Source organism: Eschrichtius robustus, chromosome 10 (genome assembly GCF_028021215.1).
Source record: "Eschrichtius robustus isolate mEscRob2 chromosome 10, mEscRob2.pri, whole genome shotgun sequence".
NCBI classification, from domain to species: domain Eukaryota; kingdom Metazoa; phylum Chordata; class Mammalia; order Artiodactyla; family Eschrichtiidae; genus Eschrichtius; species Eschrichtius robustus.
Window position 1 is genome coordinate 116,888,606 of NC_090833.1, and position 121,896 is coordinate 117,010,501.

The 121,896-nt window shown below is 43.2% G+C and overlaps 2 protein-coding genes across 6 annotated transcripts in view; one reads left to right on the forward strand and one right to left on the reverse strand.

Annotated features, from left to right (window-relative positions):
- Positions 1-19,115, forward strand: part of HPF1 (histone PARylation factor 1) — a 22,499-nt gene extending 3,384 nt beyond the window's left edge. For both annotated transcript variants that reach the window (XM_068553242.1, XM_068553241.1), the window contains 6 exons: positions 1,622-1,811; positions 2,943-3,041; positions 9,136-9,286; positions 13,909-13,996; positions 17,031-17,203; positions 18,869-19,115. In XM_068553242.1, the coding sequence (XP_068409343.1) occupies positions 1,622-1,811; positions 2,943-3,041; positions 9,136-9,286; positions 13,909-13,996; positions 17,031-17,203; positions 18,869-19,000 (833 nt within the window). In that variant the 3' untranslated portion in view covers positions 19,001-19,115. The remainder of the gene's footprint in view (positions 1-1,621; positions 1,812-2,942; positions 3,042-9,135; positions 9,287-13,908; positions 13,997-17,030; positions 17,204-18,868) is intronic.
- A 4,148-nt stretch (positions 19,116-23,263) lies between these two features.
- On the reverse strand, positions 23,264-107,418 carry CLCN3 (chloride voltage-gated channel 3). 4 transcript variants are annotated; one of them, XM_068551964.1, is made up of 14 exons: positions 106,985-107,418; positions 95,718-95,893; positions 55,539-55,696; positions 50,078-50,177; positions 48,588-48,775; positions 47,479-47,601; positions 46,112-46,318; positions 43,923-44,003; positions 42,451-42,996; positions 40,029-40,215; positions 37,088-37,486; positions 31,678-31,894; positions 27,443-27,518; positions 23,264-26,015 (listed from the first exon to the last, which is right to left on the reverse strand). In XM_068551964.1, exons 2-14 carry the CDS (start codon positions 95,875-95,877, stop codon positions 25,857-25,859), a joined length of 2,601 nt encoding a protein of 866 aa, XP_068408065.1. In that variant the 5' UTR covers positions 95,878-95,893; positions 106,985-107,418; the 3' UTR covers positions 23,264-25,856. The 4 variants fall into 4 exon arrangements, with proteins under 4 accessions (XP_068408065.1, XP_068408062.1, XP_068408061.1 ...); XM_068551961.1 differs by lacking the exon at positions 27,443-27,518 and having other exon boundaries at positions 107,199-107,418; XM_068551960.1 differs by lacking the exon at positions 27,443-27,518.
- Between the last annotated feature and the right edge of the window lie 14,478 nt (positions 107,419-121,896).

A 121,896-nucleotide genomic window follows, 5' to 3' on the forward strand; every position in this document is an offset into this window, starting at 1 on the left:
CTTTTCCAAAGGTGTTTCAAATGAGAGAAATAAAATGCTATACTAGCAAAGGTACATCATTCCACAACATGCTTTGATGAGAGTTTGAAAGAAAACAAGCACGTACTTCTGTGTGTTCCAGGACTTAGTGTGACTTAGCAGTGCAGCTCCTAGGAACTTGTCTTAAGGGTTAGGTGAACCCAAACTATGTTAAATGATACTGAAACAGAAAGCAGAAAATGGCTTAAATGCTCATCAGTTACACATCTTTCAGTGGACATATATAGTTTTAAAAGAATCAGGCAGAGTTTTAAGCGATGACCAAGTATCATGCCTGGAATATTTCAAAAGAAAAAAGAGTGTGTAGCATATGCTACCGGTAGTATTTTTAGGTCAAGAATACACACACACACACACACACACACACACACACACATCCCTACATACTTCCTATGTGCATATACTATCTCTGAAAAGGTACACTAAAAACTGATAATGTTGTAACAGTTACTTTTCATTGTTACCCTTTTGTACTGTTTAAATGTCTTCACATGAGGTGGGGGGAAGCAGTCCCAGAGACTGCTGACGAAAATGTGTACTGGGAGATAACTGAATTTTGGCAGTATATCAGAACACTGCAACTGTGCAGCAACTTCTCTAAAAGTACTCATGGATGTGTACAAACGTGTGTTAGCAAAGATCTTCACTGAAGCGTTGTTTAGAATAAAAAAGAAACAGTAAATGCCTAGCAGTGGTAGAGTAGACATATTAAAGAAGCATTTAGTAGCATGGGAAACTATTCAGAAGATTTAAATGAGGACAGGATGAAGAACAAAAATACACTACCAAACGGCATGATCTCCCTTTAAAACATCTATATATTTGTGTCTGTTCGTAGAGGGGGGAAATTAAACTGTCCCCATGCCTTTTTTTCACATTGTTACCTCTTCCAAGAATTTTCTTCCTCTCTCCATCCTCACCTCCTTGCATATCCAGGTCCTGCCTGAAGTGCTTGCCTCCCTCTTAGAGAAGCACGAAGGCCCATCTGATGCTGTAAACGTGTACATTTGAATAGACTTGATGACTGATCTGTGGATGGAAAAAGAAGCTGGGCTCATCCAGGATTAGGGTGAGCCAGATGGATGGTCAAGGAGGCAACGAGTCGAGAGTGATAATTAGCTGAGATGGAGGGAAGGGGAAGGAAATACTTTCATTAAGCACATTTTTAGTTAAATTATTCGTCCTCATGTGCTGTCTGTTGCCTCTACCTTGGTCTGGATGTGCTACAAATATTTGAGGCTGACAGCAACATAGTAATGAGACAAGGTAAAGGTTTGCAGCACATAGGAACACAAAACAGTCTTGTTTTGGCCAAAATAAGAAACAGCAGGAATGTTTGAAATGTCATCAGTGGTAAAGTTAAGAGGAAATCCTAAATGTAAGTGCCATATCTTCATTGCTCTGATTTCTTTTCCATTGAGTATTTACAACTAACATCTTCACATGTAACTAAAGACTTCTTTCTTTTCCTTTAGAAGCTCTTTTTTAAGACAACTGCTTAGAAATATTTTCTGAATGAAAGGCAGTATTTCCTATCTGCCTCCAGAAAGGCACTGTCTAAATAAACATATTTAATTTATAGATTCACTTTCTGCAAGCCTTGGACTTCGATTAGTGGGTCCTTATGATATCCTTGCCGGAAAACATAAAATGAAGAAAAAGTCAGCAAGCCCGAATTTTAACCTTCACTGGAGATTTTACTATGATCCTCCTGAGTTCCAGACCATTATTATTGGAGATTGTAAAACTGAGTTCCACATGGGGTATTTCAGGTAAAGGGTCTTTTCTTCTCCTAAAATACAGCTACTGTCCCTGTAACGAGTGTAAGCAGATGTTCACTGGCCTCACCCAAGGTGAAGGACGTGTACCCTCTCCTGGTGGGTACACAGGCTGTCTGCCGTTCTAACCTGTTAACCTACCCTGGGATGGGTGAACTCGTTAGGCTGAAGCTCTCCAGCTTTTCCTCTGTAGTTATAAACTTTTTTTTTCCTTTTGAGTTCAGAAAAGCTCTTTTAGCCTAGGAAAGGTAATTTAGAGCAGCTGCTGTGACTTAAGCTGGCCCTGTGCTTCCAGGGGCCATAGGATTAAGAAGGCGCTTTGGAGGCAGGCTGGTCCTCCTACTTATTACCTGGCTGACCCTGTGCCCGCCTTTTAGTGCCTGTGACTTTCTGCGACTCAGTTTCCTGTCCTGTGATCATGAGACACGCCTAACGGGAACGTTCGGAGGGAGGGTGAAATGATACATGCAGGAAGCTTAGGCTCTTAGAAGTAGAGCTGGGGGTGGGGGGTGGCTCCCCCACTGGGAGCGGCGCTGTCACTGAGAGCCAGGCGAGGAGAAGAGGACGTGGAGGAGGAGTGCAGGGGTGCCAGGGAGCCGTGGACGCGCGGGGCTGGGAGCTGGGGCACCTGGGTCTGCTGGCTTCCTGCCGCCTCACCAGGGCCTCGGCCGAGTCGCTTCGTCTCTCTGTCGGTTTCCTCAGTCATAGAGTGAGGGGATTTGGTTATAGATGTGAACCCGCTCCTTTCACTGCCAATGTTTTATGATCCTTTCTGCCCTGTTTCTTTTGGTTTTTCCACCTTTCTTTTTTTCCACAGACTATTAAACTAGGGTAGAGATGATTGTGTATAATTTCGCCTCCTTTTGACAAGCTTTATTCCCTCTTTCTTTGTATTCAGGTGTAAAAATAACTAGGTCCTAAGAATCTTAATTTTATGTTCTGTTATTTATATAAATAAGATTTGTCATAGATATTCCTAAGAAACCTAGAGCTTAAACCTGGCAAATTCATTGGCAATTTTTTAAAACATGCAGATATAATTTGTTGTTTATAGACCTAAAATTCTACTTTTCTGATAATACAAATTATGGGCAGCTAAATTTTTAATATCTTTTGCTTAAACAGGGATTCGCCTGATGAACTTCCTGTATTTGTCGGTACAAATGAAGCAAAGAAAAATTGTATAATTGTTCAAAATGGAGATAATGTGTTTGCTGCAGTCAAGTAAGAAAATGTTTTATTTCAGTATGTCTCCTATTTATATTGGTTTACAGTTTTTGTACTGTATCAGTCCGTCTTTGAGGGCAAATGAGGTAACCAAAAGTTTCTAGATGCCTGGAGATCATTTACATGACTTTTGCAGGCATCTTATCCACACTTCCACTTTTCGCCAAACAGACCTCTTTTATAACTAATTATTTAATGAAAATACTACTTAATCTTGACCTTGTTTGTCCCATGGCAAACTCAAAAGATTTTTTAGGCATCTTAGGTCAAACACAGTCTTGAAGAGTTCGTTCCGAGAACCCGTGGTATGTGGTTGAGACGGAAGGTTGAGTGCGGTGAAGCCACGGTCGGCACATCGCAGGGGGCTCCCCGCCGGAGCGCCAGCTGCGGCCGCACGAGTGCTCCGGGACCGCGTTGTCTGCCAGGACCTCCGCCGGTGAGAGGGGGGGCCCTGCCCGCCGCCCCTCCCCCCGGAAGGCGGAGACCTCTGCGTGCGCGGGTGGGGCCGGAGCTGGACCTCCACAACCCCCCCCCCCCCACGAGGTCAGGGCCCCGCGTCGGCAGCCGGGTGGGGCATCGGCCCCGCCCGCAGCGCGAGCTGAGCTGAAGCGCAGGGCGGGTGGTGCGGCAGCGCCGGGGCGGCTCAGAGCCCAGCCAGGGAGCCGCCCGCGGTGCGCGGACACAGACACCATCCGGAGCCGCCGCAGCAGCTGGGCCGTGGACACGCTAATAAAATGAAGAAAGCACCTTCATCACCTTGGGCAAAATAAGTAGACCGTGTTTTGCGTGACCTCTTTACCCTTTTTTTTTTTAATTACTTGGTTGATTTATTTGTTTTTGGCTGCGTTGGGTCTTCCTTGCTGCACGCAGGCTTTCTCCAGTTGTGTCAAGCGGGGGCTACTCTTCACTGCGGTGGCTTCTCTTGTTGCGGAGCACGGGCTCTAGGTGTGCAGACTTCAGTAGTTGTGGCTCACGGGCTCTAGAGCGCAGGCTCAGTAGTTGTGGCGTGCGGGCTTAAGTAGTTGTGGCGTGTGGGCTTAAGTAGTTGTGGCACACGGGGCTTAAGTAGTTGTGGCGTGTGGGCTTAAGTAGTTGTGGCGCGCGGGGCTCATTAGTTGTGGAGTGTGGGCTTCAGTAGTTGTGGCACACAGGCTTAAGTAGTTGTGGCTCGCGGGCTCTAGAGCGCAGGCTCAGTAGTTGCGGCGCATGGGCTTAGTTGCTTCGCGGCATGTGGAATCTTCCCGGACCAGGGCTTGAACCCGTGTCCCCTGCACTGGCAGGCGGATTCTTAACCACTGTGCCACTAGGGAAGTCCCTACCCTACTTTTTAAGAAGACTTTCATTCCCTGTGATTTAATAGCACAAATTTGCAGTAAACAGAACTGAAACTAGGTAGATCAGTGCACCTGCTGGGCTGCTGTGTGCATACTGGTGTATCTAAAGGGCGTGGGAGATGTCCCAGAAAGGCTCTTTTTTCTCTTCTGATAACTGAAATTTATAGAAAACGTTGCTTGCTGTCTATAATTTATAGTTCTTTACACCCTTCAGATTTATTGTTGAATTTAAATTGGTGCTGTCTTTATTGGAAACAACTATAGTTATTTCCTTATTGTCTGTCTCTTGCACTAATGTGTAAGTTCATGAGGGCAGAGGCTTTTTCTTGTGCACAGCACCTGCCTTGTAGATGCTCGGTGAATCATTCCACAAACACTCTGACAGCAAAAACAACTAAGTTTTCATTAGTCCTAGTGGTCTTACAAAAAAAAAAAAAGAAAGATACAGTTGTTATCAAAAATAATGCAAGATCGTTCTGGTATTTTTTTAGCTTATTGGAGAATACAGAAAAGGAAATAGAAAACAAAAATACGTTGGTGATTTATAACTTAGGTGAAGACCAGCAAGTGAGTATATTTGAGTACCTAATGCTATTTCACACAAAAAATGTTTTGCACCTCCAATAATTTATCTCAAACATAAAGGTAAAAAGGTTATAATACTTTCAAGTGTTACAGTATATATAGTATACTTTTTTGAGACTTTACTTAAATCAGCTAATCAAAACAATTTCTATATCAGCCTCAGTAATGTCTTTTAAGGCAGACCGTTTGTTATACACAAATTATGCCCAGGGAAACTAGTTCTCTTTGTGTAAGATTTAATAGTAGCCAAAGAAATGCAAATTCAGCTAGCAGGGATGAGTAAAGATTAAAGAATGGTAATACCCAAGGATGGTTAGGGTAGAAGAAACCTTTCTGACATGTGTTAGTTGGTAAGACGTTTGTGGAAAGCAGTTGGAATAAGGTTGTTTAAATATTTTTTCAAAGATTTCTTAACAGATAATGAACATTGCCAGCTAATATGCTATACCTTAAATCAGTGATTCCATTTCTAGCTATTTATCTGAAGAAATTTTGGATGGGTACACATAAATATCTGTGTATATTTCAGATTATTTATAAAAAGGAAAAATTAGAAAAAACATACATATCCAGCAGTTAGAGAAAATTAGGTAACTAAATAGAAAATGTCCATAAAGTGTAACACCAGGATATTGATCTGTTGTTTTGGGAAGGAGTTGATACATTATGTGAAGAGGTCAAATAACAGAACAGTGTGGAACGGTGCCCTTTTCACATCCTCTAATGCACATGGAGAGAAATCTAGATAGATTGAAAGTTTTAAAATACTTACCTTTGGACAACAAAATTAGGAATGATTTTCTTTTTATTCTGTTCTTTTCCCTAAAGTAATTGTAGCAATAGTTTGGACCTCACATACCTCCTAAAAGGTCTCAGGGGTCCCTGGGGTCCACAGACCACTATTTGACCACTGCTGTTTAGTTAATGGTTTCAAACCTGACTACACACGGAAGGCTCCCTGGCCTGTGGTTAAGAGCTTCACCTCAGCTCCACTTCTGCATGTCTAGAGCAGGACTCGGGAACGTTCTTTAAAAATACATGTTCCAGGCGTATCTAAGTGTGGATATACTTAGAAATCTCAAACCTGTACATCTATAATTTTAATTCTTAAGTTTAAAAAATTCATTTCAAATGAACGTTGTAAGTGAATGAACATTCATTTTAACGAACATTTAATGAACGCTTCCTTTGTACGGGCCCAAAGACCATTTAAAACACTTGGTGCGTAGTACAAGAGTACGTGTAGGCAGGATATCAGCGCTTGGGTCGAGACGCGCTGCTAAATAGTCTCTTTTCCTCTTGTCTGCACCCCCCAGTGTTCTCTGCCACCCTGCGTTGCTGTCCTGGGCACTTTCAACCAGGAACCCAGGAGGTTCTGACGTGTAGTCTCGTTTAAAACCACTAACAGCAGCTATCAAACAGTGGGGTGTGGCCCCCCAGGGGTGCCTGCCCACTTCCCAGGAGGCCTGTGAGCTGCAAACTCTGGGTGATGACAGAGTCGTTCTCACACCAACAGCACAAAGGTGGAGGCGGGAAGCCCTGCTGGCGCCGCGATGGGGTCGGGGCAGTGGGCCTGGTGGGTTATCACAGCTGGGACGGGACGCGGGTGTCACTGCGGAGGTCCGTGATGACACAGTAAAGGCGGATCGGATCCCTGCCGCTGGGCACGTGTCTTCTTAACGTCCTGTGTGACGGGAGGGGAGGTACGGAAAAGGCACTTCCGCACACTTAGGTGTTAGGGTTTGTCTCGAGGAAAAAGGTGTTGTGAGGCCGAGTTGTGAGCCCAGCTTTCTTCCACTTTGCTGAAGAGAGACTGGCAGACACTGGCTACTCTGACATGTGTTTGGCCGGCGTTGTCTCAAATGAACTGGTGAAAACAGCTGACTGTGTTTGTTGCCAGTGTTAAAATTTAAGATTTCAAAAGCAAACATTAGAATTGGGGTCAGTTGTGACCTCCCTTGTGAGCTTGACAGCTTCTCACCTTCTGAAGACTTCGCTAACGAGGTTGGTGGTACTATTAACAAATGTGGTTTTTTCATATTGTGATAGAATGGAGTAAATCAGATACAGTGAAAGGGGTCAGTCTTTGGGAGATGTGCATAACTCAGTGAGCCAGTGTTTTCTGCATGACCCAGACTGCAGGACTCACTCAAGGCTCACAGTCTCCCATTAGGTTTAATGGGACAGCACAGAACGTTCTGGCTGTTTCCGTGTGCACATTGCAGCAGAGCATTGGAGAGTAGGTTTGAACCTGAGAGACAAAAGCTTAATAAACTGGAATGGAAGTGGTCCTATAATGTGGTGAGGAAGAGAAGACCAGTACCGAGGGCCGTCAGGAGAGGTGGACGTCTTATGAGCGGGTGTTTCCCGTGGGCCTGATGAAGGCGAGAGCCTCCCGGGAGGAAGGGTGCTGTGGACAGAGAACAGCACAGTGAGGACAGCAGCCCCGGGGCCCTGGCGTCGCCGGTGTGCTTCGTACGGTTGTCGTAGACAGAGCCTCTTGATAACGCGGCTGGTGAGGTTGAAGGTGAGGTTTACTGTGACACTGTGCTGTAATCATGAGACCGTGATTTTGGTGGTCTTAGCTTCTGTGGCACTTTAATCCACACGCACTAATTCTGTCAACTTGGGTAAGTTGATTATCCTCTGTGCCTCAGTTTCCTGATCTGTAAAACGGGGATCAGAATAGCACCCATAGCGCCCAGCCCATAGCAAACTGCTGAACGTTAGTGGTGGGCAGGAGCGGGTTTCCTCCTGGGAGCCTGGTAGTGGCTGCAGGAAGGGGACCAACTGTGTCCAGCTGGGCACTGTTTCCAGCTCTTCCTTTCACTCTTGCTCTGATGGCAAAAGTCTTTTTTTAAAATTTTTATTGGAGTATAGTTGATTTACAATGTTGTGTTAGTTTCAGGTGTACGGCAAAGTGAATCAGTTACACATATACATATATCCGCTCCTTTGTAGATTCTTCTCCCATATAGGCCATTACAGAGTACTGAGTAGAGTTCCCTGTGCTATACAGTAGGGCCTTATTAGATATCTATTTTGTATGTAGTAGTGTGTATATGTCAGTCCCAATTTCCCAATTTATCCCTCCCCCTTACCCCCTGGTAACCATAAGTTTGTTTTCTACATCTAACTCTGTTCCTGTTTTGTAGATAGGTTCATTTGTACCTTTTTAGATTCCACATATAAGTGATATATTTGTCTTTCTCTCTCTGACTTAGTTCACTCAGTATGACAATCTCTAGGTCCATCCATGTGCTGCAAATGGCATTATTTCGTTCTTTTATAGCTGAGTAATATTCTTTAGCCATTCCTGTGTCAGTGGACTTTTAGGTTGCTTCCACGTCCTGGCTATTGTAAATAGTGCTGCAGTGAACATAAGGGTGCATGTGTCTTTTCGAACTAGGGTTTTCTCCAGACATATGCCCAGGAGTGGGATTGCTGGGTCATCTCGTAACCCTAATTTTAGTTTTTAAAGGAACCTCCATGCTGTTTTCCACAGTGGCTGTACCAGTTTGCATTCCCACCAACAGTGTAAGAGGGTTCCCTTTTCTCCACACCCTCTGCAGCATTCTTAACATAAGATTATTTCCGTAACTGGCAATAATATATTGTACTATTCACATACCTTTAGAAAATATTTTGAATTGTGTTTTTGTATCGGCTTATAAACTAGTTTTGCTTTCCTTTTATATTTTTTAAATTTATCTTAATGCAGATTTGAAGGTAACATTGAAAAGAATCTGCTGATGCTTAAGTATTCTAAACGTCCTCTGGCTCTTTAAAAGTAGAAAATCCTTTTTGGTGTCTCCACACTCTTTTCTTCTGTTACGTCAGACTTCTCCAAGGCGGTTCGCCGATCTTAGCATCAAGCGCGATGCAACAGGAACTTGGCTTAACCTCATTTTGTTAATACTGTATGTCTTTGTTGTAGACATTCCAGAGATAATACAGACAAATCTTGTTTGCTGTTTCTGTGACTGGCAGCTGTTTATTAATAGTGCTTTTCTCTTGCTTGAAGAACCTGTTCGGGATTCTGGGGGGCTCTGGTGGTGGTTCTGCAGTCTTTCCCTTGCATGGAGTTTGATGTCTGTCCCCGTAACTTCCCAAGGTCTGTGTGCTTAGTACAGTGGCCTGCATACTAATGAGGGCTTTTACTTCTTTTTCAGATTATTTTTGATGAAAAAACTTAAAGAAGTAACAGATAAAAAGAAAACTAGTCTCTTGAAAACCATAGATGAGAAACTCACAGAAGCAGCCAGAGAACTGGGGTTCTCACTGGAACAGAGAACCGTGAAGATGAAACAGAGAGATAAGAAAGTATGATTTACGTCTGTTAGTCTCTGACTCTTTTGCTGTTTTTAACAGGGGGTTTTCCTCTCTTGATTCCTTCCCACCTGCACCTTCTCTCCATCTCTCGCTGCCCTGTCCTGGGGAGAGCTGGACGCTGCCCTTGCGGGGCTCCCTCGGAGGCTGTCCAGGATCTGGCCTGGGAGGTCCTGCAGGTTGTCGGCCAGGCTGGGTCACGTGACGCAGTGCCCTTGCCGCGGGTGCAGAACTCAGCCAGGCCTTCTCGCTCGTTAATCTTGATTTACCAGTTTCTCCTGTAGAAGAAGAGTGAAAGTGGCTTTGTACATAATATTTGCTTAAATTTCTTTTTTTAAAAAAAATATTTATTTATTTATTTATTTATGACTGACCGACTGTGTTGGGTCTTTGTTTTTGTGCGAGGGCTTTCTCTAGTTGTGGCAAGCGGGGGCCTCTCACTGTCGTGGCCTCTCTTGTTGCGGAGCACAGGCTCCAGACGCGCAGGCTCAGTAGTTGTGGCTCACGGGCCTAGTCGCTCCGCGGCATGTGGGATCTTCCCAGACCAGGGCTCGAACCCGTGTCCCCTGCATTGGCAGGCAGACTCTCAAGCACTGCGCCACCAGGGAAGCCCCGTTGAATTTCTTTCTTAATGGCTACGGTCTGTTGACTTCGTGCCAGGTGTTTTGGGGGTAGATGTGCAAAGGTCTGCCTTACTGTGCCTTACAGTTACAGCCCCTCAGGCAGCTGGCGTTTGAGAGCCGTGTGCACTGAGGTGTGTGAACTTCTCCAGGAAATGGTGCGTGAGGAGGCCCCTCTCCTTGCCTTATGGAGCCCAGCGCCCAGCGCTTCCCTTGGTGCCTGCAGTGTGAGTGGTTTTGTAAACAGCAAATAGTTCTGGGTTTTGGATCCTTTGGGTTTTTCACTTGTAAGTAAATAGAGGAGATAGAAGAATTCTGCCCCGGGGTGAATGAGACTCGTGTAGGAGTCTGTCCTCATCACCCTGGGGAAGGAGGGCATTCATCACCGGAGTCAGGGCAGCCAGCCTCTCGGCAGTGTCTTCTGTGTGTGGCTGCTTCGTCTGCACGTTCTAGGCCAAGTAAAGTACTAGTTAACCCGGAGTAAACGAGTGCTGGCAGCTAAGTACGTCAGCTTACTTAGGTATTGAAAATCCTACTTCAGTGCTTTTTCTGATCTCGACTCAGCTGCAGGGGTGATGTTCTGATAAGCTGTAGTCACTGAATCACAGTCTTATCAACTCTTTCCTTAGTCCTTGAGATCGGAAGCAGTTTCTAAAAATGTTCATTTGAATGAAACTCCTTGCAATGGGGCATTTTTCACTTGCTCCAAGATTTCATATTGCCATTTCACCTTTCTAGTTTTCATAGGGAGCCTCTCCCACCTTATAGGGTAGGAAGGGGAGCATTTCTCACCCCGTTGTGACGTATCCTAACTTGTCTTGACTAAAGACTAAGCTTCTCTGAGCAGAACAGCTGCCAGCAGCACATTCTGTCATCAACAGTAATTTCAGATGAGATTTCATTAATCCTTCCCCATAACTACAAATTAGATAGGAGTCTAATCTAATCTGAGTCTTAATCTAAACTTATTAGATTAAGTTTCATAGGAATGTTTGTCCTGGCCCCCTCCCCCCATGAGATTTCTTTTTAGTGTTTGTTCTTCTTATAAAAATAGCTGGTAAACACAAATTCAAAGAAAACAAATTTCTAAGACAACCATGATTTTATCTTCCCAAAGACAACATGTGGTGATAATACTTCCAGATCCTTTTCTATTATAAGTTTATTGTTATTGTGAGATCTTCATGGAATAAATATTTTTCTAGTCCTGAAAAAAACTCAGCCCCACCAGTATATGTGAGTTAGTGACTTGGTCCTTACGTGTGAAAGTAGCACGTGCATTCTAGGATAGTGGAGCTCTCCACGGCACACTGGGAATGTGTGTGTTTATACCAGCCGTGCCTTATAGTGCTTTGGCCCCAAGTCCTCGTGAGCTGCTCATTCCACCCCTGCGACAGGCAGGCAAGCACAGTAGGTTTGCAGAGGCTTTGCTCCTCGTGCAGAATTCTACGTGACAGATCTGAGACCTAAGCTCACATCTTTCATAGCTAGCATTCCTTTTCACCCGATCTGACTCACTGGCTGTGTGCCACTTTACCTTTTCTAATACCTAGATGGCACTTTTAAAATCGACATTCAGTTAATGTTGCTGTGAAACGAGGGTCCATCATTCTATCCACCTCTGGTTCTGATGCCTCACAACATCACCCACCCTTGTGCAGGGTTTTCCTAAACTGGTAATCTGATTCTTCGTAATAAAATTAGGGTTCTGATGCTTTGCTAGTAACTGATAGCTCTTTATGGACAATTAGTACAGTTTCTCATCAGTGAAAATGCGTACACGGCATGGTTTTCGTCGGGTGTCGGCCTGAGTCGGGCAGAAGACAGTCGCGCCGTCACTCTGCCCTTTCGCGTTCACCGTCAGCACTGCTTTGTGAACACGCTGTGGTCATCACTCCACGTGCTGCATGGCAGCTCTGCCTCATAAGGGCGCTGCGCTTATGTTCAGGGCTTAGGCTGCTGAAAACTCCACACATGCAGACAGCCTGCCATAAGTAACCGTTCATACCTTTACTTGCACACTTACCTGATTATTTCCTTAGAAGAAATTCCTAGATGTAGTATTCCAGGCCCAAAGTGGTTTTTAAAAGAAATTTATACAGGTATAAAAAAAATGAAAAGTGTGTGTGTGTGTTTTCTCTGTTTGCAGAACCCCCCCCAGGAGTTAGACTCCTTCGCACCCCACCTGCAGGGCTGTGCGCCCCCTTCCCTGGGCCCTCGCCGGTGCTGGTCTTAACAGTCCCTTTGGTCTTTCCATCCTGAGAAGTATAAAATGATCGACCATTGTTGTCATCAGCATTTCTCTGATTGTAAAGGACATTAAATCGTTTTCATTTCTCCCCTGGCCATTTATATTTCTTCTGTGAACTGCTTGAACTTTGCCCCTTTTCCTGTCAGGTTAGAATTACTTGTGTTTTCATTTGGGTGTTAAGTCTTTTCTGTTATTTTTAAGACATGCTTTATAGTTTAAAGACATTCATCTTTATTAACTTTATTGTTATATGTATATATTGCAGATGTTTTTCATCATTTAATTTGTGTTAATTTTGTTCTTGGTTTTTACTTGATTTAAAAAAATTTTTTTTATCTTTGGCTGCGTTGGGTCTTTGTTGCTGTGCACGGGCTCTCTCTAGTTGCGGCGAGCGGGGGCTACTCTTCGTTGTGGTGCGGAGGCTTCTCATTGTGGTGGCTTCTCTTGTTGCGGAGCACAGGCTCTAGGCCTGCGGGCTTCAGTAGTTGCAGCAAGTGAGCTCAGTAGTTGTGGCTCGCGGGCTCTAGAGTGCAGTGCAGGCTCAGTAGTTGTGGCGCAGGGGCTTAGTTGCTCCGCGGCATGTGGGATCTTCCCAGACCAGGGCTCGAACCCGTGTCCCCCGCATTGGGAGGCGGATTCTTAACCACTGCGCCACCAGGGAAGTCTGATTTTTTTTTTTTTTTAATGTAGTCAAGTCTGTAAGTCTTTTCCTTCTCCAACCCAAAATCATATAAAAGATTTGCCTTTTCTTCTAGTAGTTTTATGGTTTTATTATTACATTTAATCCTGAAATCCAACTGCAAGTTATTTTGGTATCAGGAGTAAGATACAACATAACTGTGACTTCATTTGTTTTTTCCCAAGGGGTGAGCAGTTGTCTTGGGACTTGTTTGGAATAACCTGTCCCCTGTGTTGCTTAATGAAAGACAGTGAAAGCAGCGAGAGGGTGGAGAGCTGGTACAGAGACTTGGGGGCGAGGACCTTAAAACTGAGAGCGTCCTTCCCTTGGGAATGTCACTGGACTGCACAGAGAGATACTGGAAGCAGATGTTTTGTTCAGGAAAGACCTAAGAAAGAATGCCACTAGTGTAAGAGGAAAATGCAGACTGGAAGGGTTATGATGGGGGGGGGGTTGTGTTTGGACCGCTGTTTGTCTTTGAAAATTAACACTTGAGAAAAGCTCACCAGTTTATGCTGTTTGCCTCCGTGAAGGGCACCACAAAACTAGAAACTGCCCTACTTTGGGGAAGTTTGCTGACGAGCCTGAATTTTCCAGGTAGAAATGGGGGACCTGAATTTCACAAGATGGAAAGGAGTTCTGCCCTCCACGTCTTCCTGCTGACAAAAACCATTCCTTCTCCTGCAGGGCCCAGTCCCTCAGGCTCTCTGCCTAGAAGATCCCGTGGCCGTGGATGGAACTGACACCGCGCCCTGCTTCCTGTAGTGGGACGCACGGCGCGGACTTCCAGACAGCTGACACAGTTAATAAAAGCCGGCTGTTTGGCTGTCGTAGTCACTCCAAGTGCTTGACTTCTGGCTAATTTTAAAGGAAAGAAATAATGTTAAACTTGTGCCCTGGGGTCCAAATTTACTGAAATAAAAGGGCATTGAATGTTGCGTTTTGGCAGAAGTCTTGAGGGTTTGTGTGTGTGCTTTGTTTTGGGGGTTTTTTTCCCCCTGTTGTTTTCGTCTATTTACGGTGACTAAATTTGGTTTTTTTGTTTTTGTTTTTTCCTTTTATTTAGGTCGTGACAAAGACCTTTCACGGGGCAGGCTTGGTTGTCCCAGTAGACAAAAATGATGTGGGATACAGAGAGCTCCCTGAAACGGATGGTAACGTATTTCTCACACGAACATGTGCGTGTGCGTTAACGTATGCGGAGAAAGGTTTCCTTACGTTGAGAAGTAGGTGAGGACGTGTGCCTTTTGGGGGACAGCCACCTCCCCTTAGTGAAGAAGGGCTCAGGCTCTACGGTCGGTGAAGCCTGAACTGAAGCTGGGTTTGCTGCTGTGTTGCCTTAGCACGTTACTGAACTACCCTGGACCGTGGTCTTCGTCATCCGCCACAGGGTTAGTAATGGCGATATACCCTCCATAGGGGTGTCTGGGAACCGAGCACCTAAGGGCTCAGCACACTGCTTGCCTGACAGCGCTCAAAACAGAGTATTGTTACAAGTTTGAAGAATGTGAACCTCTGGTCTAGGTGACCTTTTCTGAACTATTTCAGAACCTTTGACATCGTAGCGAACAACGTGCAGTATAGTAATTAGTGAGACAGCACGCGTTTGTCTAGTGCTTTGTGAGCAGTCTTTCATCTGTATGTAAGCCTGTTTAGCTTTTAGGAGCCAGTGCTGAGTTACTTCATCTGTAAGTGTAAAAACTACACACAATCTAATTAATTGCCACGTTGAAAAAAGAGGATGAAATCGCTTCTCAGCCCTGCCCACCCCCCTTTACTTGAGCACCCCCGAGGGCACCACCTTCTCGTCACCCTGCTCGCTTGGGGGCAGCGGGGTGAGGGGCACTCAGCGAGAGGGAATTGGAGGCGCCCCTGCGCAGCACGTAAAATGCAGGCCCTCCCTTGTTCAGGACAGAGCTGTGGCCCCGGCTGCCCTCCGCCTGGAGGACTCCCAGGGAAAAGCACTGCACGTGGGCCCCGTGGTGGAGGAGCTGAACTTGTAGTCTGGCTTGGTTTTAACTCACTTCGATGTAAAAAGTGCAGCAGCGTTAAGTTTTTCCTACATTGACCGTATGTGGAAATGATACTGTTTCGGGATATGTCGGGTTAGACAGCTTAAAATTACTTTCACGTCTCTGTTTCGGTATGATGCCAAGGTGGGTGACACACGCAGCCTGCTGCACACGCTGGACCTTCCTGGACCTCCTCCCTGAGGCTGGAGGGGAGAGGGGCTCTGTCCTGGGGGCGGGGGGCAAACCCTGGTCTTCGCCGCCTCCCTGTGAGCCAGTCCACCCCGCGCTTTAGCAGCAGCTTTACTATCCTGTTGGGGAGACGGAGGGCATTTGTTACAGCGATCGCCGGTGGGTGTTTGTTAAATTGCAGTGCCCTGGGTTTTATGTCCGGGGGGGGGGGAGGGGTCACTTTTACGTACTTGTACTTTTTTCTAACATTCTAGCATTAGATCCTTCCGTGGTTTAATTATTTTTGAATGAGAAGTGGTAGCAGACATAGTTAAGGATCTAGTGTCTCACTGTTTTCTTTGCCAGGAGGTGTAAGTGGCTGGCGGTCTGTGGACAGGTGACAGCGCTCAGTGGGTCACAGTGAAGTCTGCTCCTGACCAGTTTCCCCCGAGGCTCTCTACACGTAACACTGTAACGGGGCCCGGGGGGGTACCATTTATTGAGCACTGGATCGTGTCGTGGTTGACGCTGTCGGGGGATGTGTACACAGTGTTAACTTAATCCGCACCCAGGCCTTCACAGCGGGTCTTATTCTCACATCTGGGAGGTGGGGACCTGAGATGTGGTTCTGACTGTCGCGTGATCGCCGAGCTGGGGGCCTGACTCGTCACCCTGTGCTGCAGCCTGTGGCTCTGTGTCCGTGTGCCGGGGCTGGTGGCAGTGGGAGCAGAGCAGCAGCAGGTACTGAAGCGTAGTGATGGTGAAGGCTGCTTACACAGTCTCGCAGTTTGGGTTCTGTGAGGTGACGCGCTGCAGAATGTTGCCGGGGGAAGAACATGTCTGTCCTCCAGTAAAAAACGTCACTGCTGTCTGCCCAGTGCAGTACTGCCTGCCACGGGGCGGGGCCCAGAGCGCAGCCCGTGACCTCACGCGCAGGGTGTGTGCCGGGAGCTCGCGTTCCCGTTCCGAGGTCAAGCCCTGGCAGCCGCTCACCGCTGTCGCCAGCCTGTGTTTGAGGTTAGTGTCAGTAGGTGTGTAACATCAGTCCCTCATGCACGAGACTCGGCACCGCGAGTTCCAGGCGTGACTGTTCACGTCGTAACCGAACCTCGTCCCCGCCGGCACGGCAGCCCCGTGTCCAGGAACGTGTCTTGTTGCTCCGAGTGAGTGACAGCCGTCTGCGTTGTCGGATTTTCCCAGTTTGTCAGAAAGGAAGTCTAATTAGGCATCGTTCGGGGTGCCTTCCCTCTCACGGGCCTCGTGGGAGCTGACGCACCCTGGCATCCGAAAGCAGGGAGAAAAACGTTGAAAGTCCAGATAGAAATGTTAAACCACTCGCTTTTTTTTATTTAGATAAATGTTAGCAATTTTCTCTGTTCTCACCTCAGATTACACTTTGGCCGTAGCTGCACTTCCCCCACTTTGGTAAAAGTACTGGTAAAGGTTTAATTCTACAATGATTTCTTGTCTCTTGTATGTCTTTTTCTGGGTTTTGTTTTGTTTTGTTTTGTTAAGGTAGGAGGGGGCAAAACGAGCAAACTTTACTGTCTGTCTGGATTTGTTTTAATCCCACTCCTAGTGTGGATGAGCCCAGGGGTGGGCTGCACGTGTCCTCCGTCTCCACATTGTTTTTGTTTTTTCCAACCATTTAAAAATGGAAAAACACTCTTAGCTTGAGGGCAGTTAAAAACAGGTGGGTCAGGTTTGGCCGTAGTCTGTGGACCCTGGACTAGCCCAGGGGAACCTCTGGAAGCTGCTGTGATTCCTGATTGCAGCTAGCGTGATCAGGAAACGGTCCCACTGTGCTAATACAGGAAGTCTTTTTTGTTTAGTAAGCCATTTTCATGCCTGAATCGTAAGTAGAAAACCCATAGAATGGCCACTGTAAATTATAGTGCCAACCAAGGAGGCATCCGGTGCACTAGGACAGAGTCACGAGGAAGCGGCCAGGTCACCGTCTGCGCCACGGTGGTTACGGGTAGGTAACCTTGTGTCCTTGGTCTTTCAGCCAGTCTCAGGAGAATCTGCAGGACGATCGTGGAGGCCCCCAGTGATGCTGAGAGACTCAAAGCTTTTGCTCCTGTTCAGGAAATGATGACTTACGTGCAGTTTGCTAATGACGAGTGTGATTATGGGATGGGGCTGGAGCTGGGGATGGACCTCTTCTGCCACGGTTCCCACGTGAGTGAGCACACCCTGCCCCCTCCTCCCTCCCCTCCGCCCCTCCCCGCATACGCACTCCTGCTCATTGCCGTCCCCACGTCCAGCACGCGCAGGGTATGGATTCAGCTTGAATTTCAAAATGAACATTTTGAAATGATTTTTAAGCAGATGTTGTTGTGAGCATATTTTTTATTTGAAGTTCATCTTGTACTCTGGCTGAGGTGAATGACCCGGATGTTTTGCCCAAGTGACTTATTAGCTACGTATATACGGCTGTGCCCTTCACTGGGTGTGGACACGCCTTCTTGGCTCCGCCTCACTTTCCGTGGGGGGGGGGGGGTTGGTTCTTGTGCGTGAATTCCTGGATGACGAGGAAATGCTGGCTGTAAATATGCTTGAAATTCTTTACGACAGAGGAGAGGCTGTTTGTTTCACCATGACCTCCCTGCTCATCACGTAGGAGGAACGTACGAGGCAGTTGCAGGAGGCCGGGCAGGCGGGAGGAGTGGTGGCTCCGGCAGGCTCCCGGCTGCCCCGGCCTGAGTCCGGTCTCCCCGGGAGTAGCCGTGTGAGCGTGGGCCGTGCTCCCCGCACCTCCGCGCCACCCGGGGGCCTCCCAGGCCGTCTGCCTGCTGTGGAGACCACCTAATTCTCCCTTCACCTACCGTGTCACCTGCGGCACAGAAAGAGCCCCGGGTGCTCAGGGCCACACGGGCAGGCGGCTCCTGCGTCAGCCTCTACCCCAGAAGCCGACTGCAGGCTGTGAAGTGCAGGGTCGCCTGGAGACGCCGCGGGGCTGGAGCAGTGCCCCGCCAGCGTCATGGTGCCCCGGGCGCCCCCGACCCCCCCCAGCCCCCCCAGCCCCCCGGGCCTCACCGAGTTCCCTTCCCACTGGGGCCTGAGCATTTGCGTGTCTGATCGACAGTTACTGGGTCAGGCTGACGCCGCTGTCGGGGGAGCCGTCTTTGGGGACTCTGTCTTCCTCGTGTAGGGCTGGCTGGTTGGTTGTTAGCAGTAAAAATAATCAGAACGGTTAACAGCCAGAGTCAGTCAGTGACCGGTCAGAAAATAGTGCTTAACCAGCTTCACAGAAACTCGGTTGTCTTGAGAATCCAGCAGCACCCTGAGAAGACAAGGGATGGTGAGGCAGGCAGCAGGCGGCAACAGCGGCTGCCCTCCCTTGTCCTCGGAGCGCGTCTGGGCCCTTGACAGAGGCAGCGACCTCAGGGGCGGAGGCTGACATGGGGCGTGGGGAGAGAAGGAACTGAAGACACGGAGTCCTCAGTGCGATGTGAAAACTCACATTCAGCTCCTTATTCTGACAGCGTCAGCTGACGGAAATGATGATTGAAGTCTTAACTGGTGGGGACACGCCGCCGAGAAGGAAAAGGCATCTGAGCGTACTGGGGGCAAAAGGGGGTGAATAAATCGTATCTGAGGGAATAAGGACGCTTACAGTTTTTACCTGCTTTTCTTCTGAGTTTCCTTCAAGAAGTGCCCTTCGTCCTGAAGAGCTGCACGACTGCCCCAGGGACGGTGTCAGGCGCTGTCTCAGAACTCACTGTTCTCACGCAGACGCTGGCTGAAACCCAGCATGTGGGGAGTGGGCTTTGTCAACAACTGCTTTTTCTGTATATTACCTGCTGCGTCCTCTGGTTAATGTCATCTTCTTTTGTTTTTCAGTATTTTCATAAAGTTGCTGGCCAGCTTTTACCTCTTGCATATAATCTGTTGAAGAGGAATCTCTTTGCAGAAATTATTGAAGCTCACCTGGCGGACAGAAGCAGAGAGGACGTGGACCAGCTTGCAGCATGAGTGGGAGGTGTGCCTCTCTTTCGCATACAGTATTTCAGAGCTTCAGTATGAAACGTGATGTTTTGTTTTTAAGGAGTACAGAAAATAAATGGACAGAAACATTTGCTAAAAACTTTTCTGAAGCTCTCGTGGCTGGTTTTCTTTCTTTCACGTGCACTCAGATCATCTGCGTGGTGATGCCCTCATCACGTGCGAAGAGGAGATGCAGCCACTGTGGTCCTCTCCGACGTCATCATAGGATGTCACGCCTGACACCTGTAGACGAGCACGCGGTCCTCTCCTCCCAGGAGTGAGTCCTGCTTCAGCGTGTAACACGTGGGCAGCGAGCAGCGTGTCTCTGGGACTTGAGTTGACAAGCGCTGCAGCTGTAAGCACTGGGCTTGTGGGCAGCAGGGGGGGGGGGCACAGGGCAGCAGACTCAGGACCCGCCCCAGGTCCTCCACAGCTGCATCTGAACAGCACCTGCAGGCACTCCGGGCCTCGCCCCGCGAGCGTCCACTCACTCCGTTAGGTCCATTCCTTCCAGCAGCGCTCCCCGGGCTCAGTCTGTACCTCCCAATCGATACAGCATTAGGATGTCGACACAGTATGTAGCCAGTATACCATTCAAGTTTTCCATTGGGTTTCCAGTACAGTGTGTGGGCAGCTGTGTTTGACCAGCTTCAGATCCTTCTTCAACCTGACAAAACGTCCTTCACCTTAAAACCTCAGAGCTCACAGTAAAACACAAAATAGCAAACTATGGATTGGGCCAAAGAGCCCCTTAGTGAGGTTTCCCTCGTGAGGTTCAAGGTGGAAAAGCCCACAGGTCACCTGGCTCACCCCGCCCCCCCCCCCCCCCCCCCATCTTGCAGGACTGACTGGACCTGCCCACAGAACTCCCAAAAGTTAACTGTGTCAGCCGCCTCCTTAGAGCCCACCTGAGACCCGGACTCTTCGTGGCAGGAGGGCGAGGAGACGGGCAGGAGTTTGACGGGGGCAGGACTCACTCCCTGGTGAGGCTGTGGGCTTTAAGGTCCCTCAGTAGCACAAACCCTTGAACACACACGTTGTCTGTTAACCACAGTGGCCCGCGCTCAGCACCAGGGGAACGGCCTGGGAAACTGCTTGGTGAGATACCCAGAAGTTGGGGAGCCCTGACTTCTGGGGTCGCTAGTCCCCGCTGCTGCAGCCCACGTGCGGCAGCCGTCCTCCTCCCCATGGCCGTGCTGCCGCTGTGGGCAGTTAAGACTCAGCTGATGGCGCCTCCCCCTCCCTTTCACTCCCGTCCAGGAACGTCCACATCCTGACAGCAGGGCTCCCGTTCTAAGAACGGACACAGTTCCGTTACGTGAGGCCCTGCCTGCAGCTACCTGGGCCCATCTGAACGCTGAGCTGCTTTATGTTAAAACGTGACAGTAACAATTAGCTCACACGTGCTTTGATTCGGGAAAAACCAGATCACGTTTGGTCTTAACCTTTTAAGAAGCTCTTGAGCTTTTTCCCACAGATTTCTTTACTTTCTAGGGTGCTTGTCAGTACTGTGGCAGTATTCAGAAATAGTTAACACATTTATCTAAAATACTGATTACGAAACTCAAGCGTCTTCCATTAAAAACGGTTTGCTCAGCTAAAAATCCTAGGTTCCTTTAACTTTGCTATTTGTTGATCCAACAACCTCAAATGTTGTTAAGTTTTTAAAATCTGCCTTCTTGTGATCAGTAATGCGGATTTCAACAGGATTTCCTACCAAGGAATAAATGAAAGGGGACAAAAAAATTCAGCTTTTCATCCATACCTTACACAAAGCTGAGTGCAAATCTTCAGAAAGCTGGGTATACTGGAGCCAAGACAGGATTTGGGCAGGAGTGCCAAGAACGTGGCAGTTACAATTTGGATGCTATATAGCTGTGAGCAGAGCTTCCTGAGGCCGACAGTCTTGTGAAGTAGACACATTTCCAGTCTCAAAGCCCAGCAGTTGTGTCCGAGGGCTGGTAGCACGTTTCAGGAGGGACTGGCCTTCCAAGGACCGAGCCTCGGTCATTCAAGAACAAGCTCCTGCCAGCCCGACACCAAGCATTCCTTTCTTACCCTTTTTCCTGCACTGAAGGCACAGTCCTTTGAAACCTCGTTTACTACATGTTTTTATCTACTCTTCAATGGCTATTGCGGCCTCCAAATGCCACCTGCCTTCCTGTTCATTTTAAGTACCTGGGCTTTTTCATGAATAAAGCACCTTGACCCAATCAGAATTTAACAAAATCATTACCTAGCTCAAATTTAGCTAAGCTCACACCTGGAGCTTGAAAAGTTTTTTCTGTGTGACCTCTAACACATGTAGAATGATTCACCCAAGAAAAGAAGCGGAAGCAATAAACCTCACCCCAGACCGTGATCTCAACTGTCTCCACAAGGACACGCCCCTCGCACCGGCTCAAAGCTCCCGCTCAAGGCCGCCTGTCCAACCTGCTCCCCGCCCCCTGGAGTCCCTCCTGCTACTCAAGGCCCCCCCCCCTCCCCCTCTCAGAGCAGAGAGTCTCCCTCAAACATCCCCACTGCTTAAAAGAAGCAAAATCCAACTGAGTAAACCCCGAAGACCTTGCTGGCTGTGTTCAGCGATTCATCCCATCCAGCGAGCAGGAGGGGGTCCGAGGGCGCTGTGCAAAACGGGCCGCCCTCCTGGGCCCAAGGGGGGACGGCGCCCTGTTGGGGCTCAGGTGACCTACCTGCAGGAGACAGAGGGGCCCGCGGCGGATGACCTCACTGGTGCTGACCGGGCACCTCCAGGCTGCCGGGGCCTGGACCTGCCCTTAGCTGAGGGACTGAGCCGCGGTTTGGTGACGTGGGCTTGGTACAGGGCCTCCGTCGGGGCCCGCTGTGTCCTTATAACACCACGAACAACAACAAAAGCCGTTAACATCCCGCAGCTTACAACACAGCACCCTCCATCCCACATCGCGCTTCCGGAAGTGGCCCCGGATGCCTTCAGCTCCTTCCCATCTCTGCAGAGCTCCCTCCAGGCAGACGGCCGCCGCCGGATCCCGCTGAACCGGCCCCGGCCAAAGTCATCAGTGACGTCCGCGGGGCCGACTCTCGTCCTCACTGCCTTCACCTGTCGGCGACCGTGACTCACGCGCCCGGGGGGCCCACCTCTCCCACGAGGGGCCTCTGCACCCGGCCTCACGCTGCCCTGGCCGCTCGACCCCACGGTGGCCTTGTCCTGCCCCACGAGGAGGCTGAGGTCAGGCCTGCGTCCCGAACACGCACCTCAGACACACAACTGTCCACTGGACGCCCTCGCCCAACCCAGCCGGTGCTCCGAGCTCCCTGGCCCGAAGCCCGGGAGACCTGACGGCCGGCACCCCGCTCCAGCCCTGCACGTCCCGAGGGTCCGGACGCCCCGCCCCCCCACGGTCTGGACCCGCAGAGCGCCGGAGGTCCGCCCCGCCCCGCCCCGCCCCGCCCCCCACCTGCCGGGGCTCCCGCCTCGGGACGCGTGCTCAGCGTGGCTCCTCCCCCGGCGGGGAACTGCGTCAGCCGGCCGCCCCCACGGTGCGCTCACGAGTCACCCTGCTCCTCGGACACGACCAGCATCTCCGCCCCCCGTGGCTTGTGTCCCCGGACCCTCCCAGCCGGGGGATTTCTGCCCGAGTCACCGGCTGTCCCCGCGGCGCGCGGTCCCCGGGATCGCGTAAACACACGTGCTCGGCAACCACCACAGCGCACCCCGACACGTGTCAGCATCTGACACCCCGCGTGCCCGGAGGCCTCGGGAGCAGGGAGCGGCGCTGGGCACACAGTCGGTGCTCACCACGTGCCGAGTGAACAGCACGCGAGAGCAATGACACAACGCCCACCGGGCACGTGGGGACCGGGCTCCTTCCGCCGGAAGACCTCGGGGGCCTTTCCACAGTGCACCTGTCACCACCTCCTCGCAGGCAGTTCTCTCAGCAAACCTCCACACTCGTTCTTAAAAACACACGGTGCCGCTGACTTACGCGTCTCCTTTCAGGGGTGTGACAGCAAACTGAGAGCCATCTCTCTGTGGGCCCGCAGACGCCGCCGACACCATCGCTGGTACGTCCACGCGCTGTTACCCCAGCGTCAGTCCCCCCGTCGCCCCTGCTTGCAAAGGACAGCACCAGCCCTGTAACGCAAGAGACGCGGGACCCTCCCGCCCCCCCCCCCCACCCTCGAGGCTGCGCGCCGGGCGCCTCGGCTGCACAGCGCAGAGCGCAGTGACCGCGGGGGACGGTGACAGAGGGAATCAAAGGCCAAACCACACACTGTCATACAGATTTTAATAGAGTTTCTGATTGACTCATCACAGTAACCGTTTTTACTGTAATGATATGCAGCTTTACTACATGAGTATAAATAAAAACAGATAAATACAGCTCTAGGCAACATCACAGATTAACAAACTAAGCATTCTTCATGAGCCAAAACTGAAAACAATGCTGAGTAAGAAGAGATGCTGACACCCTTGCCCATTCTCATCATACCTTCTCCAAAAGGTACTCAAATGAGGCACTCCACCCACATCGGTCAATCCGTTCGCCAGTGAGCCAGGCACATGGATCTCACGGTCTCCAGTGTTCCCTCCTTTGGCTGAAAAGCAGACACACCCCAACGTACCAAAAGGAAAAGTGGAACAGAGTGACGCAGACAACCACCAGCGCACTGGAGACACGGCCCCCCCCCACCCCCACCCCCGTCTCAGCAGGGCGGACACACCGAGAAGAAAATCAACATCCGCCCGAGATGTCAGTCTCTGAAGCAGGACCTGAAATCGGAAAGGAAACGTGGGAGACAAAATCCACGCCACGTGTGACTTCATGAGGCTGTGCCTCTCAGGGCAAATGCACGGATGACAGGTCGAGAGGAGACGCACAAGACCATCATTCAGGAAGGACTGACCTCCAGACGCCAGGAAGAAAGCGTGGAGGCAGCCAAGGGGGGAGGAACGGGGACAAAACACTAACTGCAGGCACAGAGCAAAACTGAGAAGGTCTCACGAAATTCCTAACATTTTGCTCAACTCTCAACTGTCACTCTAATCTGGCCTCATGATCTCATAAACCTTCCAGATCGTAAAGATCTTCCGTGACCTCACAGCTCTTACAGATATATTAAGAACCAGGCAGTGAAGAACCACTGCTAAAATGTAAAAACAGCTCATTGCCACTTATGTTTCAGAAAACGTCTGTAAAAATTCATTTTTGCCTCCAAAAATACATAATCCAGAATTTTTAGGCCAGTGCTTCAAGTAAACTGCCTTTGCCAATAGTGAATTAAGACCACGATTAACTCAGATACTTCCAAAACCCACAATTCCAAACACATCCCAGTACATTTTCAACTCATCCTGCAAAAAAGTGCAGTGTGGATTCAAAACGTCACTGGACACCTGGATGCGACCTATGCAAAGATTCACAGGTTCTGTTCAGATTAGCGTTTTAACTGCCAACTCTGCAATTCTACTGTTTTCATTTTTCTTTTAAAGGTTAACAGTATTAAACTTTTGGTTTTAATCTGCAAAATAATATGTAGTTTCAGCTTCCAGTTAATGAGTCAAAATGGACAGGTCAGAAGACAACCCAGGGGATGGCAGTGAAAGATCAGAAAAGGTTTCCGTACACATCTGATCACAGAGAAATAACCATAACCACATCTTAAACCCTTGTTCCCACTGTAAACTTTGTTCGTATCTCCATATTTCTAAGTCTGAATTAGTCTACAAAAATCACATTAAAAAGGTAAAATTACTTAAGTGCGATATTAACTGATCCGTATTTTATAAATTTTAATCCATAAAAATATAAATAAGAATGGTAAATTTTTAAGAAAGAAATATACATTTAGTGCAAGTTATGAATTACATTTCTTCTTCAGTGTCAGCAGTAAAACACCTTGAGGAAAGAAAAGAAAAGAAAAAGACTGATCTAATTTCAAGAAAAAGAAAATTCCAGTGTTTAAACATGCAACTCACACCAGGTGCAGCTAAACAGAATTCCTCCTTCTCGGCACTGTCAGTGAAGCAGCCTCTTGTCTCCTTACACGCAACAGTACTTGTGTATTATAGGAGTTTTAGAGACAGAAAATCTGCATACGACCAGGTCACATTATCCGTAAAGTCAGAGAGGGGCGGAAAAAAAAAGCAAAAAGAAAACTGTTTATCCTCACAAGTCAAGTTCACCGTTGCTGATTCTGAACCCAAGCGAGAGCTCGTTTCTACTCCGTGGAGGTCTTCCCGGTGCCATGGGCCTCTGTCGGCGCACACGTGACGGCACCGAGCATCTCGTGATGGGGCAAACTACAGGGTTAAGGGCACAAGAAACACTCCCCTCTTGTGTGTGAAACCTCAGTACAACCTCAGTACATCTCAATATGAGAAAGGACTGCTTCCAAAGGGCACACCAACTTACAGAGGCTTTGTTAGAGCGCGCGAGAGAAGGGGTGGCGGGGAGAGGGAGAAGCTCGTCCGGAATGTAGAAAGGTAACGCTTTAACTGTACAATTCATGAGTTAAACAGAAAAGTTTTGATTAAAAAAGGGCAAGACCTTGCAGTCTTAGAGATGGCTCGACTCAGAGGGATCCCTCCCGGAACAGGCACGTCTCTGCGGTGCTGGAGAGCAGGCCGGGGGCCGGGGTCAGGCTCGGGCGCCCTCCCCGTGGAGGGAGGCCCAGGCCACACCCCGGGCTGAGCGCATCCAGCGCAGACAGGAGACCACGTGCTGCCCTCGTGGGATGGGAGATACTCACTCGCCTCCTTCTCTCTCTCCTTTCCCTCCCCAAACAACTCCTCCATTCCACCAGCAGTACTGCAAACCACGCTGCAGCGGCCCGGCTTTTCTATTTCCTTTTTTGAAGCGGGTTAAAGCGCGGTGCTGCTCAGCAGGCGGGCCTCCTCCCCGGCCTCCTCTCCCTCCGACGTCACGGGGCTCAGTTGAACATTATGGAGGCGGGGTCTTGGTTTGCCGTCTGGGCCATATGACGGAGGATATCTTTTTTTGTGATGATACCAAGGAGGCGTCTGAAAAGGATAAACAGAAGGTTGCCGTTAAAATTAAAAGGAAAAGAAAAGAGGCGCTAAATCCACAGCTAAACCCTTTTTGTGGACAGGAGTAGAGCAAAGCAAGCAGCCTGATTCTGTATTTTCTAAAAGCATTTTGTTGGTAAAGATAATTAAATACCCAGCACCCATCCTTGGATGTAGCGAGCACGACGTCACTAACAGCTCGGTGTCCTTTCCCCCGAGACTGAGGACTGGGCCCCCCTGAAGCAGAGCCACCCTGAGTAACGTGTGCCAGCGAGAAAGGGACAAAGACGGGAGGATGTAGAACAGGAAAGGACGCTGACACCACCTGAGAAGGAAAATTCGTTCCCACCGCATCAAGAAAGAAGTGTCTGATGACCAAATCCCCTCAATGTTCCGCTTTTTTTAAAGCCAAAATGAACTAACTTTAAAAAAATAACTTAAGGATTGCCCAGTTGTATGCAGAATCTACATGAAAGCACATACCATTGAGATAAAATGCATATAAAATGGTCAACACAGAATTTCAATCCCAAACTTCAGAATCCCAAGAATAAATCTCTAAGACAACCCAAATTTCTAGTACAGTCATCAATGTCTTCCTTTTTTGATTTTGGTCAAAAAAGTTGATACACTGCTTTTATGAAAGTCTGAGCTGTTAATGCTTACATTAAAAGATAGGTGAAAACGTCAAGAAGCAGCCCTAAAGGATGATTATAGACGAAGCAGAAAGCAGAATGGGTGGGTAGCTACTTACTCTTCTGGTTAGTAGCTTTTTTTTTTAAAAAGGATGCATGAAACACTCGTGAAGGGCTAGCGCACAACAGGGGTGCCTGATCGGCGCTGGACTGGGACAGGTCTCACGGAGGGACGGCAACTGCAGGCCAAGACAGTTCCAGGCAGTAACTGCCAAAGCCAGGCCACCTATCAGATGATTCAAAATCATCTCCAGTCAGGACCCCACTGGGACAGAGAGCCAGCGAGAACCACCGCACGTGGCTCTCAAAGCTGCTGACAGCGTTCCAGAAACAGCCTGCGAAGGGCACCGGGGCCCAGGCCCCAGGACTCTGCGGATACGGCAGAGAACGGAGGCCGGTGACAGCCACGTCTGAGCCAGAGTCCCCACGAGACGGCCAAAGACCAGGGAACAAGACAGAGACGGGGTGGGGCTGGGGGGCACTGTAAACAGAGCGGGTCCTCCGCGAGGGCACGTATTTGCCGCAAGAACGTCCAAGAGGGTCCGCTCGTCCGCCGACCCTCCCTACGGTGGGGCCTGGACACGCCCCCAGCCCGGTGGGGCCTGGACACGCCCCCAGCCTCGCAGACAGACTGCGGGCGGGCGGGCGCGGGCGGGCGCGCGGGCGGGGACGGGAGGGTCGCGGTGCGCCCCCACCCCCGGGTCTGGGGAGCAGCTGCGTCATCACCAGGGGCTCGGCGCGCCGCGTCAGCTCCTCCAGGTGCTCTACCATGTTCTTCTTGGTGATGATCCCCAAGACGGTCCTGCAACAGACCACGTGATGCTAATGACTGCGGGAGAACTTAGGCGGGAGGGGCTTCCAATCATGACGATTGATAAGAGAATGCGAGAAAAAATTAAAACGTGAACCATAAGAATGCTTTAATGAGCTTTAGGAAAACAAACACAGAAATGATCTGAAATCCCAGGTCCCACGGCATGAATTCTACTGACTTTCCAAAGTGACACGATCCTATTTGAAACACTGGTGGGTGGTTATCCTTTTTAAATTAAAAATCAAAAGCTCACAATGACGATGACTACAAAAAAGTACAAAGAAGCAACATCTATCACAGCTATCAAACTCTGAAATGGAGTTTCCATTTTCAGTGTTCTTTCCACAGAGGAAAGTGTTTCTCTCGTTTCTGAAATGTCAGCCCACGGCCCTCCTCACCGGATCCCCCTCACTGGGGAAAAGGCAGGAGAAGGCTCAGGCTCCTCAGGCTCTGGCCTCCAAGCCTCTTGCCTGTCAAGAGACTTGAGAAATCCCGTGACTATTACTTGGAATTAAAATGAAAGAAAACGCACACTAAATAAAGCTGACTAATACATGCGCTCCCTGATTTTCAGGACCTGCCAAATTCTGCTTCTTGAAATAAGTTTAATAAAAATGATTTTTTAATTTTATACATTTTTCCCTAAATAATGATTATTTCTCGGTTAATATCATTATTATAACATCAAGCAAGATGATGAACAAATTCTCATGAGGGTACTTGAAAATAATTCAACTGCTTTTTATTCATTAAAACAAAATTCTGGTAACTGGCTTTATAATGGAAGTGAATGACTTCAACTACAATGAATGTATGGCAATACAGACAGTGAATGTCAAGAACCCCAAAAAGCTTTAATCTTTGAATTCTGAAAGCCCATCCAGCGTGCCCTTCAGGGTGACTGGACGTCCCTGTGATCCGGTTAAGTCAGCTCTGTATGGCACTGCCTCAGACCATCCTGACTTCCTGAAGAAGTCACAGGGGACCTCGTTCAGTCAAAGGCTCTGGTCCCCCACCGATGTCAGTTAAAAAGCAGTCACTAGGGGATGCTCGGGGCGGGGCGGCAAACAGGGAGGGTAGGGAATGGGAAAGGCAGAAACAGGTTCTTTGTTAATGTTTTCTCATTATGTTTTAAAATAACGTACTTTTCCTTAAGAACAAAGACAAACTAACTGAACAGTTCTCAAAGCATGGGAGCCAGTTTCCCTCCAAAAAGCTCAAAAAATGCACTACATAAAATAAACACTAACTCAGTAGATGTTCTTCTCTGACTAAATGTTTGAGGTAAAACAGACAAAATCCATCAATTCACTTGCATTTATAGCTGGAATCAAGAAATGTGAGCATCCTGACAATTCAGTAAAAGAATCCCAGTTTAGTTCTTACTCATTCTTTTCTACCCAGTTACATACAATGATTAATTTCAGTTAATACGTTAGTAACCTCTGCCAAACCGCAAGGTACACAACAGTGAGGACAGTCACGAATTTATTAAAGACACAATGGCAAATCTATAGACTTCTAAAGTAATCTTTGTATTCACCAAGTAACAGCCCTAAAAAGGAGGAAATACACATATTTCCTCTCTTTAGTTACTGGAGAAAAGAGATTTGAGAGTAGTAAGGGCAAATTCAGCACTGCTTTATTACTTTCAGGAGTGCAAGGAAAATCAATGCAAAATGTGATTCACATAGAGAACAATTTTCTGTTCCCTGGAGGGAGGTGGCAAACAATGACGTCAGAGTAAACAGGGCAGGACCCAGCATCTTCCCGAAGTATCAATACTGGTTTCCAAGAAACACCAGTCCCAGGAGTTCCTCTGCTCCCGTTTTCCTCCCCTAAAGGGCGCACGTTTGGAAAACCACGTTTGCTGTTCACCCCCCTCTGAGAAGCTCCACAGTAAAGAACCTCAACTGTATTTAATCCAACACTTTACAAACGCATATGGTCACGGACCTCTTTTTTGAGCCATTCTAGTTAACATCCTGCTGGTTCCACCAAGACTAGAAGATTTTGAGAAATTCTGCTAATCAGAATACAGAACGTGGGGCACCTTCGACGTTGCCAGACACCCGCCTAGTCTCACTTGCTCCTTGCACCTCAGAGTCTAGGTTCCTCAGGTCTTCTAGGTCTTCTTCCCCCCAGACACATAGTTATTTTCCACGTCGAAGGACCCAGTATAAACTGTAACATGTTGACCATTAGACTCTCCACTAAAATGCAGAAGAGATGAGCTCTCTTCTTCTTTTAGCTATCAATCTATTTTCCTCGAAGGACAGAAGTAAGGAAAATATAATCAAGGCCAATAAACATAAAAAGCCACCTCCCACCCCACGCTTTCTTACAAACCGGCGGGATCAGGTAAGATCTTCATCCGCTGCCCTCCCCCCCACCCCTTCACTCCTTTCCAGCATCCGTGCTGCTGAGAAGCTGAACTCCGTCAGCAGAGTGCACGACGGGCACGAACCCACACAGCCTGTGACGTGCTTCACCGGGACTGGAGAAGGACATCCACACTTGTTATGACATAAGAGGACAAGCCACGCCAGGCACAGACAGCAACACAGAGCAGGTCAACGTTTAATAAGCCAACTCACTCAGCTCGGCTTCCAAGTGAGCCATTCATTACTAAAAGGACCCCAAACCTTCATGAAAAGGTACTCCATTTAGCGTGTACTTATTAAGCTTTTTAAACCATGAAGTCTGGTACCATTATTCTTTAAATTAAACATTAAACAGAAGAAAGTAGTTATTTTACAACATACATCTCTTCTCCCATCGGTATCTGTGGCATTTGATCGTCAGACTCCCTGCCCTTGATCAAGAGCTGCATCCCTCAAATGATTTACTTCCTGTTACCTAGACTTATCTTCACTGGTTGGCACAGTGGAAACACCAATCGTGGATTGAGTTCTCTAGCTTTCTGTTTCTATTCCTCACCCAATACAGGCTAATATACTGTCCAAGAAAACAGTCGTTTAAGAAATCACAAAGAAAGAAGACAGACTCTATCGGCCAATCACCACGTAAAGCAGCAAGAGGCTGGGCTTCCGAGCCGGAAGGCTACCTGGCCCCTGAGCTGTGCCGTGCTGACCACGTGCCTGGACACATCTCCCCAGCCTCGACGACCACCTCTGTGCAGGGGGCCGCAGAGGTCAATGAGAAACTCGAAGGCGGTGTCCCAGCGGGAGGTGTTCGCTTTCCCTCCTTTCTCTACGGAGGGGTCGTGTGTTCTGTCCCTACGGGATTGTTTGTTAAACCGCTGGGTCCCCTAAGTGTGCGGTGTTCGCAGGAGCCTCACGCGGCGCGGGGGGGATCATCCCGTCTACACACAATCCGGCCTTGCCGTCATCAGCCTGCAGGTAGAACACTGGCCCTGAGGATTCCAGGTAGGAAGAGCAACGCAGTAGGGGTCAAGGGGCCCGGAGAGAAAGGGCAGGAAGCAGAGGCCAGCCCAGGAGCAGGGGAGCAATGCCAGGCTGAGGCCCGCGCTGAGGCCGGGCCCGCAGGGCGTCTCCACGCTACCTGACACCCGCCAGGCCGTACTTCCCACACTCCTACCGTGCGGAAACACGGCCAGTTTACGTGCAAAGGGCAGAGAAATCAACTTATACATCTTAAGTGCACTGATGTTCATCTGCCAGCACTTTATTCAAAAGGTTTGTGGATGGAGACCACAGAAAAGCAGAAACAAAGCGTCTGCAAAGGGTTTTCATCTAATTCACAAACCTCGTTTAATTATATCTGATTTCCCTCATTACACGATAAATCAAAGAGTAAACAGCAAAACACTTAGAAAGCTATTACTGTACTGGAGATGAATACCCTAACCACGGAATACTTACAAAAAGAGAACAGGATGCCGCCGTGCTCCACGCCTCGGGCTCGGCCGCCCTCTAAGAGGGGACACACCCTCAGCTGCGCCCCGCCCGCCCCGCACCATGCCGCCTCCCGGCTCCCTGCAGCTCCGAAGCGCTCCTGACAAGTGTCACTTTCTGTTTTGGCAAAGCCCTGGCAGTTGACGCTCTGCTCACCGTCGGTAAGTGGGACTCCGAGGGGCCGATCCTAAAAGGCAGACTGGGCACCCCCCTCCCGGGCCCCCCCAGAGGGCCCCGCAGGCTGGCGGGGCGGGACCGAGCACACTCACCCGTTGTGCGTGACCAGGCACTGCCGCAGGCCCAGCTTGCGGAAGATGTCCACCACGATCTCCATGGGCGTGTGGTCCGTGACGGTGAACGGGCTCATGTCAAGGATGCTGCGTAGCTTCAGCGGCCGGGGACTCTCTGCTGGGAGCGACGGGGTGTGCTGGGCGAAGCACACGCGGGAGCTGCCCACTGTCCCTTCCTGTTTCTTTCTGGCACTCTCTGAAGAGACAGAGAAGACCAAAAATTAAAAACTGATAGGTTTTCTTTTGTTTGTTTTGTTTTCAGGACAACCTGCTTATTCAGAGGTTTAAAACAATAAATAAACGTATCCTTTTGGTCCCCTCTTTCTTTTCCCATCTTCCTAACCAAGGAAAAAACCGACTGAAAAGCCGTTTAGCAATTTCTTAAATTAGACAGAATTAGAATCCACCAATAACAAATCATCTTCATGCAAATAAAATACTTGTGGTATATCATGGTATAATTTTCTTTGCTGTGGTCTAACTCTGGGGGACAAGGAAGCATGTTGGGAATACGGGCTTTTAAACGTACACAAGTAACGAGAGCACATTGACTACAGGAACCCACCCCCGAGCGGCCTGTCTGTGCCGTGGGCCACTCCTCCTGCCTTGGAGGTGGGACCACAGAGAATCTCATCCTTGCTTGGACCGTGTTGTCTATTCTACCCCTGTGAACCAGCTACTTCTTTCTCTTTTCTGACGTTCAAGCTTAATTTTCTAGGTGCATCATGAGGTGGGTTGAAAGTACAGTTACAGACGTCATGGACACCAACCGACTTTCGAGGTTTATCTGCACAGGCTCCGTTCATTCCCGCTCTCCGGGGCTCCGCCTCAAGTGCTCCTGTCCTGTGCCTACTTCCTCTCTGCCACCTCTCAAACTGTGAGACAACAGGTGGCCAAGACGCAGAAAACGGCAGAGGAGGGGCAGAGACCATGGGGAGGAGGAGGAAACCCACGAAAGGGAGAGAATACACAAGCAAAATGGAAGAGCTTATGCTCCTAGGTAGTATGAATCCAAAGCTGTGTGTACAAGTATCGTACTTGTCATACTGAACATATCCTGAACATGAGTTTTGCCACAAAAATATTTAAGCCAAAATAACAAGCATCAGCCCTACACGAGCAGTGAGCCCAGCTCATAAACACACACTGCAACGCCGTCTACTCCTGACCAGCAAGGCCCTGCTTCACTGTGCTGTCACAGTCAGTGACGTTCTAGCGCTAGGATTCCCCAGAGCACCTCAGAAGCATGAGAAGGGCACGGAGAAGAAGAAAGCCCATCAGCGACCGACATAAATGACTTCTGAAAAATGCTCGTTAAGCTGCTTTTGGCCCATAGAAGCACCGGGCTAATGGCCTGTGAATGGAGGAATGGAGGTGCTGTGAGCATGTATGACAGCTGCTCTGTGAAACTTGGTAGTGACAGATTCCAAACATCCCCCAGGGATCTACAGCTCTTTCACTTGTATTCATTTTAGAAACCAAAAAAGTCTCTATACTCATAAAATGGTGTTTCAACTACCTGGGCAGGTACAAAGTTAATTTTAACTCCTACAGAGAGATAAACAAAAGGCTGGTCCACGTACTGCAGCTCGGATTATTGAGTAAAACGCTGTTTCACAGTCTAAGGCTGATAATAGTACTGCCATGGGGAAAACCTTCGGCAGATCCTCTCTCCCAGGCGCACAAGCTAAAGCTTTACTCTGAACAGAAGCGCCTGAGGGGGCAGGAGAAAAGTACAATGAGGGGAGCAGTCTGTCACTGTGCCATGTACCCTTCTAATCGTGTTCAATATGTCAACGGTATTCGAGTTCTCATGCATTAAGAATCTCCCTGTAAAACTCACAGCTCCTAGCACATAATCAGAAAGGAGCAAGTACACTTTTACACCTTAAGGTGGAAGATAGGAAAGATGATTCAATTCACACTATAAATGTAGTATTAAATACGTGCTTCATTTTAAACAAATCTAGAAAACATTCAGCCTCACTTTTCCATCTGGACCAAAAAAATGCAGGAGGAATGTCTCTCCATTTGGACTAAACTTTAACACAGTAAACTGTCATCTCCTCCTGGTGAAAGAGTCCACAGCAGAACCACGACTTCGTGCAATCTGAAAATACCTTGCAAAATTACAGATGCACTACTCTCTGGTCCAGTGATTCCATTTCTAGTATTTCCCTACATCTGCGGAGGCAAAACGTCAAGTACGCAAGGTTATCAGATATGTGAGGCGGCAATTTTTATCATAGCAAGGCTGAAAACATCTTAAATGTCCATCAGTGGGAAGCAGATTTAAAAAATCATGATGTATTCCACGGTACATCCACTCAGTGGAGTACTGTGTAGCTGTTAAAAATAAAATGATTTGGAAAGATGTCCAAAAAACATTGTTTAGTGAAAAAAACAAGACAGAACAGCATGTATGGGGTAGCATGTTATGACTTGTTTTAAAAAAAAGGAGAAAACGTATATACTTACTGACACAAGCAGAGAATGATACCTACAGAAAACGTAAGAAGCCAAGGAGACAGTCGCCTACAGAGCTAAACTGGTGATCACGAGGTCATGGGTGAGAGATTTTTCACTACATACCTTTTTTTTTCTTTCTCTGTATGGCAATTCATCACTATAAACTTTTAATCTTCTCGAATTTGAACCATGTGAATGTACTATCTACATACAAACTAAAAAAAAAGGGACTTCCCTGGTGGCGCAGTGGTTAAGAACCCGCCTGCCAAGGCAGGGGACACGGGTTCGAGTCCTGGTCCGGGAAGATCCCACATGCTGTGCAGCAACTAAGCCCGTGCACCACAACTACAGAGCCTGTGCTCTACAGCCCACGAGCCACAACTACTGAGCCCGCGTGCCACAACTACTGAGCCCACATGCCGCAACTACTGAGCCCACGCACCCTAGAGCCCGTGCTCTGCAACAAGAGAAGCCACTGCAATGAGAAGCCTGCGCACCACAACCAAGAGTAGCCCCCGCTCCCCACAACTAGAGGAAGCCTGCGCACAGCAACAGAGACCCAAAGCAGCCAAAACTAAAATTAAATTAAAAAAAAAATTTTTTAACGATATAACATAAAATTTAATGCCGGGTTTATAAATAAATTTGAAGAAAACTGCTCTTTTAAAATCTTGAGTTTTCCACCCCCAGACATAGTATATAGTTCACAATTTATTCAAGCATTCCTTTCAGTCCTTTGATAAACTATTTTATATAAATATCTATAAACTACATATTATACACAAAACTCTAGTGTACAGGTTTATTTTTCCCATTCAAAAACTAAAACTTTACCAAAATATATGTTGGCAAATATTTAAGGTGTGTTAAAAAAAATCATGCCGTGACTAACCCTTCTGACGACACGAGTTGCTGTTTCACACATCTAAAGTACCCCTAATTCCTTTAAACTGACATTATCTGCTATCCCAATGTTCTATTTCTCAAGACAGTAATAAAAGCAGCTTTTAAAAATATGTCCAGAGAATCAATGGGAATATAAATAATTCTTAACTTTACCACTTTATCTTTTAAAAACCTGGGCTTTTTTTCCTTTAAATTCCTACATAAATTCCAAAATTCTGACCCTTCTCTTTTTCGCTTACTATTACAACGTAAAGAACAAAATGTGAACAGCGAAACTCTTCTCCGACTGTAGGTCGGCCGTGGTGACGGCTCAGAGGCTGAAACACTTGAACGCGGCCACGTCACACACACACTCCGCCCACTCGGACAACTACCAGTCTATCAGCTCAAGGGAATGCTAGGCTTTGAGCAAGTCTCCCAAAGCTGCAGCCTCTTCCTTAGCTGGACCGGATATTCTGCATAGGCTCTGTTCTTTTCTTTCTTTCTTCTCTCTGCTTGAAGAGCTCTTGGAAACCGAGAGCTTCCAGTCTGCTTTGAGAGACGCTGCCCACCCACACCACCCAGCCCTCCCTCTTCAAATGGCTCAGGAACTGAACTATTTTACACCCTTTGGCCATAGAGGTAAGCTGGAGGGAGGTGACGGGCTCACAGGAATGACCTTTGGGGACAGGCTGAACGCTCCACATGTTCAGCTCCGAGTCCTCTGCTGAACACCAGGAGTATCAAAGCAACGGCTGGACGAAAATACCCTCTATCACAGGGGTCCCCAACCCCTGGGCCACGGACCGGTACCGGCGCACGGCCTGTTAGCAACCAAGCCGCGCGGCAGGAGGTGAGCGGCGGGCAAGCGAGCGAAGCTTCATCGGCCGCTGCCCATCGCTCCCCATCGCCCGCATTACCGCCTGAGCCATCCCCCTGCCCCGTCCGTGGAAGAACTGTCTTCCACGAAACCGGTCCCTGGTGCCAAAAAGGTTGAGGACCACTGCTCTATTACCTCTGGGGGTTTGGGAAGAGGAGTCAGATGGTGTAGAAAAGGACTGAAGCCTTACTGGGCTCCTCATCAATACTGCAGGACTACAAGGAAAGGGGATAAATAACTTTTGGAGGAACAAAATTGGCTTCCTCCTCAGAAGAAGTTTAATTTCTATCCAAGAAATAACATAGGATGCTTAATGCCTTATATACTTTTTCAACCTGGCATTTAACCAAGAATAGCATCTCTATAATTTTTTTCGCTTTAAACCAGGAGTCCCCAACCCCGGGCCAGTACCGGTCCACGGCCTGTTAGGAACCAGGCTGCACAGCAGGAGGTGAGCGACGGGCGGGCGGGCGGCCAGCGAATGAAGCTTCATCTGCCGCTCCCCATCGCTCGCGTTACCGCCTGAGCCATCCCCCCCCCACCCCTACCCACCCACCCCGTCCGTGGAAAAACTGTCTTCCGTGAAACCAGTCCCTGGTGCCAAAAAGCTCGGGGACCGCTGCTTTAAACTATATATTACAAGTTAATACTGTAAATCTATATCCCAAAATTGAAAAAGCAAAACCCTACGGATCTGACATGAGACAGACCAAAGATGATGGAATATTCAATAACCTGCATTCAAATAAGCCAACTTTATTAACTACAAGAAGGTATTTAGCTGTATGCCTCGGCAGTTACTAAGGCCTTATATTACATGCTATTATGAACATTGTCAACTTAACAAGACTTATCTGAGTGAGAAAAGAAACAGTCTGACTCCAGTCTCTGATAACAATGCCAAGTCAGAAGATAAAACAGTATTTAGCTGGAAAACATCCCACGGAAGGGTAAATTCCTCTCCTAAAGAACCTAAGATATTACGAGACATAAAATACACCACTTGTCCCCACAAACCCAACCAATTAAATTTTACAGCTTTCTTTTCTTTCAGAAATCTATTCTATATTTATATTCGTCCACCTACGTATCTATATACCAATAGACAGAGCCATAGATAGACGTATATGTGTGTGTAGTTCTTTAAAAGGGTACCTATTGCAATTGTCAGGTCTCTTCTGAGGGCAAATCCCACTAATCTCTGAGACTCTTTGGACATTATGACAGGAAAGCCGTTGTAGCTGGTCTCGTTAATCATGTTTTCTATGTCATCCACGGTCATGTTGTCCTGGGTCAGGACGGCCAGCGGAGGGTCACTCCTCCGAGGTCTCATGACATCGGCAGCCAGGGTGGTATGAGTGAATTCTTCTTTTGCATCCAAGAAAGGGTATCCATTTAGCCGGATGTGAGCTTCATAAATGCCTTCCCTCCCAAAGGCATCTCCAACCCATTTACTGGTCATTACTGCAGCCATCAGGGGAACAATATACTCCAAGCCTCCAGTGAGCTCAAAAACAATGACCACCAGGGACACAGTCATTCTTGTCACACCACCTGAAAAAAATAAGACCACAGGTCAGGTCAGGAAGGGCAGGGTCCTCATCAATCCACGGTGATAGAATTTCCGCACTAGGCAGGTGGACACAAATTATAAACAGAACTTAGTGAAAAGGATCATCGCTATTTTAATAAGATCTAGAGAAACCATCTTCTTTGTTTATAACACAGAAGACTATTAAAATAACATTTTAAAACTGGTTTACTTCAGATAAAAAAATCACAGCTGACCGACTAATACAGTTTGCCATTTTGGTTTACTGCTATCACAAAGACATTATTTCACCGCTATAAAAGCTTACAATTAATTCTTAAAGAACTTGGTGAAGCACAGCATAGCTAACTTGTTTACTACCAACTTACAAATTAAACTCGCGGGTAGAATATTAAATTAATACATTTCTCTCCTCTAAATCTCTTCAAAATGAATAAAACACTCTGACGCCTTGCGGTTTCTGGTAACAGTGTAATGCCCCCACTTAGAAAACTCACCTGAACTATTCCAGGTATCTACCAGATCACCACTGTGAGCCCTGCTCTCTGCTGAGGCCTCCCTGACCCAGGCCCCTCCACCCACGCTGTGTCTGTCCCATGTCTCTGGCTACCCACACCTTATCTTCCGGCTACGCTGGTCTCATTTCCAACTGTGAAGACTCTGGGGGACCCACTGTAGCAGAAACCACCACACACTCAAAGCCAAACCCCTCTTCTCCCCCAGAGAGCTCCCATCCCGGCCCCCAACTCCAGGACCAGACAACACATCCCTCCTGACAACCTAGTAGCCGCTCCTGGTTCATCCCTTTACTCTATCCCAACGTCTAGACTCTCACCTAGTCCTAGCTGATGTGCTCTGCAAACATCTATCTAGGGGCCCCTTTCTCAGTATTCTCACTATCACCCACCTAGTCAGACCCTCAAGTCTCGGCTTCTGGATCTGAATACTGTTTCATCCAACCTCCCTGACTGCGGGCCCCATTACCTTCCATCCACTTTATGAGCCATGTCCCCAGGTTAACTTCCCTGAGTGCTACTTTCACCATGTTGCTCCTTTGCTCAAAAACCTACCAGGGTGTGTCAGTTGATACTGTGTGAAGCTAAAGCTCTTTCTTTTTGTTTTTTAACCTAAAAATAAAAGGGAGAAAGAACCTACTATATATTAGGTATCTACACTATGCCTGGGATACCCTAGGCGGTTTACAAAGGCTTTTATTTTTTTAACCAAGCACGTATTTTACCAGGCACTGTGCTAACAGCTTTATATGCATTTTATTTTACATAATCCTCAAAAACAACTGTAGGAAATAAGTAGTTATTATTTTCATTTTAAAGATAAGAAAGATAAAAAGCAAGCAGTAAAGGAATTTTCCCAAAGTCATCACACTAAAAATGGCAAAGCCACAACCCTACCACGGATCTGACCAGTTCCAAATAGAAATTCACCCTGACCTAAGTCACTGCCTCCTTCTCACCAATCCACCTTTCTTTCCCAAAGTGCCCAAAACGCACTCTCTACCTCAACACTGCCAGGTTCTCCGAAGCCCCCCCCGCGTGCCGCGTTCACCCGTCCCGACCCCGCTGTCTGCACGTCACTCTCCTCTTCAACAAAGGCAGCCCCTTCAAGCCCTGCTCCTCTTCCAGAGCCCCTGCCGCCACCCTCCCTCTGGATCCACGCAGGGCCCCTGACCGCGCTCCTGCGCTGGAGCCCATCGCCTCGCGCCGTGCTCCTCCGTTTAAGCAGCGCTGGCCTCGTCCCCCGACCCGCGGCTCGCGAGGGGAGGGCCCACGCTCACGCTGCTTTCTGTACCGCGCACCGCACCCCGCGCGGCGGCGCTCACCGCAAAGCGGATGCCTACTTGCTGCTCTGCAGACAACGATTCCTCCCAACGCTTGCATTTAATATGACACTTTGGAAGATCAATAACTACACAATTCTGGCTCACTGAACAAAACTGAGTCAAAGTACCAACTATAGTTAAATATTATAACCAAAGTTTAGTTGACATTTTAAATATAAAATAAAATAATGATTTTTCATGTCCAAGAGGACAAAAAATAGACTCTTAAGAATGTAATGCAGACATTTCGCTTTTCTTTGCCTTAAAGCACTAGTTAGTTTTTTCCTTCGGCTGTAAATGCATCTTAAATGGAGGCAGCCTGGTAAAGAACCTTTTACTAAGACTAACGGGGAACCTCTGCGGAAGCGGAGTAAAGGTACCCCGAAGCTCTGCTGAGTGCTAACCCAGGAACCACGCTAGAGGGGCTGCAGGTAAGCCACGCACCCCGACAACGAAAAAACAAACACCTCCTTGGCCAGGATTCAAATCAAGCCTCTGTTGTACTGAGATGTTTTCTGCCCTACAGCATCACGGGATATTAAAAAGACGTTAACTGCTCCTACGGTGTTGCATTCACAAGCGTGCAGGGACTGGCGAGACGAAAACCAGCGCTGCACAGGCCACATGCCTCGCCGTGCCCTCCTCCCCCACCCCGCTCCTCTCTCGGCCACAGACACACGCGCGCATGCGCAGGGCCCCGTTACCTAAGCAGGCGGCCGCGCCGACCATGGCGTAAAGGCCGGGGGTGATGCAGTCGGCGCCGACCTCACACCACTCCTTGAAGATGAACCAGTCGTGGTGATAGTAGGCCAGCTGCTCCACTGCGATGCCCACGATGCGGCCGGCGATCGCGCCGATGGCCATGCTGGGGATGAACAAGCCCGACGGGACCTGCAACGGGGCAAGCGCTCGGTGAGGCACCTCCTCTGCGCGCCTGCGCCAGACCGACGGTCTAAGCCTTGAGGCACAGCACGGAATCCTGGCGCAAAGGGAACTACAGCAAACCCTTGTTCTAACTCTAAGGGCAACAATCCCACCAGCTCAGTTACAAAGTGACAACCCACACTCCCCAGCCCAAAGAGAAGGTGACCCAAGGGTTATTTCTCCGTTAGCTCAGGGGTCTCTTCATGCCGGTCCCTTACATACACACATACATGAAATGATTAAAAGGCACACAGTTTTCTTGATTCAATTTAGTGAGGAAACCAGGAACAGTGCAGACCAACTATTTAACCAATATTAAAAGACCAACAGCTCCAACCTGCCAGGCACGAAACGAGCCCAGCACAGAGCAATACGTGTTGACAACTGTGTCAGGTCATGAAAAGAATATGCACACAGAAGGGATCAAAACAGACGTTTCACTCTCCCACCAGGTAGGCCCTCAGCCAGAGTGGAGGGCAACGTGGGCCTTGGCGGCCCGCCCGCTGCCTCTGGCTTCCGTGGGAGAAAGCTGGATTTACAGAGCAGACTCCCTGCAGAAGTGGGGGCTGTAGTGGCTCTTCTAACTTGGTTCTCTATGAAAAAAGGGGAAACTTCACGGCTTTTCTATCACTTAACCCACATGCCCAGCAGACTAAGGCAGAGCCCAACAGAAGAGAGAGACGGTGGTTCAAAGGCTGCTGCTGCTGCTGCAGTCTGCTGAGCTGCAGCTGTCCTCCCCGTGGCTCACGGTGCTGTGTCACCGGTGAATGGTAGCAGCTGCGTCAGCCACAGGCGCCGGCCTTTAAAGAACGAGGGTCCGAAGGACAGACATCTGATTCCCACACACATCACTGACGATCGTAAGAATTACATCTCTGGCAAATCACTAACTGATGAATGTTATTCTCACTTTCATAAATTCAAAAGAAGCAATGTCCCAGGGCACAAGGCCTAGCTGCCTGAAACCCCTGGTGGAAAGGCCTGGTACTCCCAGGCCTAGTGACTGAGCTCTGAGCCCACAGGGCCCTCTCCAGCCAACATGCCACAGCGATACAGAAGGCAGCGCAAGGGCTCCCCACACACACCCACATCCTAATTCCTGGGAATCGGTCCGCCGCACGCAGGGGGGATTCAGGTTGTTTAATCAGCTGACCTGAAAACAGGAGATTACCCCGATGATATGGGTGGGCCTGAAGTAATCACAAAGGCTTTTTAAATGTGAAAGAAGGCTTTCGAAGAGCTCGTGTCAGAATGCTGAGATAAAGCAAAGACTTGACCAGCCATGGCTCTGAGGATGAAGGAAGGGGGCCAGGAACCAAGGCACGTGGAGGCTGGAAAAGGCAAGAAGACGGACTCCCCCACAGAACCCCCGTAAATCCCTGTTTGCATCTTCACTTTAGCCCAGGGAGATCCAATTTGGATTTCTGATGTCCAGAACTGTAATAAATGTATGTGATTTGGGGGTAATTTGTCACAGCAGCAACAGGAAGCTACTAAAAGTGGTTTTAAAACATAATGATGAATTCTCTGACACCCCTTCCCACTCTGAGGCAGAGTGTGTGTCCCCTCCCCGAACCCGGCGCCTCTGTGACCGCGCAGAGAAACAGAACTCAACAGGAGGCGTGCTGCAGGACATCCTTGGCTAGGTTAGAAACGGTCCTCTTGGAACCATGCTCTGGGGACCCTGAACTGCCACCATGTGAGGAATCCACCCACCCTGAGGCCACCACGAGGGAAAAACCAGAGACAGACAGTGCAGGGGCCCAGATGGTCCCCCCCAGCCGTCTGAACCTGCTCAGCCCAGGTGCCTGACACACGAATGGCTCTGAGATGCCTGACACACGAATGGCTTTGAAATGACCAGCCGAGCCGTGTCTTGATGACAACCTTGGAACTGACCACGAACACAATATGCCCAGCTGAGACCCTCCCATCCTACTGACCCAACATGAAGAGCACAGTAAGCGGTTCTCTTAAGCTGCTGGGTTTGGGGTAAGTTGTTAACCCAGCAAGAAATACCATGCTCAACAATATATCCTAAAAAATTCTTCTTTTCATTACTAAGAACTGAACCCAAAAGATAACTTTTTCAGCCTACATTTATGAAGCAACCATCTTTAGATAAAACTTTCATTTCTCATTCCACATACAAGTTCTGAACATGCCAAGACTACTTACATATCACCTCACAGGAGCACCTACCTTGATACCAAAAGTGAACACTGTCATTATGATTTTAAATATGAGCGCCAAGCATAACTGCCATATAGCTGAATATACTCCAAGGCCTGCTGGACGATCAGGAATGTCATCAACGATTTTACTGGCGTTCATGTCATTTCTGTAGTCGCAGAGAGAAGAGGATTCCAGGGGGCCGCAGTCTGTGAAAAGCTCTTTGATCAGTTCGCTGGTGTTGAGCCTCGTGTAGGGATTAGGGAAGGCTGCCACAGCAGTGATGGCTGCAACAATGATGACCTCGAGAACAGGATACTTTCCAAACTTGGTCGATTTGCGTCGGCGACACCAGGCAATGTTTGCCCTAATGAAAAAGGCTCCCCACAGCCCTCCAAATACCCCGAGGAGAATAAAAGGAAACAGTTCAAAAAGGTACCACGGTGTATGATACTCCACATAAAAAAGGACCAGACGGCTATTACCAAATGGATTGATGGATCTCAAAACAAATGCAGCCACTAAAGCAGCAAAAAATGATCTCCATAAAGTTTTTAGAGGAAAATAATAGCTAACCTAAAAAAAAAAGGAAAAGAAAAATTAATGCTATAATTTTATAAGATAGTTCTGATATGTTATAACTTGAACGGTAAATATCAACACTCTAAATTTTGCTGCAGCTAGAATTTACATATAATGGATTTTACCGTGGTAAGAAAAATACAACTATTTTAGTAACTTTGGCTATCACATCATTACTAATTCACAGTATCAACTGATTATAAGTGTCTAATAATTATTTAAAATACGTAGCATTGTGTTATTTTTAACATGAGCTTCATGCCAATTCAATCATGGTAGTTAAGAATAAATGTACCACCACCAACTCCTGTTAGTTCATAAAGAAGTATTTAATTTCCCTCTTATATATTAAAGTAAAAAGAAGAACATAAACAACTGGTGGAGAAAAGTAAATTTGAAACATTTCTAAGTCACATTTTTGTGTAAATGTGTAAAAACTCTTAAGCACCAGTGAGAACACAAAAACAAAATATTCCACTGAGGCGACCAGAATTACTTCCTTAAACATCAATAACTGCCATAGAAATAATCACACAAGAAAAACTTAAAAAGACTTAGAAACTGATTAAAAATCTTTAAATAAAAACAAGGCTATAATTCAGCCAATAAGGACTGTTTCCAATATTTTCTATTTGTGCTTACTCTTTTGTTCAACAAAGTTAAATTTTAAATAATCACTAACATTTTATACATGAATAATATTTTAAAAAGACTTTTCTCAATAAAGAACATATATATTACTTTTCATGACTTTTTAATGTAAGAAAGAGTGGAAAATAACTATGAAAATAAATTTGAAAACTTAAAAGCAAAGTCTGTATCTATTACACTAGCTATAAAACTGAAAAGTGTGCCAAAATACATGTGTAATGGTAATTATACATAATTTTAATTGCTGGTTGTTGTTGTTTTTAACCTACCTCTTCCAGGCTGAAAAGAACTCCTCCGATCGGTGCACCAAAAGCTACAGAAACACCTGCAGCTGAGGCAGCTGATAGCACCTACAAAGAGGATGCAGGTTATTTCACATGTTCTTATAAACTCAAATATACCAAACACAAATTCTTCATGTTACTCAAATTTTCGAAATGCCCTTCTGAATTTAACTCACATGTCTCCCTCTCTCCAAGCAAAGGCAAATATTTCTTCTAAAAAGATTTTCTTCTCTTCTGCTTTAATTGAAAGGTCACTCTTATATTCAATATTCAGTCAAAAAACATTTGCGCGAGATATACCAATGTAATAAGCAGGATGTAAAGAAAAGGCAATGACCACAGACAACCTTCGAGATGTGTGCTTGAGGACACCAGTGGAGAGAGACCAGTGGAGAGAGCTGTTTGTTTGTTTTTAAACAGGATATTATTTCTTCAGATTTTGGAGCTCACTGCTGCATCATTAATAATTACTCCAGCCCACGTGCTAGTGAAATGTCCAGGGAACTTAAAACCTATAGCGCTCCCTACAGGTTCCGTTCCCTAAGTCCTCTGAAGAGCCCGCTCCTGCCCCCAGGGGACCCTCGGCTGAAGGTGCAAACCACGGCCGCCCGAGGGCGCACGCGCACCACAGGCCACAGCAAGGAAGAAAACAGCACGCGCGGGCCTCCCTCCCGTCCCCAGGCGGCCAGTGAACGCTGCCCACCTCCCACCAGGGCGAAGCCAAACACACATAGCAAGTCACTGGGCACCTACTGGTAATCAAGTACTTTCCTAAGTCTTTATTCCTTTCACTACTTTACTCCAGTAAATATCTGAGGCTACCAAAGCATTTCCTCAAATGGTGAATTCTGACATCTCTGAAAGAGAAATTTGAAATAATAAAAATTAAACTGTAAGTGTTAAGAGCACGAACTCCATAGTCAGGCTCCAGAGTCAGTAGTTGGTAAATTAAAAATGAACAAATACTTGTTTTAATTAAATTGTACCCGGCTTTAGAAGGCAGACTGCTTATGTGGGGGAGGAGGGAGAGCAAATCTAACTTACCGTTTTGTTTTTTTCCACCAACAGGATTGCAGACAACAGACTTAACTGAATTCTCTGATTCTACGTTTATTATAATAGAATTTTACAATCAAGCTAGCACCCGCATACCTAAAAGTCACAGATGTTTTTGTCTGTTTCATAAATATCTAAGAATCACTTAATTTAAACACGTCAAGGAAGTGGTCAAGGGAAGAAGGCCAAAATACGAAGCCTAAATGCTTTCAACTAACGTGTGAACTCTAGTCATTTACGCGCCAAGGTGTCAGAATCAAGTTAATGTCATAAACATTACTAATCTTCACAGTGTGCACATTAAAATCTGGGTGAATTTAATTTCTATAATATTTTCTAATAAATTGATTTTTGTACTTATAATGAATAAATAGAAATTAAAATCTTACCCCACAAATGTCAAGGTACAATAGCAAGTAAAGGAACTACACTGGGTAGACAAATGCAGTTGAGACTGGGGAAACAGGAGGGGACTGGGCTCCCAAAGTCTAGAGCTAATAAGAAGGTCCCAGGAGCCCACTTTTCTTCTAGAAAATATCCACAGCAACCTAGAAACGTCAGGGGAACTCTATGATATATCAAGTTTAAAGGTCTCCTGGAAGATCTCAGGCAAGAGGAAGTCCTGTATCCCCTTAACGTGAATCTCTGATGTAACCTCAGGAGGTTAAAGACCCTTTGAGCTTCTGTAAGGTGCCAGAGAGCTCTCTGAGATGACACACCTCTCCCACTGGGCATCAGACACCTCCTCCAGAGGAAGACAGCTGGTGAGATGGCCCACCCCAGGAGAAACACTGATCCGGAGAAACAGGAGTAAAAACAATGTTACATTTGGGAAACACTTCAGAGGAGGAGAGGTGTCAGGCAAAGCAAAAACAAATGCAAACCTCTGTGAAATTCAGCTGAAACCAACGGACACCAGGCCATCTAAACCTCCCTGAAATACAGGAGTGAGCCGCACTGGGGATGGACTCCAGACAGATACTGGAGATCATTCAGAACACATTAAAATTGTAATCTGCATACAGAATTTATCCAATGTGATCTTTACACTAGGAAATTCTTCACTGATTAAGTCTATGTAACAGATGTTCACCTGTCAAACAAAAGAAGACGCTTACCTCTCTTTTCTTAGCTTCATTTGTGCTGTACTTCGGAAAGAGGTAGGAAAAGATATTTCCACAGCAACAGGCAACGTGTACCAAGGGCCCTTCTTTTCCTAAACTCAAACCTGATGCCACAGCCAGTACTAATGTGATGGTTTTAATCATTAAAGTCCATTTTCCCAAGTAGCCTCTGATGATGAATCCACTCAAAATAGTTTTAATCTACAAAGGAAAGATCAAGGCAGCTTAATTTCCTTTAAGAAACATGAGACCTTAACTAATAGATTACTCTCTTGTTTTACTCACCCTGCAAACTTTGGTGGACAATGGAAAGATTCACAATTCATTTTTTGAAAGCTTGAACTATTATGCTCTATATAATAAATCTGTAACGTATTCTAATTCTCTTCCCCAGCAAGGATAGAAGGCAACGCTATCTCATGAACAAAACTAAAATACCAGGCCATGTTAAGGGGCTTCAGACTTCAATGCAAGGGGTATAATTACATAACCAGCAAATGGTAAATCGGGATATTTCTGTTACAGACATATAATACAGTTAGATACATTTCAGACATTCTGTGTCAGAAACGAAGATATTTTGCCTTTAAAGATATTGTGCCTTCTCAGAGTACTGTAATAATGTGTAATATTTTCCTATATATTAAGAAGGATGAGTGACAACTGCTAAATACTACACAGTATTGCTCCTTATTAAAGATATTCTTAATTAATACAGCTTTAAAATCACTAAAATTGTTTTTAAAAGCAATGCACTAGAAAAAGCTAGTAACTTATTTAAGACAGAAAACTAAAAAGGGAAAAGAAATAAGTTCACATCATGTTCAATCCTAAGTATATTCTTCTTTAAGTCACTGTTGATAAAAAATAAAACCCAAAAGTTTGTACTATGGACCCACTATGATCAAATATTTATTTTAAAGTACAAAAGGGTTATAAATGTTATCTGCCAAATTCAAGGATTATTAACTTATCTAATTAAAAGATAGTTATAAAAAGAAAATGAACGTTAATCAAATCCGGTTCACGAGAGCAAAACATCAACTAGGTCACCAAAGAACTTTAGGCTGCAAGATATTTTCCAGGTTCTTGGTGTTTAGCTGAGTGCTGATATTCGTTTAGTCATGTGCGAAATTCGTGGTGAGGAAAAAAAATCAACCTCCACAAAAAAACAATGAAACGCGTATGGGGAAGAATTTCTTTCAAAGATGTCTACTATCAGCTGACATTTTAAACATTTTCTTTTTCATATTACAAACAAACCACTTCCCCAGAAAAACCACTACTTTTCCCCCCTACAGGCAAAAAGATCAGTATCACAACTGCAAAACGTTAATGACACGAAACACTGCATGGCTTACCTCTGGAATCCCAGAGCCACAGGCGTACGGAGCAAACACCTTCACCAGGGAAACGGCAAGAAAGGCGAAACTCAAGGCCCAGAAGATGTACATTATGTAGTTCATGATGTACGAACCAGGACCCTAAAAAACAAATCGTTCAGTAGCATGAACTTAATTTACGGGCACCACTAATTCAAGCGCTTGCCACCTCAGCAGCTTGGGTAAAACCTGTCGAAGTCTCCTGGTTTACTGCCACAATAATAAAAGCTTTACATGAACAAAATATTTAAGTAGAATCTAAAAACATATTTGTATACACACCAAGGAGACAATCTATTTAATATTTTTCCTAGCTTCTTCCTGATCCCCAAAGTCTTGTTGCCAAGAATCTCAGCTGCACTTCAATCTCCGCCAACCCACAAACCACTTTTTGGAAACAGTTGGTGAAGACAAAACTAGCTTCACACTCAGATTTTATTTTGCTGCGATTCTCCTGAAGATTAAGTGAGAAACAGCATACTGCCCATCTCACCAGCAGACATAAGTCTTTTTAGTGCTAAAATTCAGCTACAATAAAATTTTAAAAACATATCCATATCTTACCATGTAACCATATATATATATATAAAATATAATATTCTAACTTCTAAAATGTTCTTTATAGAACATCAACAATAGTAAAATACTCATTTAAAAACTGTCATGCCACAAAGAAAAATCTAGGCATTTCCGCAAGATATCTCCAGTTAGAAGGCTTATTTTCACTACAATTTTTGATAATTCATACTTCCCAAACAATTGTGATGTATTATGTTAATAGGCACTTTGTGGTTACACAGCTCCTACTGCACTTCTTTTCTACAATAAGAAACACATTTTACGTCATAACCCAGCAGATTTGTATGTGGCTATGCAGTTAATAGCAGAGCCTCTTGAAACAGTACCTACATTTTACTCACACCAACGTATTCTCATACTTTCCATTCTATCCTATTACATTTCTTTCTTTATTTTCCTTTAATGCAGTTGCAGTCATCTAACATGTGATTAATTCTACAATTAAATGAATTGGAGACTCATTTCACGGTATCAATTATTAATTCACTTTGAGACAAAGCAAGACTCACCTCCGCTTGCCCTATGATTAATTCCGCCCATGTTTTCCACTGTGGACATTTATCCCTCTCCTCAAATGTGGTTTCATTAGACCCCCAGCAACACTGTTCGTGGTTGTACCACAGTGCGCTAAGGCAGATGCCCTCCTTGAGGTCAGTCATCCAGTCGGCGGCGATGTCTATTAAACCAGCCAATGCCCCTAGAAAAAATGTTGGAGGTGGTGAAAACAGGCAGTCCATTTCTGGGGAGCCCAGAACTATCAGGTTAAAAGGGTCAAGGAAAGCTGGGGACTCCCTACAAATAAAGGGTCATAAAGGGAATACTACACAAATTTAAGATTTCAAGTCGTATTAGAAATAAGTTTCTGTTACTTTTTAAAAAGTGTAAATAGCTATTCTTTAAAATAAAATTGTTATCCTTCGCTTGAAATTAAAACTACTTACATCATTAAAATTCACTGTGATTTTTAAAATGTGTCAGAATCTTCCAAAGACAACCTACCTGGCAGGAGGGGCTCATCTCAGGTTGTGAAAGTCATAGTTTTTACTAGTATGTTTTAATCTGAAACCTAATCCATAGATTTACAAAGGATCTCAAGCTCATTAAAATGGAATATCCGTTAGAATTAGTGAAACTCATGGCATTAATGAATTACTGTGACAGACTACCAGGTTTTTTTTTTTCTTTTAACAGAAAATCAAATATACCAAGATCATCTTACTGACAGAATACAGAGAATACACAAATTTATGGTCAAAATCTAGGTCCTTCTCATATAAAAAGATCAATGGGTCACATAAACAGTGGCCAGCCAATAAGGGGTATCAGATGCCTCTACTCTCTACACAAATTTTAACTTTCCCTCATGTTCTTCGGGACATAATCTTCCACAGTGGAAGCTGAAAGTCAGTAAAACAGCCCTTCGTGTTTGTTTTCACATCTTCAACTGCTATTAAAGTCTCACCCAGAGGGCCTCTGGGCATGGTGCAGCCCACACGGAGCTTAAGTGTGGGCTCTGACCGTGGCCTGCCGACTCTCTAGCTACATGACCTCGGTCAAGTCGCTTAAGCTCTCTGTGCTTAGTCCCCTCGTCTGTTAAGACTCAGACCATAGGATTGCCATGAGGTTTACACACACGTAAAGCTTTTGGAACAGTGTATGACACACAGGAAGCACTCAATAAATATTAGCTATTTACTGTGATGTTAACATTAAGATATACTTCACTGATCATCTGGTCCAAACCATGTATTTTACAGATAAAGAAACTGAGTGAGAAAGATCAACCAAATTGGATAGACACGTAAGGTGACAAAGCCAAGACTAGAACCCTGAGCCTCCTGCCTCCTTGTCTTATATTTAAGAAGATTTTTTTGAAGAAAAGAAACAAAACAAATGCTTCTAAAAATCGAAAAGTACCTGAAAAAAATTGCAAGAAGGAGCGGAGAACTATTTATTATCCTGTTAACCAAGAAAGGGTTACATTAAAAATTTTCTTTACCTGATGCCAATCCCGTTAGTGTTACTACTAGCCATCCTGACCACGCATCATACAAACTCTTTGTCATTTCCCATGCTGATTCTTTCTTTTTGCTGTTGATCTGAAATTAGAAACGTTTATGCTTCATTTTTCAAACTACGAACAGAAGCCACAATTCTAGAATCTAACGATTTTCTCAGTTACTATACATGGAACAGTACTTTCTGAACTAAATAATGGGATAAGTGAGTTTGGGGCAGAATCATGAGGTCAGACACCTGTGACCCAGATGACAAGCATTTACCCAGAAATCTGTATTTTTAACAAGAACCACAGGATGAGAGCAAAGGGGCCCACAAACCACATAAAGTCTGACATAGATTGTTTTAAACTGAATCAATCTTAGCTGGTATACATCTTTTATATTAACAGAAATAAGACATTATAGCTTGAAATGTCTGTCATTCCCTGCTCATTCTCTGCTTCTAGCAGTTAAGTGGAATATAATAGTCTTTAAAAGGCAAGGTCAGTGAATAACAGTACTATGCCCATAAATGTAGTACAAAGCAGTCATGTGATAAAGGGGATGCCAAAATGTGTAGGCCTGTAATATGCGGGAATGGAGCGCTCCAATCCCAGGGGAAGGGTCCCATCACTGTGTAAGGCAGAAACGTCCTCTACAAATACAGAGCAGGAGGTGAGATTCGCAGGACGGCAATAGATTTGATTTCTAGATCTCACTCTAAGACACAAGAGGGCAAGTCTCTCCTCTCTTCCTAAGAAACGATCCCTAACTTGCCCAAACCTCTTCTGTCCTACTACCACGGCTGCTTTACAAAGCCACATTCTCGGGCCAGGACTTCAGTGCTCCTTCATCCCACGGGAGGGCTACAGCCGGAATTCAATGATCTGGCCTATTTCAAACATTTGCTCTATTTCAAGCCACAAGGCTCCATTCAAAAGACTCAGTAAGTCCTAAATTGAATGCGGCAATTTTATTCCTTCTATATTATAAGCAACCAATCACAGATATTAACCATTCTTTAGAATTGAAGGTAGGTCATTCCTTTCAAAAACAATAAACCTCATGTTGCTTCTTCCTCTAAGTAAGAATAACTGTAATGTTGAATGAGATATAACATTAAGTAAAAATTTGAAAATCATCTAAATGTTCATCAATATAGTACTGGTTAAATAAATTGCAGTACATCTATGTCATGAAAAACCCTGAAGCCATTAAAAAAGAATGAGATAAATGCAGCATCATTTGGGGGAGAAAAGCAAGGTATAAGTGTGTACAGGATGCTACCATTTATCTAAGAAAAATAAGTAAATATATATGCTTGTATTTTAAAAAATAAAGGGACAAAACATAACACTGAAAGCGTGAATCATTACCTGTAAGAGGAGGAAGGCAATAAGTTGGGAGACACAGGGACTATAAAAGAAAGTAATTTGTATGTATAACCCTAGTGGGATAAACACTAAGGACAAAAAGTATCGTAAAAAAAGAAAACACAAACTCTTCAGTAAGCATATTGCTGGCGAGAGTGTTGGCAGCATTATTCTGAAATAACACATCTGCTGTGTGTGTGTTGTGAGGAGAATCAATGCATGTGACGCTGAGATTCCGGGCTTGGCTGAATGGAGATACAGGTTTAAGGGCTAGAAGTCAAATGAAAGCCCTCCAGCATTTAATTTAAATTAGAAGGTTCCTCTAAACTTAAGAGGCTAGAAACAATGGCCAGCCTGCAAGCAGTGAGAGCCTCCAGCGCTCAGGCTGCCTGTGTACCATTTTCCTTCAAAGGAACCAGAGCTCCTTGGAGAGGTCCAGGTTCGGTGCAGGAAACGTGTAACATGAGCCAGGATTATCTTGTCTTCCCAGGATACACCAAAGTCTACCAAGCACGGGCCAAAGGACTCAGACACCAACCTAAATAAGCTGCCACTGGTCAGAAATGGAATAACATGGGCATCAATAAGGATAATAATTGTGATGATTAAAACACATCAAATATGTTTAGACCCATGAAGATACAGAAACAGCAACCAAACAAGCAAACCAAAACCTCACTGGTCAACTCTGAGGGCGCTAGGGAGCCGTGAGGTGTCAAACTTCCTCCCTTCTCTGTACCATCCGAACTTGAGCGAATCCAGGTAATTGGTGTGGGAAGGTTCTCTTTATAGAAAAAGTCAAGCTAACAAATAAAAGCGGAATGAGAATTAGATTGCTACCATCCTGCGAAATACTGACATAAATATTTGAAATGATATAATGCTGATTTGCTTCAAAATAATCTGGGGTAGGAGGGCTACAAGGATAATAAAAAGTTTACGGGAAAAAGGAATTAGATAGCTATATGCACTGAAATAGAAAGTTTTCTTTTTTTTTAATTTGATGCTTTAAGAACAACAGTAAGAACATCTACATGTAGAACTTCCCAGCTTTAACAGAGTTTTATGCTTATATAAGCATATATTAAAGCACTGAAAATGATATTTGACTTACTTAGAAAGAGATGATTGATGTGAATAGCTAGGACACTCGCTGACTACTTCACTTACTGTTATAGTATTTGAAATGTTTTCAAGGACCATGGACTACTTTCATAACCTGAGAAAAAAAGGGATGTGTGTTGTGGTTTTAGTTTCAGTTTTCTCTAAAATTTTATAAACACGGTATCTATGGACCCTTTCCTACCCCTCACTTGAGAACACATTTAAACCCTCCCTGAATATGTCAGTGACTCTGTAAAGTAATACACTTCCAAGTACAACTGTGTTTACCTAACAATCACACGAGGTACGGAATTTATAGTGTGTGTGATTTAGGTACACTGGATTAAAACGGTTCTCGGGGGCTTCCCTGGTGGCGCAGTAGTTAAGAATCCACCTGCCAATGCAGGGGACACGGGTTCGAGCCCTGGCCAGGGAAGATTCCACGTGCCGCAGAGAAACTAAGCCCGTGCACCACAACTACCGAGCCTGTGCTCTAGAGCCCGCGAGCCACAACTACTGAGCCCACGTGCCACAACTACTGAAGCCTGAGCACCTAGAGCCCGTGCTCCGCAACAAGAGAAGACACTGCAATGAGAAGCCCACGCACCTCAACGAAGAGTAGCCCCCGCTCGCCACAACTAGAGAAAGCCCGCGCGCAGCAACAAAGACCCAACACAGCCAAAAATAAAAATAAAAATAAAAATAAAATTAAAAAAAAAAAAAAAACAGTGGTTCTCATGGTGTGGCCCAGACACCCTGTGTGTCCCTGAGACCTCTTCTCAGGGGTCTTCAAGGTCAAAGCTATTTTCATAGTAATACTAAAACACGATGCGCCTTTTTCACCATGTTGATGCTTCCACTGATAACGCAAAAGCGATAACAAAACTGCTGGGTCCTCAGCAGAGTCAAGGCGGTGGCACCCAAACACCCTGGCAGTCATCACATTCTTCACTGCCACTTAGAGCTAAAAGGTCAGTACGTGCCAGTTTCACTTTGAAATGTCTTTGAGGAAGCAGTAAAAAGTACCGCGCCCCGTCCACTGAGGCTTCCTAACACTGCGTGTGATGACTGAAGTATACACACAGCACTTCCGATGCACACTGAAGCCAGAGGCGAGGCCTTGAGGAAAAGCACCTGTGCCATCTACTTGAGCTGCAAATTAAACCGCTTCCATGGAACACCCATACTACTTGAAAGAAAACCACCAAGCCATGGTTTTTTCAGACTTGGAAATCTGACAGGTATTTTTCTCAAAAATGAACCAAGTAAGCCTGTCATTTCAAGTAAAATGTGTATTTGTTTCCAATGATAGAATGTGAGCTTTCAAGTAAAAATGAATTTTAGAAAACTTGTAGCCATCCCTATAAGAATGACAGATCCCAATCCTTAAAGACTTTTCTGAGGAGATCAGTGTTGATATTAACAAATGTGCCTTTTTTGATATTGTATAATGATATGGTGTAATGAAAGTGTCAACTATTGAAAGAACTACATGAATCAATGAATCACTATTTTTTTCTTTCTTTCTTTCTTTATTTTTTATTTTTTTACTATTTTTCAAAGGATCATGGCATAATGTTACAAAATCATCCATTCAAAGTTCAACAGGAACCAACAGATTTTAATGTAATAGGAGACAAAAAGTTCACTGATACAGTTTCAGATTACACACTGCATCTAACCTTTAAGAAACTACCACTTGTCACTGTCACTGTCATGCAGTATCAAAGAATATCCACAATGATCTGAAAAGGTTATTAAAATACTCCTGGCTTTTCCAACTACACGTCTGTGTGAGGCTGGATTTTCTTCATCCAAAGAAGAAAAGTTTTTACTTCAACCAAAACATATCACAACAGATTGCAGCAGCAGATACGAGAAACCAGCAGTTTTTAGTAAACTAGACAACAATGAACGAATGATTTACAAAGATGTAATACAATGTCACTCTCTCACTAAATATTTTTTATTTTGGAAAATAGTTATTTTTCATAAAAATATGTTTTTTATGTTAACATGTAATGGGTTTGTTATCGTTACTTTTAAATGAATTAATATTTTTGAAATTTCTCAGTTTTAGTATCTAATATGGTATTATCTCTTATTTTCAGTTACACTCGATTTATAATGTTCCCAGAAAAGGTAAATATTGACTGATGAATCTCAGAAGCAGTACTTTTCATAAACAATATAATCTAAGTCCAACTTCAGGTTTAATACACATATATACATTATTATGAAAGGTAATACCTAATTTGTACAAGCAATTATTTCATTTACAAGTTAACTTTCAGAGCTCGAATTTGCAAATGGCCTTTTAGAATTTGGAATTTTATTTTCAAGAGATTTTTTTTTTCTCTTTTAAAATTATTTTTGGATTACACTGTATCATCAGTAAGGCACAATCGACAACAAAAAAGTTAACATAAGTTGCAGTTTTTAGCAAAAGCCATTCTTTTTTTGATTAGTGATTCATTACAACATTCAATATGCCCCACACAGGACTCAATTTGAGAAATATCTCAGAATTTAAAACCAAGAAAGAAGATAAAAGAAAACAGCAAAACCCCGGGAAACTATCTCCCCAGTAGGCTGCTTCTTTTTCCAACAACTGAAAATTATGTAATACGTCTCCTCTTTTGCCGTAGCTGCTGTGCTGCTCAAAGCCAGATATCGTGCTGACTGCTACATCTTGAACTTGGCTTCATCCACCCTCAATTCACATGTCGCGGTTTCCCTTTCCTTCCTGCGTGGTCTTACTATACTTTTTTGATTTTAAGCTACTTCAAATCCTTTCCAGAAAGACATGGGATATAAATAAACTTTTTAAAAATTACACAGAGAAAAAACATATTACTTACAAAATGGAGGAATTTACTTGAATGTACTTTTAATGTATAATGTATTTTGGCAGGCCGAGATCACGTATTATTAAATGATCTAACTGTGCACTGTCATTTTAAGGACTACTGAAAACACTCACCCGTCTGTGCCTTTCCCTGTCTTTACATCTCTCCCGCACCCAGTCAATGGTGTGGAAATCGTCATAGGTACCAACGCCGGGGATGGGTTCATCCAGAAGGTCCAGCAGGTGGGTGGAACTGCTGATGTTGCCCCCGTTTGTCATGGTGTAATGAGTTCCTACAAAGCAGAAGGGGACCATGAGCGTGCTCTGTGAGGCACAGTGGTGAACTGTGCAGCCTCCTCAGCAGTTCGTTAGGGATTCGTAAAGAAGCAGTTACCACTTGAAATGATTACACTAAAACAGAGGAAGGAAAGCATTAGAAAAATTCATCTGAAACTTGGAAATAGGCAAAAAGACTATGGCATGTCCTTTCCAACTCACACACTGTCCCCTAAATCAGCTCTGTCATCAAGCTGGTTCCCTCATGAGAGTTCAATAAATATTCAATGCAAGTGTCCACTTGTTCAATACAAGTGTCCACTATGTAACAGACTTGAGGGTACAAGGAAGGAGACAAAGACAATTCACAAAAAAGAAATAAAAACTGGCTATTAACTTTGAAAAGAAGTTCAATCTAACGCAGAAAAAGAAATGCCGATAAAACCTACAATACCATTTTCCTCTGTCAGACCGGTAAAGATTAAAAAAGCTGGCTAATGCACTGAGTTGGCGAAGTTATGGGGAAAAGAGGTCCTGCCACAAAAGCATTAGTCTCAGTATAAACTTGTATAACCTCTTTGGGCAGGCAAAGCTACACAGACAGTCTCCAACCCAGCGGCCACATATCTAGGAATTCTTCCTGCACTTATCCTTGTACAAGTCCATAAACCATGCACAGTGTGGGGAGAACATCTTACTAGTGCTCCAGAAAGTAAGCAAAAACAAATGCCAGATGCTTACGATCTAAAACAGGGGTCAGCAAAAGAGCCAGAAAGTATATCTTTTAGGCTTTGGAGGCCATATAGTCAGAACTACTCAACTTTGCCACGGTAGCACAAAAGAAGGCATAGACAATATATAAATGAATGAATATGGCTGTGTTTTAATAACAGTTTATTTACAGGTGAAGAAGGAGATCTGACCTAACCCCTGACCCTATTTTCAAGTGCGGATCAGCATGTTTAATTTGAAAATTATTTAGTAAAATTTATTTTGGTTTAAAAGTTACGCTTACATGTATATTTAAATACAGAGAAAACAGTATGAAGAGAGATGAAACGACACGTTAATAATGGTTACCTCTGCCAAGTAGATTTGTTTGAAAAAGCAGACAATGAACTTTGTCTGCATAACCCTTGTAGGTATATAAATATATATATATATATATATACACACACACACACACACATATATGTAGTATATATGTATATATATTTCAATGAAAATTACTTTTCTAAATAAACACACACACTATTAATAGGGATGTGAACGGGACTGAGAATAAAGGAATCCTAATGGATCTAACAATTAGTTCAGTGAAAAGAGCAACAAACTGCTACCAAAAGGCCCAGATTCTAGTCTTAGACAGTTAAGTAACTTTGGACAAGTCATCTTCAAATATTAAGCATCTAAATGGTATATGTTATATATCATTTTGTTATACCTTATAACAAAGACATATAAGCAAAGAAGCATTTGGAATTTTTCTAAAGCCCTAAAAACTTAGAAAAGCTGGTACATAATTTCAAACAGGTGATCTTAGCATAAGTGATTACAGATTACATCTTCAAATTATGTAGCAGTAATATAGATTTTATGCCAAAAATCATCATCTAAAAGTGTGTCATTTTAATAAAAATGTACTAACTGATATAGAATATAAGGAGTGGCACTATACTAGTGTTTAAACAAACACTATAAAAAGAAACCCAAGAAACCAGTTTATTTTATTCTGTGGCTTTTAAGGAATAGAGCAAAATTTCCAGACTACTCTTGCACTCTGATGGTTTAAACTCACTTGTTCTCTTTCGTTTACAAAGAAACTCATAAATGTTAAGTCATTCACCAAAGGATCACGTGGCAAAGCCAGAATCTGAACCTTCCCCCCTCGCTTATAAACAGCGCCTAGATTAGAGCAGGAGAGGGTCTTGAAGCAGTGGGGCGGTGGGAGGGAGAGACACACACAGCCACCACGCCAAGACAGGGACCCATTTTGTTACTGTTCAGACAGAAACCAAACAGACGACACTGTGGGTTGCAAGCTCTGTTTCTTGATCAGTCAGAGAGGCAGTATTAGGAACAAGCATTAACACAAAAAGGGTTAGTATTTCAAACAATGTAGTAAGTACTGAATATTGTACTGATACACTTAATGTCTCTTCCACTTCTACCAGATACAACAGAGCTCTTACCTCCCCATTTAATACATTTGTGCTTGCCTTGGACGGGTGTACAACCTCTACAAGGAGAGGGGTGTACTGATTTCAGTGTGTCGGCAGAAGCCCTCTGGGAATAAATAACTCACCATTTTGGCTGAGGGTTTAAAGGCCCAAGCCCTGCAATGGCCCATGCTTGCTTACATAAAACATATGCTCTAAACCTTCCTCTTCAGCCTTTACATACACTAGCTCTTTCTTCCTCCCTCTATCCTGACTTTATTCACTAATTTCCACTTTGTGAAAGCTAACTGAAAGGCCACAAATTTTCTTAAGAAAAAGCGACAGGAGAGCAAAAATAATAATAAGGGCATTTATAATATCTTGACGAATTTCAGAATCTGACTCTGCTTTCTGTACGATAACACTAAAATTGGTCATTGTGAAGATGGTTTTTGGAGGGAAGCACCAAAAGCCTCTATACCATTTAGGAAGACTTCTGGGGTGCTCTGCCCAAAACGCATCATCAACACGACAAATCCAAGCTGAGGGAAATTCTGCAAGATAAATGGTTTGCATTCTTCAACAATGTCAGAGTCACGAAAGACAAAGCATGACTGAGGAGCGGCTCTAGATTAAAGGAGACAAAAGAGCCAGCCACGGAACATAACCTGTGCCCTGGGCGAGCAGAGCAGGACTGGGACAGACATGTTTGCGCTTCTGTATTAAAGGACACAGGGCAACAAGCAGCAAATCTGAAAACAGCCTGCAGCTCTAATAACAGTACTGTATCAATGTCAATTTTCTGAGTTTGAAAACTGTACTTAGCTATACATAAGCTATATATCCTTCCATAAGGAAATACACACTGAAGTATTTAGAGGTTAAAGTGTATCACGTCTGCATCTCACCCGTATAGAGTTCAGGAAAAAATTATGTGGTAATTATATGCACCACATACATATAAATAGCCGTATATATTATGTATTACACAGAAAACAGTACATATAACAGCGAGAGAAAGAACAAGACACAGGATGAGCAAATGTGGTAAAATGTTAACATTTCAGGAATCTGGGTGAAGGGTATATGGGATTCTCTGCACTATTTTTCAACATCTCTAAGTTTGAAATTAAAAGAAAAGTATTTTTTAAGTCTACTGTGATATATTTTGCAAACTTCAAACTTTTCCCCTATTTGCCCGTATCTGGGGAGAGTTGAAGAGACATGAACTACTGAGCTTTATTATTATCTTCTATGAAAAATCAAAAGCAAAATTTCTACAGCACCTAACATGCATGCACACAATATGTCACCAGCCCCATGATGAGAATTCCCAACCGTCTGCACCATGCGGGTACTAAGCAAACACAGAGTGTATCCCTCCAACAGGCTTCTGAGCTAGGGAGGGGCGGGGAGAGACCACTATGCCTAATTTCGGAGGCAGCACCACACACACATCCACAGAAGCCCTGTGTCCTGCCCTCAGTGACTTCCAAATCATTAGTCTGTAGAAACTACCCTGACATCTAACTTACATAACTACACAGTAATTCAAAAGTCCTGAAAGTCAGATATAAAGTATTCAACTTTTTAAACCAGAGGACCCTGTGCACCAATGATTTATGTTCTGGGACTTTTATGTGTGTTCCTTGGAATTTCTGGGGCTGCCACTGCACATTTTAGGGTAGAAATTAGCCAGAGCAGTTTGTGTCCCCAACAGACTATTTGAAGTCAGTCTGTCCTCTCATGCCTATTTGCTTCCACCTGACACAGCAATGCTGTTTGAAAAAAGCAGAGTATGGGAGAATTGCTGATTGGTCTTGGTTTTGGGGGAGCCCACAGAAACAGAGATTCACTGTTTCCCCTCTAAATTATTCCGAAAAGAGGTTTGAGTCCTTCTTGTGACTCTTGCTATCAAATCGGCTTAGAAAGTAACCAAGATGGATTTTGCTATGAAAGTGAAATAACACCTTTTTGCTAGTTGATTAGAATATTTCTCTGGCTCTGATAAATATAATTAAAAGGAATCTTCAGAAGAAAAAGGCAGACATTTCTTTTTTTTTTCTTTTTTTGGCTGTGCCACGTGGCATGCGGGTTCTTAGTTCCCCCACCAGGGATAGAGCCCACGCCCCCTGCAGTGGAAGCACGGAGTCTTAACCACTGGACCACCAGGGAAGTCCCAAAACGCAGGCATTTCAATCTGGCTTTAACCTCTCTCCTTTCATCCTGTTTCTTACTGGGTTATTATTAACAAATGAAAGATATATCATATTGAACGCAAAATCAATTAACATATTTTTTATATTTAAAGTCTGCTTTGGACTACCCTGGTGGCGCAGGGGTTAAGAATCTGCCTGTCAATGCAGGGGACACGGGTTCGAGCCCTGGTCCGGGAGGATCCCACATGCCGCAGAGCAACTAAGCCCGTGAGCCACAACTACTGAGCCTGCACTCTAGAGCCCACGAGCCACAACTACTGAAGCCCACGCACCTAGAGCCTGTGCTCCGCAACAAGAGAAGCCACTGCAATGAGAAGCCCACACATCACAACAAAGAGTAGCCCCCGCTCGCCACAACTAGAGAAAGCCTGCACGCAGCAAAGAAGACCCGACGCAGCCAAAAATAAATAAATAAATAAATAAATAAATAAATAAATAAATTTATTTATTTTTAAAAAAAGTCTGCTTTACGATTGCTAAATAAAATTCAAGAATCAGCTGGCTATTAAAAAAAAGATTCACACATTTACGTTAGTATGTGTATGACATCGCTACATGCATTTTCTTTTATAGTTTGTTCTGCCAAACGTGGAAATCTGAACAGTACAAAGAGGGAGAAAAGGAAAGACTTTCTGTCCTATTCTAAACTGGGTAGGGAACATTCATTTCTAACAGGATCACAGAAATGCCTATATATCCCTCAGTAGGAGTAATTTTAAAGGTATTATGTTTCCTAACAATAACAATGGTTTTTAAATGTTCCTAATTATCATTTCTTTGTGTATAGTTCACTGCAACCTAGATTCGTTTAAAGTTTAACTTACGTATGATAAAATGAGATGAACACAAATAAATTATATTTGTGTGTTACTAAAATTCTTAGAAGCAACTGTGTAAGTTATCCAGCTTCCCCTCTCCACTTCATCTTATGCATGAACGTAGCGCATACCTTGCAGGTAATGCCACAAACACAAATTAAAGTTCTCTCATATGTGGGACTTCCCTGGTGGTCCAGCAGTTAAGACTCTGTGCTCCCGGGCTTCCCTGGTGGTGCAGTGGTTAAGAATCCGCCTGCCAACGCAGGGGACACGGGTTCGAGCCCTGGTCCCGGAGGATCCCACATGCCGTGGAGCAGCTAAGCCCGTGCGCCACGACTACTGAGCCTGTGCTCTAGAGCCCGCGAGCCACAACTACTGAGCCCACGTGCCACAACTACTGAAGCCCGGGTGCCTAGAGCCCGTGCTCCGCAACAAGAGAAGCCACCGCAATGAGAAGCCTGCGCACCGCAACGAAGAGTAGCCCCCGCTCGCCGCAACTAGAGAAAGCCCGCGTGCAGCAGCGAAGACCCAACGCAGCCAAAAATAAATAAAATAAAATCAAATAAAATAATTTATTAAAAAAAAATAAAAAGACTCCGTGCTCCCAATGCAGGGGGCCTGGGTTCGATCCCTGCTCAGGGAACTAAGATCCCACATGCCACAACTACTGAGCCTGCACGCCGCAACGAAGAGCCCACGTGCTGCAACGAAGACCCAGTGCGGCCACAATAAATAAATAAATAATAAATTTTAAAGTTCTCTCATATGTTAAGTGCATCCCTCTCTCTTTCCTAAAATATTACTTCAAGGGTTGGTTAATTAGGAAATTATAACATGGCTTTCCTAAAGCTGTTCTCTGTCCGGAAGACAAAGAGGTCGACAGGATGAAATAAAGGGGTGACGCCACACTTTCCCGACAAGGCCTCTCTTTGCCTCAGTAAAAACTCTTGTTATAGGTGCATGAACACAAAATGACATGATTTACTTGGACCTCCCATTTCTCAAAGCATGTGCAGCTCTCACTGATCTATCTGTGGAGACAGTAGCAGAGGCGTACCAGGACACCTTTTGGAAATACTACTCACCAGGTTCCTTATCCAACACGATCTCCTCATCCTCTCCACACGTGTTCCCCACCAATTCAGGAAACACCCACCACCACAGGGAAAGAAACACACAGCAGAACACAGAAAACAAGATTCAGCACTGTGGCTTCTACGAGTTTCCAACTCAGGCTTTTGAAACCCACGTAAAAGGCAAAGTCTTAAAAGCCAATACCTTTGAGTTGTAAGCAATGGGTTTCTGGGTTTCAAAATGTTTTAAGTAAAAAAGAGAGTTTCTGCAATAAGCCTTGGATTGAAAAAAGAACAGATGAAGAAGCAATTCTACACAGTTACATAAGGTTTGCAGGAGAAGCAAGGAGAGGGAATTGAGTAAACAAGAGAGTTTAAAATAGTTAAACTGGCAACTGGTTTCAGCTTCTAACATTTTACACAAGAAAAAAAGATCCAATTAGCCACATTTATTTATAAGCTTTTAGCGTATTTTCATCACTCAACATACTTTCTAAAAACCATCTCATGTCATTAAATGCATATGCACATCATTTTCAAAGGACGTCAGACTACCGTAACTGTCGTGACGTACTCACTCTATCATTTAGGTTAGCTTGCATTAAAAACAGTACATACAATGAACATACGTGTCCCTAGTCATCCTCTTTTCCAATTAATTTTTTAAATTTTAATCTTTTTCTTGTTCTCAACTTTTTTTCGCAACCCTATGTCCAGATATTCAATATTAATAACCAGATATATCGCCAAACTTAAAATAACCACATGACCTAGCAACTGTCCTCAGATTCGGTTAATATTTATGTAATGGATCCTTTTGGTCTCTGCCCACCTAGTAACCCTTTCCCCTTCTTTCTGAAACAGAACCCAATGATTTTTAGGAAACTTCTATTCCTCACTGCATGCAATCTTGATGGGGGCATCAATCAAAGTATCTTCCCCTGTCCAGCTAAGAAAACGGCACACAATCCAAGGTACGTTAATCAAACTCTACCTCTTGAAAATATAAACCCTGAGCAGAGTGATACAAAGACAGTAGGAGTTTATTAATTTTAACACCTGAACTTCAAAAGGATATAGGATAGTCCCTGCTACCTAGATCCCCAGATCTTAGAGTATAAGAAAGTATGATCTGAAAGTAGTAGCTCCCAAATTTAAGACAAAAACTTTTCTGGAGGTCTGGCTACCAGATGCCAGTGACTACCCTTCCACTACCCAATGGCTGAAAAACAGTAACAAGAAAAGACTAGAGAAAAGATCACTTTCTTTTCAGAGTGGCCTAGTAGAGAAATTCCATGACCTTAAGGCACTCTGAGGTCAGAAAGGCCTAGAGTCAAACCCCAGTGCTGCCACATAAGCCAGCACGAACTACGAATTAACCTCTTAGAGGTACCTGGGTGATCTCACCCGCTTTTAGAGTGTGGTGTGTGGACTGGAGATAAAACATGTAAAATACCAACTAATATATCTGACAAACAGTAGGAGATCAATAAACACAAGTTATTGTTTCTGCTCAAATATTTTGGCATTTAAAATTTCATCAGGTTTAATTATGTTACTCATATGGTATTAATCTTAACCAGAAGACTGAAATATGACAAAAGGAAGAAAAAGGGTCTTACAAATTTGAGCAATGAGTTCTTCTGCAACTGTATACTGAGCAAAAGTCCTGTAGAGTTTTAACAGATAACTTAATTCATTACACCTGGTATGGACACAAAAACAAATTTCTAAAACGTATGGTCGGACTTCCCTGGTGGCACAGTGGTTAAGAATCCGCCTGCCAATGCAGGGGACACGGGTTCGAACCGTGGTCTGGGAAGATCCCACACACCTCGGAGCAACTAAGCCCGTGAGCCACAACTACTGAGCCTGTGCTCTAGAGCCCGAGAGTCACAACTACTGAGCCCGCATGCCTAGAGCCCGTGCTCGGCAAGAGAAGCCACTGCAATGAGAAGCCCACACACTGCAACGAAGAGTAGCCCCCGCTCGCTGCAACTAGAGAAAGCCCACACACAGCAACGAAGACCCAATGCAGCCAATAAATAAATAAATATATTAAAAAAGGAAATACCATTAAAAAATAAAATAAAATGTATGCTCAATGACCAACCTTTCCATAAAATGGACATCGTACAATTTAAATATCACCAACAATATTTCATAGTTCAAGTATCACTAACACTAAAATATCAATACCTCAGCAAGTAGGAAAAATTATCCAATCAATGAGCTGTAACTGGTTTGCAGCTTTCTTGCAAAAATAACTTTATTGATAAGAGGACTTTTTGCCTTGTTTATTTTTTCCTCAGACACAAAAGCATACCTATGTAAACACAACTTTATTATTTATTAACATCTATAATCTAAACAAAGAGTTTTTAAATTATCTGTCAGAAAATTTTAATTTGTTATTTATTTTGGTTTGGTTTTGGTTTTGGTTTTTGTATTGAAGTACAGTTGATTTACAATGTTACGTTAGTTTCAGGTGTACAGCAAAGTGATTCAGTTATACGTATATATCTATTCTTTTTCAGATTCTTTTCCCTTATAGGTTATTACAAAATATTGAGTAGAGTTCTCTGTGCTATACAGTAGGTCCTTGTTGGTTATCTATTTTATATATAGTAGTGTGTATATGTTAATCCCAAACTCCTCATTTATTCCCCCTGCTTTCCCCCTTGGTAACCATAAGTTTGTTTTCTGTGTCTGTGGGTATATTTCTGTTTTGTATATAAGTTCATTTGTATCACTTTTTTTTTTTTAGATTCCACATATAAGCGATAGCATGTATTTGTCTTTCTTTGTCCAGTATGCTTCACTTAATATGATAATCTCTAGGTCCATCCATGTTGCTGAAAATGGCATTATTTCATTTTTTTATGGCTGAGTAATATTCCATTGTGTATATATACCACATCTTCATTATCCATTCATCTGTCAATGGACATTTAGGTTGCTTCCATGTCTTGGCTATTGTAAATAGTGCTGCTATGAACACTGGGGTGCATGTATCTTTTCAAATTATGGTTTTCTCCAGATATATGTCCAGGAATGGGATTGCAGGATCATATGGTAGCTCTATTTTTAGTTTTTTAAGGAACCTTCATACTGTTCTCCATAGTGGCTGCACCAATTTACATTCCCACCAACAGTGTAGGCGGGTTCCTTTTTCTCCACACCCTCTCCTGCATTTATTATTTGTAGATGTTTTAATGATGGCCATTCTGAGCATTGTGAGGTGATACGTCACTGTAGCTTTGATTTGCATTTCTTTAATAATTAGCAATATCGAGCATCTTTTCATGTGCTTTTTGTCTATCTGTATGTCTTCTTTGGAGAAATGTCTATTTAGATCTTCTGCCTATTTTTTGAATGGGTTGTGGTTTTTTTTGATATTGAACTGTATGAGCTGTTTGTATATTTTGGAGATTAATCCCTTGTCAAATTGTTTGCAAATATTTTCTCCCATTCTGTAGGTTTCCTTTTCATTTTGTTTATGGTTTCCTTTGCTGTGCTAAAGCTTTTAAGTTTAATTAGGTCCCATTTGTTTATTTTTGTTTTTATTTCCATTGCTCTAGGAGATGGATCCAAAAAGATACTGTTATGATGTATGTCAGAGTGTTCTGCCTATGTTTTCCTCTAGAAGTTTTAGAGTATCTGGTCTTACATTTAGGTCTTTAATCCATTTTGAGTTTACTTTTGTGTATGGTGTTACAGAATGTTCTAATTTCATTTTTTTACATGTAGCTGTCCAGTTTTCCCAGCACCACTTATTGAAGAGACTGTCTTTTCTCCACTGTATATTCTTGCCTCCCTTGTTGTTGATTAATTGACCATAAGTGCATGGATTTATTTCTGGGCTTTCCATCCTGTTCCATTGATCTATATGTCTGTTTTTGTACCAGGACCATACTGTTTTGATTACTGTAGCTTTGTAGTATGGCCTGAAGTCAGGGAGCCTGATCCCTCCAGCTCCATTTTTCTTTCTAAAGATTGCTTTGGCTATTCGGGGGTCTTCTGTACTTCCATACAAATTTTAACATTGGTAATTTGATAGGGATTGCACTGAATCTATAGATTGCCTTGGGTAGTATAGTCATTTTGACAATATTGATTCTTCCAATCCAAGAACATGGTGTATTTTTCCATCTGTTTATGTTGTCTTCAGTTTCTTTCACCAGCCTCTTACAGTTTTCAGAGCACAGGTCTTTTGCTTCCCTAGATAAGTTTATTCCTAGGTATTTTATTCTTTTTGATGCGATGGTAAATGGGACTGTTTCCTTAATTTCTCTTTCTGATCTTTTGTTGTTAGTGTATAGAAATGCAACAGATTTCTGCGTATTAATTTTACATCCTGCAACTTTACCGAATTCTTTAATGAGCTCTAGTAGTTTTCTGGTTATATTATTATTTAAAGAAATATTTTCATCAATGGGAAAAGAATAGTCTCTTCAACAAACGATGCTGGGACAATGGGCTAGCTATATGTAAAAGAATGAAGTTGGACCCTACCTACCTCACACCATACATGAAACTTAACTCAAAATGGATCACAGACCCAAATGTAAGGGCTAAAATTATTAAACTCTTAAAAGGAAACAGAGGAGTACATCCTTGTGACCTTGGGTGAGGCAATGGTTTTGCAGATAAAACACCAAAGCACAGGTGGCAAAAGAAAAAACAGATAAACGAGACTACATCAGAATTAAGATAATCGTTCCCACCTAGAGGCCAGACATTGTGTGTAATACTAACGATAAAAGAACTAACGTGTATTGAGTGCTTACTGTGTGCTAGACATTGTTCTCAGCACTTCACATATATTAGCTCATTTAATCCTCACAACCACCCCAGGAGATAGGTATTACGATCTCCATTTCACAAATTAGAAAAGGCAGGCACAGAGAGTTAGGAGATATGCCCAGGGCCACATAGTAAGTAGTGGAACATGGATTCAAACTCAAGTAGTTCGATTCCAAAGGCATTTCTTACTACTATGAGTACTGCCTAAAAATAGCTTCACGGTTTGTTTGCTTGTTGCTCTGCGAATAGGTTAAGACTGTTGATGCTGCCTTCTCCCAAAACACCTACGCACATGCACTGAGCGCTCATACAATTAATACAACCCAACCCTTCACCATCACCAGCCCTCTCTGCCTTTGGCCCCAGACCACAAGTCTGCTGCACAAGTTGTCACTGGCACTGCTTTGGTACCAGCACTCACATCCCTGTGCTTCAGCAGAGGTCAGTGACAATTACACATCCCATTCTCATCCTCAGGTTGTCCCAAAGTCATCTTAGGCACAGGAAGCAGAGCCAACTGCCCCTCCAGGGGTTTACTTAGAAACTGGTTTTCAAACTTTTTTAACGGTGGCCCACAGCAAGAAATATTTCTCACTGACACAGTATACAGATATGCACCTAAGTAAAACCAAAGTTTAGCATATTTACCCTTTGGCATATACGCTGGTATTTTTACTTTCTGTTTCCTTCCTTCCTCTTTTTTTCTTTTTTTTAAATATTGGTCACAACCCAACATGCTGAAACTTGTAATTTGACAAACACTGAACTAGAGAAATACAGACATTAATGAAATTATCTGCTTTCCCACAAATAAAAACCTTTATATTCCCACCCACTAGTCCTCAATATATATTTGCTGAACTGAGCTACAAAAAAATAGTACTCAATTGTTACACCTTAGAGTGAACTAATTTATTAGCAAATTTCACCATCACACTTCTTCCGCAGTCTAAGTCTTTTCTCAAAGGGGAATATCCAAATAATAGTTCTACATGCAAAAGTAGGTATATATTTGTTTACTAAGACTATTGCTTATTACCGCTGGGGTCAATCTCAAAAGATCTGAGAGCAGGGATCCCTGCCATTTAAGCTCATAGGCAGATTACTGTCCTATCACACACATATAAAACATATACGCTTTTATTTTAAGTTATGGAATAAGGCAGGCAGAAATCTAAAATTCTGCATATTTCCCCAACAGCCCAGTTTCATCTGTGTATTAAGAGCAGGAAGTCTAGTCCCCAGTGGATTTTCTCCTCCTTCTGTGACCCTACTGATAAGAAATGGTCACCCTGGTGAGGGAGGGGAAAGTGAGTGTTGTAAGTTGATAGTGGAAGTCCCAGAATGTCAGCAGATTTCCAAATGGAAGATTAAAAGTGTAACAGCACAGTGCTGGTACTTAGGAAGTGGTCAACGGGACATGTGCTGGATAAATTAATATGATAAATAAAGTATTTGCTCTTTAAATTTGTTCTGCCATTCACAGTCATACTTAACTGCCACCTATTTAAACGGCAATTGGAAATTAAAACCAAATGGCAAAGAAGTTGACAGAAGATACACGACCAGTAAGTAGCAATGCTAAATTACCCAATTCACTGTTTCCTTCTCTGTTCTATTGACACCCCAAAATAAAAAGCCACATTCTTAGGTAGGGATGATAAACTGGGTATTAAGACATCTGTATAACTGGAAACAAGTTCCATGTTCACTTATTATCTCTGCACATAAGATGATTTGTAGATTACATGAATAAAAAGATTCATGGAATTTGCTCTCTTAAATGGCGGAGGGAATAAATTGACAAACTAAAGCAAATCCATCTTTGACCTAGTTAAGGTTGTAAAGGACTACCGAAAAACTACGAATTAAACATCTGTTTATTAAAAAACAAAAACAAAACTTTAAAATACAATTTAAGCCACCAGTCTCCTGGGGCCTCATGTCAGCACGAAACAGAGACCTCAATGCTGGGAAAACAGCCAAAATCACAAACCTAATCTACGTGGCAAGAGACCTGCTCACGTTTTGATATCTTGAAACACAAAGCATTTTTAACTTACAACAAGCCACGAGATGGTATAAAATTAATCATACTAAAAGTGTCAGCTAATTTTAGAAAATAGAGCTAGAGATAGTAATAAGAAACACATTTACTTGAAGATTTTAAATTCATATACTGTGGGCAAAATAAATCTACAGACAGGCTTTGTTTTATACTATTATTTTAGAATACAAAGACTTTTTGACATCAGACGAATTAATTTGTAAGAAGAGATTTAATTTTCTAGTTGGCTAGAAGATTAAAGGTAAGAGAAGTACAATAAGGACTTGAATCCTAAAATCATTTTACAAAGAATCTACAGAATGCCCCTATGGCAATAAGAATCTAACACCTGGATTTTCAAATAACGTGCAAAAAATGCTAACTACTGATACTTTCAGGAGGGAATAAAAATGAACAAATTCATCTATTATAATAGGAAGAAAAAAGCTTTACTTAAATATATGTCTGAGCTAATGGATGTCAAGAAATGATTTCAGGTAGAAACTTTAAAAAACGAAACAAAACAAAAAAAACTTTGGGAATTCCCTGGTGGTCCAGTGGTTAGGACTCAGCGCTTTCACTGCTCTGGGCCTGGGTTCATTCCCTGGTCAGAGAACTAAGATCCCGCAAGCCGCTCGGCACAGCAAAAAAAAAAATAAAAAATAAATTGAAAAAAAAAAAAAAACCCTCAAACTTTATTTCATAAGGAAAGCCACACCTCTTGTGGTTTAAGACCAGTATTAGTCTAGCATTCAAGTTCCTCTGGGATCTGGCACTCTTCTACTTTCCTATAGGACCCCTTCAGCTGACCCAGTGACACAACAAAACTAATCAGGGAACAACATACTAGGCACCTGGTCCCATCAGAGCACTTACTAGCCTATCCTCCCCACCAGGAACACGTATCAAATCCCCTGTGGACGTGGAAACTCGGCCGACTTTGATAACACTTGTCAAAAGAAGACTGGTCTCCACCCCTCCGCCCCCACAAAAACAGACTCACAGAACATGCAGTCTGCACCATTCACGAGAAATTAGCTTCCTTGGGGTTTTGTTTGTTTGTCTGTAAACCTGGGAAGCCTTCTTACGCTCCTACCAGACTGCACATGCCAAGTTATCACAGGGACATACACAGTGCAAAGCAGTATGTCTCCACGATCAGACTATGAGTCTCATCATCTGCACTGAATCCTGACTTTTCTTGAACATTTCTTTACCTCAGTTTTGTCAACAGGAAAATGGGGATTATAACCGTTCCTACTTCACAGCCTGTGACAGGGATTAAAATGATTTGTTACACGTCAATGAACTGACACACGTAAAGCACTTATTAGAACAGTGTGTAGGTATCAGCTTTTATTAACATCACCATTACTACTCCCACCAGTTCTCCACAGCACCTGAGAGTGCCTTATACGCACAAGACAGCTCAACACAAGCTTCAAATGAAACAACGTTCAAAAAATGCCAGAAGTCCCAAAGATCAAATCCACTATAAGGGCCTGTCAGAATAAAAAAGAATTCAACCTCCAAACTACCTAAACTTCATGAACAAATAAGGAAAAAAGTCAGAGTATAAAACTAACAATCCAAATAAACCAAAGGTTTTTCTTCCCCCCGCCCCCGCCCCCCGCCGATGAAAATGGAAGAGACATTTTATGAAAGAACTTAATAGTGTCTGATAGGAAATTTACCCCCAAATATAACTATTTCTAAAATGTCATATTAATTTCTAATTTCTAATCCATCAACAATATATTAACTAATTCTATTTTTTTTAATAAATTTACTTATTTTATTTATTTATTTATGGCTGTACTGGGTCTCCGCTGCTGCGTGCAGGCTTTCTCTAGTTGCGGCGAGCAGAGGCTGCTCTTCGTTGCGGTGTGCGGGATTCTCGTTGCGGTGGCTTCTCTTGTTGTGGAGCACGGGCTCTAGGCATGCGGGCTTCAGTAGTTGTGGCTCGCGGGCTCTACAGCGCAGGCTCAGTAGTTGTGGCGCACGGGCTTAGTTGCTCCATGGCATGTGGGATCTTCCCGGACCAGGGCTCGAACCCGTGTCCCCTGCATTGGCAGGCAGATTCCTAACCATTGCGCCACCAGGGAAGCCCTAATTCTATTTTTAATCTACATACATTTCCAGTCTCTGTATTATTCCCTTAAGTGGGAACTGTCATATTTACCATCTTGCCTGGACAAGGAGCATTAAATCTAATTTATTCCACAAAGGTAATTGCTAACTCTAGCACTCAGGGATTCAGTAAACAGTCTATGTTTCCTTCACTGATATCCTTTACAATTTTATACTTGGGTTATCTGCCTCTTCGCTCTTTCCCAGTCCCAAGAGATATTTCTAGTCATTGTAATTTTGTCCTTACAGGGAAGCTGATTCTTTTTCTTGATTCATGTTAACTGCTTGTCTCCACATCTCCAGTTCCTTTGTTTTGACTCATGGACAGAAAAGGTCATAAATTATGGAACACAAATAACCTCTTACCCAGAGATGCTAGGATGCTACAGAACGGTCAAGTGAAGCTAATAACCAACTGACCTGTACTACAAAGACACAGTGTTACTCTCAAACAAAACGCCTTAGGTTGGCTGAGGAAGGTCTTGTCAAGGGATAAGGAACCCGTCTGAGCTGCCAAGAGTGAGACTGACTTAGACCTTAAGCAAGGTTCCTAAAGGACTATTTGTGAAAATATAATAGAAGCCAAAAGCTTCTAGTTTAGTAATAATCGTACCAGGAACCATGCCTACTCGCACATAAGCTTTGGCTTACTTCTTATTACTTGCACACCTTATACAGAGGTGGGGTCCATACGCCAAGTCATGTCAAAGATTGCCATGGCTAACACTGGGAATTTATATTTCCCAACCCCAGGTCTTCTGGTTTGTTATAAATCAACAAACGGAGGTTGAAACAGCTCAAAGAAAACAGCTTCATTACTGATTAGCAAATACTGTGACATCTGAACAGTCACCATTCATTCATGTTGCTTCCTGTTTAAAGAAATCCCTACCAGAAAAGGCATGATGGGAACACAGAAAAAAAGGAAAGCATAGGAACACACTAGAACTGGAAAAACAAACAAACCCAACAATTCTAGGTGCTAAGATTATGAGAAAATTTAATTTTCTTCTTTATGCTTTAGGTATTTCCCCAAATGTTCTAAAATAATTTATATATACATATATATGTATATTTTACTAAAAAGGTAACTAAGAGAAAGCACAATATATAACATGATCTTCATATAGTTTTTCTCAAAATCTGAAAAGCACGCTTTTACTAACAACAGAATACTATGGGATATATAATGTTACAACTGTTCAGAGCCTAAAATAGTCTAGAAGGCACAAGTCAACCATTAAGTATTTGTTAAATATATTACCATTTTTTCATCCTAATGGAACTTAATACTAAAGAAAGGTGTTATCAGAATACAAACTATATTTTAAATAAGAGGCTAAATATGCTCAGGAAAATCATGACTTCCTTACTTACAAAATGAGTTCATAATATCATGCAGGAAATTCAAACTAATGTGGCTCATAAATGAAGTCATCTAGCTAAGAGATTTTTCTTGAGGTTCAGTTTTTTTTTCTAGAACTGCCAGTCTATTTTCAGAATAATAAGTTTAAGAAAAATGAAAAAAGGGCAGTTTAATTAACATGTAATCAGTTCTGGCAGTGCCTGCCGAAGGACTTACATGAATGCTGGGCGCTTTTCTGGCTTTTACAAACTACTGACTCTTATTTTTTCTGATGTGTAAAAATGATCCTATATCTTTTTATCATATAAATTTTTACCAGATACCTGTGGAAGACAATGTAGTTAATCAGCTGAATGCATGCTAAATAAAAACATTCATATAAAACAGTGTTCTTCTCAACAGTGTTCTTCTCTAGTTAATCAGCTGAATGCATGCTAAATAAAAACATTCATATAAAACAGTGTTCTTCTCTACTGCCATTTGAAAGTGTTCTAAAAGGCAGGTAGAGCTTCTCCTAGGAATTGACGTTAGGGTGCAGGGGCTCCACGGTAACCGGCAGCAGCTGAAATCCAATGGCACCGGGACACGCACTGGATTTCACGGTATGAATTAAGGTGGAGAAGTGCCACTGCCCGCGCCACCCGGCAGGACCGGGGTGCGATGTGACGGCGGCCGCGATGCGCACGCAGGGAACAGCCGGACCAGGACCCTCCAAGGCCCTCGACACCCGCGGCCCGGGAGCAGCCCCGCCGCCCGCCCGCATTACCTCGCCTGTGCAACTCCCGCAGGGGGATGCAGTCTCCTCCCCCGTCGTAGGGCAGGTAGGGGTCGGAGGCGGCGTCCATGGCCGAGGTCCGCAGGAAGACGCGGAGGGAAAGCTCGCGAGCTCACCTCCCGCGCGCGCCCCGCAGCCCCGCTGCAGCAGCCTGGGCAGCCACCATGCCCGACCGGTCGGCGCGCGCAGCCCCGCGGGCTGACGTCACCAAGGTGCCACGGTTGCCAGAGCGACGGGCTCGCCTCCCCATCAAGCAGGCCCTGCTACGTGTGACGGTGACTAAGCCCGGGGGTGACAGACCAAACAGCTTACACAGCAAGGGGGCAACCACAGGACGGCGACAGAAACCGTACTTCTCGGTTTCCGACACAGAACTGTGAACGGAAATTCTGCGTGTCCACAACGCATGAACCTTTTCATTCCTAATGGAGATAAATGCGAGCGACACTCTAATAAGGCCGTGTGATTTTACAGTAAAAATATACTAATTTGTAGGTAGTAACGTCACGTGAATCATAAAGATAAAGACCTAGAAGATACCAAAGGCTTCAAGAAACTTGGGTTTAAAAGCCTATTCCTAATTATCTAAAATGTACCAATGCGGACTTATACTGTGGATTCAAAATTTCAGTAACTGGATCGGTACTAATCCCCTTCAGCAGCCTCTTATTTCCTTCCTTCAAGGAACTGGCTAGTAAGACATTCCAGGTTTGAGGAGAAAGAAACTTAACATCTTAAGTAAATAATTTAGCTAGTTGTGAAACTATGCAAAAAGAGATGTACTAGGTGGGAGATTTCCTCTCCTGACTTCTTTTCCTACCTCACAAAGATTTTTGTTGTGCTAAAAAATAAATAAAATTAAAAGGCTTTTAGTGAAATATGTCTCAAAGTGCACTCTGTCTCTTTGCTAGATACTTTATGAAATTCAGAAATAAAGGAACTTTTTGTTTCAAACTTCATTCCAACCAAAAGAAAAAAAAAAAAAAAGCTGATGCTCATTTAAGCTGAGTTCAAACTTTTCCAGCTGCCTCTCAGGTGATTACTCTAGACTAGGAGATTCTCCTTCTGAAATAGCTATGGCGGGGCAATGCCACTAATCAAAAATGTGCTATTCATTAGAAGCAGTTCCACAGGACTCAGAGGCTTTGTAAAATTTGTTTTCCTAAGTACTGAATGTGCCAACCCTAAGGTCTACTCCAATTCAATGATTTTATATGAGAATTGGGGGCAAGAGAAGGAAAGAGAGGACTCAGATGGCAGTAAAGAGAAATTCTATTCGTCTAGTACATCTTAGTTATTTGGGAACTTTTTAAAAATTAGATTAAATAAAGTTTTTATATTTCAAAAAGTTTGAACCTCAGAAAGACAAACCTTCTTATAAAATCCCACCTGGGATTTGGGAAAAAAGGTTCTGGGAAAGGAATATAGACTAGTCACTGCCATAGGACTATTCCATCTAATTCTGATTCTGGCTATTAACATTTATGAAATGACCATGGGTGGCTTTCTCTTTCTATTTTCTGTATTTTTCCAATTTTCTTGGAAATGATTTTTTTTCTTTTTTCTGCATGGAGAAAGGCGTCAGAGCCCAGCAACTCCACCCTCCCCCCACCCCATCCCCACCCCCAGCCCTGGCACGACCCTGTCCCGTCCGAGCCCCCAAACCCCCGAAATGATTTTTTTAAACAAGGAAAGTGAACTTTTAAACAAAGAGCTAACTTTGCTAAATTAACTAAGTATAAATTTGGTCCTTTTTGGTACTTTGGTGTGTTAAGTTCTACTATTATAAGACCTTTTAAAAATATAAGCTATATGGCATTTATAAATAATTTAGTTTTTATACTACTTACATCCTTCCATGCCTTTTTTTTTTTTTAATTTATTTATGGCTGTGTTGGGTCTTCGTTTCTGTACGAGGGCTTTCTCTAGTTGTGGCAAACAGGGGCCACTCTTCATCGCGGTGCGCGGGCCTCTCACTATCGCGGCGTCTCTTCTAGCGGAGCACAGGCTCCAGACCCGCAGGCTCAGTAATTGTGGCTCACGGGCCTAGTTGCTCCGCGGCATGTGGGATCCTCCCAGACCAGGGCTCGAACCCGTGTCCCCTGCATTGGCAGGCAGATTCTCAACCACTGCGCCACCAGGGAAGCCCCTTCCATGCCTTTTTATAAAATGAAAAGCGATCTACAAGTTTTCCTGGTAATTTGTAGGCACTCTCTTAACCTGTTTTTCCTGATTTACAACTTGGTCATACAGGAAAAATGAAAATGATAGCCAGCTAACACTAACTAACTAGAGGGGGAAGAATACCTTCCCTATAAAATACATTGACAGTGTTGCATAGGTAAAAGTTTTGTAGCATTAGTAAAAAGTTTTGAATATTTTTAAAGAATAAAACATTTGTATACGTATGCATGTATATATAATATGTCGTGTACCTGTATAGAGTTAAGTTTAAAATGAGATATACCAAACTTAACAATTATCACTGAGGAAGGAATGAGGTGGAAGTGGGGAGGATGATGGTACACTCAGTTTTTACTTTATATAAAGTTCTACATTGTTTAAAAGTTTTAAACAAATATATTACTTATTTAATTTTGAAATAAATGATTACTTTTGTAATGATAAATCTGAAAATTAAAAAAAATTGCAGAAATGAACACATTTCTCATGCTTATGGGGTCCATGGCTGCCACTTTCTCCTAAAGTAAAAGAATTATTATTCAGGCTGAGGTGCTTTCCAATTACACTTTAGAAAGGGAAGAGGTAAACTGGAAGGTGTGACCGAAGAGGACTTGGACACAGATTAGGTATTATCAGACTAAGAGGCTGAATTACAGTTAAAGAGAGCAGAAGACAAATTCAAGAATTCCTAGGCACGGCTGTGGGGCAGGGCAGGGGAATGCTCATGTCACCTACAAATTGGCACTTGCCATCTACCTCTACAAGGATCAAATCATGAGCCGCTGCGGCCGCTGACCTTCAGCACCCCCTGAAAGGAGTTCAGGGTGGAGAGCAGGAATGAGGCAGGTACTCTGGGCTCTGGGGAAAACTGGCAGAACAGGTCTTCAGATAGTTAGATATTTTTAGGAGAAGATTTTATGAGCCCAGTTCTTGCATCTCCTCGTATCTAGAAAAGCACTAAAATCTTTCTTGGTGACGTATGCTCCTCGTGACTTGCAGAAACCAAACCTTCTGCAAAAAATATGTGCTTGACTGCATGTACTCCCCCTTCACCAAAATCACATATATACTGACGTTGCCCCCAGACTCTTTGGAGCAGTTTCTCAGAGCTCTCTGAAATGCTGTCTCCCGGGCTATAGTCCTCATTTTGCCCCAAATAAAACTTAACTCACAACTCTCACATTGTGCTTTTTTTTTTAGTCGACACGCCGGACTGAACCTCTGAAGAACCAAAACACTGAAGTGGCAGCATAAAAAAGCACTTAGAATTTCAAAAGGGACAGGTATTTCTACTTCCAAATGCACCCTCGATTCTAACCTCAAACTGATGTGGGATTCTGGAGGTGTGAGAATCAGGGAGGCACAGGGGATGATTATATGATTGTAACCATGCACTATAACAACACATACATAACTATATGTAATGTTCAACCTTCAAGCCCCTCCGAACCCACACGATCCAAGAAATCTACAACATTAGAAGTGCTTAAAAAATAAAAAACAAAAATGTTTTTTATCTTTAGATCTAACTGCCAATTTACAGGAAATACAGGAAACAGAGAAACATGTTAAATGACAGCTCAGCAACACAATCAGGAAAACTCAAAATGGGAAACAAATGACCTGATCTGTTCGTTTCTTCAACAAATACACAGTAAGGGAAAAAAAAAAAAAAAAAAAGGGAAGGGGAGCCCTATAGAATTTTTTTTAAAGATTTAAAAGATATATCAACCAGTTTCAATGTACAATTTTTTATGAAACAACTGGGGAAATGTGAAATAGACAAGATCATTGATTACAAGGAATTATTTATTTTTTAGATGTAATAGCCTTTAAAAGAATTATTATCTTTCAGACATACATAATGCAATACATATAGAAAAACAGCAACCCAGAGCTGAAGAGTAGTTAAAACAGACCCCAATGCAGAACTTGACTCAATGTTCTTTGGATTAGGATTTGCACGCTACTTTTTTTTTTTTTAATTCCTTTAAAAAAAGACTTGCAATCACCATTACCATTTAACAGTTTACTAGAGGTCCTAGCCAATGCAGTCAAGCAAAGGCAGATGGGGAGGGGATAGCTATAAGGATTAGGAAGAAACAAAATTGCCACTGCTTACCAATGACATGACTATATCTTAAAGACATCACAAATAAGTCATTAGAATTAGTAAGAGTTGAACAAAGCTGATGAATTTTCAAAAATCAATATTCAACAACTGAATTTCAAAATATACCAGCATATAAAGTATTAAATTTCCAAATAAAAACAGCATTAAATAGCAATAGCATTAAAAAATTACCTAGAAATGAGTGTAACAAAGAATGAAGACAAAAGTCAACAGGGAAGACTAAAGACATTTAAAATGACCCAAATATATGGAGAAGTATATCATGTTCATGAATTGAAACATTCAAACTGATCTACAGACTTAATAAAATGCCAATCAAAAAACCAAACAGGAACTAACACAATACTGTAAATCAACTATACTTCAATTTAAAAACAGAACAAAATCCCAAACCCTAGGGCGTTTCTGTGACAAACTCAGCTAAACATTAGGGTGTTTCTGTGACAAACTCAGCTAAAATTTACATAGAAATGAAAAGGCCCAGGAATAATTAAGACACTCTTAAAGATAAGGTGAGAGGACTTGCTTTACCAGACACTGAGAATGTTTATAAAGTTAGAGTGATTAAAACAGAGTGCTTTTGACATAAAGCTAGAAAAATAACCAACAGTACAGAATAAGGAGTCTAGAAATAGACCCTCCTTTACATATGACCCTTGATATATATCAGAGGTGGCTCTATAAAAGAGTGGGTAAGAAAATGGTTTTCTTAGTAAGTAGCATTGGTACCACGGGCTACCTCCATGAAAAAAAAAAAAAAATTAAATACACCTTTATCCATACACACCCACAAAAATCACTCAGATGGTTACAGACTTGAATGTGAGAGGCAAATAAAGCTCTTACAAAATAATACGGAAAAATACCATCATGACCTCAGGGTAGGGAAATTTTTCTTACGACAAAAAGCATTAGCCATAACACAAAAGATTATGACACAGGACCACATTACAATTAAGACCATCTGTTCATAGTCTGTCCATTAGGAGAATGTTATAGACTGAATGTTTGTATCCCACCAAAATTTATATATTGAAAACTAAAAATTTTATATATTGAATCCCCAATGTAGTGGTATTTGGAGGTGACTGGATCATGAGGGTGGAGCCCTCGTGAATAGGGTTAGTGCCCTTATAACAGAAACCTCAGAGAGCTCCCTAGAGGACACAGAAAAAGATGGCAGACTATGAACCAGAAGCAGCTCCTTCTCACCAGACACGGAGTCAGCCAGTGCCTCAATCTTAGACTTCCCGCCTCTAGAACTGTGAGAAATCAATGTCTGTTGTTGAAGCTACCCAGTCTGTGGTATTTTTGTTATAGCAGCCCAAGCAGACCAAGACAGAGAGTGAAATACCACCCACAGAATAAAAGATATTTACAACACATTTAACAAAAAGCTTGTTTATAGAAAATAAATAACTTTTACATACCTCTAAGACAGATACGCCAATAGAAAAATCAACAAATGACTTGAATAGGTTACTTCAAAAATTTTTTTCAAATGGCTCATCAGCATGACAAGACGCTGAATCTCTTTGGCTACCAAGGAAGTGCAAATTAAAACCACAATCAGAATCCATAACCTAGCCAGCAGATGGACAAACTTAAAAGTCGGACATCATCAAGTGGTCAGTGAATGTGGAGCCAGGGAAGCTCTCATACATGTTTACCTGAGTGTAAAGTGGAACACCACCATGGAGAACATAGCCTACGACCCAACAAGTTCACACCCAGACCAATGAAATTTGTGCACATACCCACTAGGATACATGGATAGTATTCAAAATAGCACTGCCTGTACCCACCAAAAACTGTTAAGAACTCAAAGATCCATCAGTAGTAAAATGAGCAGGTACACTGTGGTGTATTTATAAAAAAGAATGATATAGTCTAGAGCAACATCACAAACGCTACTACTTGCAGCAAAGAAGATTCTTCAAAATCATGCTGCATAAAAGCAAGAAACAGGGCTTCCCTGGTGGCGCAGTGGTTAAAAATCTGCCTGCCAATGCAGGGGACACGGGTTCGAGCCCTGGTCCAGGAAGATCCCACATGCTGCAGAGCAACTAAGCCCAAGCACTACAACTACTGAGCCTGCGCTCTAGAGCCTACGAGCCACAACTACTGAGCCCATGTGCCGCAACTACTGAAGCCCATACGCCTAGAGCCCGTGCTCTGCAACAAGAGAAGCCACCACAATGAAGAGCCCGCGCACCGCAACGGAGAGTAGCCCCCCCCCTCGCCGCAACTAGAGAAAGCCCGAGCACAGCAACAAAGACCCAACGCAGCCAAAAATAAATAAATTAATTAATTAATATTTTTTAAAAAGCAAGAAACAAAAAAATATTTACTGTATGATTCCATTTATTTAACCTTCAAAAACAGGGCAAAGCTAAATTATAATCCCATTGATGCATACTTAGACGATCAAACCATAAAGTAAAGCGAAAAAAGTGACTAGACAAAGAGAAAACAGTATTTATCTCTAGGGAAAGGGAAGGGGTTGTGATCAGCAAGCTTCTGGAGTACAGTAATCCTTTATTTTCTTAACCTGAGTGGGTTGCAAAGGTGCTTGCCTTGTAATAATTCATTAAGCTGCACAAGTATGCTTTACGCATTTTTCTGACGTGTGTTACACTTCACAATTCAAAAGTCTGAAAAGTTAGAAATTTATCCTAAATGTCTCTAATTCTACTAACATTTAGTGTGGATTTATTATTCTTTTTTTCTTCCCTATCCTAAACCCCTCTAGTCAAATCTTATTTACAGTGTCAATCAGTTACAGATAACAGGTTCGTAAGTATCTACACTGACTTTCATTTGTTCTAAGCACAGATTCTTCCAAAGAACCTCCTCTAAATGTTAGTGTTTTAGAACTGTTTAAACAGGTCCACAGACTCCCTACGATTTTATGTATTTACTTCAGCTGATGATTTTATAGGCTTAATTCATAACTCCTGAAGTCTTTTTCAACTGAAATTTTTAACTGGAACCACAACACAAAATGGGATTTAACCGACTATTTTCTCAATTCTCCCAAGAACAGTTCGTAAGTAATGCTCTACGTGCACAGGAACAAAGTCAATTCATTACATCATGACATTAGGGTAAGAGGGGTAGAGTACACGTACCAAACAATTATTCATTGACCGAGTAATTTTAGTTAACTTTCTATGGACTTCTTTTTGTGGAGCAATGACAATAATTACAGGTGACATTTGAGGTACAAATCCTCAGGCTCTATATATGAAAATCAAAACTAAGCTCACTTCTTTCCAATGACCTTCCTGAGGATATCCAACCAGTATTTGATTGGCTTTCCATTGGTATTTTAGGCTAATTTCATCAAGGCACCACTTTACAATACCAAGTTCTTTTTCCTAGTTCATTAGTAACATCTTGAATTACAGCACTTCATAAACTTAGTATGGGTTAGTTCTCCCTAAATGTGTGACCTAATAACCCTTATCCAAGCACACAAATTTGGGAAGTCCCCTACTCCACACATATTAAGTAGGAAATACAGGTGCAGAAAATGTTTACAAGGTAGTTGGCAACAGAATGTGAAGGGTGTCAAATGTATTAAGAACACTGCTTAGAATAAGTATCAGATGAACCCTAGAATTATTTGCTCATTTCTAAAAATAATTCTGAGTAGACTGTTTGAAAGAGTTTTGACCTTCTGCTGACAGACAGCCATTAAATGGTAGTGGCAGTGTTTTATTAACTTGACTTTAAGAATTTCTAAAAAACCCTTTACTGAGGATTCACGATGTAACCATTTCATGTTTTTTAAAGGGTTGAATTAATGTTGCCAAATTCAACTTTAGAGCCAAACGCCTCACTCATTAGAACCATGCCACCAATGTCATGGGTAGATGCCAGATGAAACTAAAATCAACTTGTCACCTACTGATGACATCATGCACAAACGTAACCTCTGACAAGCTGTAGCAAAGTTAAATTATCCTAACTCAGAATACATTTCTTGGATTTCTGAGCTATACCACAACTTTACACTATCAGTAATTTGTTTCTGCTTACAAATCTCCATGCAAGAAACTGAGTTCACTAAAAAATTACTCTTGGATTACTTTATTAATGTTTTCTACCTGCAGCTGCCATCAAACAAAGAACTTCATTATTCTTATTCACAGCAAGCGACGAGCTCCAACTGTCTTAGCAGCATTTAGAGTTTTTAGCAACAATTCTACCATCCATTTTCAAACCACTGTATTCACTACACATTAGCAGATATTAATAAATGCCTTCCTCCCAGTAATTTTTTCTGGGAATTTAGAATACATTCATGTATTCAAATATTATGCAACCATTAAAAATTATTAAGCTAAGCTTTTGTAACATAAGGCAATGTTTTTAATATTAACTGAAAAAGGTCCCGCCTCATACATGGCATTACCAGCTTCATGCGCTAGGAATACAGAACACTTAAGTCTCCTTTCACCCCCACACCACATCCAAACAATCAGCACGTCTGCCTGATTTCACCTCAGAAGCTATACTGAACCCGTCGGCTCTGCATCTGTCCCTCTGCCCGTCAGAGCACCACCACCTCCCTTTGACCGACCACACTTCCTTCCCTGCTCCCGCTCCCTTCCAATCCACCTGCTCACACGGCAGCCGAATAATCTTCTAAAATTACTAACATATCACTCCCCATCACTCTTTAGGAAAAAGTGCCCAAACCTTAAAATGCAGGATTTCAACCTCGCTTAACTACCTCTTCAGCCTCAGCCCCTCCCCACCCAGCTCCTAACGCCTTCCTCCCTGAGGGTCCCCCGCCTGTACCTGCACCTGTACCCGAACTCCCAGGGCCCCCACTCCACCCTCCCTCACCTGCCCCACCCCTCATTTTTCAGTTCTCGCCTCCAATGGTGCATCTTAGGTTCCCCCCTACATGTCCTCACGCCCGTACTGCTTCTTTACAGCATTTCCCACAACACCACTGTAACTGGTTCTTGTGGAATTATCATTTATTTTAATGGCGCTCACTCGCTCTCAGCAGAGCACAGACTCCGTGAGAGAGACTCACATCATTCTTGTTTGCTGCTCTATCCCGAGCTCCTGGCATGGTGCCTGGCCCATAAAAGAGGCTAAGAATTATTTGCTGAATGGAATATACATAGAATTAAGTCTAGAAAAAAGATACCAAAACAATCAGCTATCCATGGGTAGTAGGATTACGAGTGATCTCAATTTACTACCTTTTCTCATTCACATTTTTTGCAATAAGCACATTTGCTTTTATTATTTACAAGTTAATTCTTTCCTACTCATATTTTACAATAAACGTTACTTTGGACTAATTTTAGATTTATAAAAAAAAGTTGCAAAGATTGTACAAAGAGGTCCTGAAGCCCTCTCACTCACTCAGTTTCCCAGACTGTTAACATCTTACGTGTCCAGGGCACATTCTTCTCAGCTAAGAAACTGACATTGATACATTACCACTAAGTCAAGCCCAGACATGCCATTCTCTGGCTCACCAGCTTCTCTTTTACTGTCTTGTCTCTATTCCAGGGTCCCATCCAGGGCACCGCATTGCATTTAGTCAATGCGTCTCCCTCCACTCCTCTGGTCTTGACAGTTTCTCAGTCTTTCCTTGTTTTTCATGACCTTGTCCTGCAAAACATGCCCTCAGTCTAGCTTTGTCTATTGTTTCTCTTGTGCTTAGACTGGGGTTATGGGTCTTTGGAAAGAATATCACAAAGGCAAGTGCCCTTCTCGTCGCATACTGGGGGTATGTGACATCCATATGGCCTCAGGGCTGGTGGGAACATCCAGTACTCGGTTATAACAGTGTTCGCCACCTTTCTCCACTGCAGAGTTACCATATTTCCTCCTCTATTCGTTGGAAGTAAGTCACTAAGTCTAGCCCACCCTCAAAGGAGAAGGAGGTAGGAATTAAGCTCCTCCTCCATGAGGGTGGAATAGCTACATAAATTATTTGGAATTCTACATGGGAGGCTTGTCTTTTTCCCCCCATTTATTTATTTGTATGTATATGTACTCATTTATATTTATCTTACACTTTGGTTATAATCCAATTCTACCTTATTGGTTTTTGCTCAAACGGTTCCAGGTTTGGTCACTAGGTACTCTCTCAGGTTAGTTCCAGTGTTCCTTTGACACGCCTTCATCTTTTTGTTTTTGAGCACTTCCTTCCTCTGGTACTACACATACCCTGGGCTCATCTTGTATTTTCCCTGCCCCAGGTCTAGAATTAGCATTTCTCCAAGGCAAGCCAAGTCATCACTAAGCCCTGAAGTTAACCATATAAGATTATTGTGAACCCAGGATAATCTATGTGAATGTCACGATGTAATCTGTTTAATGGCTACACTAAGCATAAGTAAGTTTAACCTCTGAGCACCCAAGCCAAAATTGCCACAAAGGACTCTCAGGTAATAATAGCAACATCTGCACCATTTCTTTTACTATATTCTTCTGTTTTGTTTTCAAAACTAATCTGAGTTGGGTGGGTAGAATAGGTTTGATATTTTGTCTTCATTCTTCGGATAAGAAAAACGAGAAACAGACGTGAAGACAGTGAGTGCCGTCGGGGAGCTGGACATAACACAGCCAGTATATCCCATCCTGTGTCTTCTCCCTCCTGGATGGCGATGACACTGCCACTTTGGGCCCCTGTGCAACACAGCTGTAACAACATGGCTGAAGGACGGTTCCTACCACTCCACTGAACATCCTACTGGCTTCACAGGAGTCCCGTTAAACCAAAACTTTTCTCAATACACCAATATTCGTTCAATAAAAAAAAAGGAAAAAAGACGCCGAAACACTATAAAATAAGACTAGCTAATATGTTAAACAGATGAATATTTTATAAAGTAGCAAACTTTTAACACGCTTCTACTGGATGTATGCCAATATATTAAACACTGTAAGAAGGGAGGATGAAATAAACAGCATCCGTGGCTGTCCACGGTTCACTAATATCCCAGCCCCACAAAATTTAGAAATAAGGAAAATAAGATTGCTCATCAAGAGTTAAGGTATGTCATCAGTACATAATGGATCAGCTCTAAACAGAACAATGCAGACAGAAAAATAAATGACTTACAGGCCAACACAAATTAGTAGGATAATTAGACAGAAAGATAGTGGGCTTAGTCTAGGAGGAAGGCAAGCTACAACCAAAACAAATAAGAAAAGTCAAGAAAGCAAACGTACAACAGAAGCAACACAGTTCACAACACAGGAGAGGCCCCTAAGCCAAACCTGAGAAGTCAGGGAAGGCCTTCCAGGGGCGTGAGGTGTAACCTGAGAAGCAAAGCACATGTACTAACTGGTATTATAGGCAGAGGAAACATGTTCAAAGACCTGGAGATATGCCAGCCAGGCACAAGCCCCAACCTGACATTTACAACGCCCAGCACGAGAGAACCAAAGAAGGCCCATTTGCCACATGGCTAAATTTTAAGTTATAAAGCAAGTTAAACTATTCATGAAATATGTTCTATCTTCCTACATTGACAAATACACCTTATAGTGAGTTGGAAGTTTTGGCTCAGTTTTATAAATCTGAAGACAAATTGGTGACAATTTGGAAAACACTGCAAAGCATTTAAAAAAAAAAAAAATTCCATCGCCCAGGGAAAAAAAATCATTATTTTGGTGTATCTCCCTGCAAATTTGTGCGGGGTATGTGTATGTATATAGTATTTTAAGAGAACTGGGATCACATTATACAGACAGATTTTACCCTTTTTTTATATAAGCCCTTCCATTCTTATAGCTTATAATACAACACAGCAAGTCACCTTATTCAGTTACCCAATGTGCATTTTGCAGCTGGCTTATCTTAAGTCAGAATTCTCACAGTATGGTCACGTGTGCCCCACAGACCCCTGGAGATGCCCAAGATCTTTTTCAGGGGGTCTGTGGGGTTAAAACATTTTCATAATAACACATTTGTGTATGACTGAAATGATACATTTGCACCAGTTTCCTATTGCTACTGTAACAGACTGCCACAAACTGAGTGGTTTGAAGCAATACAAATGTGTTCTCTTCCAGCTGCGGAAGTCAGGCGTGTACAATCAAGGTGTCTGCCGGGATGCGCTCCTTCTGGAGGCTCCGGGGGAGACGTCTTCCCTTGCCCTTTTCAGCTTCCTTCTCCGGTTGGGCCGCGGCCCCTTCCTCTTAGTACCCCAGCCTCGGGTCTCGGACTCAGCCTCCTGCCTCCGCCTTGCAAGGAGCTACCCAGATAATCCAAGAGAAATCGCTCCATCTCAAGACTCCTCACTTACTCAAAACTGGAAAGTCCTTCTACCATGTAAAGTAACCTATTTACAGGCCCCAGGAATCTCAGAGTGGGGGTGGGAGGGTTAGTGAGCCTACACAACAGTATGTGTCTTTTTCACTCTACAGTATTTATGGTACAAGGCTGGCACCTAGCACGAAGCCAAGCAGTGGCACCAAGATGGACCAGCAGGTACTGTATTCTGTACCACCATGTTACCACCAGAGAACAAAGGCCTGCTTCCCTTCCAAATGTCCTTCACAAAACAGTAAAAGTTATTCACTTTACGAAATCGCCAACTCTTGAGTATACATCCTTTTAATGGGAAGAATACACAAAGCCTTTTTTTGTGTATACCGTGGAACAATGGTTCCTTCTTGAGGAAAAGCAAAAATTAAACTCTGGAAAACTTGTATTCACCAATGTGAGCCTGACAGCTTCCCAGCACTTAAAGACTTCTGATGGGATTGTGGGATTGGTGGCAACAAAATGTGACTTGTTGGTTTTCTGTAATAAAATGTATGAACATTAGCAAGATCTGCATAAATCTGAATTATGGGCTGAACCGTGTCCCACCAAACGCGTACGATAAAAGCCCTCGCCTCCAGCACCTCAGAATGTGACCAGACTTGGAGGTAAGGCCTTTAAAAAGGTAACTGAGGCTCAGTAAGGTCACTGGGGCAGGGCCTAATCCAGTAGGACGAGCACCCTCAAGGAAGAAGCGATTAGGACACAGATATACACAGACCATGTGAGGACACAGGGAGAAGACTGCCATTTACAAGCGAAGGAGAGAGGCCTCAGAAGAAACCAACAACCCTGCCAAAACCTCCATCTTGGACCTTCAGACTCCAGAACTGTGAGGAAATTAACTTCTGTCGTTTAAGCCACCCAGTCTGTGGTACTTTGCTACCACAGCCCTAGCAAACTGATAAATCAGTGCCTCAATTTCCAAATGACTAATGCACACTATAAAAGCATGCATGGGTAATAGAGCCACTCAAAAGCACAAGATAGGCCAATGGATTTTAATGTAACGCAACGCAGAAAGTTCATTAGTATGGGTTCACTGACCACACTGCAATTAACCTTTAAGAAATTACCCTCTGTCGAGTTTGGGTGTAGTATCAAAGAAGGATATCCACAATGATCTGCAAAGGCTATGAAATTATGTCTTCTTTAACTATATATTTGTATAAGGCCAAATTTTCTTACATATTTCTCACAGGTTTCAACTGAACACATTACACGAGGTTGAATGAAGAAGCAGATCTAAGAATCTAGATGTTTCCTATGAAGCCAGACATTAGAGATAGTTACAAAAACAAGAAACGGCTCTTCTCACTCAATTTATTTTTACTTTGGAAAACAGTTATTTTTTCATAAAAGGTGTTATTAATGTTATAATATAACTAATTATTGTTATTTTTAAGTGAATTAATAAAGGATTGAAATTTAATTTTTAATATGGTAAATATTGATAGCTATAACCTACATTTAAAAAAAAAAAAGCTTGTTAGGGTCTTCAATAATCTTTTAAGAATAGAAAGGGATCTTGAGAACAAAAGGTCTGAGAACTATTGCCTTAAAAGGTATACTTAAATATTAGTCAAAGCCAGGCATTTTGTGGAAACTTTTTTTTTTTTAATGTCTGTGGTAGCTACTCCCTTTAAAATCTATCATAGCTGCAATCATCATGACCTTGTCACATGGAACATAAGTTTTGGACCTTCTGTTAATCATTTACCTATGACTTCCAGTAGGCACAAAATTATTTGCAAAACAAAGACCCCCAACCCTGCCCACTTTTCATTAAGAGGCCTTCTAGTGGCTTCTATTCAGTCTTAGGTTTTGTTAGGCTTTTCAACTTCTTAAGGAAAACGAGCTGAATGTAAGTAAATAGCTCTGTTATAATTCCGAAATATAATTCTAAAATCACTGCTATCTAATATATATCAAACCTTCAGCAAAAAAAAAATCACAATAATAATATACCTTGATGACTTCTGAAACTCTTCATACTGTCCATCTATTCTAAGATACTCTAAAATACATCTATGGATCCTGCCAGATCAGTCATAAATAATCAATGCCTGTACCATATAATACAGTACCCTTGTGGAATTAGGTCTTGTGATTCAAGTCAGCAATACTGATGGATGTTATCACAAATGCCCTGTGAAAATCACTGCTGTTTACTCCAAGCATAGTCTTGAAAATCAGTCTAGTACATAGATAGGAACCACTTCATAATGTTACTCAAAAATAGATTATCTTAATATCAGTAATAGGGCTTCTGCTGAGAAACTGATTGGGTTTTTCTCTCATAAACCCTGTGAATCACTTAACTAAACAGGTTCCCTCATTTCACTTGCTGCTACAAAGCTTAGAGCCAAATTCCTAGTCTCCCCTCAGAAAGTGTAGTATATCACTAATAAGTATCCATTGGCCTCATTCATCTCTACATTTTACGTCATTTCAACCTGTTTTCCCTTTGCTTCAGCCTTCTCAAATACTTATCTTAATTACTGAATTTTGTGTATCTTCATACGCTGCTTTACGTCCTTTCTTTCAAACGAAGTAAAGCATTAGGATATTACTCACTGTAAATACATTAGCACTTTTACCTAACAAGATACAAGATCCTGGTTAATATGAATCCACTTCTAAGACACAGCCCAGTTTCCTGGGGCTGATGCCATGCTTCTGTGTCTGCAGGACAAAGGGCTGGGCCCTGGACTGCGAGGTTTGGCCACATCCTAAGAGGCATCCTGTCGACGGCCAGCCAGCTTCTGGCATGGTCCCTCTGCGTCCACTTCGCCAGGACTTTCCTGCTGAAATTTCTAGTAGAGACAGTTCTGACAAACACACCACCCAGAGGGTATGTGACAAATAAAATCACAACATTCTGAATAAAGCTAAATCTAACAGTAGATATTCAAATGAAAATGCTGGAATCTCTTGTAACAGCTCAGAAGGCAAGTTAAGTTTGAGCAGAGGTGGAAGGGTCACAAGACCTAGAACAGAACAATCCACCTCTCAGCCCATGCAGCTGTACGTGGTTTCTGAGTTCTGAGGCTCAGGATGCGATACATATGTGAAACAGAATACAACAATCTATGTGATGTCTCTGCATTCCATTCCCAGTGATTATATGTCCCAAAGTCTTGGAAAAAAACGTAACACCTGACATTTGAATTTAGTATTTCCAAAGTTTGTTTAAGGTTCTCTATAGACAGGAAACAGAGGCAATCAGGAGTGAGCCCTCTGGATGGTACCGTTCCTTGCCCACTTCCTCTCTCGGTTTGTGACACTACCATTTACACACAATCTAGAAAGCTGGGAGTGACTTCTGATACAGCAAGTAAGCCATACTATTCACAATTCACGCCTGACGAAGAGGGATATAAGAATCTAAATGTTAAACTCATTACCATCATTAGCACAAATTAATCGTTGAGAGTTAATTTGCTGAACAGTGGCCGACTCTAGTTTTCACCCCGTCAGTCAGTTTTCTTACTCCCAGTGAGAGCCGTACATTTAAGAATAACACTGCAGGTGTACAGAGGAACGCTTGTGTGTTTCATCTTCAATGAAGCAAGAACCTTATGGTTCTCTTTAATGAATACAACTCTGACAACAAAACCTTGGCACTCCCTTCCTGCTACTTGTAATGAAAAATTTTGCATTTTCCAAAGAATCTGAATTTTAGACTTAAGTGACTCACTCAATATACTTAATATAAATACATATCAAGTCTAATTTTTCAGCTTTTTCCTAGTTTAGATTTTCGATACTACTAATTAGTCATCATTATTAAGGATAACTTCTATTTTTTAGTCACAGTGTGTTCCGGATTATTTAGGATTCACTGTGAGCAGACAAGGCTGATTTCATTTTTGAGATTTGGGTCCATCTCTTTGTTTTCAAAACAAGGGCTAGCTATGTAACAAATAAGTAACTCAATTATCCACTGGAGTCAGGGGAGTCCAAAGTGGTTTATCTCTACAACCTAAATCCTAATTCAGAGTCGTATTTTAGTTTTAGAGCTACATCTCTTTTTAATACTACCAGAAATGTTCCTGACATCTCACTTGAATGCTAAATTAAAAGGAAATTGTTCAAGTTGGGGGAACAAAGTCTAATACACCTAAAGGGGAAGGAACACAGAAGAAAAGAGTACCACTACTAGTTACAGAGGAAAAAACTTAGGCAAAGCGACTTGCAAGGGTTACAGAGCGAGTAACTGGCAGAGCCAAGATGTAAGTTCAGGTCTACAACTTGAAAGCCAATGAACATAAGATTTCTACTCAACACATATGCCAAACACTACCAGCTCTTTCCAGTGATTAATTATTCTTTGGTATTCTAGAGAGATATTGAGTCATAAAAGAATATTTAAGACTCAACTGCTTGTCCACTGTCTACTTCCATGCTCCACACACAGAGCAGACACAGAGGTGAGCTCTCTTCTTGGGCACCTGCCGTGGCCCGGGCAGGGAGGTCTCGCTGAGGCCCGCACTTCTTCTACCGCAAGGCTGTCCTCTCCCAGCTACGGAACAGAACCACTTCGGCTCTGCCGAAAGAAAAGATATCACCATCCTACCAAGGACATTCACTGTCTCACAACCTAATACCCTTTCCTACCGCTGGGCCTTCATGCATGATCTCCCTTTCCAGAACACTCCAAAATTCTAAACAGGTATTGAAATAATATCCTTTTTTCGAGATGTAAAATTTATAATCTGTACCACCCAATTTGACACTTAGATAGCTGTCCTCAACTGCTGTTCCACAACTTGTACCTTCAACTAGGCTAACTCAGAGGACAGACTCTGTATGGGAAACATTAATGGTTGCTTACCCTATGGTCATTCCAACTTCTCCCTTGTTAACAGAACCTTAATTTTGTTTGGTTGGTAATGTGCCTAACTGCAGGGAACAAATCATGATTGTTCTAACCAGTCAATAATCCTCCTAGTCAGTGATCAGTCTAGGTGTGGTCATGTAACCCACTTCTGGCCAGTGATGTAAGAGTGTGTTCTGTGTTCTAGAAAATTGTCCTCCCTGATAAAGAAAAAAAAAAAAGAACAAAAAAAGACCCTTTCTTCCCCCCTTGCCCCTTCCTTCCTACGTGACACTGTGTCCTATGGAAAACCATGAGTGAAGACATCACCAACACTGGATGGCAGTGTGGAAAGATGGAAAGAGCTAGGTCCTCCTGTGTCTTTCTACTGCCCTGCATTACTTCTCTGTTTCACATACAGGGCCAAGGAGCTACCGAAACACAGAAAAGTGGGTATACTGTTAAATTTCACCTGGTTTTTTCAAATTATGAATACATGTGTTTAGCTGGTTTATAACTTGTAATTAAAATTAGGAAAAACTCCATCAATGATGAGGCGAGCCAATGATTTATAACAGCAAAATACTGCTGCTGCTGTTTTTAAATCAAAGAACATTCAACAAAATAGCCGGAGAAGATACAAGGCAGTGAGAACCTGAAGTGCCAACATTGCGAGAAGAAGTGAAACAGGTAAACCCAACAGCCTCGGCCACTGTTTGCCCTGAGTCATTTCCTGGTTCAGAACAGCACCGTGACTGAGAGGCCCAGCTGGGAGCTTTCACCAGTCTCACGGGGCCACAGAGACAAAACCACCAAGGCAAGTGGACTTGAACGGGCCAATATCCTGGAGAAAAGAGACAGAACAGTTCATGCCAAAATGCTTTTCCTTAAAAATATCTACAATTCCTAAACTTCATGAGCAAGAAGCTGAGAAACCAAGCACACAGCAGTGGTTAAGAGAGTAAAATGATAAGCAGAGCTGTCATCAGTTTCAAAATGCCAGAGAGACAGAAACTGAATTTCAGGGCCCAAGAAAGAGAAAGAGTCTTCGTAAACACACTTCAGTAGGCTTTCTACTAAAATCCTCAAGGGGCTGTGCCCTAAAAATAAAGTCAGCCCAAAACAGACTAACCCTCAGAAAGTCTGAAACCCGGCTGCAAATTCTCTCCATCTTTGATGGGATCATTGTAATTGGATCCTAGACTACCTGCCTGCCAAAAAAAACTAAATACACTATGGTGAAGATATCATCCAGAGCATCTATAATAATTTGTATACAATATCCAACATTCTGTAAAAAAATTACAAAGCCCATCCACAGTCAGGGCCAAAAGACTGAAAACCAAGAGGAAAAAGAGGCAAAAGATACAGACCCGCAGGTGATCCATACACTAGAGGACTCAGACACAGACTTTAAACAAGTGATTAATATGGAAAAACACACACACACACACAAACACAGAATTTATCCCAGAATACAGAAGTCTACTTAAAAATAATCAAATGGAGGGACTTCCTTGGCGGTCTAGCGTCAAAGAATCCGCCTTCCAATGCAGGGGACGCGGGCGGGTTCAATCTCTGGCCAGGGAGCTAAGATTCCACATGCCGTGGGGCAACTAAGCCCACGTGCCACAACTACTGAGCTTGCATGCCTCAACAAGAGAGCCTGAGTGCCGCAAACTACGGAACCCACGCACCCTGGAGCCTGCACACCACAACTGGAGAGAAACCTGCGCACCACAGCTAGAGAGAAGCCCACAAGCCACAACGAAGAGCCTGCACCGCAACGAAAGATCCTGCGTGCCTCAACGAAGACCCCGCGTGCCGCAACTAAGACCCGATGCAGCCAAAAAAATAAAGAAAAAAAAATAATCAAATGGAAATTTTATGACTGATAAATAACTAAAATTCAAAACTTGATAGAAAACAATGAGATAGCACTACACACCTGCTGCAACAAATCCAGAACACTGACAACACCAAATGCTGACAAGGATGTGGAGCACCGGAACACTCATTCACTGCCAGTGGGAATGCAAAATGGTACAGCCACTTTGTAAGACGGTTTGGCAGTTTCTCACAACACTAAACATAGTATTTGATCCAGCTATCGTGTTCCTTGGTATTTACCCTAATGAGTTGAAATATCCAAATGAAAAAAGGAAAATACAGAAAAGAGCATAAGAGACACAAGGATCTCAGTGAAAAGATGTAACACATGTGACTGGAGTCCTAAAAGCGGAGGCGGTGGGGGGGGGCAGGGGAGATGGCAGAAACAATATTTGAGGACACACTGGTCAAAATTATCCAAAGATGAAATAAAAAAAAAAAAAAATCAAGTCACAATTCAGGAGTACTAGTAACCCCAGCCAGAATAAATACAAAGAAAACCACAGTTAGGCACACTATGGTTAAGCTTCTGAAAAACCAAAGACAAAGAAAAAAGCCTTAAAAGAAGCCAGAGTGGGGCAAAAATACAACTGATAGCTGACGTTTCAGCAGCTGGCAAATGACACCAAAATTACATCTTTAAAGTGTTCAAAGAAGATAAGAAGATAACTGTAGATCTGGAATACAGCTGCAAAAATATCCTTCAAAAATAAAGGTGAAACAAAGGCTTGTACAAAAACTGAGTGAATTTATTGCTAGTAGATTATAATTAAAAGAAATAATAATGAGAGTTCTTCAGGCAGAAAGATAACTATCCCAGACAGAAACATGAAAATGCAGGATAGAATGAAGAGCAATGGAAAAAGTAAAGCCACAAAATCTAAATAGACATTGACATAAGATGACAATAATAATGTCTCATGCAGTTTAAAATATATAAAGAATTAAAAGAGAGGACAACAATGGCACAAAAAGCAGGAGGGGGGATAAAAAGAGGTAAAGTATCGAAAGGCCCTTACATTTCCCATAAAGTGGTAAAAGTACTAACTTATAGTAGAACTAATAAGAGTGCATGTTATAATCTCTAGAGTAACCCACCAAACAAAATATAAGAGAATGCATAACTAACAGGGTACTGGGGGGAAGAGAAAGAAAGCAAGGAAAAAAACCCAGCTGTGACAAATAGAACACAAATATAGTAGATCTGAACTTAAATATATCAGTGGTTACATTAAATGTAAATGGACTACATTTACATCAAACCAATGTGAAAAACAAAACTCATATATATGCTGGGTTTTGGTACAAAGATAGCCAAATATTTCAATGTAACCGAGTAAAAAGTCAAGAAACAGACCTACAGAAATACATCCACTTGATAGATGACAAAGATGTCAGTGCAGTACACTGGAGAATGGAAAGTTTTTTCAATATATGGGCCAACTAGTTATCCATATGGGGAAAAAATGAATCTGAAGACTTAACTCACATCACATATAAAAATTAATTGCAGGTAGATTATAAATCTAAATGTGAAAGACACAAAAAATAAAACTTCTAGGAGAAAACGAGAGAATATCTTCTTGACCTTGAGGTATGGGAAGCTATCTTAAACAGAACACAAAAAGTATAAAAAATAAAGGAAAAGATTAACTGGTTTTCATTAAAATTGACGATACCTTCATCAAAAGATTCCATTAAGAGTGAAAAGGCATACCACAGAGCAAGAGAAGACATTTGCAATACATAAACCTAACAAAGGACTCAATCAGAAAGCATAAAGAACTCTTATAAAATAGGCAAGAAGATTGAACAGGCACTTCAAAAGAGGCTATCTAAAAAGCCAATCAACATACCAAAGGCACTTAAACTCACAGGTCATTAGGCAAATGTAAATTAAAACCAAAATATGAGATTACTGCACCCACAATTAAAATAGCCAAAATTTTAAAAACTGATAACATCAAGTATTGGTGAAGGTGTGAAGCAACCAAAACTCTCACACACTGCTGACAGAATGTACAGGTTACAACCACTTTGGAACTATCTTTAACAGTATGTAGTAGCACTGAGACCCACACACCCTGTCATCTAAGATGCCATTCTGAGGTATAAATCCTACAGAACTGTGTACATGATATGCACTAAAACATATGTATATGAAAATTCTCAGCACCATTATTATTAATAGCCAAAATCTAAAAAAAAATTTTAATTAAAAAACCTAAATACCCTTTAACAATATATGATGGGTAGAACAGATAAATTGCAGCATATTTACACAATGGCATACTACATGGCAATGAAAATAAATTTAACTACTGCTATATAAACAAAACAGATGAATCAAAACATAAGTAAATGACACCACACTCAAGCGTATATATAGTACAAATCCATTTATATAAAGTTTAAATACCTGCAAGAGTAATCTGTGGTGATAGAAATCAAAATAATAGTTACCTTTGAAACTGGAAGGGGGAACAAGGGAGGATTCTGGGGGAACCGGTCATGTTTTATTTCTTGATTGAGGTGTATGAGTGTGTTCCCTTTGTAGAAATTCATTACTTTCCACGCTTGTGATGTGATGATTGTTGTGATGGTTAATATTATGTGTCAACTTGACTGGACTTCAGGATGCCCAGATAGCTGGCAGAACGTCATTTCTGGGTGTGTCCGTGAGGGTCTTTCCAGAAGAGATAGGCATTTGAATCGGTAGCCTAAAAACTTTGCTCTCTGCTTGATTTGGGATATCTTTCTTCTGCCCTGGGGCATCAGCATTCCTGGGTCTGGGCCTTCGCACTCAGACTGGGATTACGCCACTGGCTGCCCTGGTTCTCAGGCCTTTGGGTCTGGACTTGGAACTACACCACCAGCTCTCCCGGGCCCCCAATTTGCAGACGGCAGACGGTGGGACTTAGCCTTCACAGTCACATGAGCCAATCTTTCATAATAAATCTCCTTCTACATGCCTCTCTCTCTCTCTATCCCATCAGTTCTGTTCTTCTGACAGCTCCAATTACAGCTGTATACCTCTCTGTACTATGTATACTAAAATTTTAAAGTTTACCCATATACAAGGCTTTCTTTTGGGGTAAAGAAAACTAGACACAAATGGCAGTTGCATAACACTGTAAAGGTACTAAATGCCACTGAATTGTACACTCTTAAAATGGTTAAGTTTATGTTATATGAAATACCACCATTAAAAAGAAAAGTAACCCCAAGACTTAACCTCAGTAAAACAATGTATATATTCATTAGCATTCATGACTATAAATATTAAGAGTTGTAATGCCAAACTTACCTACTACTGTGTCACCATCTAACAAGTTGTCATCTTCAGAAGTCTGAAAGTCCATAATCACACCTGCTCCGTCTAAAAGCTCCTCATCACTACTTGCACTAGTTATACTGTTGTAGCTGTTTCTATAGTAGCCTCTATGAAACAGCTGCTCAGACTCCATTTAGCTGTCTGGTTATCTGAAAAAACAAAGGGGGAGAAATGGCTTTAACATTTTCCCAACATATAATAAAAATCACCTACTTTAACAAGTCGAAGGAAACTTCTGATCTCTGTATTAAAAATATATATATACTAACTTCATTCACTGTAACAATAGCTAACTCTATTGTGTTAAGTCTTTGGGGATCATTTAATAATTCTATTCTCACCAAGAAGCTGTAAAAAGGAATGAAGAATTTCTTCAGGTAGTGGTATAAAACAATCTCCAAGATCAATTGTTAAGTTAAAACACAAAGTACAGAGAAGGGTTTATAGTACACTACAATATATGTCGGGGGTCCCCCCGAAAAAGGGGGGCTGTGGTAAAGGATGAAATACAGTCCACAACTGGTTGTGTATGTATAGACCATCTCTGGAGGGAGTTCCAAGAAAGCTGCCCACAGGGAAAAGGAACAGTGGCTGAAGTACCAGGTCTGAAAGGGAAACTGTATGTCCCTTTTGAATATCTTACCAGATGCAAATACTAATTTTAAAATACTGTCATTTAAACATTTTTAAAATTTCATTCTTTCATCATTTTAAAATTTATTTATTTTATTTATTTATTTTTGGCTGTGTTGGGTCTTTGTTGCTGCGCGCAGGCTTTCTCTAGTTGCAGCGAGCGGGGACTACTCTTCATTGTGGTGCGCGGGCTTCTCATTGTGGTGCGCGGGCTTCTCATTGCAGTGGCTTCTCTTGTTGCGGAGCATGGGCTCTAGGCGCAGGCTTCAGTAGTTGTGGTGCATGGGCTCAGTAGTTGTGGCTCGCGGGCTCTAGAGCGCAGGCTCAGTAGTTGTGGCGCACGGGCTTAGCTGCACCGCGGCATGTGGGATTCTCCCGGACCAGGGCTCAAACCCGTGTCCCCTGCACTGGCAGGTGGATTCTTAACCACTGCACCACCAGGGAAGTCCCCATTTAAAAATTTAAACCTTCAGAGCCCATGGTCAAATATCAGCCATGAAAAGTATGATAACAGGTCACGATTTCTATTTTTTCCCAGCAGATAACAAGTAAGCACACGTTTCACTGTTCTTACTCCATACTTTAAAAACACTGTAACTCCTAAACAGTTTGATGTTTTAAATGCATCCACCTTACTTGCTCAACATCCAAATGACAGTTCAACATTAGTGAGCTAGACACCAGCAATAGGCTTGAGAGGTTCGTGTGCGGGACTTGAAAGGTGAAGCCGTAGGAGCGGTCCACCCAGTAAGCCTGGCAAAGCAAGACTTCTTAGCTTTGTCATGATGAGTACACACAGAAAGTAAAGGATGCACGGAGTTACGCGCACTCCAATTCGAGTGCTGAGTTCTAGCACCGAAGATTTGAAGGGTTTTAAGACAATCTCTTGTCCTCAGTGAATGTTCCTTTGGCACATGGAAAAACAACCTCAAAGAGCTGCAACGATTAAAAATTATTTGTAAAGCTTTTACACTTTTTAGAAAAATAAAATACTGATAACTACTTTTAAAAGGTATACTATATAAATTCCCTAACTTAAAGACCACCTGAGAGAAGGTGAAGCTTGAGAGCTCTAGTCTCAGCATCTGGCACAGTGACTGGAATGTAATGTACGGATAATAGTGGTCAAAATACCAGACTGCTTTCTCAATCAACCAGGTAAAAAAGAGAAGTGAATTCAGTCTTCAATAAACAAATCCTCTCTGCAACAGTGTTCATCTGGTCTTGGGACAATAACCAAAACCTAGCACCTAAGTTACAAAGAAAACCTTAAGTATTTACCACTTTGCAATTTTATTAATGTTTTATGATTACCTCTACCAAAGACAGCCTATTATACTGGGACTTGTTAGACTATACTAATTAAAACAAGAGTTTTATTTTAAGGTAAATATTAAAATAGAATAGTATGAAAATAACTGTTTATGCTAAGAACTCTGCAGTATCCATAGAGGTGATCAAATTCAATACTGTGGCTCTTGAGTAAATAACTAAAAGGCTTTTAAAAGAAAATAAGGATTAATAGTTCAAGAGTCATTTTAATTTTGATGTAGCAAAGCACATATGCTAAGATTTTGCAAAGGACACAGACATTCTATTCTTCACTTCTTTAAATGACTCTCACACTAGAAGCGCTTAATACATGTGATAACATACGTCAATGAACGTTAATTCGCTAGAGGCTATACAGCACTGAGAAATCACTCTAAAATAAAACTGTCTGTGTCCTAGGCCCTCAATCAGCAAGTTGCAACATAGCTCCTACATTTTATCCCTGAAAGTCCTCAAAAACCACTAGTGATAACTGCTAACTTAACCCTTTCAAAATGTTTTAAAACTTCATTTCACGAACACCTCTGAGACATCTAGACTCCATACCTTTCCTTATAACAAGAGCAACCAACTCTGTTCCAAAGGTTTATTAAACTCAGGCCTGCATGGGTTCCTATTTCTATAAATTCAGTAACTTAAAAAAAACTATTCTTATTGACCCAGAAACCTGTAGAGCTGAACTGTCTGATCAGAGGCCACTAGTCCTGAAACACGGCTCTAAGGAGAAATACCTACTGGACTTGTCGGACTTCATGACAAAAAAGAATGTCAAACACTTCATTAAAAATTTCATATCGATTCCATGCTGAAATAACACTTTAGATATACTGGGTTTAATAAAATATATTATTAAAATTAATCTCACCATTTCCTTTTTACCTTTTTAATGTGTACACTAAGAAATTGAAAATTTCATATGTGTCTTGAATTTGCAGCACAAATGTTTTTATTGCACAGCACTACTATAAAATAGTCAAGATTCTATGGTAGCATAAAAGAAATACACAGAAGGAATCTGGACACCAGTGTTAAATCACTTCAGGTTTCAAACTCGATTCCTAGGCTTGACTACAAAAGGCTATTTAAACCTAATACAGCAGCTGAAATTTGCCATATAAAAAATGAAAACAACACCACAAAGTCATTTTTTTCCTTTTAAATTGTCAAAAATATATTTAAAACCATTACAAAACATTATAATAGACACAGCGGCTTGCAAATATATTCTTGCAGAGCTAGGAAGAGTAGAGCTAACCCGTGAAAATCTCTAGGGAGAAGGCCTGGTGCACTGCAGGGAGTTCCCAAATGATCTGTGTACGGTCACCCTGACCTCTTGTCATCTGATCACACCGCAGCCAGGATGGTCTTTTCTAAAAGCAGGTCTGGTGGGTCATCTCCGCCCATGCCATGGATTTAGGTCTTAATCACTTCTCACCATGCTTAGCAGACAAACTCTTCCACACAGCGCACAAAGCCCATGCAGCCCGGCCTCTGCTGCCTCTCCTGGGGCGCACATCTCCCTCTCAGCCCCACCAGGCCGGCCCCAGCTCCTGCCCTAGGCTTAGCTGCTCCCTGAGCCTGGAACAGACCCTCACCTCCTCATCTAGGTAATGCTCCGAGGCATTCTTCAGCTCTCACCTCAAGCATCCCTTTACTCAGTTAACAAACTCTCAAGCAGGGACTTCCCTGGTGGTGCAGTGGTTAAGAATCCGCCTGCCAATGCAGGAGACATGGGTCCGTGCCCTGGTCCAGGAAGATCCCACATGCCACGGAGCAACTAAGCCTGTGCGCCACAGCTACTGAGCCCGTGCTCTAGAGCCCACGTGCCACAACTACTGAAGCCTGCGCGCCTAGAGTCCGTGCTCCGCAACAAGAGAAGCCACCGCAACGAGAAGCCCGCGCCCCGCAACGAAGAGTAGCCCCCGCTCGCCACAACTAGAGAAAGCCCGTGCACAGCAACAAAGACCCAACGCAGCCAAAAATAAAAATTAATTAATTAATTAAAAAAAAAAAACCTCTCAAGCAGAGTTTACTATATGTCAGGCACCATCCTAAGCACATTACAAGTTAACTCATTTAAGATTGGTACTAAATACAACCACAACCCTAAATCTTAGGTGCTATCATCATCCTCATTTAACAGATGAGGAAACTGAAGCACAAAGAGCTGCAGTAACTGGCCCAAAGTCATGCAGCTATAAGGAAAGCCTTCCTAACCTACCTCCTACCCGGGCCAGGCTTCCCTGACCAGGTCAAATTCTCACTGTGAGTTCTCACACCTCTCCTTGACAGCACTTAGCCCAGGTGTAACGTCACCCCGATTCACGTGATAAGTCCTCCCCTCCGGAGGGTGGCATGAGGCCTGGCTGTGCCCATCTGTACTCAACTCTACAATGCTTAGCACAGTACCATGCACCTACGAGGGGTTCACTTTTTTAAATTAAACTTTTTATTTCAAGATATTGTGATTTCACATGTGGTTGTACTAAATAATACAGAGACCTCCTATGTACCCTTTACTCAGTTTCTTCCAATGGTAACTTCTTGCACAATCATGATATTGACACTGACTGACACAGAACTTCCCATCACAAGGACCCCTCGTGCTGCCCTTTACAGCCTCACCCACTTTCTTCCAGTCCCCCACCCCTTCCTTAACCCCTGGCAACCCATAATCTGCTTTCTATTTATAAAACTCTTCCACTTCAACAACGTTGTATAAATGGAGTCGTACAGTCGACGACTTTGGGGATTAGCTCTCTGCACTCAGCATGACTCTCTGGAGAGCCATCCAGGGTTGTGTGTGTCAACAGTTCTTCCCTCTTCGTTGCTAAATAGTGCTCCACGATATGGACACACCACATATGTTTGTTTAACCATTCACCCGTGGAAGAATTATCTGGCTCTTTTCTAGGTTTGGGTTGTTATTAACAAAGCCACTATAAATATCTACGTACAGATTTTTTGTGAACTTAAGGCTTCATTTCTCTGGGATAAAAGCCAAGGAGTGCAACAGCTGGGCCATATGGTAACTGCATGGCTGGCTTTTAAAGAAACTGCCAATTTAACATCCCAATTTTACAGCCCTACCAACAACGTATGGGTGACCCTCTTTCTCCACATCCTTACCAGCACTTGTGGTGTCGGGTTTTTTTTTTTCTTTTTTTTTTTTTAGCCATTCTGATACATGTGTAGTGGTATCTCACTGTTCTTTTCCTTTGTATTTCCCTAACGGCTGATGACGTTGAACATATTTTTATGTGCTTACTTGCTACCTGCACGTCCTCCTCAGTAAAATGACTGTTCATATCTTTTGCCGATCTTCTAACTGGATTTACTTCCGAGTTTCATATTTTAGACTATATAATCTACATACTAGTCCTTTGTCAGGTATGTTGCTTGCAAATATTTTCTCCCACTCAGTAGCTTAGTTTTCTTCCTTTTGACAGGGTCTATCACAGAGCAAAAGTAACTTTGATGAAGTTCAACTTGTCAGTATTTCCCTTAAGGAGCGTGCTTTTGGCGTCAACTCTAGGAAATCTACCTACCAAAGATTTCCTCCTAAATTTTTTCCTAAAATCTTTATAGTCTTACATGTTACATTTAAGTCTGTGGTCCATGTTGAGTGAATCTTTGCATAAGTTGTAAGACACAGGTTGAAGTTTGTTTTTGTTTTTGGACGTATGGATATCCAACTGCTCCAATGCCATTTGCCAAAAAAGTTATCTTCCTTCCACTGAATTGTTTGGGGGTCTCTGTCGAAAATTAGTGGGGCATATTTGTGTGAGTCTATTTCAGACTTCTCTGTTCTGTTTCATTGATCTCTGTGTCTATACCTACAGCAGTAAGGACAGTATTGACTACCCGAGCTCTTGAAATTGGATAGATTGATTTCTCACACTTGGTTCTTATTTTTCAAAATTGTTTTGGTTATTCTAGTTCCTTCGCCTTTCCATATAAATTTTAGAATAGTCTGGTCTATATCTACAGAATCTTGCTGGGTCAGTTAATATCTACAGTATGAATGACTAACAAATGCCTAACGAATGACTGATACATCTGTTCTTGGATGTTGCACGGGAGCTCGAATTCAACAAGACCCAAGCCGAACATTTGCCCTCCCCCTCTCCCCATCTCAGGTTACAGGATCACCATCTGCCTAGCAGCCAAAGTCAGTTTTGAGAGTCACTGATTAATGTATTTAACAACCATCTGCTGAGCACCCAGCATGTGCTGGGGTGATGCGTAAGAAATGGTCCCTATTCCCAAGGCAGTGAAGGTGAAAGACAGACAAACAACGGCATATGGTGTGAGAAGTGCCACAGGAGAAGTCTGCACAAGGTACATGACGACACTGAGCAGGAACAAGCTGCTGCCTGGGAAAGTCTGCAAACACTGAAAGAGGAAACGAGTACTGAAGGATTCGGATGCGTTAACTAGGCCAACTATGAGGTGCCAAGTCAGTAAAGGAAAAGGAAGAAGTACGTGCAAAAACACAGCAGCATAATAAAGCCTGCTCGGGTAGCTTATGGAAGAGGTAGGGGCTGGAGAGTAGCCGGGGAGGTGGACGGACGCCAGAGGAAGGCAGGCGCTCCTAGGTCCCGCTGAGGAACTTACTCGTGACAACACGTGGGAAACCACTAAGAGGTTTAAAAGAGAAATCACCTGATCAGATACAAAGTTTAACAAGCCAACGGCAGCAGCAGCATGGAAGGCAGAGGAGAAGGGCAAGAGTGATCCGGGGGGGACTCCAGGAGACCTTGAAGAGCCCTGGACACAGCACAGTGAGGTCGTCACCGAACTGAGTCATGGCCACATGAAGGAGCAGGAAGGGCTACGAGGGACAGTTAAGAGGCCATGGTAGCTAACAAAATGCGAGGAACGTGAAGGAGAAATCTAAGGTATCTGCTCGGTTTCTGACTCGATTGATTCAAAACAGCTGGAAGAAACAAAGTGCAGTCTCCAGCAGCTTGCAGGACTCAGAACCAGAGTGTTCTTTCCAACGGCAGGATTACACACCCAGGCTTTAGTCCTGTCCCAGGCCAGACTACAGTGAGGGGATGGCGACCCTGAGTGCACCAGACTAGCCCCTGAACTGCACACACTGAGCAGTTCAGCACCAGAGCTGGGGGGTGGGGAGCAGAACGAGGGAGACCTGGAACCCAGAGCCTGAGGGAGGTACGCTGCTTCTTCATAGCTTCCAACAAGGTTCTGCCCTCTCATCAAGTGGACTGGGTAGGACTGAGGACCATGGCTAAGTTTCAAAGGCGTGTCAGTCAGCTATCTGACAGAACAGCAGGCACAATCAACCCCAGAGAAAGAAGAAAAGAAAATCCCAAATGTCAGCAGCCAGAGAGACGAACAAAGGTCTCAAGAGCAGGGCTTCCCTGGTGGCGCAGTGGTTAGGAATCTGCCTGCCAATGCAGGGAACACAAGTTCAGTCCCTGGTCCGGGAAGATCCCACATGCCGTGGAGCAACTAAGCCCATGCACCACAACTACTGAGCCTGTGCTCTAGACCCCGCGAGACACAACTACTGGGCCTGCATGCCACAACTACTGAAGCCCGAGTGCCTAGAGCCCATGCTCCGCAACAAGAGAAGCCACCGCAATGAGAAGCCCGCACACTGCAACGAAGACCCAACACAGCCAAAAATTAAAAAACAAACAAATAAACAAAAAGTCTCAACAGCAATGACTGCAGGGAGGTGGAACTCTGACTGATCTAGCCACTTGGAAGTAAGGAGCTTTCTCACGTAAGTATTTCAAGAACTAGGTGTGCGAAAGACTTGTCAAAGGTTAAAACGTGACGATGAATTTCAACATGATCACGTACACATTTACTAAAGTTTGTAAAATGGCTACTCGTGTACCAGAAACTGTAAAAAGTACAGATAAAATTTTTATTGATTAATGGCATCATATTTGTATAAGCCTTACAGCTTTCAATAAACTTCAGCATAAATTACATAATATACTGTCCTCAAAAGGGATATGGTAATTTTTTCCTATAAATTACTATATATCCATATAATGAAAGGCAACACATGACAGATGTCACAGAAGACACTATAATTGTTATAAGAGCTCGGGGAAAAGATCGCATCCATCTGTAATTGATGATGAGAAGACTTCTTTGGAAGAGACACACTTGAATTGGACCTTAAAAGGTAAGTGGGAGGGATTCTCTGGCGGTCCAGTGGTTAGGACTCGTGCTTTCACTGCCAGGGGTCCAGGTTCAAACTCTGGGAGGGGAATTAAGATCCTGCAAGGCACGTGGTGTGGCCAAAAAAAAAAGGCAAGTGGGATTTTACGGGGCAGAGGTGGGAGAAGAGGTTAGTTCATTGAAGCAACATTGAAGCACTGGCGTGAATCAAGCCATGGAGCCAAGAAGGTGACAAAGACATTTGGAGATGAGTGAGTGTGTGCAGAGAACACAAGTCCAGTACAAGGTTTCATGGTCAGATAAGTTTGGGTAATAAAACATACCCTGTCTAGAACTGTAATGGCTAACAGCATAAGAAAGGTTCTTGAGAAAACCTGTAGTAAACATTAACTTCATAAACAAAATTTATTAAAAGTTTCTCAAATTTATTTTATCAGGGAATGACCCCTCTACCCATTACAACATCATGAAACTTAGATCAGAACATCACCATATTAAAAAAGAATTTATCCTAATACAAATTGTCAGTGCTTAGAAGAGATGACAATAATGAAACTGATTTCTCCCCAAAGTAATATTTCTTGATATTTTATCCTACTGTCCATTAAGTTAGCTGCATGTCCAAATCGCTGCACCTTAGATATTTCTCTTCAAAAAAGTATTAAATGGATAACCTGCTAAAGAAAGTGGCTTTCTATTCTGAAGAAAATTTCCCAGATTCATAAATATTTTTAGATCCAGCCAAAAGATAACTGCTACATGACTTTAAAAGGAAAAACACACACACAAATATAAAAGTCAGACTATAACAAGTAAAAAGGTAAACAATCCAACAAAAAGATGCTGTGGAAGACTTAGACTTTGAAAACTAAATAATTTCCATGACTTTAAAAGACAGAAACTGTTCAACTACTTCCCATGAGGGCAAGAAATGTATTTACCTGACGTGGTTCCAATCAAAGTTGCAGATCAAATCTCTCTATATTTCAGCAATGCAAATGGGCAGTTTCCCCACGTGGGTTCATCTTTCATTTTATACTTAACCAAAGAACACTGATCTTTAAGAATCAAAATGTATCATAGCTACAATGTTTATATACACATGTGAAAGTGCATAATTAAAAAATACAAGAAAGGAGTTTATTAGAGTAGTGGCATGAGGATTAAAAAAAAAGACTTTCCGGGACTTCCCTGGCGGTCCAGTGGTTGGGACTCCGAGCTTCCAATGTAGGGGGCACGGGTTCAATCCCTGGTCGGGGAACTAAGATCCCACATGCCGCGTGGCGAGGCCAAAAAAAAAAAAAAGACTTTCCAGAGTTTCTGTAATTTTACATTATTTTTATAACTGAAGAATAAATGGGCCTGTGGTGCCATCTCTCTCACCCCATCTTTTCTTCCAGCATTTTGTTGAGTCTTACTGGCAATGAAGTGCAGCCACTGAGAGCAAGAGCTCTGAAATCACACTGCCAGGCTTCAGTCTCAGTTCTGACACCGACTGAGACCCTGGGCAAATTAATTAAATCCTCTATGCCTCAGTTTCCACAGCTCTATAACGGGGAAAACGAAAGTACCTACTTCAAGGGGTTGGCGTGAGAATTGAGATAATCCACAAAACCACTTAGGAAAGATCCTGAACCACAGAATTCACTCAATAAATATTAACACTTATCATATTTTAGATCCCTGCTGAAAAGTTTGACTAGAAACTAAGATGAAAGTTCTACAAAGCAGTGATACTGGCCAAACCTCACAGGATACTGCTTTGATATCTGACCCACCACAGAGATCAAATCTGGCTTCCTGAGCCATCTGAAAATTATTACCAACATGTCACAACAGGAAATGGAAAGCCTATCATCAACATGACCTGGAAAACAGCCAATTCGCTAACATAAAATCCTAACCTCAGCAAATCCTTCCCCTAAACTGTATATATCCAAAACCGGGTTAAATATTGGCATTCCTAATGAGCTATGTATGATTGAAAACACATGCTAAAACCCTAGTTCCAACTAAAGTTGTAGGTACTATACATTCATATTGACCTCTTAAAATAATGTGACTTGTTTTTCAAACAAAGATTCAGTCCTTGAAGAGTGTGGGGAGTTAGGTGTGGCAGAGCTGCAATCTGCCATGGGTTCTTCCAAGAGTGGCTGTTCCTATTAACCAGAGGTCATATAAACTGGCTTAACCTGAGTAAATACCTGCAGGGCACACACCTGGTTTTTAAGCCACAGCCTGTAACAAGAAAATCAGCAACAGCACCTTTTAAGATGAAATCAACAACCTATACACGACCATTTTAACTTCTCTGTGTACTCCTGTGCTACACAGACAGTATTTTCCAGTGACTCACAGAAGTAAAATTGACTGACATCTGTTAAATTATTTCCATGCCGACCTCATCAAGAAAAGATTCTTCTAAATTAACTCTTGAGAGATGAAAAGAAAACCATTTCTGGAAAGATTCAACAATCAAAGACATAAACCACAGTGACGCTGCTGTAACTGAACTGCATGCTGTAAACTCAAAAAAGCTTATAGTTTGCAGAACTGAACTTTTGAATTACCGAAGAGAAAAAATGGTACGGTCACTGTTGATTCATTTCTTATTTAAAAAAAAAAAAAGAATTTTCTTCCAAAAGAAACACAAACCTCGGCCTCTAATATGCATAAAGTATGTGTAATTATCTTCTAGGTGCTCCGGTTTTGAAATGCTATACTAATAAAGCACATTATATACAAAATCGATTTCTGAGTCTAAGGTGGTTTCCGGTCCAAGTCTAAGAACAAAACACAAATGTTACATATACACACAAACTATGTCTTGATATACACATAAATCTAAAGAGACACTGAACTTTATATTTGGGCAAATTTCGCAAAAGTAAAACCCACAATTAATCTCTTCCTGGCACCTACGTCCATTCTGCTCAAAGGTCTTTCGGCGGTTCCCGAAGGAAGCAGGTGAAAGCTCAGAGAACGCCCGCGGGCCACACCTGCTGCGGGCAGGGTCAGCGTCCCAGGACGGAGAGGCGAGCGGCCCGCCCCTGCCCCGCGGACGCCAAGGCCCCCGACCCCCTGCCGCCGCCGCCGCCGCCGCCACTCACCTAGCCGCTCAGAGGCAGACAGCAGCCCCGGGGCCGCGTCCTGCGCCGCCGGCGGGCTCCGCATCTGAGGGCGGCCGGCGCGGCCAGCCCCACCGCGACCGCGACCCACGGGCTCAGCCGGGCGGGAGCCGCATCAAGTTGGAGCCGCCGGCTCCGGGGCCCTGGACTCGACCCGCTGCTGCCCCGAATCAAACACGACCGCCTCCGAGCTCACCTCCCTCTGGAGGGACCGCAGCTGCAGCCATGCTCCAACTCGGGGAGGAACTGGAGCGGCCGGCCACCAGCACCCCTCCTCGGCGCTCGGCCCGACTCCGGCCGCGGGCGACGGGACCGCAGGAAGGGCTGCAGCTCGGGACCGTCCCGCCCGACCCACCGACCCCGGTAAGCCGACAAGAGCGGCGTTAGCAGGGCCGACAGGTGCGTCGGCGCCTGACGTCACCGCGTAGCCGTGAACGGCCCGTCGGAGCCGCGTCGACGCCCATTGGGCCGTGTGGGAACAGGGGGCGGGACGCGTGGAGGCAGTAGGCGGGACCTTTGGAAGCAGGGGCGGGGCTTGTGGAGGATGGGGGAGGGACTTGTGGCGGCAGGGGGCGGGCCGCGTGGGAGCAGTGGGCGGGCCTAGTGGAGGCGAGGGGCGGGCCTTGGAGAAGCAGTGGGAGAACCAGGTGGGAACAGGGGTCTGACCGTGTGGAGGCAGGGACGGGCTCTGGGGAGCAGTGGGCGGGCCTTGTGGGAACAGGGGGCAGGCCATGTGGGGCAGTGAACGAACCAGGTGGGAGCAGTGGGCGGGCCGTGTGTGAGTGGTGGGAGGGCCGTGCGAGGCAGTGGGCGGGGCCGTGGCGCCTTGGGGCGGGGCCGGCTGGGGGCGCGACCTTTCCCAGGTGGTTGGTCACGCCCCTCGCAGTGTCGGGTCCTCCTCATGGTGACCTCGCGAGAGGACTGAGGCCGCACCGGGCCGCTCTCCCCGAAGGGCGCTGCGTGCCGTCCGGCGGATCGTGGGTTCGGCGCCGGCGGGACCTCGGCGTCCAGCAGCGCGGAGACTGGGATGCCGTGGCGGGAGCGTTGATTCCGTGGGCAGCCGGTCTGCCTGAGCTTACGCGCGGACCCGGCTCCGCGCCGGCACCCGGTTAGCCGTTACGAATTCTCAAAAATAATGCTTGTTAATTGACTATTTTGGAGAAAACATGTAACCTGAGGACTCGAATGGCAGAGCTGAGTTGATTTCCTTTTGGCAAACACCTGTGGAGCTCCTCAGGCGCGCCAGTGCGGAATCCCAGAGCAGGGAGGGCCGCTCAAGGACAGTCCAGGACGCGGCTCTGCGGCGTGGGGACGTCCTGAATCCCGCAGGTGACCTCTGACCTGGAGCTGGGGGGGCGGGGGGCGGAGGGGGATGTCCAACAGCACCTGGTGGCAAGGAAAGGAAAAAGTGTAAAGGCGAATGGTGTCCTGGTGTTACTGGAATGTAGGTGGAAGGGGGATGAGGAGGTGGGTTGTTGATGCAGTTGCGTGGAAGAGTTTGTGTTTTATCCCAGATAACTGGGAGTTGTTGAAACGGTTGTGGTTGTTGTCGTTGTTTGAGTAGTTTTTCCTGCACAATTTTTATTATGAAAATTTTCAAACCCAAAAAATCTGAGAGTATGAAATGAGTTTATTGCATACTCAAATATGGTTTTTCATTTCTTTAAGGTATATGATAAACACTCTAAAATTTTCTGTCTTAAAAGTCTAAAGTCGGGCTTCCCTGGTGGCGCAGTGGTTAAGAACCCGCCTGCCAAGGCAGGGGACACGGGTTCGAGCCCTAGTCCGGGAAGATCCCACATGCCGCGGAGCAACTAAGCCTGTGCGCCGCAGCTACTGAGCCTGTGCTCTAGAGCCCGTGGGCCACAACTACTGAGCCCACGTGCCACAACTACTGAGCCCGCGCGCCTAGAGCCCATGCTCCGGAACAAGAGAAGCCACCGCAACGAAGAGTAACCCCCGCTCACCGCAAATAGAGAAAGCCCACGCACAGCAATGAAGACCCAATGCAGCCAAAGATAAATAAATAAGTTTTTTTTTTTAAAGTCTAACGTCAACTTACAGTAGCTGCATGTAACATGGAAATGTTTTAATCATGGGCATGACGGGATCAGTCATCTAGATGCAAAAATCCTACTGTATTAGCTTCATCTGTATTCGGGTGTAATTTTTTACCCCGAAACTTGTGACAGTCGGAGGCAGACATTATGATATTCTCCCCAAAGATACTTCAACATGCATCTCCTAAGAATAACACGTCTCCAACACGATCACAATATCACAGCTAGGAAGTTAACAATAAATCCCTCATATCATCTGATAACCAGGCTATATTTAAATTTTGCCATTTGCCAACAACAATGAAACATCTTTTGCAAACTTTTTTTTCAAACCAGGATCCAGACAAGTTTTAAACGTTGCATTTTGGTTATGTTTCTTACATCTCTTTTATTCTTCAACAGCCCCTCCCATTTTTCATAGCACTGATGTTTTAAAGAGACAAGTTGCCTTGTAGAATGCTGCACGTTGAACAGTTGTCTTTTAATCGTAAGAGTAATCATGGCTTGTGTAGATTGACTGTCCCCAAAGAAGACCCTACCCCCCCTCCCCCACCCCATGCTTTATTTGGAAGTAGGGTCTTACAGATGTGATCAAGGAAAGTCATTAGGATGGGCCCTAATTCAACAGGACTAGTGTCCTCAGAAGAGAAGAGACACAAAGACAGACATACAGGAAGATGGCATGTGAAAATGGAGGCAGAGACTGGAGTGATGCTGTCCAGAGCTAAGGAGTGCCGGGGGCACCAGAAGCTGGAAGAAGTAAGGAAGGATTCTCCCCGAGAGCCCTTCAGGAGAGCAGAACCCTGCTGACACCTTGATTTCAGACTTCTGGCCTCCAGAACTGTGTGAGAATAAATTTCTGTTGTTTTAAGACCCCCAGTTTGTGGTACTTTGTATGAAAGTATGAAATGCAAGCTGATGTCGTCCTGTACAACCTGACCAACCTTAGTGCCGCTCGCCACAAAAAGATACTATTAAGTATGTCTTGGATATCTTTCCAGGGACTTTTGAGGCATGTACAAAGATATTATGTACATAAAATGATGGAGGAAACTTTATTCACCAGTAGCCCTGTTAAGAGATAACTGGCTTGGCTTGGCCAAACCTTCTGGTAAGTGTTTAGGGTAGGAGACCCTAGATAGGTCTCAGCTGGTTCCTAGAGTCCAGGGCAGCACGTGGAGGGAGAGGAGGCTGCTTTCCTTTGGAGAGAGGAAAGGGGGGGAAAGGAGCCCTGTCGACCGGGAGAAGGTGGGGTAAGTGCTGGAGGAGAGTTTGCTGTCGAGTGTTGCACAGCAGTGTGGGCAAGAGAAGCTTCTTTGCCTCCCTACCAAATTGTATCAAACTCTGTATCACACACTAATGCTTTTGATTATGTACACTTTGGGGGCCCTCCAGTAAAAACACAAGAGAGTAATGAATATCTGATCTAAATATGTATTTTTTTTGTATCTTTGAGGCGCATAGCACTCTATAAGCATTAATATCAACATTCTAGATTCAACTCATCCTTTTTGATAGCTGCATACAACATGTCACATAAAAGGTCTTTAAGTAGGGTCCAGTGACATGATTCTACTTGTTGTTCTAGGACTGAGGCCGCTGTTTTGTTGCTTTCTCGCCAGCTGTTAACCAGAGATCACTCTCAGCTCCTAGAGATCGGTCTCAAGTCCCAACCATATGGCCCTCACAACGTAGCGACTTACCTTTTCAAAGCCAGCAGAATTTCTCTTCCTTTCCCTTGAATTTGACTTCTTTGAAGGGAAGGAGGGGTCATGTAATTAGGTCAAGCCCACCCATCATAATTTCATTATTTTATGAACTCAAAGTCAATTGACTAATAACGTTATCATGGAAGTGAAATCCACCATATTTACAGACCAGCCCACACTCAAGGAGCGGCAGTTACACCAGGCGTGTACACCAGGGCCTGGGAATCTCGGGGCCACATCAGAATTCTGCCTGCAGCAGCCCCCCCTCCAGCCCCTAATGATTCACAGGTAAAGTGCATTCACCCCTTCCCAACGTTCGCGAGGGCCTCGTGCCAGTACAGCATCTGCGTGAAGTCCAGGGTCTCGTCTAAATCTAAATCTCATCTGTTCAGTGTCCAAAAGCTCTTCCAAGTCAGGTGAAGATGGGGCTCCTGGGTGTAATCCACTAATTCCTCTTCGTCTGTGGACCAGTGACACTAAAGAGCCAAGTTACCTGCTCCCAACACTCCCGAAATCCAGGGCTGGGACAGGCAGAGGAACAGTCCACAGGGAGAGGAAGGAAGATGGGGGCCTGTTCTCAACACACAGCCGCCTTCCACGGTGGCGAGGGTGCACCTCTCTTCCCTGAGCGCAGTAGTTGGATTTGGGGTGGTTTCGTGTTTTTGAGAAAAGGAAATCCCCTTTGTGTTGCCCTCACCCAAGAGGATTTTGTGCCTTAATAGGCTAGAGCATCAGCTTTCCCAGCTCCTGTATCTGCTTCACTGGCTGACAGCCTCTTCATTTCCTGACTCAGCACCGGCACCAGCTCACAAAGCAGGTTTTTCTCTCTGTGACTTTATTTCATAAACCCCTTTGCCCTTCCCTGTCGCTAGGCCTCGCATAAAATTATAGGAGTTTACACAGCAGATTTCCTTAACTCCAAATCTCAGGCTAGGCCACTTAAACAAACAGGCAGAACACACCCAAAGTTCTTGCTATCTAAGCCCAGAACCATGAGGCCTATTCACCCAACGTGTGTGGTAGTCAGAGGGCCACTCAGGTGACCTTTGTAGGATCAAGAAATTCAGCTTCTTGCAATTAAAATAAACTATGCCCCAGAATATTACAAAAATTGTGTGTCTGGTTTATTTGAAAAGCCTAAAGATTCAAAAGTCTTCTAAGGACATATCTTAGGACCTGCCAAAATTAGGGATCCTTTCCCTTGTTGCCAGGAAAGTCTACTCTCCCTTGTATACTTCTGAGTGCAAAGAGTTGGAAATTGTAGGATATCAGGCAAAAGACTTTCACTCCTTTTAAATTCTTTTTAATATACAGGGCCAAGTAATACCCAGAGATTACCTGCTTGGTGTTGTGTGGGAGGTTACCTCCGTGCAATGGTACCCTCCAAATACATGAGCAGACGAGCTATCCCATAGGTCAGGGAAAGAAAGCCAACACACCCTGAGAAGCCAGGGAGAAAGAAAGTCAACACAGTTAGACAGGGTACAAGGGGGGTGGAAAGATTAAAACCTGTGGTCATGCAATGTACATACGTCCTGTCTCTTTTTGGTACGTCAGCCTCCTGTGGATGGTGGGGTGAGTAGAACCAGAGGTGAGGTTTGAGCGAGGGTGCAGAAATGGAAGGTGCCCTAAGCCAACGACACACTCTGGCTCTATCAGAGAGGTGCACAGCGAGAGGGCCTGGCCACAGCCCCAGGTTGCCAGTTAACCTGCTGAGCACTTTTTGGGCAGGACACGTGGGACACAGTAAGAGTGTCACCTCTGGGTGGCAGGATTAAGACCCGTGAATGTTGGGTGTCTCATGGACATTTAGTGTGCCGTGAAGATATGGTGCTTGATGCATATTCAATGCCTCTTGTATGTTTAGTGCCTCATGAACATGTGGCATCTCTTGGGCTTTCCAGCCTTTTCAATCTCTGTTCCCAAGTATCAATATATGCCCTACTGACCTCATCTGTCCACTGTGTCTCACAGCTGAGTAACTTACTTATCTGTGCTTAACACATGAGTTTTTTCTATCCTATTTATTTCTTTTCTCCCAGGACAGAATTCAATTTTCTCAGACAACACAGTCCTGGGCTTCAGAGCTGGTATGGTGCCCAGGTGGTGATGGGGGTGCCCACAATGCATTCAAACTTCTCGGGACTCTTTCATTGCTGGTATCATGGTAGAATTCATGGAACCATGGTCATGTCCAAGCCCAGTTTTCTCTTATTTTACTTGGGACACTGTTGGACAAGTTTCTTAGGTTCTTTCTTAGAAAAATGTTGAAAAGGAAGTGAAAACTTTTCTAAACTAAGTGGAATTTTTCACAAGAGATTTACAGACATTCTATGTTTCTCTCACTGAAGATATGTAGCCTAAATTGGGGGAGAGGTGCCTAGATTCGAGAACAGACAATAGTCAGAGTCACAGTATTGTGCTATAATGTCCAACATGAGGAACTATAGTTAACACTATAGTTAACTGTGTGGTATATTTGAAAATTATGTGGTATATCTGAAAATTGTTCAGAGACCAGATACAAAGAGTTCTCATCACAAGGGGAAAAAACATGTTTTTCCTTTTTTTGGTATCTATATCAGATGATGGATGTTAACTAAGCATTGTGGTAATTGTTTCACAACATATGTGAGTCAAATCATCATGCTGTACCCCTTGAACTTATGCAGTGCTGTACATCAACTGTATTTCAATAAAACTGGAAAAACCCAAACCAAACCAATGACTAAAAATAAATAAAAAGCTGTCAGCACACATGAAGTTGTTGGAGGCACGGCAGACTATGTTGTGTGAATAAAGCCAGGCTCCTGTACTTTAAGTCATAGTTTCTGGTTGGAACTGAGCTGAAGCACTAATAACAACAACTCTACCAAGGCTCGTACTAGCTTTACTCCTCCTCCACCAACCAGCCCACAAAACCTTGAAGCTCTCAAGGACAGTGAAAAAGAAGAATAACGCACAGTGCTAAGGGTGTGCTTATTCCAACCAGGTCTGGTGCCCCGGCAGATCCAGAGAACACATGGTAGACATCACCAGTGAGTGCATGTGGTGGCACCCATTCCTTTCTGCCAGCATTTGTGTCACTCTGGAGATTAATCCTTTGTCAGTTGCTTCACTGGCAAATATTTTCTCCCATTCTGAGGGTTGTCTTTTCGTCTTGTTTCTGGTTTCCTTTGCTATGCAAGAGCTTTTAAGTTTCATTAGGTCCCATTTGTTTATTTTTGTTTTTATTTCCATTTCTCTAGAAGGTGGGTCAAAAAGGATCTTGCTGTGATTTATGTCATAGAGTGTTCTGCCTATGTTTTCCTCTAAGAGTTTTATAGTGTCTGGCCTTACAATTAGGTCTTTAATCCATTTTGAGTTTGTTTTTGTGTATGGTGTTAGGAAGTGTTCTAAATTCATTCTTTTACATGTAGCTGTACAGTATTCCCAGAACCACTTATTGAAGGGCTGTGTTTTCTCCATTGTATATTCTTGCCTCCTTTATCAAAGATAAGGTGACCATATGTGTGTGGGTTTATCTCTGGGCTTTCTATCCTGTTCCATTGATCTATATTTCTGTTTTTGTGCCAGTACCATACTGTCTTGATTACTGTAGCTTTGTAGTATAGTCTGAAGTCAGGGAGCCTGATTCTTCCAGGTACATTTTTTCTTATCAAGATTGCTTTGGCTATTTGGGGTCTTTTGTGTTTCCATACAAATTGTGAAATTTTTTCATCTAGTTCTGTGAAAAATGCCATTGGTAGTTTGATAGGGATTGCACTGAATCTGTAGATTGCTTTGGGTAGTATAGTCATTCTCACAATGTTGATTCTTCCAATCCAAGAACATGGTATATATCTCCATCTGTTTGTATCATCTTTAATTTTTTTCATCAGTGTCTTATAGTTTTCTGCATACAGGTCTTTTGTCTCCTTAGGTAGGTTTATTCCTAGGTATTTTATTCTTTTTGTAGCAAAGGTAAATGGGAGTGTTTCCTTAATTTCTCTTTCAGATTTTTCATCATTAGTGTATGGGAATGCAAGAGATTTCTGTGCATTAATTTTGTATCCTGCTACTTTAATTCATTGATCAGCCCTAGCAGTTTTCTGGTAGCATCTTTAGGATTCTCTATGTATAGTATCATGTCATCTGCAAACAGTGCCAGCTTTACTTCTTCTTTTCTGATTTGGATTCCTTTTATTTCTTTTTCTTCTCTGATTGCTGTGGCTAAAACTTCCAAAACTATGTTGAATAATAGTGGTGAGAGTGGGCAACCTTGTCTTGTTCCTGATCTTAGAGGAAATGGCTTCAATTTTTCACCATTGAGAACAATGTCGGCTGTGGGTTTGTCATATGTGGCCTTTACTATGTTGAGGTAAGTTCCCTCTGTGCCTACTTTCTGCAGGGTTTTTATCATAAATGGGTATTGAATTTTATCAAAAGCTTTTTCTGCATCTATTGAGGTTATCGTATGGTTTTTATTCTTCAGTTTGTTAATATGGTGTATCACATTGATGGATTTGTGTATATTGAAGATTCCTTGCATTCCTGGGATAAACCCCACTTGATCATTGTGTATGACACTTTTAATATGCTGTTGGATTCTGTTTGCTAGTATTTTGTTGAGGATTTTGCATCTATATTCATCAGTGATATTGGCCTGTAGTTTTCCTTTTTTGTGACATCATTGTCTGGTTTTGGTATCAGGGTGATGGTGGCCTCATAGAATGAGTTTGGGAGTATTCTTCCCTCTGCTATATTTTTGAAGAGTTTGAGAAGGATAAATGTTCGCTCTTCTCTAGATGTTTGATAGAATTCACCTGTGAAGCCATCTGGTTCTGGGCTTTTGTTTGTTGGAAGATTTTTAATCACAGTTTCAATTTCATTACTTGTGATTGGTCTGTTTATATTTTCCATTTCTTCCTGCTTCAGTCTTGGGAGGTTGTGCTTTTCTAAGAATTTGTCCATTTCTTCCAGGTTGTCCATTTTATTGGCACATAGTTGCTTGTAGTAATCTCTCATGATTCTTTGTATTTCTGCATTCTCAGTTGTTACTTCACATTTTTCATTTCTAATTCTGTTGATTTGAGTCTTTTCCCTTTTTTTCTTGATGAGTCTGGCTAATGGTTTATCAATTTTATCTTCTCAAAGAACCAGCTGTTTGTTTCATTGATCTTTGCTATTGTTTCCTTCATTTCTTTTTCATTTTTTTGTGATCTGATCTTTATGATTTCTTTCCTTCTGCTAACTTTGGGGTTTTTTTATTCTTCTTTCTCTAATTGCTTTAGGTGTAAGGTTAGGTTGTGTATTTGAGATTTTTCTTGTTTTCTTGTTTCTTTTTCTTGTTTCTTATTGTACTGCTATAAACTTCTCTCTTGGAACTGCTTTTGCTGCATCCCATAGGTTTTGGGTCGTCATGTTTTCATTGTCATTTGTTTCTAGGTATTTTTTGATTTCCTCTTTGATTTATTCAGTGATTTCTTGGTTATTTAGTAGTATATTGTTTAGCCTCCATGTGTTACTATTTTTTTACAGTTTTTCCCCTGTAATTAATATCTAGTCTCATAGCGTTGTGGTCGGAAAAGACACATGATACAATTTCAATTTTCTTAAATTTACCAAAGCTTGATTTGTGACCCAAGATATGATCTATCCTGGAGAATGTTCCATGAGCACTTGAGAAGAAAGTGTATTCTGTTGTTTTTGGATGGAATGTCCTGTAAATATCAATTAAGTCCATCTTTTTTAATGTGTCATTTATTTATTTTCATTTTGGATGATCTGTCCATTGGTGAAAGTGGGGTGTTAAATCCCCTACTATTATTGTGTTACTGTTGATTTCCCCTTTTATGGCTGTTAACATTTGCCTTATGTATTGAGGTGCTCATATGTCAGATGCATAAATATTTACAATTGTTATATCTTCTTCTTGGATTGATCCCTTGATCATTATGTAGTGTCCTTCTTTGTCTCTTGTAATAGTCTTTATTTTAAAGTCTATTTGTCTGATGTGAGAATTGCTACCCCAGCTTTCTTTTGATTTCCATTTGCATGGAATATCTTTTTCCATCCCCTCACTGTTAGTCTGTATGTGTCCCTGGGTCTGAAGTGATTCTCTTGTAGACAGCATATGTATGGGTTTGTTTTTGTATCCATTCAGCCAGTCTATGTCTTTTGGTTGGAGCATTTAATCCATTTACATTTAAGGTAATTATCTATATATATGTTCCTATTACCATTTTCTTAATTGTTTTGGGTTTGTTATTGTAGGTCTTTTCCTTCTCTTGTGTTTCCTGCCTAGAGAAGTTCCTTTTGCATTTGTTGTAAAGCTGGTTTGGTGGTGCTGAATTCTCTTAGCTTTTGCTTGTTTGTAAAGATTTTAATTTCTCTGTCAAATCTGAATGAGATCCTTGCTGGGTAGAGTAATCTTGGTTGTAGGTTTTTCCCTTTCATCACTTTAAATATATCCTGCCACTCCCTTCTGGCTTGCAGAGTTGCTGCTGAAAGATCAGCTTTTAACCTTATGGGAGTTCCCGTGTATGTTATTTGCTGCTTTTAATATTTTTTCTTTGTATTTAATTTTTGATAGTTTGATTAATATGTGTCTTGGCGTGTTTCTCCTTGGATTTATCCTGTATGGGACTCTCTATGCTTCCTGGACTTGATTGACTATTTCCTTTCCCATATTAGGGAAGTTTTCAACTGTAATCTCTTCAAATATTTTCTCAGTCCCTTTCTTTTTCTCTTCTTCTTCTGGGACACCTATAATTCGAATGTTGGTGCGTTTAATGTTGTCCCAGAGATCTCTGAGACTGTCTTCAATTCTTTTCATTCTTTTTTCTTTATTCTGCTCTGTGGTAGTTATTTCCACCATTTTATCTTCCAGGTCACTTATCGGTTCTTCTGCCTCAGTTATTCTGCTATTGATTCCTTTCAGAGAATCTTTCATTTCATTTATTGTGTTGTACATCTTTGTTTGTTTGCTCTTTAGTTCTTCTAGGTCCTTGTTAAACGTTACTTGTATGTTCTCCATTCTATTTCCAAGATTTTGGATCCTCTTTGCTGTCATTATTCTGAATTCTTTTTCAGGCAGACTGCCTATTTCCTCTTCATTTGTTTGGTCTGGTGGGTTTTTACTTTGCTCCTTCATCTGCTGTGTATTTCTCTGTCTTCTCATTTGCTTAACTTACTGTGTTTGGGGGTCTCCTTTTCGCAGACTGCAGTTTCGTAGTTCCCTTTGTTTTTGGTTTCTGCCCCCAGTGGGTAAGATTGGTTCAGTGGGTTGCGTAGGCTTCCTGGTAGAGGGCACTGGTGCCTGCGTTCTGGTGGATGAGGCTGGATCTTGTCTTTTTGGTGGGCAGGACCGCATCCGGTGGTGTGTTTTGGGGTGTCTGTGAACTTATTATGATTTTAGGCAGCCTCTCTGCTAATGGGTGGCATTGTGTTCCTGTCTTGCTAGTTGTTTGGCATGGGGTGTCCAGCACTGGAGCTTGCTGGTTGTTGAGTGGAGCTGCGTCTTAGCATTGAGACGGAGATCTCTGGGAGAGCTCTCCCTGATTGATAATACCTGGAGCCAAGAGGTCTCTGGTGGTATAGGAGTATCCATAGACCTCAACCATCATGCCGATCTTTCCACTTGGATTCCACTCCAGGGGCACAAAGCGAATGAACCGGGCTCCCACAGAGTGCAGTAACTTGTGGTGGCGTTCATGCTTCCTGCAAACGTTCATCTCAGTAATGGCTCCACCATGTAAAGATTCCCTCAAGATAGTCAGTCTTGGTCAGACAGCCTGGGACCTCCTTGATTACATTTTGAAGGCTTTGACAGGGCTGACAGTCTTCCAGTTTCATGATTCTCTCCTATAGATCCCCTATCTAAGCCTCCCTGGAATTTGATACACTCTGAGCTATTCATCCAAGCCCGTCCCCAGTTCAGTCTCATGGTGAGACTCCTGTCTCAGGCTCTACCCAGCTCAGGGCTCAGTGTTTTGCTTTATTCTTCCTGGAAATAAATTGTGATCTTCCTCCTCGGTCAGAGCTCCTCCTTCTCATATGAGCTCTTGTGGTTACCCAGCCCAGAAAGCCTGAAATTTAAGACCTGACTAGATAATGTTTTATCTTTGCATATGAAGCTAGACCTACCAGATTAAGATCCAGAAATGCAGCAGGCTGCTGCAATTTCCATCCAAGCTCCCTGCAGCTAATGGTTAGTTTAAACTGTACATTTAGCATAAGGCCAGAGTAGGCTTTCAGGAGTGTGGCTTAAAACTAAAAGCTCTCCTCTTACAATATAAAAAGATGGAGTGCACGGACACTGAGTTGTTTTCCTCTGGCATTTGAATATTACATGTTTTCAAGAGGTCTGGATTTTAGAGAATGTGTTTCCTCCTATTTAAGGTTTTAGGTCTTCCTCTTCCCCAGTCACAAAAGATAACTCGTGTGTCAGGATAGTTTGATCCCATACATAAAGCTACACACACACATGGCCTTTTCATAACTTCACAAAGGGAAAACACTCAGTGTAAGTGGACTGCCAACCACCTGCACTAATTTGTTATCCTCCCATTTGTCTCATTGCTGCCTGCTTTCTGGAAAGAACAAACCACAATACCCAGCCCTGAATATGTCTGTCCCCATCAGCCAGCATGGCACTCAATTTACTGTGAATGAATGACAGGGTATATTTCTGAAAAACCTCAGTGGAAGAGCACTTTAGTAATAGTCCCTTTCTGCTTGCCATGTTATACACTGCTATGAATAAAGGTTTAAGGAATTTTCTTTTTTTTTTTTCTACCAGAAAAGAGGTCCACAAGTATAATTTTATAACCATATTTAGGATAGAAGGTCTGTTTAATTATCATCATTTTAAAAATTAATTTAGGAATTCCCTGGCAGTCCAGAGGATAGGACTCGCTTGGCACGTTCACTTGCTATGGCACCGGCTCAGTGCCTGGTCAGGGAGCTAAGATCTCACAAGCCATGTGGTGAGGCCTGAACAAAAGATTATTTTAGTGTTGGCATTTCTTTTTTTTTTCAAATGGAAATATTGTTGAAACCAAGCAGGGTCCTGTGGGGTCTTCCCTGGGGACAGACCCCTCCTTCCCCCCCATGTCTCCTGCCTAAGCGTTTTAGAAACACTTTAGCCTCTTAGGCATTCTCCAGGTTCCAAAGAGCAAATTTAATCAGAGAATTGAGAAAATACATAAACAAGAAAATAGTCAAACAAGATGGAATAATAAAAGTGTAGCCATAAAACAAAGTCAAGGACCTTTAATTACTCCTCAAGGGCAATAGGTACTATTCTGAGCCACGTCCTTTGAGCTGTTTTGCAGATACTGAAACCCCCACCACGTGGAAGAAGTTAACTGCATGCTGACCACCAGCACGTAGACCCCAGACTGCTTGGAGCCAGAAAACTGGTAATTGAGTTTCCTGGAATATCACCCTGTCAGCTCACCATCAACCAATCAGAGAATTGTACACAAGCTGATCATGCACTCTGTGACCCTCTCCTTCCCCAGCCTTTCAAAACCCTTCCATGAAAGTCATCAGGGAATTCGGGTGTTTTGAGCATGAGCTGCCCATTCTCCTTGCTTGGTGCCTTGTAATGAACACTGCACTTTCCTTCCTCACAACCTGCTGTCAGTAGATTGGCTTTACTGAGCGAGGGAGAGTGGACCCAAGTTTGGTTCAGTAACATTGTTTACAGAATTTCTTGATTACTAAAACAAACTTATTCTTTAAAAAAAAAAATATGTATATATATACACACACACATATTTATTTATTTAGCTGCACTGGATCTTAGTTGTGGCACACGGGATCTTCATTGCCCTGTGCAGGATCTTTATTTGCAACACGTGGGATCTTTTAGTTGAAGCATGTGAACTCTTAGTTGCAGCATGTGAACTCTTAGCTGTGGCATGTGGGATCTAGTTCCCTGACCAGGGATCAAACTGGGGCCCCTTCACTGGGAGGGTGGAGTCTTAGCCACTGGGCCACCAGGGAAGTCCCAAAACAAACTTTTTCTTTTTAAAATGGACACATTGAGTAAGAAATTAATAGGTAAATGGAAGACAAATCCATAAATAGACACAGGTATAAATAGTAAATGTAATGTATGATAAAGTTTACATTTCAAATCAGTGGAAAAGGAAATCACATTTAACAAATGATTCTGGCATAACTAGCTTTCCTCCAAAAGAAAACCAAGTTATTCTCCCTATGTTACTTATATATAAAAATAAATTTCAAGTGCATTAAATTCATTAGACAATTAAAACCCAAGAACATTGAGATTATTTAGATAATTCTGGGGTGAAGGAACATTCGCTTGGCAAGATGAGGAACCTAAGTGACAAAGAAAAAGACCGATAGATTTGACCACAAACAAATTGACAAATTTCTGTATGGTCAAAGATGCCATAAAACATATCAGCAACTCTAGCCAGGGCCACAGGGAGCAAAAGCACCACCCAGCAGACCCCTGCTTGACTTCCTGGCCTCAGAAGTGGGAGAAATAATAAATCGTTGTTGTTTTAGGCCACTAAGTTTTAGGGTGGTTTGTTACACAGAAATATATAACCAAAGCACAGGAGTACCTGTTAAAGTGAAAAAAGAAAAATAAAAAGTATGCTTTTTGACCCAGCAAACCCTCTTTTCAGAATCTATCCTTCAGAAATAATAATACCAGTGGAGACCATCTCTATGTCTGTTGAGTGGGATCTAATGAAATAGATTTCGGTACATTTATCTCATGGAGTATTGATATAATTAACAAGAATTAATTGATCTCTGCAGAAATGTTCATGATTTACTGTTAAAAAAATTCAGGTGGCAAAATAATGTATATACTATAATCTCATTTTAAAAGATTAAAACTAATATATATTAATACAAGCTCATGTATTTTTTATGAGCTTAGAGAAAAATGTAGATTATATATGTGAAACTGTTAACAGTGGCTTCTTGGGGGAGTGAGCGCAGGGTGAGTTCTGGAAACAGATTGCATACGGACCTCATGTATGCAGGTTTGTGTTATTGGGTTTTTGCAAGGAACAGACTTTTTGTTGTTTGAAAGAAAAATCCAATAAAATATTTAAATAAAAAGAATCAAAGGAACCTAAACACACTCTTGTTG

Bases quoted from the DNA above. Each gene is read 5' to 3' on its own strand.
- CLCN3 (XM_068551964.1), bottom strand. From the start codon at position 95,877: ATGGAGTCTGAGCAGCTGTTTCATAGAGGCTACTATAGAAACAGCTAC. The intron at 50,178-55,538 runs GTGAGTGTTTTC...TTCTAATTTCAG, and splicing joins ACAGGGAAAGGCACAGACGG to ATCAACAGCAAAAAGAAAGA. The intron at 42,997-43,922 runs GTAGGTTAAAAA...TTTTTTTTTTAG, and splicing joins TTCTTTTCAGCCTGGAAGAG to GTTAGCTATTATTTTCCTCT.